This window comes from Nerophis lumbriciformis, linkage group LG01, assembly GCF_033978685.3.
Source record: "Nerophis lumbriciformis linkage group LG01, RoL_Nlum_v2.1, whole genome shotgun sequence".
In the NCBI taxonomy this organism is placed as follows: Eukaryota; Metazoa; Chordata; class Actinopteri; order Syngnathiformes; family Syngnathidae; genus Nerophis; species Nerophis lumbriciformis.
Window position 1 is genome coordinate 60003345 of NC_084548.2, and position 128782 is coordinate 60132126.

The window sequence follows — 128782 nt, forward strand, 5'->3', positions numbered from 1 at the left end:
TTTGGATTGGCAGACCGGGGTGGTGGTTCCTCTCTTTAAAAAGGGGAACCGGAGGGTGTGTTCTAACTATCGTGGGATCACACTCCTCAGCCTTCCCGGTAAGGTCTATTCAGGTGTACTGGAGAGGAGGCTACGCCGGATAGTCGAACCTCGGATTCAGGAGGAACAGTGTGGTTTTCGTCCTGGTCGTGGAACTGTGGACCAGCTCTATACTCTCGGCAGGGTCCTTGAGGGTGCATGGGAGTTTGCCCAACCAGTCTACATGTGCTTTGTGGACTTGGAGAAGGCATTCGACCGTGTCCCTCGGGAAGTCCTGTGGGGAGTGCTCAGAGAATATGGGGTTTCGGACTGTCTGATTGTGGCGGTCCGCTCCCTGTATGATCAGTGTCAGAGCTTGGTTCGCATTGCCGGCAGTAAGTCGGACACGTTTCCGGTGAGGGTTGGACTCCGCCAAGGCTGCCCTTTGTCACCGATTCTGTTCATAACTTTTATGGACAGAATTTCTAGGCGCAGTCAAGGCGTTGAGGGGATTCGGTTTGGTGGCTGCAGGATTAGGTCTCTGCTTTTTGCAGATGATGTGGTCCTGATGGCTTCATCTAGCCAGGATCTTCAGCTCTCACTGGATCGGTTCGCAGCTGAGTGTGAAGCGACTGGGATGAGAATCAGCACCTCCAAGTCCGAGTCCATGGTTCTCGCCCGGAAAAGGGTGGAGTGCCATCTCCGGGTTGGGGAGGAGATCTTGCCCCAAGTGGAGGAGTTCAAGTACCTCAGAGTCTTGTTCACGAGTGAGGGAAGAGTGGATCGTGAGATCGACAGGCGGATCGGTGCGGCGTCTTCAGTAATGCGGACGCTGTATCGATCCGTTGTGGTGAAGAAGGAGCTGAGCCGGAAGGCAAAGCTCTCAATTTACCGGTCGATCTACGTTCCCATCCTCACCTATGGTCATGAGCTTTGGTTTATGACCGAAAGGACAAGATCACGGGTACAAGCGGCCGAAATGAGTTTCCTCCGCCGGGTGGCGGGGCTCTCCCTTAGAGATAGGGTGAGAAGCTCTGTCATCCGGGGAGAGCTCAAAGTAAAGCCGCTGCTCCTCCACATCGAGAGGAGCCAGATGAGGTGGTTCGGGCATCTAGTCAGGATGCCACCCGAGCGCCTCCCTAGGGAGTTGTTTAGGGCACGTCCGACCGGTAGGAGGCCACGAGGAAGACCCAGGACACGTTGGGAAGACTATGTCTCCCGGCTGGCCTGGGAACGCCTCGGGATCCCCCGGGAGGAGCTGGACGAAGTGGCTGGGGAGAGGGAAGTCTGGGCTTCCCTGCTTAGGCTGCTGCCCCCGCGACCCGACCTCGGATAAGCGGAAGAAGATGGATGGATGGATGGATATATATATTTATATAGATATATAATATAAGGCCTCAAATTTTAAATTTTTAAGGTCAAGGCCAGTGTTGCCTTAAAGGAGGGCTCATATTTTAGGGCACCAAGGCAAGTTGTAAGGGCACCAAGGCAAACGTTCATGTTGCTGTGTTTTTATCAATTTATTCTACCAAACAATTACGTTACAATTGTTCATTATAGGAATGTCATGTCATAAACATTTCTTATCACAGTTATTGTGACCAAAACTATCACGGTTATTATTACAGCGGTAATTTTAAATGTGCTCAAAATTTCAAAAACTATAATGAAATCCTTTCACCAAGTTTTATTTTTTTTTGAACACAAACATTAAAAATGTATGTATTTACCTTCAAGTAGAAAGTTGAATGAGCATATGAAAGCAACACAAGCATTATAAACAAATGACAGAAACAAAAAAAAATACTATAAATAAATAAAAATACATGTGAAAAATTTGCAAGATGAACTGCACTTTTTGTCCATATAGATACAAATTGTGTTAATATATGAGGTCAAGTCTTATACTTAGGACTGCACGGTTATGGGCAAATTTAATAAACAAGATTATTGTTATCAATATTGAAATCACGATTATTAATCATGGTTATTCACTATGTTTGGTAAAACAGTGTTGGGGTGTGAACACAACGCCATCAAGTAATTTCTAATATCTAATAAAAATGCTCTACATTCTGGTTCTATATATATAAAGACAAGGTATGTCCGATAATGGCTTTTTGCCAATATCTGATATTCCGATATTGTCCAACTCTTTAATTACGGATACTGATATCAACCGATACATGCAGTCGTGGAATTAACACATTATTATGCCTAATTTGGACAACCAGGTATGGTGAAGATAAGGTACTTTAAAAATAAATTAATAAAATAAGATAAATAAATTAAAAACATTTTCTTGAATAAAAAAAGAAAGTAAAACAATATAAAAACAGTTACATAGAAACTAGTAATTAATGAAAATGAGTAAAATTAACTGTTAAAGGTTAGTATTATTAGTGGACCAGCAGCACGCACAATCATGTGTGCTTACGGACTGTATCCCTTGCAGACTGTATTGATATATATTGATATATAATGTAGGAACCAGAATATTAATAACAGAAAGAAACAACCCTTTTGTGTGAATGAGTGTAAATGGGGGAGGGAGGTTTTTTGGGTTGGTGCACTAATTGTAAGTGTATCTTGTGTTTTTATGCTGATTTAATAAAAAAAAAAAAGATACAGACAATAAAAAAAACGATACCAATAATTTCCGATATTACATTTTAACGCATTTATCTCTAATAAAGACAACTATTTGTGTTTTTGTTCATCACAGTGTTGGCGCTAGGAATTTTTAAAAATGGGGTTTCACAGTCAGAAAGACCACACCCACACAGGAAGTGATGTCAGAAATAACACGCCGCAGCCAGCTGCCTAATAGTTAAAGTTAAAGTTAGTTAAAGTACCAATGATTGTCACACACACACTAGGTGTGGTGAAATTTGTCCTCTGCATTTGACCCATCACCCTTGATCACCCCCTGGGAGGTGAGGGGAGCAGTGGGCAGCAGCGGGCAGCAGCGGTGCCGCGCCCGGAAAATCATTTTTGGTGATTTAACCCCCAATTCCAACCCTTGATGCTGAGTGCCAAGCAGGGAGGTAATGGGTCCCATTTTTTAATAGTCTTTGGTATGACTCGGCCGGGGTTTGAACTCACAACCTACCGATCTCAGGGCGGACACTCTAACCACTAGGCCACCGAGTAGTAATATTAGTAAACTAATAAAGCAGTTTCATAACAACAGAGCTAACCACTGGATATATGAAAGCGAGTCATCCAGACATGCTCGTGTTTCTCCTTCTTCTACATGTACAGACGCTTGTGGAAATCACACATAAATACCTTAAAAAAAACTTTCGGATACAACACTCCTCAGACGGCAAGAGAACTTTGGAATGTCCTGGTCAGCTGTGATGCTACTTACCGAAAAACTTTGTCCATTTGTCGAAGGAGAGTCAACGAGAATGCGAGCTCCTGTGGATGTGATTTTAAAAAAAAGGTAGCGTGTGCTTTGTATTACCTGGCCGTCGAGGGAAGACTAACTACGGAAAACATTGAATGCTTTTGGACTGGCAAAGCAGACTATCATTTATTGTCCGCCATCTATAATAATAATAATAATAATGGATTAGATTTTATATTGCGCTTTTCTATTGTTAGATACTCAAAGCGCTCACAGAGGAGTGGAAACCCATCATTCATTCACACCTGGTGGTGGTAAGCTACATTTGTAGCCACAGCTGCCCTGGGGTAGACTGACGGAAGTCAGGCTGCCAGTTTGCGCCTACGGCCCCTCCGACCACCATTCATTCATCATTCATTCACCAGTAGGGATGATACTCGAAACCGGTTTTCCCGGTTGTTCGATAAGAAAAGAACCGAGTCCTCGGACTCGAATCTTTTTTTGAGAACCGGTACCCGTTATCGAGACTACTATAGTAAAGAAAAAGAGTTAGTTCTTTATTCGAATCCCTCGGAACGAATCCCGCCCTGACCAGAAATGCCCCGTGAGAGATCACAAGAAATTACGTCACGTAGCTCAGTCATTAGGCGCAGATAGCAAAAGCAGGAAAAACAATGGACCCCCGCATGTCCCTTACGGGGTCGCTGGGGGTGCTGGAGCCTATCTCAGCTGCATTCGATATTTATAATTAATAATATCAAGTACAGAAGATGTAGAAAATGAGTCCACGCCATCCGATAGAAGCCTACGCAAGCTGCGGTGCAGTGTGCATTATTTTACAGTAAACATGTGAGAGTAAGAAGGAAACAAACCTGCTTTGTGTAACACAAGTCGAGGCCGCTTGAAGACAGCGTCCAGTAGTCGACGTTGTCGCTGGTTCTCTTCCTCGTAGTCCGCTATCGTTCTTTCGAACACCACAAATATTTCTTCAACCGCCGCATTTAGTCGCTGATTCACCAACGCTCTCAGCATTTGGACTGTACGCATTTTGGCACAATCACGACAATTAGACGGGTGTCCGCTGAGCGACGTGTGGCCTACTTCCGCGTCTCGTTGTTAGCGGCTAGCAAGCTAAGCTAAGTCAAACGCATCTAACCATAGACACCTTATAAGTAGACGCAGCACTGGCTGTTGTGAGGCGAGAAATTCGGCCGCCATCTTGAAGTGGTGATGAGGAGCCGGCGAGCAGCCTAAAGCATACTTGCCAACCCTCCCGATTTTTCCGAGAGACTCCCGAAATTCAGCGCCTCTCCCGAAAACCTCCCGGGACAAATATTCTCCCGAAAATCTCCCGATTTTCAGCGGAGCTGGAAGCCACGCCCCCTCCAGCTCCATGCGGACCTGAGTGAGGACAGCCTTTTTTCATGACGGGAGGACAACAGGGTGACAAGAACTAAATCATCCAGACTAGAGATAAATTGTATTATTATGTTTATCTTACCTAAAAATAAATATATTTATTAATTTAAAAAAAAACTAAATACATTTTTACTATATTTTGCTAAAAAGATCAAAATTAATTGTATTTTTATTTGTATTTTTTCGTGACTCCTTATTACATCCAGCCATAGAATTATACATTAAAATAAACATATTTGAAATAATTGATTTTAAATTATCATAATAATTCATTTAAAATGACCATATTTAATTATTAAAATAATTGCTTGTTTATCAACAACTTTAGCATTTTATTCATTACATTTTGAAACTCTCAGAAGCCAAGTTATGTTATATTCCTTAATATTTATTTATGCAAGTTTGAAGTATCAATTATCTAAATACAGTTTGTTTGCATATTTTCAGGATGTGTATATATATATATATATACACACAATATATATGAAATACTTGACTTGGTGAATTCTAGCTGTCAATATACTCCTCCCCTCTTAACCACGCCCACAACCACGCCCCAGCCCACCCCCGACCACGCCCCCACCCTCCACCTTCCGAAATCGGAGGTCTCAAGGTTGGCAAGTATGGCCTAAACTGACAGTTGACATGTAGAAAACAAATATGGTGTTCAGAGTTTTCCTGCTCAAATGAGCGGACTGTTGAAAATAGGAATCGGGGGATTACTTTTCCCAAGTAATATTTAACATTAACGTTCTATTGGTTGTATTTTGTGAAAAGAATACTACCACGGAGTTGAGAAGGAGCAAAGATCTTCAATAGTACTGAAATTGTAGCCGCTAGCAAACAAGAGTATGACCCAGTGACGTGCGGTGAGGTTCATGGCTGGTGAGGCACTGACTTCATCACAGTCAGATTTACAAACATATGAACCCTAAAGAGTATCTTATTCACCATTTGATTGGCAGCAGTTAATGGGTTATGTTTAAAAGCTCATACCAGCATTCTTCCCTGCTTGGCACTCAGCATCAAGGGTTGGAATTGGGGGTTAAATCACCAAAAATTATTCCAGGGCGTGGTGCCGCTGCTGCCCACTGCTCCCCTCACCTCCCAGGGGGTGATCAAGGGATGGGTCAAATGCAGAGGACAAATTTCATTACACCTAGTGTGTGTGTGACAATCATTGGTACTTTAACTTAACTTTAACTTTACACATACAAACTGTAGCACACAAAAAAGCACATTTAATAAAAAAAAATTTATTATGGTCTTACCTTTACTTATAAATGAAGTCCATTCGCCGCTGTTGTGCTGGATTAATGCACCCCTGACGGGAGTGTTATATCAACTAAAGCCCTCACTTCAACTTTCCACGTGCAAGATTGAATCTATTTAAAAAAGTGTAACCGAGGGTTTATAAATGTCGCCTATACTGTATGAAACTACAAAATAACAAACACGGAGGCTCCAGTTTACACGAGGACCACTTTATTTACCTTCTTTCAAAAACTTCCACTCCACTCCAACGTGTCATCACTTCCGCTCTTAGCGCCTTCAAAATAAGAGCTCAAGGCATATACTGTATAACAGCGCATAACAGGAACTTAACATCACAAAGAGGAAAGCCCATAAAAATAGGCTACAAAAGTTATTTAATAAGAAGCCAAAAAGTGCAAAAACAATATTGTTCGTGTTGGAGGAGTTGTGAATTAGGTACACCTGCAGTCTGCAGGTGTACCTAATGTTGTGGCCCTGCAGTCATTCACAACTCCAACACGAACATTATTGTTTTTACACTTTTTGGCTTCTTATGAAATAACTTTTTTAAATAGATTCAATCTTGCACGTGGAACGTTTAAGTGTGGGCTTTAGTTGATATAACACTCCCGTCAGGGGTTGCAATCTACGGCGGGGGTGCAGGAGGCGGGATTACTGGAGCCTCAGCCAGTGCGTCTTTTGCAGCCGTTTTATGATCGCTCAGCACAAGATATACGTTACACACATACAGTTGTTGACAAAATACACTGTACATTATATACCTCAGCTAACTAAACTATGGAAATGTATAATATAATTCATATAGCAACACGGTCTCACTGCACAGCAGGCCAGCAGTTAGCCGAGTCCGCAATCCATGTTGAGGCACAACTGAGTGAGCTGATCACCGCACCGTCTCTTCTCAGTATTTGAACGGCAAATGTGAAAATTCAGCGATTTTGAATAAAAATAATCTAAAACTGGTGAAGTTAAATGGAAAATAACTTTATAGTATAATCACTGGATACATATAACAATTTAATAAAAATATTTTCTTTTTACATTGTTTTTCTTTCCATGATGGCAGGTGAGGCCCCGCCTCACCTGCCTCTAGTGACTGCACGTCACTGGTATGACCATAATAGAATCGCTTGTCAATTAAATTAATTACATTTAAAAATGTCATACTTGAACATAAAGTTGAAATAAATGAAGATAAAGACTGTAAAAGCCAACAGGGGTAAAAGTTAGGACCACAGTCCAGATTGTGTAGGGGATGGGGGGTAATATATGTTAGCTAACTAGAAAATCAGATGGACAGTGGCTATACAGTAGAAGTATAAATTTAGTCTAGCTTTTATATGTTTATGTTTAAGTATTTGGCAGACGCTTTTATCCATAGCGACATACATAAAAAATACATATAAACAATCACTGTAAACATTATCAGAATCAGAATCAGAATCAGAATCAGAATCAGCTTTATTGTCATTACGCAAGGTAACGAGATTGAGGCCATTCCATACAGTGCGATGTGTGCATGCTAGAAAAACAATGTGCAAATATATAAAAATATAAAAAATGTAGAAGTGCAATGAATATGGTGTGAAATGAATATATACATGAAAAAAACAAAAACAAAAACAGGGTGGTTGGTGGAATGGGTTATTGCACCGAAGAGAAGGCAGTTATGAGGGACAATGGGGCAGTCCGTTCAGGATGGTTATGGCCCTGGGGAAGAAGCTGTTCTTTAGCCTGTTTGTTTTGGTTTTAATGCACCTGTAGCGCTTCCCAGAGGGCAGCAGGTGGAACAGGTCAGAGCCAGGGTGGGTGCTGTCCTTGATGATGGCACTGGCTCTGTTGAGGCAGCGGGAGGTGTAGATGTCCGTCAGAGGGGGAAGAGGGCGGCCGATGATCTTCTGAGCCGTCTTGACCACTCTTTGCAGCCTCTCCCTGTCTGCTGCAGTGCAGCTGCCGTACCATACCGTAATACAGTAGGTCAGCAGGCTCTCGATGGACGAGCGGTAGAAGGTCAGCAGCAGGTCAGGCTTCAGGTTGTACTTCCCGAGGACTCTAAGGAAGTGTAGCCGCTGCTGAGCCTTCTTGATGATTGATGTGGTGTTGACTGTCCAGGAGAAGTCATTAGAGATGTGGACTCCAAGGTACCTGAAGGTGTGGACCCTCTCTACACGCTCGCCGTTGATGTAGAGGGGGGCAGGGTCGGTGCTGCTCCTCCTGAAGTCGACGATGATCTCTCTGGTCTTGCTGGTGTTGAGAGCGAGGTTGTTCTCCGAAGACCAGGCCGTCAGCTTCAGGACCTCCTCTCTGTAGGCAGCCTCGTCACCCCTGGAGATGAGCCCGACCACTGTGGTATCGTCGGCGAACTTGACGGTAAGGTTGTCACTGTGGGCCGGACTGCAGTCATGGGTGTAAAGGCAGTAGAGGAGGGGGCTCAGCACACAGCCCTGTGGGGAGCCGATGCTCAGCGTGCGGGAGGATGAGAGGTGCGGGCCAAGTCTCACATTCTGGGGTCGGTCCGTTAGGAAGTCCCTTATCCAGGCGTTTGTGAGAGGGGGGAGGCCAAGAGTGTCCAGTTTATTGCAGAGTCTGTCCGGGATTATTGTATTGAAGGCAGAGCTATAGTCCACAGAGAGCATCCGGACGTAGCTCTGCTGCTGCTCCAGGTGGTTCAGAGCAGAGTGGAGAGCAACAGCGATGGCGTCCTCTGTGGACCTGTTCGCCCGGTATGCGAACTGGTGGGGGTCGAAGTCTGGAGGGATATGGTCCTTGATGTGCTAGAGAACAAGTCGCTCGAAGCACTTCATGATTACCGAAGTGAGGGCCACTGGTCGGTAATCATTCAGGCTGGTGATGGGAGACTTCTTCGGCACCGGGATTATTGTAGATGACTTCAGGCAGGATGGGATGACTGCCTGAGCCAGGGAGAGGTTGAAGATCCTGGTGAGGGGGGGAGCGAGCTGGTGGGCGCACGTCCTGAGCACCTTTCCAGGTACTCCGTCTGGTCCGGTAGCCTTCCTGGGGTTCACAGCCAGGAGCACTCGTCTGACACTGTGCTCCTGTACAGTGAGTGGAGTGGCGCCGGAGCCCGGTGGGGGCGGGGCAGGGCTGGAGCAGATGAGTGTCGCTGGGGGGTTTCGAAACGGGCAAAGAAACAGTTAAGCTCCTCTGCCAGTGTCGCACTCTGATCCGCAGTTGTCATATTGCAGCCTCTGAAGTTCGTGATGTCATGAATGCCCCGCCACACCTCCCGTGAGTTTTTGCTGGACAGATGGGACTCTATGCACCTCCTGTGGTCCGCCTTTGCTTTTTTAATCCCTCTCTTCAGGTCGGCTCTAGCAACACTGTACAGTGGCCTGTCCCCTGACCCGAAGGCTGCGTCACGGGCCCTGAGGAGTGTGCGGACCTGGCTGGTCATCCAGGGTTTCTTGTTGGGGTAAACCCGGATGGTTTTTTCCACAGTCACGTTCCCGATGCAGAACTTTATGTAGTCCAGCACCGTTCCTGTGGCTGTCTCCAGCTCCTGTTGTTGGAAGAGGTCCCAGTCTGTGTGTTGGAAGCAGTCCTGAAGTTTGGGGAGTGCATCGTCAGGCCAGGTCATAACAGTCTTTGTGATAGGCCTGGCCTGGCGTCTGATGGGGGTGTAGGTAGGAGAGAGCAGGAGGGAAAGATGGTCTGACTGTCCAAGCTGGGGGAGGGGTGTAGCTCTGTACGCGTGCTTTATGTTGGTATACACGTGGTCCAGGGTGTTCTTGCCCCTTGTAGAACACTTCACGTGCTGGTAGAACTTAGGGAGTACAGTCTTCAGATTGGCCTTATTAAAATCCCCTGCTATGATATGAACACCGTCGGGGTGGGCCCGCTGCTGTTCGTTGACGGTGTTCAGCAGAAGAGAGAGCGCTGTGTTTACTTTGGCGTCCGGTGGAATATACACAGCCGTGATGATAACAACAGACAGCTCTCTCGGGAGAAAAAAAGGCCGACATCTAACAGACATGTACTCCACGTCCGGGCAACAGTGCTGTTTAGTGATTGTCCCGTTGTTGCACCAGTTCTCATGCACGTAGATACAGAGCCCCCCTCCTCTGCTCTTACCGGAGTCCTTAGTTCTGTCCCGGCGGAGCAGAGTGCGTCCGGCTAGCTGCATGCTAGCATCGGGTATTGCCGGGTGAAGCCAGGTTTCGGTGATAATCATAGCACAACAGTCCCGAACATAGCGGTTTCCAGCAAGTTGTAACTCCAGGTCGTCCATCTTCTGTACAAGGGATCTGGCATTAGAGAGGAACAGGCTCGGTAGAGGTGGCTTGTGGGGTTGTTTCCTAAGCCTGAGCAAGACGCCGGACCTGCGGCCACGCTTCTGCTTCCTCTCCCTCCTCCGTCTGCGCCGTCTCCCAGACCCGACAACAAACCACGGAGAGCCCTGTGCTCTCGCTATGTCATCTGGGATGTTGTGCTCGTGGTGAAAGTCGCTCGAAACAGATATCTGGTGCGAGTTACCAATGTAGTGAGAGCAGCCGTCCAAAAATAAGGGAAGATAATTATGCTTGTTCGCACTTTATTATAATCCAAATTACAGCCACAACAGGAGAAGTGAGTCAATGTCTTGGCTCCGCCCACTTCCACGGCATCCTCCTGCACACAGAATTAAAACGGAGGCAGGCCACGGGGATAAAATCTTCTAAAACCAAGGAGACGCTATCCGGGCTGACGTCACACATACACGCAAGGCAGGGTTTCCCCTGCCTCTGCTGTAGTTCCGGGTCGAAGTATTGGGTACGCCCACTCTCCTCACCAGTCTCTTGTGGGACCTACGTGGCCGTACTCGTCCCGTCTCTTGGTTGCTCCCGGGGGTCACCACGGGTCTCTAGGTCCCGATCGCCCCTGTCCACAGAACCACACATCCAGCGCACAACGCACGAGCCCGCAAGCCCACAGCCCAAGGCAGTTGGATGCCCCTACAGATCCAAAAAACACGACACTTACTTTGGAGGCAGAGTTTTCTCTGCCCCTGCGTGTTGTGGGCTTCTTGGGGTTCGCTCCGGTAGCCTGCGGGGTCTGCTGTGTAGTCCAGGGGGTTCCTTCCCAGCCTGCGTGCGTCGACCCGGTCGCTCTTGGCAAAGCCTGTCGATCCTCTCCGGTCACTTCCCTCCTCCGGTCGCTTCCCTCGATCCTTGCCTGTTCTCTCCTTTTAAATGTGCAGTCCTAATGCTCCACAGGTGTGTCTAATTTCAGGTGCCGTTCAATTGTGCACCTTGGTTGCTAGGGGCAACAAGCTAAAAGGGGCAACGTCTTAAAATACCAGCAAAGTCCACAAGGAGTAAAAACATGCAATTAAAAAGACAATCAAATTCCAAAGTGTAAAAACCTGCAATTAAAAATACAATCAAATTCTAAAGTGTAAAAATATGCAATTAAAATCCACAGCAATAAAAACACTAAGACATGCATGGCAATGAAACATAAAAAATAAAATCCCCTACTTGTGTCCCATCACATATACTGTATATAACCTAATCATATTGTTTCTTGAATTTAAAAATAGCTGACCGTTTTTTTCCCTCTTCTCTGGGATTATATTCCCAGTTTTGATCTCGGATGTCTGGTCATTTATAGCATAGAAGAATATTCTATTACTGTTAAGCAAACTATGAATAATAAAGATGTCTATGCATCTAACCATAGACATCTTATAAGTAGACGGAGCATCGACCGCTACTCCCTACTTGCGCTGACGAGATGTGGGGCCGCCATTTTGGAGTGGTGATCCGCTCCACTCAGTGCAATTCATTTGGCAGAAGCAATGAACTGTCAGCGCATTTAATGAATCTTACCTCACTGAATACCACTGATTTTCACACGTTTTTTTGTCATACGTGTAGATATGATAAAGGACACATGTTTTGGCGTGTTTTATTATTCATAGTTTGCTTAACAGTAATAGAATATTTTTATATGCTATAAGTGACCAGACGTCCGAGATCAAAACTGGGAATATAATCCCAGGGAAGGGGAAAAAAACGGTCAGCTATTTTTAAATTGAAGAAACAATATTATTAGATTATATATACATGCCTATATCCTACACAAACAATGTATGAATACAATAGATATCTATATATCTTAGGGACCTATAGACTGTATCTCTGTTGCTGCAGCAGCAGATAATTTATTCTGCTTTGACACTTTGTATTGATATTTTGTATGACATTCTTCCCTTAAATGATAATGTTTACAGTGATTGTTTTATATGTATTTTTTATGTATGACGCTTTGGATAAAAGCGTCTGCCAAATACTTAAACATAAACATATATAAACACCTGAATGTCTTTATATCAGCTAAAACCACCAATCTGTTTCACGGGATTCAGAATAAAACCAAATTATGTCTTAATTCTGTGTTGGCTTTTACAATCTTTATCATTTATTTCAACTTCATGTTATTTAAGTATGACATTTTTGAGGAAACATGAAGAAAGGTAAGGTAATGTCAGCTCAGCCCTAGAAGGTCATTGACACATGACAGTGTGATACTCTGTAACCACAGTTAGTTAGTCTAATCTACACGTTCACAACCTTTCGTCAGTTGAGGTCAACTAAAGAGAGCAACAGCTCGATGAGGATGGGATTCGAACCCACGCGTGTAGAACACAATGGATTAGCAGTCCATCGCCTTAACCACTCGGCCACCTCATCTTCTGTTATCAAATGTCCAAACCTGCTGAGAGGCTCCAAATAAGACTTTTTTATAATCAAGGTCTACATCACAGCATGTAACCACATGGATATATAGAGGAATTAAGATATTGTTGTGTTATTGTCACAACATTAACAAAATATTAAACCCTCCTGGTTTTTGGAGTATAAATATTTGGGGTTTTGACACCAACTGTTGGACTTAATCTGACCTATCTACGTCTATAAGCACAAACTGATGAAGCCTACTTGGATGAGAGGCGAAACGTCAAAGTCAACCTTGACATGGATGACTGAACAGAGGAGGTGGTCTGTGAAACCACCTATTATCCACATACAACACTGTCCTTTCAACCATTCTTAAAGGACTCAGGAAATAACAGGAGTTAGAAACATTCTGGTCACAGATGCTCTTTTGTGTCTTTGTTACAACTAAAGGAAATGCTAACGTGGGTGATTCCGACTATTTTGGGCTGACAGTGATCGGTCCACAGTAGAGATGTTCGATAATGGCTTTTTTTTGCTGATATCCGATATTCCGATATTGTCCAACTCTTAATTACCGATACCGACATCAACTGATACCGATATATACAGTTGTGGAATTAACACATTATTATGCCTAATGTTGTTGTGCTGCCTCCCTGGATGCATTAAACAATGTAACAAGGTTTTCCAAATTAAGAGAACAACTTCAACTCAAGTTATGGAAAAAAGTGCCAACATGGCACTGCCATGCTCTCCCTGAAATAATCCTAATACCCACTACAACTATAGGAAACACTGTTAACTTTGACTTTCACAAAGTGCATTTTTTTTTTTTTAAACATGCCTCAAAACAACAGCTACAAAAACAATGAAGGCCCACAGCTTCAGTCCAGCGTATACTATAAATTGGGCTCAATCTTAACGTATTCGTATGAGTAACAAAAATGTGCAAACAAAAACAAGAAAGGCACAAAAATAAAAAAAACTCCTTCAGTCTAGACTAGTAGATAACACAGCCATCCTTTAAAGTGCATGAACATTAATACAACTGCTTCAGTCTAGACTAGTAGAAAACACAGCCATCCTTTAAAGTGCATGAACATTAATACAACTGCTTCAGTCTAGACTAGTAGAAAACACAGCCATCCTTTAAAGTGCATGGGGAAAAAAGGCACAAAGCATAAATGAAACAGTTTCACTCAGTCCAGACTATTAGTCTATTTGTGCAACAGATGAAGCTCAAAGAGTGGGCTAATTCTTTTTCACCTTGTCATCACGTGTGAGAGGTAAATTTTTCTGAATGAAAACAAGCATCTCAGCATTGTCACAATGTATGCGTTAGCTGTTCTTGTCGATGATATGGGCGGCAGCACTAAACAGACGTTCGCTGTCGACACGGATGCAGGGTGCGGTGAGGTACTGGGGTGGGCGGGGGGCGGGGGGTGTATAATGTAGCGTCCCGGAAGAGTTAGTCCTGCAAGGGGTTCTGGGTATTTGTTCTGTTGTGTTTATGTTGTGTTACGGTGCAGATGTTCTCCCAAAATGTGTTTGTCATTCTTGTTTGGTGTGGGTTCACAGTGTGGCGCATATTTGTAACAGTGTTAGGGTTGTTTATACGATCACCCTCAGTGTGACCTGTATGGCTATTGATCAAGAGTGCTTGGATTCACTTGTGTGTGTCAAAAGCCTTTTATATTATGTGACTGGGCCGGCACGCAAATGCAGTGCCTTTAAGGATTATTGGCGCTCTGTATTATACCCTTGTTGTGGCTTGTGCAGCCCTTTGAGACACTTGTGATTTAGGGCTATATAAAAAAACATTGATTGATTGAGGAGGTGGTCCACGAAACCACTTATTATCCACATACAACATTGTCCTTTCAACCATTCTTAAATGACTCTGCAATATAGCCTCCAGCAAATAACAGGAGTTGGAAACATTCTGGTCACAGATGCTCTTTTGTGTCTTTGTTACAACTAAAGGAAATGCTAATGTGGGTGATTCCGACTATTTTGGGCTGACAGTGATCAATCCACAGTGATCCTTCTGCCACACAATACCTCAATGCTAAATAAAGGAAGATACAATTCAACAATTGTTGTTGGTATTGACAGTAGGATTGCTTTTTGTTTTTTTACATCTCAACAGTTGTTTTCTTACTCCAATAGAGCAGCACCATCCTAGCCAAGGCAAACCCTCTTTGTGTTGGAGTATAAGAATTTGGGTGTTTGGCACCAGCCGCTAAAATAGATCTGACCATTATAAGTCTAAGACTAGATTTGACCAGTCTGAGTCTATGAGCATAAACTGATGAAACCTACTTGGATGAGAAGCGAAACATCTTCTAAGACAAACCAAACAGTCCAGTTGCGATCGATTGAATGCCCTGAGATTACAATGACCTGGATGAATGACAACATACATAGACATTGATGTATTGAAAAATTTAATTTCCACGTCTATGTATCAGACAGAGGGGGAATTAGCTCAAATGGGAGAGCACTCGCTTTGCATGTGAGAGGTAGCGGGATCTAAACCTGCATTCTACAAGTTTTTTTTTTTGTCAACAAAAGGTTTCCTTTAGGTAAATGAGCATACTTTTTTCTGTTAAAGCTGAGAAGTCATTTTGAGGAAACATGAAGAAATGTAAGGTAATGTCATCTCAGCTCTAGAAAGTCATTGACACATGACAGTGTGATACTCTGTAACCACAGTCAAGCATTGTTAGCCTGATCTTTGCGTTCACAACCTTACGCCAGTTGAGGCCACAACAACAGCTCGATGAGGATGGGATTCGAACCCACGCGTGTAGAACACAATGGATTAGCAGTCCATCGCCTTAACCACTCGGCCACCTCATCTTCTGTTCTCCATCTTGCTGAGAGGCTCCAAATAAGACTTTTTATAATCAAGGTCTACATCACAGCATGTAACCACATGGACATATAGAGGAATTACGATAATGTTATGTTGTTGCCACAACATTAACAAAATATTAGACCCTCCTGGTTTTTGGAGTATATATTTGGCACCAACCGTTGGACTTAATCTGACCAATCTAAGTCTATAAACACGAACTGATGAAGCCTACTTGGATGAGAGGCGAAACGTCAAGGTCAATCTTAACATGGATGACTGAACAGAGGAGGTGGTCTGCGAAACCACCTATTATCCACATACAACACTGTCCTTTCAACCATTCTTAAAGGACTCTGCAATTTAGCCTCCAGCAAATAACAGGGGTTAGAAACATTCTGGTCACAGATGCTGTTCTGTGCCTTTGTTACAACTGAAGGAAATGCCAACGTGGGTGATTCTGACTATTTTGGGCTGACAGTGATCAATCCACAGCGATCCTTCTGCCACACAATACCTCAATGCTAAATAAAGGAAGTTACAATTCAACAATTGCTGTTAGCATTGACAGTAGGATTTTTTTTTTACATCTCAACAGTTGTTTTCTTACTCCAATAGAGCAGCACCATCCTTGCCAAGGCAAACCTTCCTTGTGTTAAAGTATACGAATTTGGGTTTATGGCACCAGCCGTTAAAATATATCTGACCTTTCTAAGTCTATGACTAGATCTGACCAGTCTGAGTTTATGAGCATGAACTGAAGAAACTTACTTGGATGAGAAGCGAAACATCTTATAAGACAAACCAAACAGTCCAGGTGCGATCGATTGAATGCCCTGAGATTACAATGACCTGGATGAATTGAAAAAATGTATTTCCACGTCTAAGGCACAGACAGAGGAGGAATTAGCTCAAATGGGAGAGTGCTCGCTTTGCATGTGAGATGTAGCGGGATCGATACCTGCATTCTCCAATTATTTTATTGTCAACAAAAGGTTTCCTTTAGGTAAATGAGCATATTTTTTTCTGTTAAAGCTGAGAAGTCATTTTGAGGAAACATGAAGACAGGCAAGGTAATGGATTAGCAGTCCATCGCCTTAACCACTCGGCCACCTCATCTTCTGTTAACAACAACAAAACTTGGTGAGAGGCTCTAAATAAGACTTTTTACAATCAAGGTCTACATCACAGCGTGTAACCACATGGACATATAGAGGAATTAAGATATCGTTGTGTTATTGTTACAACATTAACAAAATATTAAACCCTCCATGTTTTTGGAGTATAAATATTTAGAGTTCTGGCACCAACCCTTGGACTTAATCTGACCAATCTAAGTCTATAAGCATGAACTGATGAAGCCTACTTGGATGAGATGCGAAATGTCAAGGTAAGTCTTGACAAGGATGACTGAACAGAGGAGGTGGTCTGTGAAACCACCAATTATCCACATACAACACTGTCCTTTCAACCATTCTTAAAGGACACAGGAATTAACAGGAGTTAGAAACATTCTGGCCACAGATGCTCTTTTGTGCCTTTGTTACAACTAAATGAAATGCTAACGTGGGCTGACAGTGATCGATCCACAGTAGAGATGTCCGATAATGGCTTTTTTGCTGATATCCGATATTCAGACATTGTCCAATTCTTAATTACCGATACCGACATCAACTGATACCGATATATAAAGGTTGTGGAATTAACACATTATTATGCCTAATTTTGTTGTGATGCCCCGCTGGATGCATTAAACAATGTAACAAGGTTTTCCAAAATAAGAGAACAACTTCAACTCAAGTTATGAAAAAAAGTGCCAACAAGGCACTGCCATATTTATTATTGAAGTTACAAAGTGCATTATTTTTTTTAACATGCCTCAAAACAGCACCTTGGAATGTGGGACATGCTCTCCCTGAAATACTCCTGATACCCACTACAACTATGGGAAACACTGTAGTTTGACTTTCACAAAGTGCATTTTTTTTTTTTAACATGCCTCAAAACAACAGCTACAAAAACAATGAAGGCCCACAGCTTCAGTCCAGAGTATACTATAAATTGGGCTCAATCTTAACGTATTCGTGTGAGTAACAAAAATGTGCAAATAAAAACAAGAAAGGCACAAAAATAAAAAAAAACTGCTTCAGTCTAGACTAGTAGATAACACAGCCATCCTTTAAAGTGCATGAACATTAATACAACTGCTTCAGTCTAGACTAGTAGAAAACACAGCCATCTTTTAAAGTGCATGAACATTAATACAACTGCTTCAGTCTAGACTAGTAGAAAACACAGCCATCCTTTAAAGTGCATGGGGAAAAAATGCACAAAGCATAAATAAAACAGTTTCACTCAGTCCACACTATTAGTCTATTTGTGCAACAGATGACGCTCAAAGAGTGGGCTAATTCTTTTTCTCCTTGTCATCACGTGTGAGAGGTAAATTTTTCTGAATGAAAACAAGCATTTTAGCAATGTCACAATGTATGCGATTTCTGTTCTTGTCGATGATATGGGCGGCAGCACTGAACAGACGTTCGCTGTCGACACGGATGCAGGGTGCAGTGAGGTACTGGGGTGGGGGGGCGGGGGGTGTATAATGTAGTGTCCCGGAAGAGTTAGTCCTGCAAGGGGTTCTGGGTATTTGTTCTGTTGTGTTTATGTTGTGTTACGGTGCAGATGTTCTCCCAAAATGTGTTTGACATTCTTGTTTGGTGTGGGTTCACAGTGTGGCGCATATTTGTAACAGTGTTAAAGTTGTTTATACGATCACCCTCAGTGCGACCTGTAAGGCTGTTGATCAAGAGTGCTTGTATTCACTTGTGTGTGTCAAAAGTCTCTTATAATATGTGACTGGGCCGGCAAGCAAATGCAGTGCCTTTAAGGATTACTGGCGCTCTGTCTGTCCGTGTACACGGCGGCATTTTTTAAAAGTCATAAATTTTACTCTTTGAAACCAATACCGATAATTTTGAAACCGATAACGGTAATTTCCGATATTAAATTTTAAAGCATTTATCGGATGATAATATCGGCAGGCCGATATTATCGGACATCCCTAATCCACAGTGATCCTTCTGCCACACAATACCTTAATGCTAAATAAAGGAAGTTACACTTCAACAATTGCTGTTGGCATTGACAGTAGGATTGCTTTTTTTTTTTACATCTCCACAGTTGTTTTCTTACTCCAATGGAGCAGCACCATCCTTGCCAAGGCCTCCTTGTGTTGGAGTATAAGAATTTGGGTGTTTGGCACCAGCCGCTAAAAAAGATCTGACCATTCTAAGTCTAAGACTAGATCTGACCAGTCTGAGTCTATGAGCATGAACTGGTGAGACCTACTTGGATGAGAAGCAAAACATCTTCTAAGACAAACCAAACAGTCCAGTTGCGATCGATTGAATGCCCTGAGATTACAATGACCTGGATGAATGACAACATACATAGACATTGATGTATTGAAAAATTTAATTTCCACGTCTATGTATCAGACAGAGGGGGAATTAGCTCAAATGGGAGAGCACTCGCTTTGCATGTGAGAGGTAGCGGGATCGATACCTGCATTCTCCAATTTTTTTTTGTCAACAAAAGGTTTCCTTTAGGTAAATGAGCATACTTTTTTCTGTTAAAGCTGAGAAGTCATTTTGAGGAAACATGAAGAAATGTAAGGTAATGTCAGCTCAGCTCTAGAAAGTCATTGACACATGACAGTGTGATACTCTGTAACCACAGTCAAGCATTGTTAGTCTGATGTTCGCGTTCAAAACCTTTCGTCAGTTGAAGCCAACTAAAGAGAACGACAGTTCGATGAGGATGGGATTCGAACCCACGCGTGTAGAACACAATGGATTAGCAGTCCATCGCCTTAACCACTCGGCCACCTCATCTTCTGTTCTCTATGTCCAAATTGCTGAGAGGCTCCAAATAAGACTTTTTGTAATCAAGGTCTACATCACAGCATGTAACCACATGGACATATAAAGGAATTAAGATAGTGTTGTGTTATTGTCACAACAATAACAAAATATTAAACCCTCCTGGTTTTTGGAGTATAAATATTTGGGGTTTTGGCACCAACTCTTGGACTTAATCTGACCAATCTAAATCTATAAGCACAAACTGATGAAGCCTATTTGGATGAGAGGCAAAACGTCAAGGTCAACCTTGACATGTATGACTGAACAGAGGAGGTAGTCTGCGAAACCACCTATTTACAACACTGTTCTTTCAACCATTCTTAAAGGACTCTGCAATTTAGCCTCCAGCAAATAACAGGGGTTAGAAACATTCTGGTCACAGATGCTCTTCTGTGCCTTTGATACAACTGAAGGAAATGCCAACGTGGGTGATTCTGACTATTTTGGGCTGACAGTGATCAATCCACAGTGATCCTTCTGCCACACAATACCTCAATGCTAAATAAAGGAAGTTACAATTCAACAATTGCTGTTAGCATTGACAGTAGGATTTTTTTTACATCTCAACAGTTGTTTTCTTACTCCTATAGAGCAGCACCATCCTTGCCACCCTCCTTGTGTTAGAGTATACAAATGTGGGTTTATGGCACCAGCCGTTAAAATATATCTGACCTTTCTAAGTCTATGACTAGTTTAGACAAGTTTGAGTTTATGAGCATGAACTGAAGAAACCTACTTGGATGAGAAGCGAGACATCTTATAAGACAAACCAAACAGTCCAGTTTCGATCGATTGAATGCCCTGAGATTACAATGACCTGGATGAATTGAAAACATTTATTTCCACGTCTAAGTCACAGACACAGGGGGAATTAGCTCAAATGGGAGAGTGCTCGCTTTGCATGTAAGATGTAGCGGGATCGATACCTACATTCTCCAATTTTTTTATTGTCAACAAAAGGTTTCCTTTAGGTTAATGACCATATTTTTTTCTGGTAAAGCTGAGAAGTCATTTTGAGGAAACATGAAGACAGGCAAGGTAATGGATTAGCTGTCCATCGCCTTAACCACTCGGCCACCTCATCTTCTGCTTTCAATGTTCAAACTTGCTGAGACGCTCCAAATAAGACTTTTTGCAATCAAGGTCGACATCACAGCATGTAATCACATGGACATATAAAGGAATTAAGATATTGTTGTGTTATTGTTACAACATTAACAAAATATTAAACCCTCCTGGTTTTTGGAGTATGAATATTTAAGGTTCTGGCACCAACCGTTGGACTTAATCTGAACAATCTAAGTCTATAAGCATGAAATGATGAAGCCTACTTGGATGAGATGCGAAACGTCAAGGTAAGTTTTGACATGGATGACTGAACAGAGGAGGTGGTCTGTGAAACCACCAATTATCCACATACAACACTGTCCTTTCAACCATTCTTAAAGGACTCAGGAAATAACAGGAGTTAGAAACATTCTGGTCACAGATGCTCTTTTGTGCCTTTGTTACAACTAAAGGAAATGCTAACGTGGGTGATTCCGACTATTTTGGGCTGACAGTGATCGATCCACAGTAGAGATGTCCGATAATGGCTTTTTTGCTGATATCCGATATTCCGATATTGTCCAACTCTTAATTACCGATACCGATATCAACTGATACCGATACATACAGTTGTGGAATTAACACATTACTATGCCTAATTTTGTTGTGATGCCTCGCTGGATGCATTAAACAATGTAACACGGTTTTCCAAAATAAGAGAACAACTTCAACTCAAGTTATGGAAAAAAGTGCCAACATGGCACTGCCATATTTATTATTGAAGTCACAAAGTGCATTATTTTTTTTAACATGCCTCAAAACAGCACCTTGGAATGTGGGACATGCTCTCCCTGAAATACTCCTGATACCCACTACAACTATGGGAAACACTGTACTTAGACTTTCACAAAGTGCTTTTTTTTTTTTTTAAAACATGCCTCAAAACAACAGCTACAAAAACAATGAAGGCCCACAGCTTCAGTCCAGAGTATACTATAAATTGGGCTCAATCTTAACGTATTCGTATGAGTAACAAAAATGTGCAGATAAAAACAAGAAAGGCACAAAAATAAAAAATAAACTCCTTCAGTCTAGACTAGTAGATAACACAGCCATCCTTTAAAGTGCATGAACATTAATACAACTGCTTCAGTCTAGACTAGTAGAAAACACAGCCATCCTTTAAAGTGCATGGGGAAAAAAGGCACAAAGCATAAATAAAACAGTTTCACTCAGTCCAGACTATAAGTCTATTTGTGCAACAGATGAAGCTCAAAGAGTGGGCGGATTCTTTTTCTCCTTGTCATCACGTGTGAGAGGTACATTTTTCTGAATGAAAACAAGCATCTCAGCATTGTCACAATGTATGCGATTGCTGTTCTTGTCGTTGATATGGGCGGCAGCACTAAACAGACGTTCGCTGTCGACACGGATGCAGGGTGCGGTGAGGTACTGGGGTGGGCGGGGAGCGGGGTGTGTATAATGTAGCGTCCCGGAAGAGTTAGTCCTGCAAGGGGTTCTGGGTATTTGTTCTGTTGTGTTTATGTTGTGTTACGGTGCAGATGTTCTCCCAAAATGTGTTTGTCATTCTTGTTTGGTGTGGGTTCACAGTGTGGCGCATATTTGTAACAGTGTTAAGGTTGTTTATACGATCACCCTCAGTGTGACCTGTATGGCTATAGATCAAGAGTGCTTGTATTCACTTGTGTGTGTCAAAAGCCTTTTATATTATGTGCCTGGGCCGGCACGCAAATGCAGTGCCTTTAAGGATTATTGGCGCTCTGTATTACACCCTTCGTCCGTTTACACGGCGGCGCTTTTTAAAAGTCATGAATTTTACTCTTTGAAACCGATACCGATAATTTTGAAACCGATAACGATAATTTCCGATATTACATTTTAAAGCATTTATCGGATGATAATATCGGCAGGCCGATATTATCGGACATCCCTAATCCACAGTGATCCTTCTGCCACACAATACCTTAATGCTAAATAAAGGAAGTTACACTTCAACAATTGCTGTTGGCATTGACAGCAGGATTGCTTTGTTTTTACATCTCAACAGTTTTTTTCTTACTCCAATGGAGCAGCACCATCCTTGCCAAGGCCTCCTTGTGTTGGAGTATAATAATTTGGGTGTTTGGCACCAGCCGCTAAAAAAGATCTGACCATTCTAAGTCTAAGACTAGATCTGACCAGTCTGAGTCTATGAGCATGAACTGGTGAAACCTACTTGGATGAGAAGCGAAACATCTTCTAAGACAAACCAAACAGTCCAGTTGCAATGGATTGAATGCCTTGAGATTACAATGACCTGGATGAATGAGAACATCCATAGACATTGATGTATTCAAAATTTGAATTTCCACTTAAAAGTCCCAGAAGAGGGGGAATTAGCTCAAATGGGAGAGCGCTCGCTTTGCATGTGAGAGGTAGCGGGATCGATACCTGCATTCTCCAATTTTTTTTATTGTCAACAAAATGTTTCCTTTAGGTAAATGAGCATACTTTTTTCTGTTAAAGCCGATAAGTCATTTTGAGGAAACATCAAGAAGGGTAAGGTAATGTCAGTATTGTGTTTCTTTTTTTATATATTGGTTTTATATGTATTTATTTTATGTTTTTATTCAGTCATTGGTGGAGCTAAGGATACTATTTGAAAATTGTTTTTAATAATGTTGTGCAGCACTTTGGAAACATTTTGTTGTTTAAATGTGCTATATAAGTAAAGTTGATTGGATTGGATACTCTGTAACCACAGTCAAACATTGTTCGTCTGATCTACACGTCACAACCTTTCGTCAGTTGTGGCCATTTAAAGAGAACAACAGCTCAATGAGGGTGGGATTCGAACCCACGCGTTTAGAACACAATGGATTAGCAGTCTATCGCCTTAACCGCTCGGCCACCTCATCTTCTGTTATCTATGTCAAAACTTGGTGAGAGGCTCCTAATAAGACTTTTTACAATCAAGGTCTACATCACAGCATGTAACCACATGGACATATAGAGGAATGAAGACATTGTTGTGTTATTGTCACATTATCAACAAAATATTAAACCCTCCTGGTTTTTGGAGTATGAATATTTGGGGTTGGGTACCAACCGTTGGACTTAATCTGACCAATCTAAGTCTACAAGCACGAACTGATGAAGCCTACTTGGATGAGAGGCGAAACGTCAAGGTCAACCTTGACATGGATAACTGAACCCCAGTGTTCTACACTTGGGTGAGTTTTCCTTGCCCTTATGTGGGCTCTGTACCGAGGATGTCGTTGTGGCTTGTGCAGCCCTTTGAGACACTTGTGATTTAGGGCTATACAAAAAAACATTGATTGATTGAGGAGGTGGTCCACGAAACCACCTATTATCCACATACAACACTGTCCTTTCAACCATTCTTAAATGACTCTGCAATATAGCCTCCAGCAAATAACAGGAGTTAGAAACATTCTGGTCACAGATGCTCTTTTGTGTCTTTGTTACAACTAAAGGAAATGCTAATGTGGGTGATTCCGACTATTTTGGGCTGACAGTGATCAATCCACAGTGATCCTTCTGCCACACAATACCTCAATGCTAAATAAAGGAAGATACAATTCAACAATTGTTGTTGGTATTGACAGTAGGATTGCTTTTTTTTTTTTTTTACATCTCAACAGTTGTTTTCTTACTCCAATAGAGCAGCACCATCCTTGCCAAGGCAAACCCTCTTTGTGTTGGAGTATAAGAATTTGGGTGTTTGGCACCAGCCGCTAAAATAGATCTGACCATTCTAAGTCTAAGACTAGATTTGACCAGTCTGAGTCTATGAGCATAAACTGGTGAAACCTACTTGGATGAGAAGCGAAACATCTTCTAAGACAAACCAAACAGTCCAGTTGCGATCGATTGAATGCCCTGAGATTACAATGACGTGGATGAATGACAACATACATAGACACTGATGTATTGAAAAATTTAATTTCCACGTCTATGTATCAGACAGAGGGGGAATTAGCTCAAATGGGAGAGCACTCGCTTTCCATGTGAGAGGTAGCGGGATCTAAACCTGCATTCTACAAGTTTTTTTTTTTGTCAACAAAAGGTTTCCTTTAGGTAAATGAGCATACTTTTTTCTGTTAAAGCTGAGAAGTCATTTTGAGGAAACATGAAGAAATGTAAGGTAATGTCATCTCAGCTCTAGAAAGTCATTGACACATGACAGTGTGATACTCTGTAACCACAGTCAAGCATTGTTAGTCTGATCTTTGCGTTCACAAACTTACGCCAGTTGAGGCCAACTAAAGAGAACGACAGCTCGATGAGGATGGGATTCGAACCCACGCGTGTAGAACACAATGGATTAGCAGTCCATCGCCTTAACCACTCGGCCACCTCATCTTCTGTTCTCATTGTCCATCTTGCTGAGAGGCTCCAAATAAGACTTTTTATAATCAAAGTCTACATCACAGCATGTAACCACATGGACATATAGAGGAATTACGATAATGTTATGTTGTTGTCACAACATTAACAAAATATTAAACCCTCCTGGTTTTTGGAGTATATACATTTGGGGTTTTGGCACCAACCGTTGAACTTAATCTGACCAATCTAAATCTATAAACACGAACTGATGAAGCCTACTTGGATGAGAGGCGAAACGTCAAGGTCAATCTTAACATGGATGACTGAACAGAGGAGGTGGTCTGCGAAACCACCTATTATCCACATACAACACTGTCCTTTCAACCATTCTTAAAGGACTCTGCAATTTAGCCTCCAGCAAATAACAGGGGTTAGAAACATTCTGGTCACAGATGCTGTTCTGTGCCTTTGTTACAACTGAAGGAAATGCCAACGTGGGTGATTCTGACTATTTTGGGCTGACAGTGATCAATCCACAGCGATCCTTCTGCCACACAATACCTCAATGCTAAATAAAGGAAGTTACAATTCAACAATTGCTGTTAGCATTGACAGTAGGATTTTTTTTTACATCTCAACAGTTGTTTTCTTACTCCAATAGAGCAGCACCATCCTTGCCAAGGCAAACCTTCCTTGTGTTAAAGTATACGAATTTGGGTTTATGGCACCAGCCGTTAAAATATATCTGACCTTTCTAAGTCTATGACTAGATCTGACCAGTCTGAGTTTATGAGCATGAACTGAAGAAACTTACTTGGATGAGAAGCGAAACATCTTATAAGACAAACCAAACAGTCCAGTTACGATCGATTGACTGCCCTGAGATTACAATGACCTGGATGAATTGAAAAAATGTATTTCCACGTCTAAGGCACAGACAGAGGAGGAATTAGCTCAAATGGGAGAGTGCTCGCTTTGCATGTGAGATGTAGTGGGATCGATACCTGCATTCTCCAATTATTTTATTGTCAACAAAAGGTTTCCTTTAGGTAAATGAGCATATTTTTTTCTGTTAAAGCTGAGAAGTCATTTTGAGGAAACATGAAGACAGGCAAGGTAATGGATTAGCAGTCCATCGCCTTAACCACTCGGCCACCTCATCTTCTGTTAACAACAACAAAACTTGGTGAGAGGCTCTAAATAAGACTTTTTACAATCAAGGTCTCCATCACAGCGTGTAACCACATGGACATATAGAGGAATTAAGATATCGTTGTGTTATTGTCACAACATTAACAAAATATTAAACCCTCCATGTTTTTGGAGTATGAATATTTAGGGTTCTGGCACCAACCGTTGGACTTAATCTGACCAATCTAAGTCTATAAGCATGAAATGATGAAGCCTACTTGGATGAGATGCGAAACGTCAAGGTAAGTCTTGACATGGATGAGTGAACAGAGGAGGTGGCAGTGTTGGGTTAGTTACTGAAAAACAGTAACTAGTTACAGTTACTAGTTACTTTATTTCGAAAGTAACTCAGTTACTAACTCAGTTACTTACACCAAAAAGTAATGCGTTACTTTGAAAAGTAACTATTTAGTTACTTCTTCTACTTTTTTTTTTTTAAAGCTCCCATTAATGCCCTTTTAGCCTTCATTTTAGTACTGTTATTGCACTGGAGAATAATACAATCTGTTGAACAACTTGACATACATTTGCATCACTGAACTCTGCTAAGCAATGTGGTCTACATACAACACACAAAGACAAAGATATGTTTCAAAGGGCCAATTTATTTCAGGCCAGAACAAATTGACAAAACTATTTTAAATAGCTGCAACATAACATACATAAGTAACAAACAGCATAATAACACTAACACTAACACTAACACTAACCACGTTAAACCCAGATTCCGAACGAATAAAGGTCTTAACTCATTCTCTTTCTATGCCACTTCAATATGGAATGCACTCCCAACAGGTGTAAAAGAAAGGGCATCTCTATCCTCCTTCAAAACCGCACTAAAAGAACATCTCCAGGCAACTACAACCCTAAACTAACACCCTCCCTTCCACATAATACCTCTTCGGATTGTAAATAATCAAATGTAGACATTTTTTCTTATACTTTCTGATCTCTCTCTCTGTGTCCACTACTTGCTGTACATATCCTACCAAGTCAGTCCTACACTGTTTCAATGTCCATTTCTCTGATGATGCAATTGTTGATGACTGAAGTGTTGATACCAACCAAACCTACCCCCCCCCCCTCCATATTCCATACCCCGGATTGTAAATAATGTAAATAATTCAATGTATATACCCTGATGATTATCTTGTGTGATGACTGTATTATGATGTTAGTATATATTTGATAGTATATATCTGTATCTGGACCCCGACTTAAACAAGTTAAAAAACTTATTTGGGTGTTACCATTTAGTGGTCAATTGTACGGAATATGTACTGTACTGTGCAATCTACTAATAAAAGTTTCAATCAATCAATCAATCAATCAACAACATAGCTGTAAAGCTGGCTTCACCTAAGGAAGGCACACGTGACATACACAGAGCCTAACCAGGCAGATTTGAATTGTTGTTTTGGGCAGTAGACGGGATCTTTGATCCAAGACACAACTTACATTTAACTAAAATGTTCTTTTCTTTGTGCTCGACAAAAGAAAAGAAGTGAGAATATCTCATACTTGCCAACCCTCCCGAATTTCACTGCCTCTCCCTGGGACAACCATTCTCCAAATTTCTGCCGATTTCCAGCCGGACTTAAGGCACGCCCCCTCCCGGTCTGTGCGGATCTGAGTGGGGACAGCCTGTCGTCACGTCCGCTTGGCCAACCAAAAAGTAACCACAGAACACTATACCGTATAGGCGTATAGTGTTCTGTGGTTACTTTTTTGTTGGCCAACGGTTGTATTGCGCACCCCCCCCCTCCCCTCCCCTCCCCTCCCCTTCCCACACTCAGACACACAGTCACACGCACACACAGAGAGCGCAGAGGAAGAATCAGAAGCACGTCTCTGCTTCGCTGGAATAAAACACACTCAGATCCTCAGTTTCTAGCCGATACTACATAAAAAGTAACGTAAAATAACGCAGTAACGCATCATGTAGTAACGGTAACTGAGTTATTGAATATAAAAAAATAACGCTTTAGATTACTAGTTACCGCTGAAACTAACGGCGTTACAGTAACGCGTTACTTTGTAACGCGTTAGTCCCAACACTGGGAGGTGGTCTGTGAAACCACCAATTATCCACATACAACACTGTCCTTTCAACCATTCTTAAAGGACACAGGAAATAACAGGAGTTAGAAACATTCTGGTCACAGATGCTCTTTTGTGCCTTTGTTACAACTAAATGAAATGCTAACGTGGGCTGACAGTGATCGATCCACAGTAGAGATGTCCGATAATGGCTTTTTTGCTGATATCCGATATTCCGACATTGTCCAATTCTTAATTACCGATACCGACATCAACTGATACCGATATATGCAGTTGTGGAATTAACACATTATTATGCCTAATTTTGTTGTGATGCCCCGCTGGATGCATTAAACAATGTAACAAGGTTTTCCAAAATAAGAGAACAACTTCAACTCAAGTTATGGAAAAAAGTGCCAACAAGGCACTGCCATATTTATTATTGAAGTTACAAAGTGCATTATTTTTTTTAACATGCCTCAAAACAGCACCTTGGAATGTGGGACATGCTCTCCCTGAAATACTCCTGATACCCACTACAACTATGGGAAACACTGTAGTTTGACTTTCACAAAGTGCATTTTTTTTTTTTTAACATGCCTCAAAACAACAGCTACAAAAACAATGAAGGCCCACAGCTTCAGTCCAGAGTATACTATAAATTGGGCTCAATCTTAACGTATTCGTATGAGTAACAAAAATGTGCAAATAAAAACAAGAAAGGCACAAAAATAAAAATAAACTGCTTCAGTCTAGACTAGTAGAAAACACAGCCATCCTTTAAAGTGCATGAACATTAATACAACTGCTTCAGTCTAGACTAGTAGAAAACACAGCCATCCTTTAAAGTGCATGGGGAAAAAAGGCACAAAGCATAAATAAAACAGTTTCACTCAGTCCACACTATTAGTCTATTTGTGCAACAGATGAAGCTTAAAGAGTGGGCTAATTCTTTTTCTCCTTGTCATCACGTGTGAGAGGTAAATTTTTCTGAATGAAAACACGCATTTTAGCAATGTCACAATGTATGCGATTTCTGTTCTTGTCGATGATATGGGCGGCAGCTCAAATGGGAGAGCATTCGCTTTGCATGTGAGAGGTAGCGGGATCGATACTTGCATTCGCCAAATTTTTTTTTGTCAACAAAAGGTTTCCTTTAGGTAAATGAGCATACATTTTTCTGTTAAAGCTGAGAAGTCATTTTGAGGAAACATGAAGAAATGTAAGGTAATGTCAGCTCAGCTCTAGAAAGTCATTGACACATGACAGTGTGATACTCTGTAACCACAGTCAAGCATTGTTAGTCTGATCTTCGCGTTCACAACCTTTCGTCAGTTGAAGCCAACTAAAGAGAACGACAGCTCGATGAGGATGGGATTCGAACCCACGTGTGTAGAACACAATGGATTAGCAGTCCATCGCCTTAACCACTCGGCCACCTCATCTTCTGTTCTCCATGTCCAAATTGCTGAGAGGCTCCAAATAAGACTTTTTGTAATCAAGGTCTACATCACAGCATGTAACCACATGGACATATAAAGGAATTAAGATAGTGTTGTGTTATTGTCACACAATAACAAAATATTAAACCCTCCTGGTTTTTGGAGTATAAATATTTGGGGTTTTGGCACCAACCCTTGGAATTAATCTGACCAATCTAAATCTATAGGCACAAACTGATGAAGCCTATTTGGATGAGAGGCAAAACGTCAAGGTCAACCTTGACATGGATGATAGAACAGAGGAGGTGGTCTGCGAAACCACCTATATACAACACTGTTCTTTAAACCATTCTTAAAGGACTCTGCAATTTAGCCTCCAGCAAATAACAGGTGTTAGAAACATTCTGGTCACAGATGCTCTTCTGTGCCTTTGATACAACTGAAGGAAATGCCAACGTGGGTGATTCTGACTATTTTGGGACGACAGTGATCAATCCACAGCGATCCTTCTGCCACACAATACCTCAATGCTAATTAAAGGTAAATTAAATTACCGACCGGTGTCCCACCTTCCCTTTATTTCGAAAATCCTCGAAAAAATTGTCGCACAGCAGCTAAATGAATACTTAGTGTCTAACAATCTCTGTGAACCTTTTCAATCCGGTTTCAGGGCAAATCACTCTACGGAGACAGCCCTCGCAAAAATGACTAATGATCTACTGCTAACGATGGATTCTGATGCGTCATCTATGTTGCTGCTTCTTGATCTTAGCGCTGCTTTCGATACCGTCGATCATAATATTTTATTAGAGCGTATCAAAACACGTATTGGTATGTCAGACTTAGCTTTGTCGTGGTTTAACTCTTATCTTACTGACAGGATGCAATGCGTCTCCCATAATAATGTGACCTCGGACTATGTTAAGGTAACGTGCGGAGTTCCTCAGGGTTCGGTTCTTGGCCCTGCACTCTTAAGTATTTACATGCTGCCGCTAGGCGACATCATACGCAAATACGGTGTTAGCTTTCATTGCTATGCTGATGACACCCAACTCTACATGCCCCTAAAGCTGACCAACACGCCGGATTGTAGTCAGCTGGAGGCGTGTCTTAATGAAATTAAACAATGGATGTCCGCTAACTTCTTGCAACTCAACGCCAAGAAAACGGAAATGCTGATTATCGGTCCTGCTAAACACCGACATTTATTTAATAATACCACCTTAACATTTGACAACCAAACAATTACACAAGGCGAATCAGTAAAGAATCTGGGTATTATCTTCGACCCAACTCTCTCGTTTGAATCACACATTAAGAGTGTTACTAAAACGGCCTTCTTTCATCTCCGTAATATCGCTAAAATTCGTTCTATTTTATCCACTAGCGACGCTGAGATCATTATTCATGCGTTCGTTACGTCTCGTCTCGACTACTGTAACGTATTATTTTCGGGTCTCCCTATGTCTAGCATTAAAAAATTACAGTTGGTACAAAATGCGGCTGCTAGACTTTTGACAAGAACAAGAAAGTTTGATCATATTACGCCTATACTGGCTCACCTGCACTGGCTTCCTGTGCACTTAAGAAGTGACTTTAAGGTTTTACTACTTACGTATAAAATACTACACGGTCTAGCTCCGTCCTATCTTGTCGATTGCATTGTACCATATGTCCCGGCAAGAAATCTGCGTTCAAAGAACTCCGGCTTATTAGTGATTCCCAGAGCCCAAAAAAAGTCTGCGGGCTATAGAGCGTTTTCTATTCGGGCTCCAGTACTATGGAATGCCCTCCCGGTAACAGTTAGAGATGCTACCTCAGTAGAAGCATTTAAGTCCCATCTTAAAACTCATTTGTATACTCTAGCCTTTAAATAGCCCCCCTGTTAGACCAGTTGATCTGCCGTTTCTTTTCTTTTCTCCTCTGCTCCCCTTTTCCTTGAGGGGGGGGGGGGGGGGGGGGGGGGCACAGGTCCGGTGGCCATGGATGAAGTGCTGGCTGTCCAGAGTCGGGACCCGGGGTGGACCGCTCGCCTGTGCATCGGCTGGGAACATCTCTGCGCTGCTGACCCGTCTCCGCTCGGGATGGTGTCCTGCTGGCCCCACTATGGACTGGACTCTTACTATTATGTTGGATCCACTATGGACTGGACTCTCACAATATTATGTCAGACCCACTCGACATCCATTGCTTTCGGTCTCCCCTAGAGGGGGGGGGGTTACCCACATATGCGGTCCTCTCCAAGGTTTCTCATAGTCATTCACATCGACGTCCCACTGGGGTGAGTTTTTCCTTGCCCGTATGTGGGCTTTGTACCGAGGATGTCGTTGTGGCTTGTGCAGCCCTTTGAGACACTTGTGATTTAGGGCTATATAAATAAAGATTGATTGAGATTGATTGATAAAGGAAGTTACAATTCAACAATTGCTGTTAGCATTGACAGTAGGATTTTTTTTACATCTCAACAGTTGTTTTCTTACTCCTATAGAGCAGCACCATCCTTGCCAAGGCAAACCCTCCTTGTGTTAGAGTATACAAATTTGGGTTTATGGCACCAGCCGTTAAAATATATCTGACCTTTCTAAGTCTATGACTAGTTTAGACAAGTTTGAGTTTATGAGCATGAACTGAAGAAACCTACTTGGATGAGAAGCGAAACATCTTATAAGACAAACCTAACAGTCCAGTTGCGATTGATTGAATGCCCTGAGATTACAATGACCTGGATGAATTGAAAAAATGTATTTCCACGTCTAAGTCACAGACACAGGGGGAATTAGCTCAAATGGGAGAGCGCTCGCTTTGCATGTGAGATATAGCGGGATCGATACCTGCATTCTCCAATTTTTTTATTGTCAACAAAAGGTTTCCTTTAGGTAAATGACCATATTTTTTTCTGGTAAAGCTGAGAAGTCATTTTGAGGAAACATGAAGACAGGCAAGGTAATGGATTAGCTTCAACTCAAGTTATGGAAAAAAGTGCCAACATGGCACTGCCATATTTATTATTGAAGTCACAAAGTGCATTCTTTTTTTTAACATGCCTCAAAACAGCACCTTGGAATGTGGGATATGCTCTCCCTGAAATACTCCTGATACCCAATACAACTATGGGAAACACTGTACTTAGACTTTCACAAAGTGCTTTTTTTAAAAAAAAACATGCCTCAAAACAACAGCTACAAAAACAATGAAGGCCCACAGCTTCATTCCAGAGTATACTATAAATTGGGCTCAATCTTAACGTATTCGTATGAGTAACAAAAATGTGCAGATAAAAACAAGAAAGGCACAAAAATAAAAAATAAACTCCTTCAGTCTAGACTAGTAGATAACACAGCCATCCTTTAAAGTGCATGAACATTAATACAACTGCTTCAGTCTAGACTAGTAGAAAACACAGCCATCCTTTAAAGTGCATGGGGAAAAAAGGCACAAAGCATAAATAAAACAGTTTCACTCAGTCCAGACTATAAGTCTATTTGTGCAACAGATGAAGCTCAAAGAGTGGGCGGATTCTTTTTCTCCTTGTCATCACGTGTGAGAGGTACATTTTTCTGAATGAAAACAAGCATCTCAGCATTGTCACAATGTACGCGATTGCTGCTCTTGTCGATGATATGGGCGGCAGCACTAAACAGACGTTCGCTGTCGACACGGATGCAGGGGCGGTGAGGTACTGGGGTGGGCGGGGAGCGGGGGGTGTATAATGTAGTGTCCCGGAAGAGTTAGTCCTGCAAGGAGTTCTGGGTATTTGTTCTGTTGTGTTTATGTTGTGTTACGGTGCAGATGTTCTCCCAAAATGTGTTTGTCATTCTTATTTGGTGTGGGTTCACAGTGTGGCGCATATTTGTAACAGTGTTTAAGTTGTTTATACGATCACCCTCAGTGTGACCTGTATCGCTGTTGATCAAGAATGCTTGTATTCACTTGTGTGTGTCAAAAGTCTTTTATAATATGTGACTGGGCCGGCACGGAAATGCATTGCCTTTAAGGATTATTGGCGCTCTGTATTACACCCTCCGTCCGTGTACACGGCGGCGTTTTTTAAAAGTCATAAATTTTACTCTTTGAAACCGATACCGATAATTTTGAAACCGATAACGATAATTTCCGATATTACATTTTAAAGCATTTATCGGATGATAATATCGGCAGGCCGATATTATCGGACATCCCTAATCCACAGTGATCCTTCTGCCACACAATACCTCAATGCTAAATAAAGGAAGTTACACTTCAACAATTGCTGTTGGCATTGACAGTAGGATTGCTTTGTTTTTACATCTCAACAGCCGTTTTCTTACTCCAATAGAGCAGCACCATCCTTGCCAAGGCAAACCCTCCTTGTGTTGGAGTATAAGAATTTGGGTGTTTGGCACCAGCCGCTAAAATAGATCTGACCATTCTAAGTCTAAGACGAGATCTGACCAATCTGAGTCTATGAGCATGAACTGGTGAAACCTACTTGGATGAGAAGCGAAACATCTTCTAAGACAAACCAAACAGTCCAGTTGCAATGGATTGAATGCCCTGAGATTACAATGACCTGGATGAATAAGAACATCCATAGACATTGATGTATTGAAAATTTGAATTTCAACGTCAATGTCCCATACAGAGGGGGAATTAGCTCAAATGGGAGAGCGCTCGCTTTGCATGTGAGAGGTAACGGGATCGATACCTGCATTCTCCAATTTGTTTTATTGTCAACAAAAGGTTTCCTTTAGGTAAATGAGCATACTTTTTTCTGTTAAAGCTGATGAGTCATTTTGAGGAAACATCAAGAAGGGTAAGGTAATGTCAGTATTGTGTTTCTTTTTTTATATATTGGTTTTATATGTATTTATTTTTTGTTTTTATTCAGTCACTGGTGGAGCTAAGGATAATATTTGAATATTGTTTTTAAAAATGTTGTGCAGCACTTTGGAAACATTTTGTTGTTTAAATGTGCTATATAAATAAAGTTGATTGGATTGGATACTCTGTAACCACAGTCAAACATTGTTAGTCTGATCTACGCGTTCACAACCTTTCGTCAGTTGAGGCCAACTAAAGAGAACAACAGATCGATGAGGATGGGATTCGAAACCACACGTGTAGAACACAACGGATTAGCAGTCCATCGCCTTAACCACTCGGCCACCTCATCTTCTGCTTTCAATGTCCGAACTTGCTGAGACGCTCCAAATAAGACTTTTTACAATCAAGGTCTACATCACAGCGTGTAACCACATGGACATATAGAGGAATTAAGATATTGTTGTGTTATTGTTACAACATTAACAATATATTAAACCTTCCTGGTTTTTGGAGTATGAATATTTGGGGTTTTGGCACCAAACTTTGGACTTAATATGACCAATCGAAGTCTATAAGCACGAACTGATGAAGCCTACTTGGATGAGAGGCGAAACGTCAAAGTCAACCTTGACATGGATGACTGAACAGAGCAGGTGGTCTGCGAAACCACCTATTATCCACATACAACACTGTCCTTTCAACCATTCTTAAAGGCCTACTGAAATGCGATTTTCTTATTTAAAGGCCTACTGAAACCCACTACTACCGACCACGCAGTCTGATAGTTTATATATCAATGATGAAATCTTAACATTGCAACACATGCCAATACGGCTGGGTTAACTTATAAAGTGCAATTTTAAATTCCCTGCGAAACTTCCGGTTGAAAACGTCTATGTATGATGACGTATGCGCGTGACGTCGATGGTTGAAACGGAAGTATTGGGACACCATTGTATCCAATACAAAAGGCTTAGTTTTCATCGCAAAATTCTACAGTATTCTGGACATCTGTATTGGTGAATCTTTTTCAATTTGTTTAATGAACAATGGAGACTGCAAAGAAGAAAGCTGTAGATGCGATCGGTGTATTAGCGTCAGGCTACAGCAACACAACCAGGAGGACTTTGACTTGGATAGCAGACGCGCTATCCGACGCTAGCCGCCGACCGCATCGATGATCGGGTGAAGTCCTTCGTCGCTCCGTCGATCGCTGGAACGCAGGTGAGCTTTGGTGTTGATGAGCAGATGAGGGTTGGCGTAGGTGGAGAGCTAATGTTTTTATCATAGCTCTGTCAAGGTCCGTAGCTAAGTTAGCTTCAATGGCGTCGTTAGCAACAGCATTGTTAAGCTTTGCCAGGCTGAAAAGCATTAACCGTGTAGTTACAGGTCCATGGTTTAATAGTATTGTTGATTTTCTGTCTATCCTTCCAGTCAGGGGTTTATTTCTTTTGTTTCTATCTGCAATTAAGCCCGATGCTATCACGTTAGCTCCGTAGCTCAAGTGCTTCACCGATGTATTGTCGGGGAGATAAAAGTCACTGTGAATGTCCATTTCGCGTTCTCGACTCTCATTTTCAAAAGGATATAGTATCCGAGGTGGTTTATTATACAAATCCGTCCCACTTCCGGTTTGGCGACAAGATGGAGTAGTCGCACTTTTCCACGCTCCCGCAAATTTCATTCCTACCATTCTGTACAGCTCGACTGAATGCAGTAACTGCTACTAACGTTTTAATAGTACTAATACTTTTTTCGCGCTGAATGAGAAAATGTCTAACAGATCCAAAAAGGAGGAGCAAAGGAAGGAGGACTTGGCGGCAAGTACCATCATGGCTACGCTAACTACAATGCTAGCGGACCACAAGACTTCTCTCTCGTCGGAGTTTAACTCCGCCTTTTCCAAACTCAACAACACGCTGGATTGTATACAGACCACACTTCTGGAAAACCAGAAGCGCCTCTCCTCACTAGAACTCTTTGCCGACACGACCAGCCGAGATATGCTGGCTATAAACACCAAGCTAACATTCGTAACCGAGGAGAACGCGAGGCTAAAAGCTAAGCTAATAGACTTGGAGAGCAGAAGTCGTCGAAACAACATACGAATTGTCGGCGTACCTGAAAACATTGAAGGTCCACATCCAACAACGTTCTTCTCTCAACTGCTGGTCGAGGTCCTGGGTGAACACACGCTGTCGTCGACCCCGGAGCTGGACCGTGCCCACCGCTCGCTAACAGCAAAGCCAGGCCCCGGTGAGAGGCCGCGGGCTATCGTGATATGCTTCCACCGATTCCAGACGAGGGAGCTGGTGGTGCGGGAGGCTCGGAAACGCAGAGGCAAACTAAGGTATAAGGACTCACCGATACACATCTTCGAAGACTACTGCCCCGAAATACTGGAACAGCGGGCCGTGTACCGTGACGTCATGAGGGATCTCTACAATCTGGGCCTCAAACCAGCACTCCACTATCCGGCTAAGCTAATGGTTTCAACCGAGGATGGAAAGAGACGGCGACTCACATCTCTCAAAGACGCCCAAGATTTTGTCAAGTCCCACAATCAACGCAGCCAAGAACATGCAAAAGAGTAATCTCAGTCGGTATGACTTTATTGAAACTTTGTCTGATACGGTGTGACTACCCCACAGTGCATGGCAGGGTGGCGCTAGCTTGGCTAACTGCAGCCATGTCTGGATGCCACACTGCCGACACCAACCTTAATAATCAACGCCTGCTTTATCACGATCAACCATGCTAACATAACTCTAACTCCAGGCCTGACCGTGAATATCACATCTGTGTGTACACTCATTGGATCCACTTTCAATATATATATTGTTCATTCTGTTTTATTTTGTTACATCGACACTCAAATTATTTTGTCTCCCCTTTACATTTAGTTATCATGTTCTAATAGATATATATTTTTACACGGTGGTTTACTTCTTTGTTATTTGACCTAACTGCTGATCTACTTATTTCTTGGTTGGTTACTGTTATTCCTTACCTATACATCCATGATGGTATACATGTTTATGCGCGTGTGTGTGTGTGTGTGTGTATATGCATATATATATAGGTGTATGTATGTGTGTATGTATATGTGTGACACCGCTTGCTTGTACTTTACATTTACTTTATTTTGCCACATGCTTTTTGAGTTGCTTATACTTTATAATCTATTTTTCTCGCTTTCTGAATTTATCTTAGTACTGGGTACTATGTTTCCTGAGGGAATATATTGCAGTTTTGATGCACTTTAATATGTTCTGACTCAGTTGGAGCCAATCTGTTGTTCTCGGGAGGTGGAAAAACCCGGAAGCCGATATGGATACGTCCATGCAGGCGCAAGGACAGCGCACTGCTGTGAAAAGGACACTTAAGGCTCAGTTTCGACAATGGGGTTCTCAGGTCCTGGGACTATGGCCCTGTAGGTGGTTGCCAGGTTTAATCCACCTGGCATTGTTGTATGTTGTTGTGTCTGTGAGTGTGTGTGTGAGTCTGTTGTGTTTTCTATATGTATGTGTGTTTATTGGTTTGTTTATCTCCTTATTCCTTCCTCTCACGCTTCTGTTTCATCCCCTCCTCTTACCAGTACTCTCTGCAGTCCCCAGTTATCGTGCATCAGCCTCCCTCCTGACCTGCTTGTATACATCAGCCCGTTCTGCTCTCCTAGTTGGACATGGTGAGACATGACAAGCACCAGTAATACACTTAGATTTGTTTCATGGAACGTGAGGGGAGTGGGGAGCGCCACTAAAATTGGGAGGGTCTTGACCCATTTGCAACACCTCAAAGGAGATATATTTTTCATTCAGGAGACCCACCTTCGCAACAGAGAGATTTCACGACTTAAAAGAGGCTGGATCAGCCATATTTTCCATTCAAAATTCAACGAAAGGGCCAGGGGCACAGCTATCCTTATTCGTAGAAATATTTCATTCGAACTCAATCAAACTGTAGCAGACCCGGCTGGTCGCTATATTATTGTGTCTGGAAAGCTGCAAGGCACCCCAGTCATACTCGCTAGCGTTTATGGACCCAACTGGGATGACAACTCTTATGTGACTAAATTGTTTACATCATTTCAGAACATTGGAAACCATTTCATCATTATGGGCGGGGACTTTAACCTGGTGCAGGATCCTGTACTGGATCGATCATCTAACAAACTGGCTCCCTTATCTAATTCAGCTAAAACACTGGATACTTTCGCTAAACAGTTGGGTCTTACAGACCCATGGAGACATGCCTCCCCTACAATTAAACAATTCTCCTACTTCTCCCATGTACATCACACTTACACTCGGATAGACTTCTTTCTTCTCGACAATAGATTGCTTTCCAAAACCAAAACATGTAATTACCATAGTATCGTAATCTCCGATCATGCCCCCACCTCAGTCGACATCAATATGGACAATCAACCTAGACCCCTTAAACAATGGCGATTCAACTCAGCCTTACTAGCAGAAGACCGTTATAGGAATTTTCTACACGATCAAATTAAGTGTTTTTTCGAACTGAACGACTCGCCAGAAATTGGAAGAGGTATACTATGGGAAGCATCTAAAGCCTATATTAGAGGACAACTTATATCTTTTGTTTCAAACCTAAATAAGACAGAGACCATTCAAATCACTGGGCTGCTCCGCAAGATTAAGGATCTCGACGATAAATACGCTTCAAACCCAGACCCGACACTATATAAAGAACGCCTTCGCCTACAAACTGACTTTGACCTTATGTCTGTTAATAGAGCGAAATTACAACTGCTCAAATCCAGACAACGATTTTTTGAATCTGGGGAGAAAGCTGGCAGGCTCTTATCCCACCGGGTCAGGGAGGAAGCATCTTCGAGGCTAATCACGTCTATTCGCTCTAACACAGGAGAACTACATACTGATCCAGCTAAGATTAATGAAACATTTGCTGCATTTTATACAACGTTATATACCTCAGACCGCCCCCCTTCCTCAGATGAGCTGTTTGGCGATAAAACATTCCCACAGATAGAATGTGGGGCTGCGAGGGGCCTGGGCCAGCCCATTAGTGTCATTGAGATCACAGAAGCCATCAAATCCTTACAGAGCAATAAGTCACCCGGCCCGGATGGCTTCAGTGCAGAATATTACAAGACTTTCTCCAGTGCTCTTGCTCCGGCTCTAAGAGACATGTATAATGAAGCTTTTCTGCAACATCGCCTCCCAGAAACCTTATCGAGGGCCACCATTTCTCTCATCCTAAAAAAAGAGAAAGACCCCCTGCTTTGCAGCAGCTATAGACCAATTTCGCTCTTAAATGTAGATCTAAAAATTATATCCAAGGTTCTCGCTCTCCGGCTCCAAGGGGTGATGCCTTCCATCATCTCGTTGGACCAAACAGGTTTTATGCTAGGCCGGCAATCCTCACACAACACTCGGCGCCTCCTAAACATTATCCATTCGCCAAACCCTTCGACCCCGGAGGTGGTAGTGTCCCTCGATGCGGAGAAAGTCTTTGACAGGGTTGAATGGGAATATCTATTTGAAGTGATGGGTCGGTTTGGTTTTAACGAAGATTTCATTCTCTGGGTTAAACGTTTGTACTTGTCCCCAGTAGCCTCGGTACGTACAAACAATACACTATCCGCCCCAATTTTTCTAAAAAGAGGCACTAGACCAGGTTGCCCGTTATCGCCACTACTGTTTGCTATTGCGATAGAACCCCTTGCTCTTTGGCTGCGCGCTGAGGCGGGCTTTAAAGGTATCACCCGGTCGGACACGTTGCACAAAGTCTCGCTTTACGCGGATGACCTGCTCCTGTACATCTCGGACCCTGCTAGCTCACTCCCGGTAATATTTGACATTTTGGAGCGGTTTGGCACACACTCTGGTTACAAACTTAACTACCAAAAAAGTGAGCTGTTTCCGATTAATTCCTTAGCTAAACAGTTACCACGATCTCTAGCGGCATTCAAATGGGCACATGACGGGATTCATTACTTGGGGATCCTTATTACTCCGGCTATGTCTGATATGCTCCGGGCAAATTTTTTACCTCTAATTGAAAAGATGGAGAAGAACTTTGCCCGCTGGTCTGTTTTACCATTATCTCTCGCTGGCCGGATCAATCTGATCAAGATGATCACTCTGCCTAAATTCCTTTACCTTTTTCAACATATCCCCATATTTATTACTAAATCATTTTTCGATAAATTAGACAAATCAATATCTACATTTTTATGGGGGGCCGGATCGGCTCGAATCCGCAAGTCTGCCCTACAGTCTCCCAAATCTGAAGGAGGGCTTGCTCTCCCCAATTTCAGACAATACTATTGGGCGGCTAATGTACAGAAACTCCTATACTGGATGGATGGAGGCTCTCAGACCCTTCCGGCCTGGGTATCCCTTGAAACGGCAATCCCACACTCCTCATTACATTCTTGCTTATGCTCATCACTCCCTTTCCCATTTAAACTTGAAGGCGCAAATACCATCGTATCAATCTCCATTAAAATATGGAACCAGCTACGAAAACACGTGGGTTCTCAGGGCCCATCTATATGGACCCCGCTACTTAAAAACCAATTATTTAAACCTTCCCGTACTGACCCCGCATTTATGACTTGGCACGATCATGGTATCACCACTGTGAAAGACCTCTATGCAGACGGAGTGTTCTCATCCTTCACTGAACTCTCTTCCAAATACGATCTGCCGAACTCCCACCTTTTTCGTTTCTTTCAGGCGCGGGACTTCGTAAAGAAGCAGTTCCCACACTTTCCAAATCGTCCTCCGGAAACTCTTATAGATACATTGTTATCTTTGAGCCCTAATCATAAAAAATGTATCTCCGTGTTATATACCTCCTTAAGCTCAGTTGCTCCAAACTCTATATCAGTGATAAGAGCCTCGTGGGAGAGCGATCTTAATACCAACATATCCGATCAACACTGGAACTCGGCCCTGAAACTGGTTCACTCCTCCTCAATATGTGCCCGTCATAGTCTCATCCAATGCAAAGTAATCCATAAAATTCACTACACTAATTCAAAACTATCCAAAATCTACCCCACTGTTAGCAATACCTGCAATAGATGCAAACAATCTCCGGCTGATCATGTCCATATGTTCTGGTCCTGCTCTAAACTATGTTCCTTTTGGGAGGACATTTTTGACACAATTGGAAAAGCATACGGTCAAAACTTTCCTCCCAACCCATTATCAGCCATTTTTGGCGTATGCCCCGATAACATGTGCCCGGTACCACTAAAACGCGCTGTTGCTTTTACGACCTTGCTGGCCAGGCGATTGATCTTGTTTAATTGGAAGCTGGCTCGCCCCCCATCACACGGCCGTTGGATTAGAGAGGTTCTCTACAATCTAAAACTGGAAAAACTTAGGTTTTCGCTAAAGGGCTCGGTTCAAGCATTTGAAAGCTCATGGAGCCCTTTTTTGCTGTATGTCAAATCTCTTGACCTATGCCCTGACGCAGATGAGGAATAATCTCCCTTTTATTTATTAAGTATTATTTTATTCTATTTTTTATTCTATTATATATTATTATTATTATTATTAATTTTTATTTTATTTTATTATTATATATATATATATTTTTTTTTTATATATATATATCTGTCTGTCTCTGGCCGCGTATGTGTGTGTGTGTGTGTGAGAGAATGTGTCTGTCTTTGTCGTCCTACTTGTTACACAATTGCGCCATTTGTCCCTCGTTAGTGGGACCTGAGTGGGGTGGGAGGGTGGGTGGGTGGTTTGGGTTTTAAGGGAAAGGGTGTGAATCATTTACTGCCTTTAAAATTGTATTGTTTTGACTTGAACTTTTTTCTGTCTGTTTGAAAATGCCAATAAAAAAAGTTGGAATATAATACAAATCCGTGATCCACAATAGAAAAAGGAGAGAGTGTGGAATTCAATGAGCCCTTGTACCTAAGTTACGGTCATTGCAAAAAAAGATACGTCCTGCACTGCACTCTAGTCCTTCACTCTCACTTTCCTCATCCACAAATCTTTCATCCTGGCTCAAATTAATGGGGTAATTGTCGCTTTCTCAGTCTGAATCGCTCTCGCTGCTGGTGTAAACAATGGGGAAATGTGAGGAGACTTTCAACTTGTGACGTCACGCTACTTCCGGTACAGGCAAGGCTTTTTTTTATCAGCGACCAAATGTTGCGAAATTTATTGTCGTTGTTCTATACTAAATCCTTTCAGCAAAAATATGGCAATCTCGCGAAATGATCAAGTATGACACATAGAATGGATCTGCTATCCCCGTTTAAATAAAAAAATATCATTTCAGTAGGCCTTTAAACGGGGATAGCAGGTCCATTCTATGTGTCATACTTGATCATTTCGCGATATTGCCATATTTTTGCTGAAAGGATTTAGTAGAGAACATCGACGATAAAGTTTGCAACTTTTGGTCGCTAATAAAAAAGCCTTGCTTCTACCGGAAGTAGCAGACGAGTAGCGTGACGTCACAGGTTGTGGAGCTCCTCACATCTGCACATTGTTTACAATCATGGCCACCAGCAGCGAGAGCGATTCGGACCGAGAAAGCAACGATTTCCCCATTAATTTGAGCGAGGATGAAAGATTTGTGGTTGAGGAAAGTGAGAGTGAAGGACTAGAGGGCAGTGGGAGCGATTCAGATAGGGAAGATGCTGTGAAAGGCAGGTGGGACCTGATATTCAGCTGGGAATGACTAAAACAGTAAATAAACACTAGACATATATCAGTGACGTGCAGTCACTAGAGGCAGGTGAGGCGGGCCTCACCTGCCATCATGGAAAGAAAAAAAATGTAAAAAGAAAAATATATATATTAAATTGTTAAATGTATCCAGTGATTATACTATAAAGTTATTTTCCATTTAACTTCACCAGTTTTAGATTATTTTTATTAAAAATCGCTGAATTTTCACATTTGCCGTTCAAATACTGAGAAGAGACGGTGCGGTGAACAGCAGCCAGTCGAGGCACGTCACTCAGTACCTCAACATGGACGGACTCGGCTAACTGCTGGTCTGCTGTGCAGTGAGACCGTATTGCTATATGAATTATATTATACATTTCCATAGTTTAGTTAGCTGAGGTTTATAATGTACAGTGTATTTTGTCAACAACTGTATGTGTGTAACGTATTTCTTGTGCTGAGCGATCATAAAACGGCTGCAAAAGACGCACTGGCTGAGGCTCGCCTCCTGCACCCCCGCCGTAGAATGCACGGCAACCCCTGACGGGAGTGTTATATCAACTAAAGCCCACACTTAAACTTTCCACGTGCAAGATTGAATCTATTTAAAAAAGTTATTTCATAAGAAGCCAAAAAGTGCAAAAACAATAATGTTCGTGTTGGAAGAGTTGTGAATGATTGCATGGCCACAACATTAGGTACATCTGCAGACTGCAGGTGTACCTAATTCACAACTCCTCCAACACGAACATTATTGTTTTTGCACTTTTTGGCTTCTTATTAAATAACTTTTGTAACCTATTTTTATGGGCTTTCCTCTTTGTGATGTTAAGTTCCTGTTATGCGCTGTTATACAGTATATGCCTTGAGCTCTTATTTTGAAGGCGCTAAGAGCGGAAGTGATGTCACGTTGCGGAGGTTTTTGAAAGAAGGTAAACAAAGTGGTCCTCGTGTAAACTGGAGCCTCCGTGTTTGTTATTTTGTAGTTTCATACAGTATAGGCGACATTTATAAACCCTCGGTTACACTTTTTTAAATAGATTCAATCTTGCACGTGGAAAGTTGAAGTGAGGGCTTTAGTTGATATAATATTCCCATCAGGGGGTTAATTAATCCAGCAAACAGCGGCGCATTTATAAGTAAAGGTAAGACCATAATAACGTTTTTTTAATTAAATGTGCTTTTTTGTGTGCTACAGTTTGTATGTGTAAAGTTAAAGTTAAGTTAAAGTACCAATGATTGTCACACACACACTAGGTGTAATGAAATTTGTCGTCTGCATTCGACCCATCCCCTTGTTCACCACCTGGGAGGTGAGGGGAGCAGTGGGCAGCAGCGGCGCCGCGCCCTGGAATCATTTTTGGTGATTTAACCCCCAATTACAACCCTTGATGCTGAGTGCCAAGCAGGGAAGAATGCTGGTATGAGCTTTTAAACATAACCCGTTAACTGCTGCCAATCAAATGGTGAATAAGATACTCTTTAGGGTTCATATGTTTGTAAATCTGACTGTGATGAAGTCAGTGCCTCACCAGCCATCAACCTCACCGCACGTCACTGACATATATATACTTTATTAGCCACAACACAACCAGGCTTATATTTAATATGCCACAAATTAATACCGCATAACAAACACCTCCCCCCTCCCGTCCATATAACCCGCCAATACAACTCAAACACCTGCACAACACACTCAATCCCACAGCCCAAAGTACCGTTCACCTCCCCAAAGTTCATACAGCACATATATTTCCCCAAAGTCCCCAAAGTTACATACGTGAGACTTTTTGAAACTTTTATTAGTAGGATGCACAGTGAAGTACATATTCTGTACAATTGACCACTGAATGGTAACACCTGAATAAGTTTTTCAACTTGTTTAAGTCGGGGTCCACTTAATAAATTGATTCATGATACAGATATATACTATCATATATACTATCATTGTAATACAGTCATCACACAAGATAATCATCAGGGTGTATACATTGAATTATTTACGTGACATGCACATAGCGGCACGCACGTACGGGCAAGCGATCAAATGTTTGGAAGCGTACTCACGGTACCGTGTCTGCGTATCCAACTCAAAGTCCTCCTGGTAAGAGTCTCTGTTGTCCCAGTTCTCCACAGGCCAATGGTAAAGCTTGACTGTCATCTTTCGGGAATGTAAACAATGAAACACCGGCCGTGTTTGTGTTGCTATAGTCGGCCGCAATACACAGCTTCCCTCCTACAGCTTTCGTCTTTGCTGTCTCCATTGTTCATTGAACAAATTGCAAAAGATTCACCAACACAGATGTCCAGAATACTGTGGAATTTTGCGATGAAAACAGACGACTTAATAGTTGTCTACCATGCTGTCCCAAAATGTCCTCCACAATCCGCGACGTCACGCGCTGATGTCATCATATCGAGACGTTTTCAGCAAGATATGTCGCGCGAAATTTAAAATTGCACTTTAATAAAATAACCCGGCCATATTGGCATGTGTTGCAATGTTAAGATTTCATCATTGATATATAAACTATCAGACTGCGTGGTCGGTAGTAGTGGGTTTCAGTAGGCCTTTAAAAGACTCTGCAATTTAGCCTCCAGCAAATAACAGGAGTTAGAAACATTCTGGTCACAGATGATCTTTTGTTCCTCTGTTACAACTGTAAGAAATGCTAACGTGGGTGATTCCGACTATTTTGGGCTGACAATGATCAATCCACAGTGATCCTTCTGCCACACAATACCTCAATGCTAAATAGGGGAAGTTACACTTCAACAATTGCTGTTGGTATTGACAGTAAGATTGCTTGGTTTTTACATCTCAGCAGTTGTTTTCTTACTCCAATAGAGTAGCACCATCCTTGCCAAGGCAAACCCTCCTTGTGTTGGAATATAAGAATTTGGGTGTTTGGCACCAGCCGCTAAAATATATATGACCATTCTAAGTCTAAGACTAGATCTGACCAGTCTGAGTCTATGAGCATGAACTGGTGAAACCTACTTGGATGAGAAGCGAAACATCTTCTAAGACAAACCAAACAGTCCAGTTGCGATCGATTGAATGCCCTGAGATTACAATGACCTGGATGAATGAGAACATCCATAGGCATTGATGTATTGAACATTTTTATTTCCATGTCTATGTCACTGACAGACGGGGAATTGGCTCAAATGGGAGAGCGCTCGCTTTGCATGTGAGAGGTAGCGGGATCGATACCTGCATTCTCCAATTTTTTTTTATTGTCAACAAAAGGTTTCCTTTAGGTAAATGAGCATAATTTTTTCTGTTAAAGCTGATAAGTCATTTTGAGGGAACATCAAGAAAGGTAAGGTAATGTCAGTATTGTGTTTCTTTTTTTTTTATATATTGGTTTTATATGTCTGTGATGAGGTGGCGACCTGTCCAGGGTGTACCCCGCCTTCCGCCCGATTGTAGCCGAGATAGGCTCCAGCGCCCCCCGCGACCCCAAAGGGAATAAGCGGTAGAAAATGGATGGATGGATGGGTTTTTTATGTATTTATTTTTTGTTTTTATACAGTCATTGGTGGAGCTAAGGATAATATTTGAATATTGTTTTTAATATTGTTGTGCAGCACTTTGGAAACATTTCGTTGTTTAAATGTGCTATATAAATAAAGTTGATTCGATTGGATACTCTGTAACCACAGTCAAACATTGTTAGTCTGATCTATGCGTCACAACCTTTCGTCAGTTGAGGCCAACTAAAGAGAACAACAGATCGATGAGGATGGGATTCAAACCCACGCGTGTAGAACACAATGGATTAGCAGTCCATCGCCTTAACCACTCGGCCACCTCATCTTCTGTTGTCAATGTCAAAACATGGTGAGAGGCTCCAAATAAGACTTTTTTACAATCAAGGTCTACATCACAGCATGTAACCACATGGACTTATAGAGGAATTAAGATATTGTTGTGTTATTGTCACAACATTAACAAAATAATAATATTAATATCTGACCAATCGAAGTCTATAAGCACAGAACTGATGAAACTTACTTGGATGAGAGGCGAAACATCAAAGTCAACCTTGACATGGATGACTGAACAGAGGAAATGGTATGCGAAACCACCTATTATCCACATACAACACTGTCCTTTCAACCATTGTTAAAGGACTCTGCAATTTAGCGTCCAGCAAATAACAGGAGTTAGAAACATTCTGGTCACAGATGCTCTTTTGTGCCTTTGTTACAACTGAAGGAAATGCTAACATGGGTGATTCCCACTATTTTGGGCTGACAGTGATCGATCCACAACGGTCCTTCTGCCACACAATACCTCACTGCTAAATAGGGGAAGTTTCACTTCAACAATTGCTGTTGGCATTGACAGTAGAATTGCTTTGTTTTTACATCTCAACAGTTGTTTTCTTACTCCAATAGAGCAGCACCATCCTTGCCAAAGCAAACCCTCCTTGTGTTGGAGTATAAGAATTTGGGTGTTTGGCACCAGCCGCTAAAAAGATCTGACCATTCTAAGTCTAAGACTAGATCTGACCAGTCTGAGTCTATAAGCATGAACTGGTGAAACCTACTTGGATGAGAAGCGAAACATATTCTAAGACAAACCAAACAGTCCAGTTGTAATGGATTGAATGCCTTGAGATTACAATGACCTGGATGAATGAGAACATCCATAGACATTGACGTATTGAAAATTTTAATTTCTACGTCAATGTCCCAGACAGAGGGGGAATTAGCTCAAATGGGAGAGCGCTCGCTTTGCATGTGAGAGGTAGCGGGGTTGATACCTGTATTCTCCAATTTTTTTTATTGTCAACAAAAGGTTTCCTTTAAGTAAATGAGCATACACTTTTTCTGTTAAAGCTGATAAGTCATTTTGAGGAAACATCAAGAAAGGTAAGATAATGTCAGTATTGTGTTTTTTTTAAATATATATATATATATTGGTTTTATATGTATTTATTTGTTGTTTTTCTTCAGTCATTGGTGGAGCTAAGGATAATATTTGAATATTGTTTTTAATATTGTTGTGCAGCACTTTGGAAACATTTTGTTGTTTAAATGTGCTCTATAAATAAAGTTGATTGGATTGGATACTCTGTAACCACAGTCAAACATTGTTAGTCTGATCTACGCGTCACAACCTTTCGTCAGGTGAGGCCAACTAAAAAGAACAACAGCTCGATGAGGATGCGATTCAAACCCACGCGTGCAGAACACAATGGATTAGCAGTCCATCGCCTTAACCACTCGGCCACCTCATCTTCTTTTTTGTATGTCCCTACTTGTTGAGACGTTCCAAATAAAACGTTTTACAATCAAGGTCTACATAACAGCATGTAACCACATGGACATAGAGAGGAATTAAGATATTGTTGTGTTATTGTTACAACATTAACAATATATTAAACCCTCCTGGTTTTTGGAGTGTGAATATTTGGAGTTTTGGTACCAACCGTTGGACTTAATCTGACCAATCGAAGTCTATAAGCACGAACTGATGAAGCCTACTTGGATGAGAGGCGCAACGTCAAAGTCAACCTTGACATGGATGACTGAACAGAGGAGGTGGTCTGCGAAACCACCTATTATCCACATACAACACTGTCCTTTAAACCATTCTTAAAGGACTCTGCAATTTAGCCTCCAGCAAATAACAGGAGTTAGAAACATTCTGGTCAAAGATGATCTTTTGTGCCTTTGTTACAACTGAAGGAAATGCTAACATGGGTGATTCCGACTATTTTGGGCTGACAGTGATCGATCCACAGCGATCCTTCTGCCACACAATACCTCAATGCTAAATAAAGGAAGTTACAATTCAACAATTGCTGTTGGCATTGGCAGTAGGATTGCTTTTTTATTTTACATCTCAACAGTTGTTTTTTTACTCCAATAGAGTTGCACCATCCTTGCCAAGGCAAACCCTCCTTAAGTTGGAGTTTAAGAATGTGGGTGTTTTGGCACCAGCCGCTGAAATAGATCTGATCATTCTACGTCTAAGACTAGATCTGACCAGTCTGAGTCTATGAGCATGAACTGGTGAAACCTACTTGGATGAGAAGCGAAACATCTTCTAAGACAAACCAAACAGTCCAGTTGTAATGGATTGAAGGCCATGAGATTACAATGACCTGGATGAATGAGAACATCCATAGACATAGTTGTATAGAAAACAATAATTTCCACGTCTACGTTATAGACAGAGGGGGAATTAGCTCAAATGGGAGAGCGCTCGCTTTGCATGTGAGAGGTAGCGGGATCGATACCTGCATTCTCCAATTTTTTTTATTGTCAAAAAAAGGTTTCCTTTAGGTAAATGAGCATACTTTTTTCTCTTAAAGCTGATAAGTCATTTTGAGGAAACATCAAGAAAGGTAAGGTAATGTCAGTATTGTGTTTTTTTTAATATATATATATTGGTTTTATATGTATTTATTTTTTGTTTTTATTCAGTCATTGGTGGAGCTAAGGATAATATTTGAATATTGTTTTTAATATTGTTGTGCAGCACTTTGGAAACATTTTGTTGTTTAAATGTGCTATATAAATAAAGTTGATTGGATTGGATACTCTGTAACCACAGTCAAACATTGTTAGTCTGATCTACGCGTCACAACATTTCGTCAGGTGAGGCCAACTAAAGAGAACAACAGCTCAATGAGGATGGGATTCGAACCCACGCGTGTAGAACACAATGGATTAGCAGTCCATCGCCTTAAACACTCGGCCACCTCATCTTCTGTTATCAATTTTCAAACTTGCTGACAGGCTCCAAATAAGACTTTTTACAATCAAGGTCTACATCACAGCATGTAACCACGTGGACATGTAGAGGAATGAAGATATGGTTGTGTTGTTGTCACAGCAATAACAAAATATTAAACCCTCCTGGTTTTTGGAGTATAAATATTTGGGGTTTTGGGACCAACCGTTGGACTTAATCTGACCAATCTAAGTTTATAAGCACGAACTGATGAAGCCTACTTGGATGAGAGGCGAAACATCAAGGTCAACCTTGACATGGATAACTGAACCCCAGTGTTCTACACTTGAGTGAGTTTTCCTTGCCCTTCTGTGGGCTCTGTACCGAGGATGTCGTTGTGGCTTGTGCAGCCCTTTGAGACACTTGGGATTTAGGGCTATATAAAAAAAACATTGATTGATTGAGGAGGTGGTCTGCGAAACCACCTATTATCCACATACAACACTGTCCTTTCAACCATTCTTAAATGACTCTGCAATTTAGCCTCCAGCAAATAACAGGAATTAGAAACATTCTGGTCACAGATTCTCTTTTGCGTCTTTGTTACAACTAAAGGAAATGCTAATGTGGGTGATTCTGACTATTTTGGGCTGACAGTGATCAATCCACAGTGTTCCTTCTGCCACACAATACCTCAATGCTAAATAAAGGAAGTTACAATTCAACAAATGTTGTTGGTATTGACAGTAGGATTGCTTTTTTTTTACTCCAATAGAGCAGCACCATCCTTGCCAAGGCCTCCTTGTGTTGGAGTATAAGAATTTGGGTGTTTGGCACCAGCCGCTAAAAAAGATCTGACCATTCTAAGTCTAAGACTAGATCTGACCAATCTGAGTCTATGAGCATGAACTGGTGAAACCTACTTGGATGAGAAGCCAAACATCTTCTAAGACAAACCAAACAGTCCAGCTGCAATGGATTGAATGCCTTGAGATTACAATCACCTGGATGAATAAGAACATCCATAGGCATTGATGTATTGAAAATTTGAATTTCCACGTCAATGCTAATGTGGGTGATTCCCACTATTTTGGGCTGACAGTGATCAATCCACAGTGATCCTTCTGCCACACAATACCTCAATGCTAAATAAAGGAAGTTACAATTCAACAATTGCTGTTAGCATTGACAGTAGGATTTTTTTTACATCTCAACAGTTGTTTTCTTACTCCAATAGAGCAGCACCATCCTTGCCAAGGCAAACCCTCCTTGTGTTGGAGTATAAGAATTTGGGTGTTTGGCAAGACTAGATCTGACCAGTCTGAGTCTATGCATGAACTGGTGAAATCTACTTGGATGAGAAGCGAAACATCTTCTAAGACAAACCAAACAGTCCAGTTGTAATGGATTGAATGCCCTGAGATTACAATGACCTGGATGAATGAGAACATCCATAGACATTGTTGTATAGAAAAAATTAATTTCCACGTCTACGTTACAGACAGAGGGGGAATTAGCTCAAATGGGAGAGCGCTCGCTTTGCATGTGAGAGGTAGCGGGATCGATACCTGCATTCTCCAATTTTTTTTTTTTATTGTCAACAAAAAGTTTTCTTTGGGTAAATGAGCATACTTTTTTCTGTTAAAGCTGAGAAGTCATTTTGAGGAAACATGAAGAAAGGTCAGGTAATGTAAATTCAGCTCTCGAACGTCATTGACAAATGACAGTGTGATACTCTGTAACCACAGTCAAACATTGTTAGTCTGATCTACACGTTCACAACCTTTCGTCAGTTAAGCCCAACTAAAGAGAACAACAGCTCGATGAGGATGGGATTCATACCCACGCGTGTAAAAAACAATGGATTAGCAGTCCATCGCCTTAACCACTCAGCCACCTCATGTTCTGTTATCAATGTCCAAACTTGCTGAGAGGCTCCAAATAAGACTGTTTATAATCAAGGTCTACATCACAGCATGTAACCACATGGACATACCTGTATAGAGGAATGAAGATATTGTTGTGTTATTGTCACAACATTAACAAAATATTAAACCCTCCTGGTTTTTGGAGTACAAATATTTGGGCTTTTGGCACCAACCGTTGGACTTAATCTGACCAATCTAAGTCTATAAGCACGAACTGATGAAGCCTACTTGGATGAGAGGCGGAATGTCAAGGTCAACCTTGATATCGATGACTAAACATAGGAGGTGGTCTGCGAAAACACCTATTTTCCACAAACAACACTGTCCTTTCAACCATTCTTAAAGGATTCTGCAATTTAGCCTCCAGCAAAAAACATGAGTTAGAAACATTCTGGTCACAGATGTTCTTTTGTGCCTTTGCTACAACTGAAGGAAATGCTAACGTGGGTGACTCCAACTATTTTGGGCTGACAGTGATCGATCCACAGCGATCCTTCTGCCACACAATACCTCAATGCTAAAGAAAGAAAGTTACAATCCAACAATTGCTGTTGGCATTGACAGTAGGATTGGTTTTTTTTTTTACATCTTAACATTTTTTTTCTTACTCCAATACAGTAGCACCATCCTTGCGAAGGCAAACCCTCCTTGTGTTGGAGTATAAGAATTTGGGTGTTTGGCACCAGCCGCTAAAATAGATCTGACCATTCTAAGTCTAAGACTAGATCTGACCAGTCTGAGTCTATGAGCATAAACTGGTGAAACCTACTTGGATGAGAAGCGAAACATCTTATCAGACAAACCAAACAGTCCAGTTGCGATCGATTGAATGCCCTGAGATTACAATGACCTGAATGAATGACAACATCCATAGACATTGATGTTTTGAAATATTTAATTTCCACGTCTATGTATCTGACAGAGGGGGAATTAGCTCAAATGGTAGAGCGCTCGCTTTGCATGTGAGAGGTAGCGGTATCGATAGCTGCATTCTCCAATTTTTTTTAATGTCAACAAAAGGTTTCCTTTAGGTAAATGAGCATACTTTTTTCTGTTAAAGTTGAGAAGTCATTTTGAGGAAACATAAAGACAGGCAAGGTAATATCAGATCAACTCGATAACGTCATTGACACATGACAGTGTGATACTCTGTAACCACAGTCAAACATTGTTAGTCTGATCTACGCGTTCACAACTTTTCGTCAGTTGAGGCCAACTAAAGAGAACAACAGCTCGATGAGGATGGGATTCGAACCCACGCGTGTAGAACACAATGGATTAGCAGTCCATCGCCTTAACCACTCGGCCACCACATCTTCTGTTATCAATGTCCAAACTTGCTGAGAGGCTCCAAATAAGACTGTTTATAATCAAGGTCTACATCACAGCATGTAACCACATGGACATACAGAGGAATGAAGATATTGTTGTGTTATTGTCACAACAATAACAAAATATTAAACCCTCCTGGTTTTTGGAGTACAAATATTTGGGCTTCTGGCACCAACCGTTGGACTTAATCTGACCAATCTATGTCTATAAGCACGAACTGATGAAGCCTACTTGGATGAGAGGCGGAATGTCAAGGTCAGCCTTGATATTGATGACTGAACAGAGGAGGTGGTCTGCGAAACCACCTATTTTTCACATACAACACTGTCCTTTCAACCATTCTTAAAGGATTCTGCAACTTAGCCTCCAGCAAAAAACATGAGTTAGAAACATTCTGGTCACAGATGTTCTTTTGTGCCTTTGTTACAACTGAAGGAAATATTAACGTGGGTGATTCTGACTGTTTTGGGCTGACAGTGATCGATCCACAGTGATCCTTCTGCCACACAATACCTCAATGCTAAATAGGGTAAGTTACACCTCAACAATTGCTGTTGGCATTGACAGTAGGATTGCTTTTTTTTTTTTTTTTTTACATCTCAACAGTTTTTTTCTTACACTGGGTTGAGTTTTCCTTGCCCTTATGTGGGCTCTGTACCGAGGATGTCATTGTGGCTTGTTCAGCCCTTTGAGACACTTGTGATTTAGGGCTATATAAATAAACATTGATGAATTGAGGAGGTGGTCTGCGAAACCACCTATTCTCCACATACAACATTGTCCTTTCAACCATTCTTAAATGACTCTGCAATTTAGCCTCCAGCAAATAACAGGAGTTAGAAACATTCTGGTCACAGATGCTCTTTTGTGCCTTTGTTAAAACTGGCGCACAAAGCCACTGCAGCCAACTTCCACTGGGAATACCTAGGCTTTTTATCCATTCTGCTCAGCATCAGCTGCCAGCTCGGTGTACTTTTTTTTGCGTACAAATGCCTCCTCCACAGCAGCTTCCCAGGGAACCCAGGGGCGGTATAGCTCAGTTGGTAGAGTGGCCGTGCCAGCAACTTGAGGGTTGCAGGTTCGATCCCCGCTTTCGCCATCCTAGTCACTGCTGTTGTGTCCTTGGGCAAGACACTTTACCCACCTGCTCCCAGGGCCACCCACACTGGTTTAAATGTAACTTACTTAGATATTGGGTTTCACTACGTAAAGCGCTTTGAGACACTAGAGAAAAGCGCTATATAAATATAATTCACAACCGTGAGCTCGATTATGTACACAATGTGCAGAGAGGAGGACCAGAGCACAAGGTCTGGTCTGAGGTTTGATCTGAAAAGGAAAGCAGGGCTTTTGATTGAGATCCACCACCATTTTCCATTCACAACCCCTTCCGAGCTGGCCTATACCGGGTATATGGCCTTTGGTTGACTCAGCACCTTCTCGGATGAACTCTCTTGTGGATGTATGGTGTATTGTTGGCAGGGGCAGGGCATTGATCTCCACCCATCTGACCTCTAACATGGCTGCTAGGCACTTCAAGATCTGGTGTTTCCGCCAGGTGTAGCGCCCTTGGGACAGACTTGTCTTTCAGCCAGGGAGAATGTGTTTGAAATTAGCTGGAGATGGACAGAGGGGGCATGTGGGGTCCTCTCCATACCACTGATTAAGTTTGGAGGGGGAGGGAAGGACATCATAAGTGGAGCGTAAGATGAAGCTGATGTGAACTGCCTCCATGCCCAAGAGCTCCCTCCATGAGACCTTTCTCCTCTCAACTCCTTCCCAGCTTATCCACTGTTCTTGCTTGACTTGTGAGACAGCCTTTGCACATCTTGCCGCCTGCTCGTACCGACATACCTCCTCCACAACCAGCCGGCATCGCTGAGCTGGAACAGCCGTATGCCACAACGGTCTGCTTTCACCAAGGCCAAGGCCATGCTTTCAGAGTAGCTGTCGCTGCGGTCCATTTCCTTCCGATCACTAAGGTAGGAGCTGTTTGGGCAACGCATGGGTCACGAGACTTTTCCAGCCTTACCTTTGCACACTGAAACTCCTCTACTAGGCTGGAAACAGGAAGCTTAAGAACACCTCTTTCATACAGTCCGATGTTACTGAAGCATTTGGGAAGACCCAGCCACTTCCTAGCAAATGACCTAACCACCCTCTTCAACTTTTCTACCTTTGAGGTTGGTACGTTGTAGATGGTAAGAGGCCACATTAGCCCAGGTAGCAACCCAAATTGGAGGAACCACAGCTTCAACCGGCCAGGGAGCATGGTCTTATCGATGTTTTCAAGGCCAGTTATAGTATCCTGCTTGAGCTGGTCCACCTACTGTGTGTCTTTGAGGGTGGCATGATAACAACATCAAAGACTCTTGACAGGCTTCTCAGACACTGTTGCTATAGCCTCCTCACCCACACAGAATCGATGTTCCATCAGCATCCCCCTCACAACTGAGAGACTTCTGGACTTGATTGGCTTTATTTCCATCCAGGCCCACTGGATTTTTTTCTTGCAGCTTGTTCAGCAGCCTCCTAGCACACGCCTTGGCTGTGCTGAGGATGGTCATATCATCCATATAGGCTCTGGTGGGAGGGAGACGAAGACCTGATTTAATCTTCTGACCTCCTACCACCCACCTAAAGGCTTGGATTATGACCTCCATAGCCATTGTGAAAGCAAGAGATGAGATGGTACACCCTGCCATTATTCCTATTTCATGTCACTGCCATACTGGGGTACACTCACCAGTTGTCAGGCATAGCTGTAGGTCCTGGAAATAGGCGTTGACGATATGTCAGTTATGGAATCCGGGACACTGAAATAGTGGAACGCTGCCCAGAGGAGATCATGAGGTACTGACCCAAAGGCATTTGCGAGGTCCAGGAACACAACATGGAGATCTCTTCCATCCTATTGGGCACCTTGAATTTGACTCCATATGCTCCAGGCAGCCAAAGAAACGCCTGGAACCCATGTTTTTTGCACCTTTTTGGTTCTTGGTATGGAATTTCATTGGGCCCAGTAGAGGATGCAACTCTGGCTTGTCGCACAATTCTCTCCACCTCACTCCACTTGGGAGGGTTAGTGTCCAGGTGGTGTTCTGGGGACTATCTTGGTGGCATATCAAGTGGGAGAGTTTCCAGTTTGCTCCGCTTGCTGTCAGTGTGGTTCTGTTTGAGGTAAGCTTCAATATGTTTCTTTGATGTTTTGAGTTTACCACTTTTGTCCTTTGTAAAAAGGCTTTTTGCAAACTTGAAGTGGATTTTGAAGAAATTTGATCTCTCCTTCATTTTACGCATCTTTCTCAGATTATTAGCTCTCCTCAAGGTTGACAGTCGGTTCTTAACTTCTGCCTGTAGAAGGTTAATTCCTTCCTTTTCCTCTTCTGGAGCTCTTTTCCATTGTTTTTTTTCAGCTGCCTTCTTTCCCTAACTAACCGTTCAATCTCCTGCTGTCTCCTGGACTTTGTCGGTGTAACTGTCCTTTTCCTTCTCTCTGCTGTTCCATATCGCTTCGCACCATAGTTGTAAATGAGTCCTGGTAAGAGTCTCTGTTGTCCCAGTTCTCCACAGGCCAATGGTAAAACTTGACTGTCATCTTTCGGGAATGTAAACAATGAAACACCGGCTGCGTTTGTGTTGTTGCAGCAGTCGGCCGCAATACACCGCTTCCCACCTACAGCTTTCTTCTTTGCTGTCTCCATTGTTCATTGAACTTGCAAAAGATTCACCAACACAGATGTCCAGAATACTGTGGAATTTTGCCATGAAAACAGACGACTTAATAGCTGGCCACCATGCTGTCCTAAAATGTCCGCCACAATCCATGACGTCACACGCTGACGTCATCATACCGAGACGTTTTCAGCAGGATATTCCGTGCGGAATTTAAAATTGCACTTTAGTAAGCTAACCCACATTGACATGTGTTGCAATGTTAAGATTTCATCATTGATGTATAAACTATCAGACTGCGTGGTCGGTAGCAGTGGGTTTCAGTAGGCCTTTAACTTTTTCCACATTTGTCTGAATCACAACCAATAAGCAAATCTCTATCCGTCAAAACTTTCACAAATGTAACCTCCCCAATTGTATCCCTTAAAATCCTAGTGAGTCTCAGGGGATCTACCTTTTTCACTCCTAATTCTCCCTGAAAAGGAACAATGATCATTAACTTTTCTCCATCATCCTCACTGTCAGTTGTATCATTGCAAGTGCTACCACCACTATTTTACTTCTTGCGCTTACTCGTTCTCTTCCCCCTCCCCTCCCGCATATACCCACCCTTCCTCCTTACCTCACATTTCCTCCACCCTCAAAGTCAGTCTCACCACTAGCCATAGTCCGAGATTGCGAGGAATTAAGTAAGAATACTTGTTCCGGACCTATACAGGCCGTGGATGAGTATCCTTACCAAGTATTCCCCACAATCTATCTAACTAAATCCAAATCAAAAGTCAAGGGAGTAAGCTTCAGCACTTCAATTCCAAGCGCAGCTGCTCTGTCCAAATTTGAATTTCGCACGGCCAAAAAATGACCGACACTCCACAGATGGGCGATGATAAATTGCGAAGGAACTTTGCCCACGCCATAAGATGTGGGCGTGGCCTGGCACCAAACTTTGATCTGACGGTTCGCCACAAAACTTTCAACATTTTGCAACTCTGTTTCACAAACTCAGATTTTGATCAGAATTGGTCGAAATGAGGATGATGATGCCCTGAAGTGCTGGATTGGTCAGTACCTATTTGTACCCATGCGTAGTGGGCGGAGCTCAGCAGCAAGAACTGTTTAATCAACCATCAAGCTGTCATTACTACACTTAAGATGATCAGATCTCCTGATATGAGGCTTTGAGGTCGGGGTCTGCTCATGCCTACATGTCAATATTGACACGAATAGGGCATCTTTATGCAATCTCCACCCCACAAAAAAATGTTTAAAGTGTAATATTTGATGTGAAGTAATCGGAGCTTTAAATAGGTCAATAATTTATAACAACATTGATTCAATATTATTTTTTGAGCAATGACAGTTTAAAGGGGAACATTATCACCAGACCTATGTAAGCGTCAATATATACCTTGATGTTGCAGAAAAAAGACCATATATTTTTTTAACCGATTTCCGACCTCTAAATGGGTAAATTTTGGCGAATGAAACGCCTTTTTATTATTTGCTCTCGGAGCGATGACGTCACAACGTGACGTCACATCGGGAAGCAATCCGCCATTTTCTCAAACACATTACAAACACCGAGTCAAATCAGCTCTGTTATTTTCCGTTTTTTCGACTGTTTTCCGTACCTTGGAGACATCATGCCTCGTCGGTGTGTTGTCGGAGGGTGTAACAACACGAACAGGGACGGATTCAAGTTGCACCAGTGGCCCAAAGATGCAAAAGTGGCAAGAAATTGGACGTTTGTTCCGCACACTTTACCGACGAAAGCTATGCTACGACAGAGATGGCAAGAATGTGTGGATATCCTGCGACACTCAAAGCAGATGCATTTCCAACGATAAAGTCAAAGAAATCTGCCGCCAGACCCCCAGGAAAAGAGAGCGGATGAGGGTATGTCTACAGAATATATTGATTGATGAAAGCTGGGCTGTCTGCACTCTCAAAGTGCACGTTGTTGCCAAATGTATTTCATATGCTGTAAACCTAGTTCATAGTTGTTAGTTTCCTTTAATGCCAAACAAACACATACCAATCATTGGTTAGAAGGCGATCGCCGAATTCATCCTCGCTTTCTCCCGTGTTGCTGGCTGTCGTGTCGTTTTCGTCAGTTTCGCTTGCATACGGTTCAAACCGATATGGCTCAATAGCTTCAGTTTCTTCTTCAATTTCGTTTTCGCTACCTGGCTCCACACTACAACCATCCGTTTCAATACATGCGTAATCTGTTGAATCGCTGAAGCCGCTGAAATCCGAGTCTGAATCCGAGCTAATGTCGCTATAAACTTGCTGTTCTATCCGCCATATTTGTTTGTATCGGCATCACTATGTGACGTCACAGGAAAATGGACGGGTGTATATAACGATGGTTAAAATCAGGCACTTTGAAGCTTTTTTTAGGGATATTGCGTGATGGGTAAAATTTTGAAAAAAACTTCGAAAAATAAAATAAGCCACTGGGAACTGATTTTTAATGGTTTTAACCATTCTGAAATTGTGATAATGTTCCCCTTTAAAAATAAAAAAAACGGCTTGCATGACAGCTTTGTGTTGTTACAGTCAACATTTTAGGGCTGTCAAATGATTATTATTTTTGTTTAAAACAGATTAATCACATTTTGAAATTTGGATTAATCATGATTGATGACTTGCGTGGTTAAATGATTTGTAGACAAATGTAATTTTATTGTCGAAATGACATCCAGGAATGTTTTTAAACATTTTACTTGAATGTGTGTCATTTATTAGCACAGAACTTGGTAAGAAATGTATCTAAAGTTATTTCAGGATGTATTATGGAGTGCGTAAGGTAAAAGAGTTTGTACGCTCAAAATAAATTGCATGGTTAAAGTGTCTTCATGCTTAATGCAATATTTTTTTGGGATTAATCACACGAGTTAACTCATTATTTTTGACAAACCTTTAGTAATATTATTTTTAAATGTGCCGTGGGTAGTAAAAATGTATTTACATTGTTCATCATTAGGGAGATGGTTTGTCATTCTGAGAGCCCTGCTGGCACCAGCAACAAACTACATGTTCGAATCCCGCTTCCGTCTCAGGTCAATGAGTTCATCATTCAGTCTTTCAGGGATTTCGCAATGTCTCGATTTCGTCAATTCACGGAAATTCAAACAATCCCCGCAAATTGTGCGTGGCCTTGCTACTTCTCCCACACTTTGGCCAATCAAATTTGTTGCAGAGCGACGCTCAAGCAGCTGTCCTATCCAAATGTGTTTCTTGTGTAGACAAAGCAGGAACAACAACATGTAAGAATATATCAACTCTTTATTGATCAAACGGCACAAATGTTGTCCTCCAACATAACTTAAACCTACTTCCTGTACCTGTCTAGAGCACTAACCATTCTGGGTAATGTAGTATATAAACATTTACTTCCGAGTTTACATGTATTTATTTAACATCTATTCATCCGGGGTAAAACATTTAAGAACATTTTTACATTTACATTTTACATTTACATGTTAGAGATGTTGAAGTGTGATGATAATCTCTCATGGTCTGTCAGTTACCAAACAAAAATGAACACTATAGACCGCAAACAGTTCAAAAATGCTCTTAGCATGCAAAGGTGAACGTGTTGGAACATAAAAGTTAGAAGCAATTTGTCAAGCTTGTAACACACAGAACAATGACAAAACATCCTGCGTCTTCATTTGCTGCTGCTGTTCTCATCCGCACGCTTGTGTGTCTTACACACTTAGGGAATCTTTCATCACACACACACTGCAACTAAATAGTTTCTCTTGAGTGTGTGTCTTTTCAAGAGTCTTTTCAAAGTTAGACTTTCTATGAAACCTTTAAAGCCGACTGAGCTGATAAAAGGATTTTCACCAGTGTGCTTTCTGCTCTGCATTATCAATAATGCCTCCTTGGTGAATGGTTTGTCTCCAGTGCACTTTAAAGAGTCTTACTTTGTATAAAACTAGAGATGTCCGATAATATCGGCCTGCCGATATTATCGGCCGATAAATGCTTTAAAATGTAATATCGGAAATTGTCGGTATCGTTTTTTTTATTATCGGTATTTTTTTTTGTATTATATCAACATAAAAAACACAAGATACACTTACAATTAATACACCAACCCAAAAAACCTACCTCCCCCATTTACACTCATTCACACAAAAGAATTGTTTCTGTTATTAATATTCTGGTTCCTACATTATATATCAATATATATCAATACAGTCTGCAAGGGATACAGTCCGTAAGCACACATGATTGTGCGTGCTGCTGGTCCACTAATAGTACTAACCTTTAACAGTTAATTTTACTCATTTTCATTAATTACTAGTTTCTATGTAACTGTTTTTATATTGTTTTACTTTCTTTTTTATTCAATAATTTTTTTTAAATGTATTTATCTTATTTTTTTTATTTTTAAAAAGGACCTTATCTTCACCATACCTGGTTGTCCAAATTAGGCATAATAATGTGTTAATTCCACGACTGTATATATCGGTTGATATCGGTATCGGTTGATATCGGTATCGGTAATTAAGGGTTTGGTCAATATCGGAATATCGGATATCGGCAAAAAGCCATTATCGGACATCCCTATATAAAACCTTTACTACAGACTGGACATGAAAATGTTTTTTTCTCCAGTGTGCATTCTTGTGTGTCTTTTCAGATTACTGTGTTGTGCAAAACCTTTACCGCAGACTGAACAGATAAATGATTTTTCTCCAGTATGCAATCTTACGTGTATTTTCAGATGACTATTTCGTGCAAAATCTTTACCGCAGACTGAACAGGAAAAGGGTTTTTCTCCTGTGTGCAATCCCATGTGCATTTTCAGATAATCATTTCGTGCAAAACCTTTACCACAGACTGAACAGGAATACGGTTTTTCTCCAGTGTGCATTCTTGTATGTATTTTCAGAATACTATTTTGTGCAAATCTTTTACCACATTCTGTGCAGGAAAAGGGTTTTTCTCCAGTGTGTATTCGCATGTGTACTTTCAGATTACTACGCCATTTAAAAGTTTTGTCACAGTGAGAACATGTAAAGTGTGTGTTGTCAGTGTGACATGTCTTATCATCTTCAGAGTCTTCATCATCAATGTCAGGAGAGTGAGACGTTGTGTCATCACTATCTGATAGTGGAGCTAAGATCTTGTCTGCTTGTGATCCTCCACAGTGGTCTCCATCAGCTTCTGTTGTCATGTGTTGAGTTGAGCTGCTGCTTCGAGGCTCCGCCTCTCTCTTCTCCTCACTTTCACCTTTGACATCATCATCTTCACTCTTCACAATCACACCAGTCAATGGCATCTTGGTGACATCAACCTCCTCCAGTCCTTCAAGATCCTCTCTCTCCTGACTGATGCTGTGTTCCTCCTCTTCCTCCTTAATGTGAGGGGTCAGTGGGTCCTCCTCTTCTTCCTTAATGTGAGGGGTCAGTGGGTACTCCTCTTCTTCCTTAATGTGAGGAGTCAGTGGGTACTCCTCTTCTTCCTTAATGTGAGGGGTCAGTGGGTCCTCCTCTTCCTCCTTAATGTGAGAGGTCAGTGGTTTCTCCTCTTCCTCTTTAATGTGAGGGGTCAGTGGGTCCTCCTCTTTCTCCTTAATGTGAGGGGTCAGTGGGTCCTCTTCCTTCTTGGTGCGAGGAGTCAGTGGGTCCTCCTCTTCCTTTGTAAAATGTGGCATCAGTGGGTATTCCTCTTCCTTCTTAATGTGGGAGGGCTGTGGCTCCTCCGTTACCATCCTGAAGCTCCTCTTATGTTGCTCAGGGTGAAGATGTTCTTCACAGACGTCTGCAGGACACAACAAGACAAACACATGTTATAGAACCATCCAGCTCTGCTCAGTCACGTTTACATGCATTTAGGAAAAAAAAAGTTATTGTATGAACTATCTTGGAATCTAAGTGACGCACAAACACGCTGCTCTTTACAACAATATTCACAGGAAAAGAAAAACAAGCCAGGATGACAGGACGTTTTACTAGGGATGAACAATATGGTTTAAAATCAATTTTGCAATATATTATTTCATTTAAATTTACTAACCATTTTAAAACAGGCTACACAGGCTCCTAATTTAGTTGCTGAAATATGCAGTAAAATAGTACATCATTTGCAGTATTATTTTCTCCAAACTATTATTAATCTACTAGCTAATTTACTGTTAGTGGTAACTTTGACTTGATTTGACTCAACACGGTAAAACCTCAACCTGGCCGCACACGGAAAGGATTGACAGTTCTTTCTCAATAAAACTTCCTGTTGTAACATGGTTCTATCTATATTTTGTTGACATGTACTAAACATGTATTCTTCTGTTTGATACTTTGCATTATTTGTGGGTGACTCAAAGGAGAGAGTTGGGTCGAAGATAATACCCAGATTCTTTACTGATTCGCCTTGTGTAATTGTTTGGTTGTCAAATGTTAAGGTGGTATTATTAAATAAATGTCGGTGTTTAGCAGGACCGATAATCAGCATTTCCGTTTTCTTGGCGTTGAGTTGCAAGAAGTTAGCGGACATCCATTGTTTAATTTCATTAAGACACGCCTCCAGCTGACTACAATCCGGCGTGTTGGTCAGCTTTAGGGGCATGTAGAGTTGGGTGTCATCAGCATAGCAATGAAAGCTAACACCGTATTTGCGTATGATGTCGCCTAGCGGCAGCATGTAAATACTGAACAGTGCAGGGCCAAGAACCGAACCCTGAGGAACTCCGCAAGTTACCTTAACATAGTCCGAGGTCACATTATTATGGGAGACGCATTGCATCCTGTCAGTAAGATAAGAGTTAAACCACGACAAAGCTAAGTCTGACGTACCAATACGTGTTTTGATACGCTCTAATAAAATATTATGATCGACAGTATCGAAAGCAGCGCTAAGATCAAGAAGCAGCAACATAGATGACGCATCAGAATCCATCGTTAGCAGTAGATCATTAGTCATTTTTGCGAGGGCTGTCTCCGTAGAGTGATTTGCCCTGAAACCGGATTGAAAAGGTTCACAGAGATTGTTAGACACTAAGTGTTCATTTAGCTGCTGTGCGACAATTTTTTCGAGGATTTTCGAAATAAAGGGAAGGTGGGACACCGGTCGGTAGTTTACCATGAGGTCAGGATCAAGGTTAGGTCTTTTGAGCAGAGGATGAATAACCGCTTTCTTGAATGCTAGGGGAACAGTGCCAGAGGAAAGTGATAAGTTTATAATATTTAGCACTGATGGACCTAATAATACAAAAAGCTCCTTGATAAGTTTCCCAGGAAGTGGGTCAAGTAAACATGTTGTTTGTTTTATCCCACTTACACGCCGTAATAGTTCCTCTAATGTTATTTCATCAAAAAGAGAGAGACTATTTTGTATTGCAGTATCCGTCGTAGATACAGTTGTATCTGTGTTAATAGAACCCAGTTATAGCTGGGATGCGTTGTCTTTAATCTCCTTTCTAATGAGTTCAATTGTCTTATTAAAGAAATTCATAAAGTCATCTGCCGAGTGGGTGGAGCTATTGGGAGGAGTCCCTTGTTGGGTTAGCGATGCTACTGTACCAAACAAAAATTTAGGGTCGTTTTTGTTGAGGTGGATGAGATTTGAGTAATATTTAGCTTTAGCTAAGGTAAGCATGCGTTTATACGATATTAAACTATCACTCCATTCTTGATTGAAAACCTCAAGCTTGGTCGCGCGCCATTTGCGTTCCAACTTTCTACATGATAATTTATGAGCTCTGGTTTCTTCTGTAAACCATGGGGTGCGCCTTTTAGGGGCCTTTTTTTTGTTTTAGCGGTGCTATACTATCAATGGTTTTGCGCAGGGCATTGTCAAAGTTGTTAGTTAGGTTATCAATAGAGCCGACATAATTTGGGAATGGTGCCATTACCAAAGGCAGTAGGTCAGCAAGAGTCATCGTTGTGGCAGCATTAATGTTGCGGCTGCTATAGCAGTTATTATTATTATTAGTTTGTTGACAATGAATCAGAACTTCGAATTTTATAAGGTAATGATCGGACATTACTTTAGTATACGGGAGTACCATAACTTTGGAGGTGGTGACACCCCTGACCAGCACTAGATCTATCGTATTACCGTTGCGATGCGTAGGTTCATTTATTATTTGTGTAAGACCACAGCTATCAATTATAGTCTGGAGCGCCACGCACTGAGGGTCTGATGGGGTATTCATATGGATATTAAAGTCCCCCATTATGATTATATTGTCTGCGTGCGTCACTAGATCAGCAACGAACTCTGAGAATTCATTGATAAAGTCCGAGTAGGGCCCTGGGGGGCGGTAGATAACAGCCATATCGAGAGGCAGCGGTGCGACAGACCTCATAGTAAGCACCTCAAACGATTTGTATTTATTATTTAGGTTAGGGGTAAGGTTAAAGTTTTCATTGTATAATATTGCGACACCTCCACCCCTTTTAAGGGGACGGGCAATATGCGCATTCGTATAGTTAGAAGGAGATGCCTCATTTAGCGCAAAAAAAAATCGTCTGGTTTGAGCCAGGTTTCGCTAAGACCACTGACGTTAAGATTGTTGTCTCTAATGACCTCATTAACTAATAACGTTTTGGGAGACAATGATCTTATGTTTAAAAAGCCCATAACTACTGGGACTTATTGTGCAACTTATTGTCTTGTAATTAATGTACATCAGAGCTATTGAAATGTTTGTATTTTTTTGTATTTAGTGTATTAGATTCAGCAACTAGTGTTTGGATCCCACTGTACGCAATATCTGAAGAGCATGGAATAAATCATTTCACTGTGGTGTACTCTGCATGTGCCGAATAAAACCTTGAACCTTGAAGTGTCGGATGCAGTGGTGTAAAGCACGTCACAACTTGACTCTAAAGCAGTGGAGACGCGTTCTCTGGAGTGAGGAATCACACTTTTCCATCTGGCAATCTGATGGACGAGTCTAGATTTGGTGGTTTCCAGGAGAACGCTACATTTCGGACTGCATTGTGCCGAGTTTGAAATTTGGTGGAGGAGGAATTATGGTGTAGGGTTGTTTTTCAGGAGTTGGGCTTGGCCCCTTAGTTCCAGTGAAAGGAACTTTGAATGCTCCAGGATACCAAAACATGATGGACAATTTCATGCTCCCACAATTGTGGGAACAGTTTGGAACGGGCCCCTTCCTCTTCCAACATGACTGTGCACCAGTGCACAAAGCAAGGTCCATAAAGACATGCATGACAGAATCTGGTGTGGATGAACTTGACTGGACTGCACAGAGTCCTGACCTGAACATGGTAGAACACGATGAATTAGAACGGAGACAGAGCCAGGCTTTCTCGACCAACATCAGTGTGTGACCTCACCAATGCGCTTTGGGAAGAATGGTCGACAATACCTATAAACACACCCTGCAACTTTGTGGACAGCCTTCCCAGAAGAGTTGAAGCTGTAATAGCTGCAAAAGGTGGACCAACATCATATTCAACCCTATGTTTACCTCAAAAAAATATTTGTTGTTTATATGAGCACTTTTCCTGTCATTGCTATTAATTGGACAATAATTTAACATAGTTATTATTTTTAAACAGCCTAGAGAGCAACAGAGTAACAGTATACGTAAATATTAATGAATTTATTTCAAATCCAATGGCTAAATAAGAGTCGTTCCGATTAGTAATCTTTAAGATTGTCGATGACAATTTCCCAGTCAAAAGGGGTTTAACGATTAATCAATGTATTGATTTATATTCCTTAGATTCAACTACTTCGATCTGTTCTCTGCAAGTTTGCCTTCCGGCAACATCGATTTGAAAGGGTATTGATCGCTTTTATCGACAATAGAAAAAGGAAAACATTGGATTTAGGAACAACAGACTTCATGTGAAGTTTAAAGGGGAACATTATCACCAGACCTATGTAAGCGTCAATATATACCTTGATGTTGCAGAAAAAAGACCATATATTTTTTTAACCGATTTCCGAACTCTAAATGGGTGAATTTTGGCGAATTAAACGCCTTTCTATTATTCGCTCTCCGAGCGATGACGTCACGTTGTGACGTCACATCGGGAAGCAATCCGCCATTTTCTCAAACACATTACAAACACAGAGTCAAATCAGCTCTGTTATTTTCCGTTTTTTCGACTGTTTTCCGTACCTTGGAGACATCATGCCTCGTCGGTGTGTTGTCGGAGGGTGTAACAACACGAACGGGGACGGATTCAAGTTGCACCAGTGGCCCAAAGATGCGAAAGTGGCAAGAAATTGGACGTTTGTTCCGCACACTTTACCGACGAAAGCTATGCTACGACAGAGATGGCAAGAATGTGTGGATATCCTGTGACACTCAAAGCAGATGCATTTTCAACTGGACTGGACAGATCAGCTTTCAGGAAAAAAGAGCGGATGAGGGTATGTCTACAGAATATATTAATTGAAGAAAACTGGGCTGTCTGCACTCTCAAAGTGCACGTTGTTGCCAAATGTATTTCATATGCTGTAAACCTAGTTCATAGTTGTTAGTTTCCTTTAATGCCAAACAAACACATACCAATCATTGGTTAGAAGGCGATCGCCGAATTCATCCTCGCTTTCTCCCGTGTTGCTGGCTGTCGTGTCGTTTTCGTCAGTTTCGCTTGCATACGGTTCAAACCGATATGGCTCAATAGCTTCAGTTTCTTCTTCAATTTCGTTTTCGCTACCTGCCTCCACACTACAACCATCCGTTTCAATACATGCGTAATCTGTTGAATCGCTTAAGCCGCTAAAATCCGAGTCTGAATCCGAGCTAATGTCGCTATACCTTGCGGTTCTATGCGCCATGTTTGTTTGTATTGGCATCACTGTGTGACGTCCAGTGTTGGGTTAGTTACTGCAGAGCAGTAACTAGTTACAGTTACTAGTTACTTCATTTCAAAAGTAACTCAGTTACTAACTCAGTTACTTACACCAAAAGTAATGCGTTACTGTGAAAAGTAACTATTTAGTTACTTATTTTTTTCTTCTTTTTTTTTTTTTAAAGCTCCCATTAATGCCCTTTTAGCCTTCATTTCAGTACTGTTATTGCACTGGAGAATAATACAATCTGTTGATCAACTTGACATGCATTTGCATCACTGAACTCTGCTAAGCAATGTGCTCTACATACAACACACAAAGACAAAGATATGTTACAAAGGCCAATTTGTTTCTGGCCAGAACAAATTGACAAAACTATTTTAAATAGCTGCAACATAACGTACATAAGTAACAAACAGCATAATAACAGCATAGATGTAAACCAAGAAAGGCACACACTACATACACAAAGCCTAACCAGGCATTTTCTTTACTGAGCAAAACTCTTTATTGTCGGCCATGAACACATCACCAAAACATTAGTAAAAAAAATGATATCTAGCAAAAGTGGTCATTTTCTGCAGTACAAACCAGACCAAAAGCTACTTTGTTATATCAACAGCAGCCACTCGCTCTTTCTCACATGTGCCAACACTTGCACATATGGCACTTAGCCAGTGATGAGTTTACAGCCACACAAAAACTCAGACAACTCCAACACCACACATAAAGTGTAATTCCAGGTCGTTACACTATGATTTACCAATCAAATGTGTGCTTATTCTAGTGTCATTTATTAGGAATCTTAATTTATAAATATTAATTATTAAATGCTGTTAGTATATTAAATAAATACTAATAAAAATATATTTTTCACAAACAGGAAGTTGCATGAATGTACACATGATCCCCTGCTTACATCTCATTGTGCAACATGTGAATGTTTTAATGGGAACTAAATGAAAGGGGTACAAACTATTTCCAAAGCAGGACCTCCACCCAGACAAACAATACAAGTACACAGTTCATGAAAAACAATATTTGTTGTTATTGTCATTGTAAGTGGGCCTAAACACTTATATTAGAAATGGAAATGACTGCTGTCATTTGATTATAATAATAAGAGAATGTTGTCTGTGTATCTGTGTTGGCCCTGTGATGAGGGGGGGACTTGTCCAGGGTGTACCCTGCCTTCCGCCCGAATGCAGCTGAGATAGGCTCCTGCGACCCCGAAAGAGACAAGCGGTAGTAAAAATGGATGGATGGATGGAGATTGAACTTGTTATTTAGTGAGGTTTGGGACAGGTGTGCTGCTGGTGTAGCCACAGTGTGCACGTGTGATGTTGCTCACATGGGCTCCACTCATGCTCAGGAAGTTTTTGCGTTTGCTCGCACACATGAACAATTAGAGTGACAGAGTGTGTACCTTCAGCGGTGAATGATGAGAAGAGGCAAAGTTAATCCTTAAATGGTGGAGGTGAAGTGGCATCAGAGTCTCTGTCTCTCTTTACTAGCTTCGTCGAAGCATGTTGCTATGTAGCTTGTTTCAGCAGATTTGAATTGCTGTTTTGGGCAGTAGATGGGATCTTTGATCCAAAGCACAATTTACATTTAACTAAAATTTTCTTTTCTTTGTGCTCGACAAAAGAAAAGTAGTGAAAATATCTCCATGTTAGCAAACTCGACTTCTGGCTCCGCCATGATCAGACACGCCCCCCTCCCCTCCCTCCCTCTCTCTCCTCCCTTCACACTCACACACACAGAGCGCACGTCTCTCTTCTCCGGCTTGTGACACAAGAAGAATCAGAACGATAACAGAGCAGCGCTCCGATAAAACACACTTTATACTACATAAAAAGTAACGTAAAATAACGCAGTAACGCATCATGTAGTAACGGTAACTGAGTTACTGAATATAAAAAATAACGCGTTAGATTACTAGTTACCGCCAAAACTAACGGCGTTACAGTAACGCGTTACTTTGTAACGCGTTAGTCCCAACACTGGTGACGTCACAGGAAAATGGACGGGTGTATATAACAATGGTTAAAGTCAGGCACTTTGAAACTTTTTTTTAGGGATATTGCGTGATGGGTAAAATTTTGAAAAAAACTTCGAAAAATAAAATAAGCCACTGGGAACTGATTTTGAATGGTTTTAACCCTTCTGAAATTGTGATAATGTTCCCCTTTAACGCTTAATGACAAGGACGTTAAACATTATTCAAGTCTGTCTGCCCATCTGTGATGTCATCGCCATCAGACAGCAAAACAAAAAATGGCTGATACTTACGGTGGTTGTGAAAGGTTACAACAAATGCAGACACGGCAAGACAATATCATAAATTACAACACAACAACTTTCATGCTACAGCACGATCGCTAAATCCACAACACATACAAACGTCACAACACAATAATATAAAGCCACAACACAACTTTAAGCCACAAAGGACACGACGGACAAAACAGAACTAACAGCGGAGCAAGTTATGGCGACGGAGCAGATTCCTGAAGATAGTATATTAGTATTATTGAAAAAGTAAGACAAATTATTTATGACTAAGAAACTGGTCACACTTCACTTACTTTTCCAAATTTGTTCTTTACCTTTTTCAACTTTCTGTCTCAGAAAGTCGGTAAGTCGCTGAAACTTGCCTGCTGTCACTTACGTTCTGTCTTTTATTGTCCTCTTCTGGCTTATAGTTGTTGTATTATGGCGGAGGAAACAGCCAGACGTTCCAAAGCCGCAACACAAGCCAAACAGGGCCGCTGGACAATGTGGGAGGGTGTTGAAAAGAAAAAACTCACGTGGAGCGAACTTTGGGGCATGGAATCCAACAGGCTGAGTTTCATCGTTCGAACAACATATGATACGCTACCATCTCCCATAAACCTACAACAATGGTTTGGAAAGGACCCATCCTGTCCCCTGTGCACAACCCCAGCAACACTCAAGCACATAATGCTTGGCTGTAGAACCAGCCTCACTCAAGGCAGATATACGTGGATACATAACCAGGTCCTCAGATGTCTAGCTGACAAACTTGAGTGCAGGAGGATATCCATCAACGCCCAACCCATCAACAACCAGAATGTGTGTCGACACCTACCAGCGTTTGTTCGGGAGGGGGAAAAGCTGAAGACGAGACCTTCCTGATCTAAGCCCATTGAATGCAGCCAGGGACTGGCAGATGCGAGTCGACTTAGATCAGAGGCTCATTTTCCCCCCGGCGATCGCAACGACCACCCTGCGTCCAGACCTCGTCCTATGGTCTAAACCCTGCCATATTGTCTATATCATTGAACTGACAGTTCCGTGGAAGGATGCCATCGAAGAAGCGTATGAACGCAAGAAGCTGCGGTACTCCAACCTTGCAGCTGAGGCAGAGGACAGAGGCTGGAGGGTAAGGGTGCGCCCAGTGGAGGTGGGCTGTAGGAGCTTTGTAGCAAGCACAACAGCAAAGCTCCTTAGGGAGGTTGGAGTCAGGGGGGCAGGCTCACAGACAGGCCATTAAAGAGCTGGCCAACACAGCAGAGAGGACGAGCCATTGGTTGTGGTTGAGGAGGAGTGACACCAGCTGGGCTGCTAAGGCTAACACCCAGGAATTTGATCACCCTGGGGTGGGCCCTTCCTCGGCAGAGGGTGTCTTGTGGTAAGCCGGGTCGAAACACCCCGTGACGCTGGGGCACACAACTGAAGATGTGTCCCAATGGTGGAAAAGCTTCCCGGCAGTGTCACCTAGCCTCATTTAGGTATGCGGTCAGGTGCAAGCCTGGCTCAGGGAGGAGGACGCCCCTGCCATGCAGAGTCCCCAGGGATTGTACCAACTAGTCCTTTCAACAAATTCTTATTGAAAAAGTAAGACAAATTATTTATGACTAAGAAAGTGGTCACACTTCACTTACTTTTCCAACATGGTTCTTTACCTTTTTCAACTTTCTGTCTCAGAAAGTCGGTAAGTCGCTGAAACTTGCCCGCTGTCACTTCCGTTCTGTCTGTTATTGTCCTCTTCTGGCTTATAGTTGTTGTGTTATGGCTTTATGTTATTGTGTTGTGGTGTTTGCATTTGTTTAAACTTTTCTCTGCTACTGTGTCTGTTTATTAAAATGAGAGCAGTAGCAGGTCAAACCACTGCTCATTTAACTTGAAGAGATTTGGTTGCTTTTAATTTTTCATATTAATTTGTGTTTGCATTAATACTAATTCTAAAAACAACAGCAAAACTAGCAAAACATATACTGATAACATATTGGTTACTTTTATTGAAAGTTTCTTGAATGTTTAAAATGTGGGAAAATATTTCCTCTTGTTAATTCAAACTCAAGTGTTGGCTGCACTTTAATCAAATAAGATTTGACTGCATTGGCCATTAATTGTTGTTTACTTGCTTGTTTGCATCCATTGTTCATGTATACATCATTCCCTGACAAGAAATAACAGCAGTATAGGAAACTCAGTGTCCACAATTGATTTCACAATTTATTTGTTTTGATAAAAAGTTACTGAATCGATTTCAACTCACTGAATCGTATTCTTCTAAAAAAAAAAAAGAAAAAATCTAACAATAATAATCGTATCGGCAACAACAAACTACACATCAAATCAAATTGTTAAAACGAATCGTTACTTCCAAATGACAACATGTAATATTTACTGTATTTTGGTCATTTCAAGCATTACCAGAACTTCTTTTCGATGTGCATTGATTTTTACTGAGCGCATAACCACATTCACTTTTCCCTTCAACAATAACAACAATCATGACAGACTTCATGAGAGACAACAAAGACTACTTTGAGACAAATTATGATCCAGAAACTTATATTTTTGATCTTGCATCTAAAGAGGATGAGCTACAAGTTTTAGAAGCTGAGTGCTAAACAGATGCAGCTTTAGTGAAACACTAAGCATCATGTACCAGTATTGCTAAGTGCTAAACAAGATAATACAAACTATCAACATGAAAAAATAATTACTTACTGTACAATGTCTGCTCTCACTGGGATGCCGACTGATGGGATGTTTATATCTTTCAGCACATGACATGTTCGCTCCGTTTAGCTGATATTTTGGGCATAATCCTCACTCCTTGGGTCACAAGAATGCTGGGAAGAAATTAGCATATTGCCGTGTCTTCCTAGTGATGTCTTTGGGTATAAAATTTATTTGACCGACTTCTCTGTCTATGGCCACGACGTTCGCCGATACAAGCGTGAGTCATGATATATAATCTAAAAAAGTCTTTCACCAACTCAGAAGTGATGCAGCAACAGCAGCTCAGTAGCTAGTTAACCTCTCGACGAGCAAGGAGCCGTTTGACTAAAAGTAGTTCCTCGATGTTAGCTCTTACAATTACAAACCCCGTTTCCATATGAGTTGGGAAATTGTGTTAAATGTAAATATAAACGGAATACAATGATTTGCAAATCCTTTTCAACCCATATTCAGTTGAATGCACTACAAAGACAACATATTTGATGTTCAAACTCATAAACTTTTTTTTTTGCAAATAATACTTAACTTTGAATTTCATGGCTGCAACACGTGCCAAAGTAGTTGGGAAAGGGCATGTTCACCACTATGTTACATGGCCTTTCCTTTTAACAACACTCAGTAAACGTTTGGGAACTGAGGAGACACATTTTTTAAGCTTCTCAGGTGGAATTCTTTCCCATTCTTGCTTGATGTACAGCTTAAGTTGTTCAACAGTCCGGGGGTCTCCGTTGTGGTATTTTAGGCTTCATAATACGCCACACATTTTCAATGGGAGACAGGTCTGGACTACAGGCAGGCCAGTCTAGTACCCGCACTCTTTTACTATGAAGCCACATTAATGTAACACGTGACTTGGCATTGGCTTGCTGAAATAAGCAGGGGCGTCCATGGTAACGTTGCTTGGATGGCAACATATGTTGCTCCAAAACCTGTATGTACCTTTCAGCATTAATGGCGCCTTCACAGATGTGTAAGTTACCCATGTCTTGGACACTAATACACCCCCATATCATCACAGATGCTGGCTTTTCAACTTTGCGCCTACAACAATCCGGGTAGTTCTTTTTCTCTTTGATCCGGAGGACACAACGTCTACAGTTTCCAAAAACAATTTGAAATGTGGACTCGTCAGACCACAGAACACTTTTCCACTTTGTATCAGTCCATCTTAGATGAGCTCAGGCCCAGCGAAGCCGACGGCGTTTCTGGGTGTTGTTGATAAACGGTTTTCGCCTTGCATAGGAAAGTTTTAACTTGCACTTACAGATGTAGCGACCAACTGTAGTTACTGACAGTGGGTTTCTGAAGTGTTCCTTAGCCCATGTGGTGATATCCTTTACACACACTGATGTCGCTTGTTGATGCAGTACAGCCTGAGGGATCGAAGGTCACGGGCTTAGCTGCTTACGTGCAGTGATTTTTTCAGATTCTCTGAACCCTTTGATGATATTACGGACCGTAGATGGTGAAATCCCTAAATTCCTTGATATAGCTGGTTGAGAAAGCTTTTTCTTAAACTGTTCAACAATTTGCTCACGCATTTGTTGACAAAGTGGTGACCCTTGCCCCATCTTTGTTTGTGAATGACTGAGCATTTCATGGAATCTACTTTTATACCCAATCATGGCACCCACCTGTTCCGAATTTGCCTGTTCGCCTGTGGGATGTTCCAAATATGTGTTTGATGAGCATTCCTCAACTTTATCAGTATTTATTGCCACCTTTCCCAACTTCTTTGTCACTTGTTGCTGGCATCAAATTCTAAAGTTGATTATTATTTGCAAAAAAAAATAAGTTTATCAGTTTGAACATCAAATATGTTGTCTTTGTAGCATATTCAATTGAATATGGGTTGAAAATGATTTGCAAATCATTGTATTCCGTTTATATTTACATCTAACACAATTTCCCAACTCATATGGAAACGGGGTTTGTACAATGCTGCTAGTACTTGGTTAATATTCAGGTCACTACAAGTAAATGGAGTATTGTTGGTGATTTTGAGATGTTTTGTTAAGAGAGCTTTAAAGGCACAATAGAGGACTCAAATTACCTGTAATGTTCGCCGCCTTGTACTAGCAGTTTTTTACTTTTTAGCATGCACAGAAAAGAGAATGGTCGTGTTAAAAAGCAACCTACCAGCGAACCTTGATGTGCACCTCCAAAATAGTCTGACCTCACGTCAATGGTGACAAGGACTGCAGAGCTGTGATTGGTTGGATTTACTTTTACACACAATATCCTTTCCTGTTTCTTCCTTCTGAGAAAGCAACATTTTTAAAGGCCTACTGAAATGCGATTTTCTTATTTAAACAGGGATAGCAGGTCCATTCTATGTGTCATACTTGATCATTTCGCGATATTGCCATATTTTTGCTGAAAGGATTTAGTAGAGAACATCGACGATAAAGTTGGCAACTTTTGGTCGCTGATAAAAAAGCCTTGCCTCTACCGGAAGTAGCAGACGAGTAGCGTGACGTCACAGGTTGTGGAGCTCCTCACATCTGCACATTGTTTACAATCATGGCCACCAGCAGCGAGAGCGATTCGGACCGAGAAAGCGACGATTTCCCCATTAATTTGAGCGAGGATGAAAGATTCGTGGATGAGGAAAGTGAGAGTGAAGGACTAGAGGGCAGTGGGAGCGATTCAGATAGGGAAGATGCTGTGAGAGGCGGGTGGGACCTGATATTCAGCTGGGAATGACTAAAACAGTAAATAAACACAAGACATATATATACTCTATTAGCCACAACACAACCAGGCTTATATTTAATATGCCACAAATTAATCCCGCATAACAAACACCTCCCCCCTCCCGTCCATATAACCCGCCAATACAACTCAAACACCTGCACAACACACTCAATCCCACAGCCCAAAGTACCGTTCACCTCCCCAAAGTTCATACAGCACATATATTTCCCCAAAGTCCCCAAAGTTACGTATGTGACATGCACATAGCGGCACGCACGTACGGGCAAGCGATCAAATGTTTGGAAGCCGCAGCTGCATGCGTACTCACGGTACCGCGTCTGCGCATCCAACTCAAAGTCCTCCTGGTAAGAGTCTCTATTGTCCCAGTTCTCCACAGGCCAATGGTTAAGCTTGACTGTCATCTTCCGGGAATGTAAACAATGAAACACCGGCTGTGTTTGTCTTGCTGCAGTCGACCGCAATACACCGCTTACCACCTACAGCTTTCTTCTTTGCTGTCTCCATTGTTCATTGAACAAATTGCAAAAGATTCACCAACACAGATGTCCAGAATACTGTGGAATTTTGCGATGAAAACAGACGACTTAATAGCTGGCCACCACGCTGTCCCAAAATGTCCTCTACAATCCGTGACGTCACGCGCAGGCGTCATCATACCGACACGTTTACAGCAGGATATGTCGCGCGGAATTTAAAAATGCACTTTAGTAAGCTAACCCAGCCGTATTGGCATGTGTTGCAATGTTAAGATTTCATCATTGATATATAAACTATCAGACTGCGTGGTCGGTAGTAGTGGGTTTCAGTAGGCCTTTAACATGTATTGAATTAAATATTTATTTTTGTCTGACTGAATAAGCATGAATCACTGACAATTGTGCAAATAGTGTATTCGTAATAACAAACATCGGTTGACTTAATTTCCATGGTATGTTATCAAGGTCATAGAAGTGTGTGCAAACAACATATCGTTTGTATTTAGCAGCAACACAAAGTAGACTACTGCAATGTAAGTGTAATACAATGTGGCTTATTCCAGACTTCAATTACGAGACGTTAGTTCCTTTCTAGTAACTAATATTTAATGATGTTAAGCGTGACTGTACTGTACAGTAAAAAACAGTTAAAGTATTAAGTAAGTCAATATAATTCTCACAGAGAACATATAAAATACACTCCTCAAAAAACGCTTGCATTTGCTACATAGGCCTGTTAGCTTAGAACAACATATCAGGTAAATAACAGAAATAATATAAAAATATATATAATTTATATTACCTCATTAGCCGCATGTAGAAGAGAGAAGTGAAATATGTTCTTCCAATTGTTACACCAGCAACTCTTAAATGTGACTTTTTGTTCTGTGGCTTGGCGAAGGAAGTGTGCACCATTCACTATTGTCCCAGTGAAACACGCGTTTGGCCAACATTTGTTCCACGGTTGAGAACACCTCCAAGACGCCACAGGAGGAAGAACAACAAGATGGCGTTTGACGGAGAAGACGTATTTATAGTTTATTGAGCTTAATTACAACGTACATGTACACATGTAGGACGTTTAATAGAGTAAACATCATTAATAATTGTTTGTATCCGGATACATTAGTCTGAGTGCACTTTGACGTGCTAGCCTAGCCTGCTGGTTAGCTTAGCTTGTTAGCTGCTAACAAAGAGACGCGGAAGTTATCGACACAGCAAAGCAGAGATCCAATGTAAGTGTAAAGTGTTATTATTGAGTGAAAATGTCTAAATTGCAAATGCTGTGAGTGTTGGTGAATCAGCGACTAACTGCTGCCGTTGAATTAATATTTGTGATGTTAAAAAAAGAAAACTATAGCAGAGTACGAGGAGGAACTTTGTCCAACAAAAGAGGAGAAGGAGCGACAACATCAACTACTTGACGCTGTTTTCAAGAAACATCAAGTTGTGTTACACAGAACAGGTTTGTTTACTTCTTACTCTCATGTGTTTACTAACATTATATTTATTTATTGCCACCATTCTTAAATATGTTGTATGCAAGAATGTGGGTGTTCTTGTGAAGATGATGCACGTATGTCTCGTACTTGCAACCACGTGGTTGACGGCATTCTATCGAATTTAGCTACCCGTAAACATGAGTTACTTATCCTAGTCCAGGGGTCGGCAACCCAAAATGTTGAAAGAGCCATATTGGACCAAAAATACAAAAACAAATCTGTCTGGAGGCGCAAAAAATTAAAAGCCATATTACATACAGATAGTGTGTCATGAGATATAAATTGAATTAAGAAGACTTAAAGGAAACTAAATGACCTCAAATATAGCTACAAATGAGGCATAATGATGCAATATGTACATATAGCTAGCCTAAATAGCATGTTAGCATCGATTAGCTTGCAGTCATGCAGTGACCAAATATGTCTGATTAGCACTCCACACAAGTCAATAACATCAACAAAACTCACCTTTCATGCACAACGTTAAAAGTTTGGTGGACAAAATGAGACAGAAAAAGAAGTGGCATAAAACACGTCCTAGAAAGTCGGAGAAAGTTATACATGTAAACAAACTACTGTGAGTTCAAGGACCGCCAAAATGAGTAGGGCAAAACGGCGCTCGCCAAATACTCGAATCAGTGAAGCATGTTTAATACAAACAGTGTGCTTTGTAACAATTAGGGATGTGTGTGTCATGTTTGTCCTCCTACAGAAACCATATTAAAACAAAAAATAGATTTTTTTCCCCTCATCTTTTTCCATTTTTCATACATTTTTTAAAAAGCTCCAGAGAGCCACTAGGACGGCGCTAAAGAGCCGCATGCGGCTCTAGAGCCGCGGGTTGCCGACCCCTGTCCTAGTCCATTTGTAAAATAAATGGTTTTACTTATATTATAGTCTTCTCACTTTATCCAGACAGTCATTAGGACAAAAGACCCTGGGAGGACTTTGCCCTTTAAAAGTGAAAGCTTGGACATATTCACTGAGGCAGGACAGCATCAAGATGAATTCATCTCTAAATTTATTATCAATATATCCTGTTCTTGTTACATTATATCTTTTTGTTCTATTTTATCATTTAAAGAGGAACTGCACTTTTTTAATCATTCACAGCCCTTGTGTAAAACAAGAACATATATGTTTTTCTTTATTTTATGCATTCTAAATCATAAAGAAGCACTAGCAAAAGTCAGGATATTCATATCCAATAGCCAATATCGTGTATCTTTTGGTGAGCTGACCGTATCGTCACACCCCTAGTTACAAGCACACCAACCTCATGACATGACACTTCCACGTGATGCAGAACAGTAGTACAGCATTTTCAACATACACACACATCTCAAAAGAAGAATATAAAAAATAAATATTTGGTGGGCCAAACGAAACGACTCGGCGAACCAATTTTTGGGATGGGCGATATTACCTAAAATCTATATCCTAACATAACAATATACATCACGATATATCGTTTGGTATATGAATGATAATAGAAAATATTCAGAACGAGTTAAAAGGCTCCTAATTTGGCTGCTGACATATGCAGTAACAAATTGTCATTTCTAATTGTATTATTTTGTCAAAACAATTATTAATGTACTTGATCATTTACTGTTAATATCTGGTTACTTTCTGTTGTAACATGTTTCTATCTACACTTCTGTTAAAATGTAATAATCACTTATTCTTCTGTTGTTTGATACTTTACATTAATTTTAGTGATACTACACATTCTGGTATGGATCCAATACCAAGTGGTTACAGGGGCAGTATTCATTTAGTTTTTAATTTGCAAGATCATTTTGATCACAGTTATAATCAGACAAAGGACGGAAGTATAACAAAATCAATTAAATATTTTCAATTATTATCTCTGATTTAAATTATTTGCTGTTTGCCCTTAAAGTCTGTCTGTGTCCTGGGACTTGTTTGCTGTGTTTGTAGACACTAACAAATATTACAAAATATTTTGTGCTTATAACAAATATCAACCTATTTACTTTAGTATCGACCATATTTGAGTTGTATACTTGGTATCGTTGCTATCAATATTTGTATTGATCCGCCAACATTTGTTTACAAATATTAGTACTGGTATACGGCTCGCGTTTGTTAATGTGCCATTTTTACGGCATTGTAAATTGGCGCTGCTTTAAAACCTATTTAAATTGATGTAGACAAAGTTTAGCTTACCGACTTTGACTAAAATGATAGCTAAATCTATTTTTCACACAACTTTATCTCACTGTTATTAGCTGGCTAGCAAGGTACAAGGTAACACTCTTAAGCCTGGTGTATGTATACTCTCGCGTTGCGTAGCTTGCGTAGGCAATATGCTAACCGGAAGCTAGAGCTCTTAAATGTACCGGTAAACGAAGGTGGGCGGATTAATATAAATATGGAAAATAACGATAAGTATGGTATCACTATATGGACAATACTACAGTGGTTATATCGATATATTAACAGTATCAACAGTAAATTATCAAGTATATTGATAATAGTTTTAAGAAAATGATGGCATGGAAACTGGAACTGATGTAATATGTTACTGCATATGTCAGCAACTAAATTGTTTGTAACCAGTTTTTAAATGGTTCTATTAGTAAATTTACATTAAATAATATATCTCAAAATACAGTTTAGGCCTTATCGCCCATCCCTAATAAAAAAAAATCCCCCAATCGGAATTATTTTTCTTCTCTTGTGAATAATGTTGTAAATAGTGTTGTGTTTGTCCGCCACTGAGATTTCAAGACAGTTCCTACAATAACTTGTTTTTTCTAAAGTACATGTAAACAAACTGAATGCATTGTGTGACTGAGCAGAGCTGGATGTTTCTAAAACATGTTTGTCTTCTTGTGTCCTGCAGACGTCAGTGAAGTAGATCTTCTCCCTGAGCAACAGGAGTGGAGTTCCAGGATGGAGAAGGAGGAGCCGCAGCCCTTCCACATTGAGGAAAACGAGGCGCCACAGACACAGCATATTAAAAAGGAAGAGGAGGACCCACTGAACTTGTATTTTAAAGAGGAAATGGCAGCACAGGAGTCCCCGCACAATAAAAAGAAAAACAACCCACTGACCTCCCACTTTAAAGAGGACGAGGAGGAGCCACAGTCCCCCCACATTAAGGAGGAAGAGGAAGAACACAGCATCAGTCAAGAGGGAGAGCATCTTGAATGTTTGGAGGGGTTCCCAGTGATTGTGAAGAGTGAAGATGATGAGGTTGAAGGTGAAAGTGGGAAGAAGAGAGAGGCGGAGCCTCCAAGCAGCAGCTCAACTCAACAGAAGCTGATGGAGACCACTGTGGAGGATCACAAGCAGACAAGATCTTAGCTCCACTATCAGATAGTGACGACACAACGTCTCACTCTCCTGACACTGATGATGAAGACTCTGAAGATGATAAGACATGTCACACTGACAACACACGCTTGACATGTTCTCACTGTGACAAAACCTTTAAATACTGTGGTAATCTGAAAGTACACCTGAGAATACACACTGGAGAAAAACCTTTTTCCTGCTCAGAATGTGGTAAAAGATTTGGACGAAAAAATGTGTTGAATTTACACATGAAAACACACACTGGAGAAAAGCCCTTTTCATGTTCAGTTTGTGGTAAAGGTTTTATACAAAAAGATGATCTTAAAGTACACATGAGAATACACACTGGAGAAAAACCTTTTTCCTGTTCAGTCTGCAGTAAAAGATTTGGACGAAAAAATGTGTTGAATTTACACATGAAAATACACACTGGAGAAAAGCCTTTTTTATGTTCAGTATGTGGTAAAGGTTTTATACAAAGAAGTGATCTGACAGTACACATGAGAATACACACTGGAGAAAAACCTTTTTCCTGCTCAGAATGTAATACATGTTTTAAACGAAGTGATAATTTGATAGTACACATGAGAAAACACACGGGAGAAAAACCTTTTTCATGTTCAGAATGTGGTAAGGGTTTTATAGAAAGTGGTACGTTGAAAACACACATGATAATACACACAGGAGAAAAAACATTTTCATGTTCAGAGTGTGGTAAAGGTTTTACAAAAAGTCGTGAGTTGAATGTACACATGAGAATACACACCGGAGACAAACCATTCGTGTGCTCAATTTGTAGTCAAAGATTCACCCAGAAGACAAATTTGATAAGACACACAAGAATACACACTGGAGAAAAACCTTTTATCTGCTCAGTATGTGGTAGAGGTTTTACACAAAGGGACTCTTTGAAAGCACACACAATAAAACACACTGGAGAAAAAGTCTTGAGTTGCAGTGTTTGTGGTGAAAGATTCTCGTCTAAGTACCAGTGTAAGAAACACAAGTGTGCTGGTGAGAACAGCAGCAGCAAATGAAGATGCAGGACTTGAAATAAACTCAATTGTCCTTTTATATCTAAACAATTTGTTGTGCATTGTTAAATGTTGGAGGGTTGTGACTGACGATTGAACAGAATTGATTGAATGGCTCATTAACATGAACCATATTCAACTTATGAGACTCTCCTCTCTGCTTTGACTGCAGCTGGGACTGCTGCGCGAGGCTACTGTCAACCTGACCGCCTGTGAAGAGGGGCTCATGGCAGCACCCGCTGCTTGTTGACGACATAAACTGCAGCCTGATGCCTTTTTTCATGTCTCCAAAACATCCCCTAAAAGTGGTTATGTTTGTCGCTAGTCACTTTTGGATAAAAAGGGAGTTTAAAAAGTTGCCAGATTTATCAAGAAAGTCAGTAGAGAGAAAGCGGTTGTGGGATATATTCCCTCACTTTGTAATTCATACATCACATTCACAGCTCATCAGCCATTGTTTTATCAAACACATAGAATAATTTAGTAAACATAATTTTTCAATTCAATTCCTTTATTGTCATTGTCATAACACTTAAGTCATACATGTCAACGAGATTTTGTTTGAGCTTTGTCCAGCGGCATAGAAACTGCATTGAAGTGCAGATTGACCATAATTTACAGTTTAGCATTGTCAGGAAGATGGCGAATAGAGGGACGTGGGGGTGGGAACAGTCAGATGTCTGATGGGTGTTACGTGGATGTTGCAGCAATGCAATGACCAGAGCACAATTATTCAGGTGGTGAAGAGTGAGGTAATAAGATGGTCCGGGGCAGGCTGTTCATTTAGCAGTCTCACAACCTGGGGACACAGACTGTGAGACATTCTGGTGATCCTGGCGCAAATCGATCTATACCTCCTTCCAGAGGGTAGCAGGTTGAAGAGGCCATGTGCTGGGTGGTATCTGTCCTTCAGGATGTTGTGTACTCGCTTTAGGCCGCGAGTTGTGTACATGGCACTCATCTCTGGGAGTATCGTCCTTGTAATTTTCCCCGCCGCTTTAACCACTCGCTGGAGGGCCTGTTGGTTTGCTTTAGTGCAGCTAGCAAACCACACTAAAAATCCGTAAGTGAGGACACTGCTGATGGCACAGTTGTAAAAGTTTACCATTGATTTCTGTGGAATGTTTGCACATTTTAGTTTCCTCAAAAAAAAAAAGACGTTGTTGGGCCTTTCCGACTGTAGAAGCAGTGTTAATGTCCCAGCATAGATCTTCTGTTATGTGCACCCTTAAGAATTTGAAATGCTTGACCCTTTCTACTATATTGTTATTAATTAAAAGTGGAGATTTTTTGTACTCTTCTATTAGTCTGAAGTCTTTTATTTTCACACTTTACTCTTTTTTCACTTCATTGACATTCCTCGAAGTACATTTGAAATATTTCCTCCTAATGCTGCTGCTGCTCCTGGTACACATGCTTTCATCGTTCCTCCATCAAGATAGCTCAGCTTCACAATGTTTGAATATTGACTGCTATCGCTTGGCTCTCTTTTCATTGGCTGTGGCATGGATTTTCAGCTGTTTGACCGGCACAAATGGCACAGCTTTCAGTGTTTATGTCCAGGACTTTCATGTCATGTTTGGGCCGGCCAACAGATCTCTTGCCAGAGGCAAGTATGCCATACAGGATGTCCTTTGGGATACATCCATCCTCCATAAGGCGCACGTGGCCGAGCCAACGCAGCTTGTGTTCTGTGAGCAGCGTGAACATGGTAGGAAGACCAGCGCCTTCGAGGACCTGGACATTCGTCACATTGTCACACCAATGGATGCAGAGGATGCGACGAAAGCAGCGCATGTGGAAGTTGTTCAGTTTTGCTCCTGTTTGGAGTATGTTCTCCATGTTTCGCTGCCGTAGAGAAGAGTGCTGATAATGCAGGCGTTGTACACTGCCATCTTGGTTGGAGTTGTCAGCTTTCGGTTCTCCCAGACGCAGGTCGTGAGGCGCCCTAGGGTTGTGGCAGCTTTGCCGATATGTTTGTTGATCTCAGCATCGAGGGACAGATTGTCACTAATAGTGGATCCCATGTATGGGAATTGGTGTACGACTTCGAGTTGGTACTCATCGATTGTGATGGCTGATGGAGTGTCTACTTAGCACGTTGGTGTTTTTTGGGCTGAGGGTAAGCCCGGAGTCTTTGCAGGCCGGGGAGAATCTGTCCATAAGGCACTGGAGTTCTTGTTCAGTGTGCGAAATGACAGCGGCATCATCAGCAAAAAGCATGTCCCAAATGATTGTCTCACGCACTTTGGTCCTTGCTTTAAGACGGGCTAGGTTGAAAAGTCGGCCGTCAGATTTGGTATGCAGATACAGGGCAAAGAAGATGCCAAAAAGGGTAAGAGCAAGGACGCAACCTTGTTTGACACCGCTCTGAATGTCAAATGGGTTGGACATGCTACCCTCATACTGGATGGTTGCCTTTATGTCGTCATGAAAAGATCTAATGAGACTATGGAGCTTTGGAGGGCATCTAATCTTGGGTCGGATGCTGAAGAGCCCTTCTCTGCTAACCAGGTCGAAAGCCTTGGTCAGGTCTATGAAGGATGTGTACAGGGGCATATGTTGTTCCCTGCATTTCTCCTGAAGTTGGCGTCGGGAGAATATCATGTCCATTGTAGAGAGCTTGGCGCGAAAGCCGCATTGAGATTCCGGGTAAACGCGTTCAGCAAGTTTCTGAAGGAGCACAAGCAAAACACAGGTACAGAGTTTCCCAACGATGCTCAGGAGGGAGATGTCTCTGTAATTATTACAGTTGCTCCTGTCGCCCTTATTCTTGTAAAGGATGACAATCTTGGCATCTCTCATGTCTTGCGGCACAGCTCCCTCTTTCGTCATGCAAAGGCTGAAGGAGGGTGTCCACTCTGGACTGACCTTGGAGCACCGTGTTCACCGCCCGAGCCCCACTTCCTTCGGTTGAGTTTATTGAGGTTTTCTTCTCCATTTCCTGGAGCTCGAGAGTGAGGGTGCCCATTGCTGAGTGCACCTTGCCTGATTTTATTTAATTTTTTCAGCTTTTGGTTCTTTTGTCAGTTTTTTCGCGTAAGCCAATTGCCAATTAAGTAGTTGTTTCCTTGCAGCTCTCACCTGCCTTGTCAACCTCGTCCTGCTCTGTCCAATCCTGCATATGATGTTTAAAATCACAGCAATAATTGTCCTAGTAAACGTTAAATCAATATTCCTAATTCAAAGGTTATACGTACTACTAAATGTAATTTAAGTACAATTTTAAACCAACTGAAAACTGTCTGTATATTTGCAATTATTATTGAAAAATATTCAAAGCAAACAGTTGTTACTGTTATAGTCACACACGTGTCCATGCACCAACTGAGAAATAGTACTGTTTACCCAGCACATAATTCAAATGTCATTATTTTACTGATTCTTGCGTTTTGGACTTTTAAACTATTGTCTGTGTCTGACATTTACATCCAAGCATGCTGTCAAGGTGCATGGTTGATGGCTGGTGAGGCACTGACTTCATCACAGTCAGATTTACAAACATATGAACCCTAAAGAGTATCTTATTCACCATTTGATTGGCAGCAGTTAACGGGTTATGTTTAAAAGCTCATACCAGCATTCTTCCCTGCTTGGCACTCAGCATCAAGGGTTGGAATTGGGGGTTAAATCACCAAAAATGATTCCCGGGCGCGGCGCCGCTGCTGCCCACTGCTCCCCTCACCTCCCAGGGGGTGAACAAGGGGATGGGTCAAATGCAGAGGACAAATTTCACCACACCTAGTGTGTGTGTGACAATCATTGGTACTTTAACTTAACTTTAACTTTACACATACAAACTGTAGCACACAAAAAAGCACATTTAATAAAAAAACGTTATTATGGTCTTACCTTTACTTATAAATGCGCCGCTGTTGTGCTGATTAATGAACCCCCTGATGGGAGTGTTATATCAACTAAAGCCCTCACTTCAACTTTCCACGTGCAAGATTGAATCTATTTAAAAAAGTGTAACCGAGGGTTTATAAATGTCGCCTATACTGTATGAAACTACAAAATAACAAACACGGAGGCTCCAGTTTACACGAGGACCACTTTATTTACCTTCTTTCAAAAACTTCCGCTCCACTCCAACGTGTCAAAATTCCGCTCTTGGCGCCTTCAAAATAAGAGCTCAAGGCATATACTGTATAACAGCGCATAACAGGAACTTAACATCACAAAGAGGAAAGCCCATAAAAATAGGTTACAAAAGTTATTTAATAAGAAGCCAAAAAGTGCAAAAACAATAATGTTCGTGTTGGAGGAGTTGTGAATTAGATACACCTGCAGTCTGCAGGCGTACCTAATGTTGTGGCCCAGCAGTCATTCGCAACTCCTCCAACACGAACATTATTGTTTTTGCACTTTTTGGCTTCTTATGAAATAACTTTTTTAAATAGATTCAATCTTGCACGTGGAAAGTTTAAGTGTGGGCTTTAGTTGATATAACACTCCCATCAGGGGTTGCCGTGCATTCTATGGCGGGGGTGCAGGAGGCGTGGCTACTGGAGCCTCAGCCAGTGCGTCTTTTGCAGCCGTTTTATGATCGCTCAGCACAAGAAATACTTTACACACATACAGTTGTTGACAAAATACACTGTACATTATATACCTCAGCTAACTAAACTATGGAAATGTATAATATAATTCATATAGCAATACGGTCTCACTGCACAGCAGACCAGCAGTTAGCCGAGTCCGTCCATGTTGAGGCACTGAGTGACGTGCCTCGACTGGCTGCTGTTCACCGCACCGTCTCTTCTCAGTATTTGAATGGCAAATGTGAAAATTCAGCGATTTTGAATAAAAATAATCTAAAACTGGTGAAGTTAAATGGAAAATAACTTTATAGTATAATCACTGGATACATTTAACAATTTGATATATATTTTTTTCTTTTTAAATTTTTTTTCTTTCCATGATGGCAGGTGAGGCCCCGCCTCACCTGCCTCTAGTGACTGCACGTCACTGTCAAGGTGTCATGCTTATCACTTGTGCACTCTGACTTCCTGCCGTGTGTGATAATCGACAAAATAAAAGCATGCATTTATTATCGTTCGTTTATTACCATGCCGCAAAAGCCAGATCTCCTCCAGAGGCCCCTAAATATGTTAAGTTCACATGTGTTTACGTCAATAAAACATTTCATCCCCGCAAAAACACACACAAACACACTTTATCTCGCTATCTTTCCAGCTCCTCGTGCACCACACACACGCACGCGTATGCACGCACGCACACACAAGCGCACACATCCCAGGAGAAAAAGCTGCACCAAAGTTCTTTCTCTGAATTCCACTTCTCCATATAACTTCCACTTACTTTTCTCATTCATCAAACGTTTGAGTTCACGTGTTGTAAACTCCCTTTTAACCCTTCCGACTCGGACTCAAAGTTATTTCTCAAGAAACTTTATCTTTTCCTTTTTAACTTTACCTGCTAATTCCATTGTCGCCAACAACACATTTAATTGATCATTAAATGGTAACCAGTCATCACAGTTTCCCCACCCGCCATCACATTTTGCTTGTCAAACTCTCTGTCCATTGTGTCTTTTTTGTCTTAATTTTAGTGCACACGTTAATGCCACAGGGATCTCGCATCCAGGGAATCTTTATTATATTTTCACAAACGGCTTGCAACCGCAGAATTTATCGTACCATACGAAGGGACTCCAACCCGTTCTTAATTTTAGTGCACACGTTAATGCCAAAAGGATCTCGCAACCCGGGAATCTTTATTATACTTTTACAAACTGCCTCATCCGCAAAAATGCCTCATCTGCGGGAATCATTATCGTACCATACGAAGAGCGGCTTCCAACCCGTTACTCTTTTAGGCGAAGACCAACGACCTAGCGTGAGTCACACCCAACAATTTGCTCATTCGTCAGTAAAGCAGCCCGTCACAGTAGTCTAGAGACAATGACGTGAGTTGACCACTATTTCTCATCCGCAGGAATGCCTCATCTATGGAAATCTTTATTATGTAGAGGCGGGTAAGGTCAAAAATACACTCAACACTACAATATTACAACTCTGTCTATGTGGTCCAAAACAGTGTTTGACTTACAGACTTCAGGACAGACTCCTAATGCAGATTTTACAAAAAGGCTCTGCTTTCCTTGATTTATGTTTTGGCCAAGCGAGTCTGTCCAGAAGAGTGCAAGAGACGTTTAATCCTCAGCGTGTCATCTTGGACGAAACCCCCAAATTGTTGCGTCTGACCAGTCTTCCTCTCAGGGAATAAAAGTCACTGGTCAATCCCAAGTTCTTTCAGATGACATATATGTTGAGTAAGAAGGATCATCAAGACAGAATAGGAATATTATCAAGTTTTACTAAAGCTTTAGGAGACCAATCCTACAGTGTGCTAATACCAGCATCTATAAGCGGTCTGAAAATCAAACGAAAAGAGACAACTTATTGAATACGAAAACAGCCCCCACTCTGTCCAGAAAGGAATCCAGCCTCTTTGTTGTAATACTGATAAGGTAAAAAGGGAGTATGACATACTCCGACATTCCAACGCCTTCAAGGTAAGGCACATAGTTTACTTGCGGACATAAGATACAAACATAAAAAGCACACATGGGAAAATATTAACTGCTTTAAATATGACTATAGTCATACATACATTATAAATATGACTATAGTCATACATACATTATATGTATGTATGTATATATATATATATATATATATATATATGTATATATAAATGTATGTATGTATATGTATGTATGTGTATATATATATATATATATATATATATATATGTATGAATATATGTATGTATATATGTATAAATAAATATATATATATATATATATATATATATATATATATATATATATATATATATATATATATATATATAACATCCTGGGACAACTTCATGATGGAATGCGAGCCTGTGTCCGTATTGGAGGCCAGCAATCCCCCTCTTTTAATGTGAAAGTCGGGGTCAGGCATGGAGGTGTCTTAGCCCCTGTCCTATTCAACCTCTTTCCCTCAGCAGTCACTCTCCTCTCACACAAAGCTCTGGGAACCACAGATGGCATCGTCATACAGTTCCGGCTGGACGGCAGTCTCTTCAACATCCGGCGCCTCCAGGCCTTCACTAAAATTACAAAACAACAGATCCTAGAACTTCAGTATGCTGACGATTGTGCTCTCCTTGCCCACACGCCAGACTCTCTACAACGTGCACTTAACATGGTCTCATCCACGTACAGTGCCCTAGGACTCAAGGTCAACATTTCAAAAACACATATCATTGCGCAACACTACCCACCAGTCAGAAGTGCCTGTATTCATCATTGATGGCCAGCAGCTCACCATCGTTCCACATTTCACCTACCTCGGAAGCGTCCTGTCCACCCACCTGTAACATCGATAATGACATCCAGGTCTGTGTTGGGTTAGCGTCTGCTGCCTTCGGTAGGCTCAAAACCAGGGTCTTCCTGAACAGAAACCTGACAGTTTCCACCAAAGCAGCTGTTTACAAAGCAGTTTGTCTGTCCACACTGCTATACGGCTCGGAAGCCTGGACCCCTTACCAAAGGCACGTCGGAATCCTGGAGAGATACAACATCCGCTGCCTGCAATGGATTCTGGGTCTGACCTGGGAGGCCCGAGTCCAATATGTGGATATTCATGACCGGACCCAAACACCCAGCATCCAAGTGTTCCTTGGGCAAAGACATCTGCGCTGGGTGGGGCATGTAATCCGCATGCCCGCCCAGAGGCTCCCCCGACAGATCCTCTACGGCCAACTCCAGGAAGGCTGTAGATCTCCTGGGGGTCAGCGGAAACGCTACAAGGACCACATAAAAACCCTCCTGAAACGCTGTACCATCCAGCCTTCCGCACTGGAAGTCTTGGCTGCTTATCGCCACACCTGGCGCAACTGCAGTCACGCCGGCATTGCTCATCTCCAGGAGCAGACCACTGAAAGGAGAAAACAACAACGTATACAGCGACATCAGCGTGCTGCAGGGGCCCCCCTCTCAAGCGTGGACTACATCTGCCCCACATGTGGCATACCATGCGGGTCGCACATTGGCCTGCACAGCCACATGCAATGGCATATACGAAACCCCCCTCAATAACCCATTACTGGAGCAACGTCATCATCGTAACCATAAGCAAGTAAGTACAATGTGAGGGAATATATCCCACAACCACTACGCTGCTTTCTCTCTACTGACTTTCTTGATAAATCTGCCAACTTTTAAAAATCAACTTTTAAAAACTAAGAATCAAGAGAAGGCATTTATAAAATCACTTTTTTATCTCTCCCGTGACATTATAACCATAGGGCAATATTTTGTGTTTGTGCATTACTGTCAGTCCAACACAAGCAGATTTTAGCGGAATTGAACGGATTTGTTGCGGCATCTGGGAAATAATAGAAGCTCTGCATATACTGTATATTAGAGTTGTGGAATGCGGAATGGCAATGGCACGTCGGTGACGTTCCGCGGGGGGTGAAAATTGACACATAAGACTTCAAAAAACGTTGCGGCGTGTGACGGTCCGCGACCGTTCCGCATTCAGTGGAAATCCTGGGTTAACTGAAACACCAAATAACAAATAAATGCCCAAAGAAGGGGTGGAAATCTACAAACGACACGTTGATTGACTCTTTCTGTCTTGCCTCTGGTGAGGGCGGTCACATTTTTCCCAGCTTGCTCTCTTCGTTTTGTCTGTCTGAACTTTTTTGTAGCCTCTTTCTTTGCGCTGTCCTCAAATCTAAACATCAAACCTGGATATGATCACCTGGACTCTCGACGCAATTGACAAAATCTTTTCGACAAGGAAAAGAGGTTCGGGGGAGCCTGGCTGCCCTGATGGAACCATTGCTGCGGGGTACGTGAGAGACTCCTGGGATAAATGGGAGAATTATGTGCCTCTCAGTTCTTTCCATCGAGGACGTGGAAGACATCTACCTATTTGGAACCATGATCGCGGGGCACCTGCTGATTGGGCTGGGCATTGCTCTGGTGTATCGTCAAATTCGGAAGACGATGGCAGCCACTCAAGGGGCCCAAAGGCTTTTCGTCGCAATGGAAGGATTGGGTCGGGCTGTGGGAACACAGACTGCGGCGATTTCTGATCTGAATCGCGAGATGGATCACATCTTGGAGAAGTTTGCTGAGAAAGAGAATTGAATTGAATTTGAGAGAAAACCAGCATGGACAATAGGGCAGGCAAGTCATTGTTTTCTGTCTGCTCGAAGAAAAACAACATCCTAATCTACGATTTGACTCCCTCGAATGGCCTTGACGCTGTGTTATCAGGAACAGGCTGCTCTGAAAAACTCCCTCAAGGACTCAACGATGGACGCTTTTGACCTCCCTTTTTCTCAACAAGCACCTGGTGTCGAACTTTGAGATCGGCCCCAGTCCACAAAAACACTTCAACATCACACCCAAGTTGATTGGGTATACACGCACGCACCCGCCCCTTCCCCAAACACCGCCTTCACCACCGCTTGTTTGCTCCAACTCCCCCTTCCTGTTGTGAGTTTGTTGTGACTAAATATTATGTGTTTATGTTTACATTGCAAATTAGTTTTTTTCCCTTGGACTCAGTCTGGACCCCCTCTTGCGGATCCAGCCTTAGACTGATATTTTTTTACTCTCCCCCCCTTTCCCAATATCACCTTTTTTTAAGGAGCGCCGTAAAAATGGCTGCGTCGGCGGCGGTCTTGTCTTGTCTCCCTGTAACGTATGTCTGCTCTTAGTGGGACTGTGCCGAAAATATACTTTTCAGTTCTTATGTGTCTTGTGCATGTTAAGAATTGACAATAAATCATCTTGAATCTTGATAAAACACACAAGCCCACCTTGCAGCTTTACTGGAGATTGCTGCTGCACGGCTTTGTAGATGAGGCCCTCGTCCTATTGCTTTAGACGGGGAAGATACAAGCGTGATAGCGGGAAAACCCCTACTCATATGTATTTTTTATTTGTTTTAATCTTTTGTTTTCTATCTTGTATTATGTGTATATTTTTCTCATGTTATTACTGTGTAACATGCCTGTTACCATGTATGTTTTATTTGTTGTAAATGTTCTACGTTGATAAATAAATGTTTTTAAAAATTCTTACTCCCTTATAAGGTCAAACACGGAAGGACCCAAAAACTAATCAAGTATAGTGACATAATTTTGCCACAAGATGTCAGTAAAAGTCTACATTAAATAGGCAGAACGCCTATTTAAACATAGATTGAACGTCCCAGCTCTCAATAAAGTAGTGGATACACAAAAGACACAACACAAACATCATAATAAACAATGCGAGTTACAAAAGCAGACAGACAGACATGTTCAGAATCAAAATGCAGTGCTAGCAATTAGATTGTCAATGGAATGTTAAACCATACTTGCCAACCTTGAGACCTCCGATTTCGGGAGGTGGGGGGAGGGGGGAGGTGTGGGCGGGGGTGGGGCGGGGGCGTGGTTAAGAGGGGAGGAGTATATTTACAGCTAGCATTCACCAAGTCAAGTATTTCATATATAGATATATATATATACTGTATATATATATCTAAGAAATACTTGACTTTCAGTGAATTCTAGCTATATATATATATATATATATATATATATATATATATATATATATATATATATATATTTATTTTATTATATATATATATGTATATATAAATAAAAGAAATACTTGAACTTCAGTGTTCATTTATTTACACACATACACACACATAACACTCATCTACTCATTGTTGAGTTAAGGGTTGAATTGTCCATACTTGTTCTATTTTCTGTCACTATTTTTCTAACCATGCTGAACACCCTCTCTGATGATGCATTGATGTGTGGCACGCACAAAAGTGCTTTCATCAAATGCATTAGAGTCTGGAATTTTCCATCTCTCCCTAGCATGGCCCAAAACCGGTCAATCTTTGCTTCCTGAGGAAGATCTTCAGTGCCAAGCACTTGGTAGTCCACTACTTCTTCCCAGGGGCTATCCAGGTCCAATCGCAGCTGCGGCTTGGAACTTACACGCTGTTATGAGAGTAGCGTATGTGTGTGTGTGGCCCTTTAATATGTGAGCATGTGAGGTGAGTGAGTCAGTGAGTGTGTGGGCGAGAGAAGAGAGGGAGCGGTAGCGTTAGTGGGGCGGGGACTAGTTTGTTTTGTGTTGGATTGGCTGTGTGCAAGCAATCAATAAAGCAAGATTTTCAACTAATCGCCGGACTCAGGCAGGAAAGGTGCAACAAAGCGTATTTCTTCATCTTACTCGTCGTCGGCGTCGCCATGGCTGTATCTTCCTCGTTCTTCTGCTTCGTCTCCTTGTTGTGTGCGCAGTTGTGCACTGCACTCTCTAAAAGCCGTATATGTTATTGATGTTATAGATGGCAGTATTGTCCTGTTTAAGAGTGTCACAACATTGCTGTTTACGGCAGACAAACTGCTTAACAGTAGACAAAAAACGTGACTGCTGTTGTGTGTTGTTACCGCGCTGGGAGGACGTTAATAAAACTGCCTAACAATAAACCCACATAAGAAACCAAGAACTCGCCCTCGATCATTCTACAGCGTGATTGGGCAGGGACACTGTTTATATCGTGGGAAAGCGGACTCAGGTCCGCATGGAGCTGGAGGGGGCGTGGCCTCCAGCTTCCCCTGAATTTCGGGAGATTTTCGGGAGAAAATTTGTCCCGGGAGGTTTTCGGGAGAGGCGCTGAATTTCGGGAGTCTCCCGGGAAATCCGGGAGGGTTGGCAAGTATGTGTTAAACAGATCATTAATCCAGCACAAATAAGACAGAAACACGGTGATTATACAACTTTAAACCTTAAACAGAAGACAATAAAGTACCTACAAGTCTGTGTTTGACCACAACAACTAGTAAGATCAGTGTTGCCAACTCCTCAGTAAGGAAAGCAGCTATTGGCTGTCCTGAAAGTCGCCAGAAGACGTCATCGCCTTATTTACATAATCCACTGCAATGGACTCTGAATGAAAGAGTAATGTCGTCACGGGAGAGATTAAAAAAAATTAAAAAAAGACATTATAAAATGCTAAATATGATTAGAACTGCAAATAAACTATCTTCTGTTGATTCTTAGTTTTTCTTAAAATTTAAATTGTTGTGCATTGTTAAATGCTACAATACCACATTTGCGCAAAAGACTGGAGGGTTGTGACATTGACGAGCGAACATAATCTATTGACTGGCTCATTAACATGAACCATGTTCAACTAATGAGGCTCTCTTCTCTGCTCTGACTGCAGCAAAAATTTGATTTAATATTTTTAAATACATTTCTTATTGCATAAAGGAGTGGGACATATATATAAAACAATCATAAAGGAGTGGGGCATACATATAAAACAATCACAAAACAATATTCATATTACAAAAGAGAGTAATAAAGATAATTAATAGAATGGATTATAGAGACCCAACAAATGATTCATGAAGTCAAACCTTTTACAAACCCCAAAAACAGTGAAGTTGGCACGTTGTGTAAATCGTAAATAAATAAAAAATACAATGATTTGCAAATCCTTTTCAACCTATATTCAATTGAATGAAGTGCAAAGACAAGATACTTAACGTTCGAAGTGGAAAACTTTTTTTTTTGCAAATATTAGCTCATTTGGAATTTGATGCCTGCAACATGTTTTAAAAAAAAGCTGGCACAAGTGGCAAAAAAGACTGAGAAAGTTTAGGAACGCTCAACAAACACTTATTTGAAAAATCCCACAGGTGAAGAGGCTAATTGTCAACAGGTGGGTGCCATTATTGGGTATGAAAACAGCTTCCATAAAATGCTCAGTCATTTACAAACAAGGATGGGGAAAGTGTCACCACTTTGTGAACAAAGTGCTGACACAAATTGCCTAACAATTTGAGAACAACATTTCTCAACGAGCTATTCCAAAGAATTTAGGAATTTCCCCATCTAGGGTCCGTAATATCACCAAAAGGTTCAGAGAATCTGGAGAAATCACTGCACGTAAGCAGCTAAGCCCGTGACCTTCGAACCCTCAGGCTGTACTGCATCAACAAGCGACATCAGTGTGTAAAGGATATCAACACATGGGCTCAGGAACACTTCAGAAAACCACTGTCAGTAACTACAGTTTGTCGCTCCACCTGTAAGTGCAAGTTAAAACTCTACTATACAAAGCGAAAGCCATTTATCAATAACACCCAGAAATGCCGCCGGCTTCGCTGAGCCCGAGCTCATCTAAGATGGACTGATGCAAAGTGGAAAAGTGTTCTGTGGTCTGATGAGTCCACATTTCAAATTGTTTTTGGAAACTGTGGACGTTGGTCCTCCGGACCAAAGAGGAAAAGAACCATCTGGATTGTTGTAGGTGCAAAGTTCAAAAGCCAGCATCTGTGATGGTATGGGGGTGAATTATTACCCAAAGCATGGAGAACTTACACATATGTGAAGGCACTATTAATGGTGAAAGGTACATAAAGGTTTTGGAGCAACATATGTTGCCATCCAAGCAACGTTATCATGGACGCCCCTGCTTATTTCAGCAAAACAATGCCAGGCCACATATTACAACAGCATGGCTTCATAGTAAAAGAGTGCGGGTACTAGACTGGCCTGCCTTTAGTCCAGACCTGTCCCCCATTGAAAATGTGTGGTGCATTATAATGCCTAAAATACCACAACGGAGAACCCGGACTGTTGAACAATTAAAGCTGTACATCAAGCAAGAATGGGAAAGAATTCCACCTGAAAAGCTTCAAAATTGGTCTCCTCAGTTCCCAAACGTCTACTGAGGGTTGTTAAAAGGCCAGGTAACACAGTGGTAAAAATGCCCCTGTGCCTACTTTTTTGCAATGTGTTGCTGCCATTAAATTCTAAGTTAATGATTATTTGCAAAATAAATTAAGTTTTTCAGTTCAAACATTAAATATTTTGTCTTTGCAGTCTATTAAATTCAAAATAAGTTGAAAAGGATTTGCAAATCATTGAATTATGTTTTTATTTACGAATTACACAACGTGCCTGCTTCACTGGTTTTGGGTTTTGTAATCTATAAAAGTATAATAATATTGTGTTACACACACAACAATGATGTCACACATGTTATATGTGCTGCTGATGTTAGAATGTCACAGAAATAGTATTGAACAAAATGCATTCGCTGTTGAGCAAATTGAACATCAGGTCCTCCTCATGGATTGGAGCTTTTTGTTTCATCGGCAACTGAGAGCATTAGGGACCCAGTGGTTGCGTACAAAGTTGGGGTACTGGGAACAAGCACACTACAGCCGTGACTCGGATGATGGACGCTTGTTACAAACCAGCAACCCTGGGTTGGCTGGCACGGCCACACTACCATCTGAGCCCCGTTGCACCCCCAACTGCTGCTGTTCTCACCAGCACACTTGTGTTTCTTACACTGGTACTTAGAAGATAATCTTTCACCACACACACTGCAACTAAACACTTTTTCTTCAGTGTGTGTTCTCATGTGTACTTTCCAATCATGTCTTTGTCTATAACCTTTATGACAGACTGAACAGATAAAAGGTTTTTCTCCAGTGTGTATCAATGTGTGTTTGTCCAAAGTGTACTTTGTAGAGAATCTTCCATTACAAACTGAGCACAAGAATGGTTTTTCTCCAGTGTGTTTTCGCACGTGTGTTATTAGAGTACAACGGAATCTAAAAGTTTTGTGACAGTGAGAACATTTAAAGCGTGTGTTATCAGTGTGACATGTCTTATCATCAATGTCAGGAGAGTGAGACGTTGTGTCGTCACTATCTGATAGTGGAGCTAAGAGCTTGTCTGCTTGTGATCCTCCACAGTGGTCTCCATCAGCTTCTGTTGTCATGTGTTGAGTTGAGCTGCTGCTTGGAGGCTCCACCTCTCTCTTCTCCTCGCTTTCACCTTTGACCTCATCATCTTCACTCTTCACAATCACAGCAATTACTGGGGACTCCTGACTGATGCTGTGTTCCTCCTCTTCTTTAAAGTGGGGGATCAGTGGGTTCTCTTCTTCCTCTTTAATGTGCAAGGACTGTGGCGCATCATCTTCCTCTTTATTGCGGGAGGGCTGTGGCTCCCCCTGTTCCATCCTGAAGCTCCATTCTTGCTGCTCAGGGAGAAGGTGTTTTTCAAAGACGTCTGCAGGACACGGGAAGACAAACACATGCTTTACAATCATCCAGTTTTCTCAGTCACATGAGGCATTCAGTATGTTTACATGTACTAAAGTAAACCAAAGTCCTGTGTGAACTGGCATGAAATCTTCATTGGGGACAAACACACTGCTCTTTACAACATTATTGACAGAAAAGAAGACCAAGCCAGAGCGGAAGGACTTTTTACATGCGACATGGTCTAAAATCTAGATTGCATTATTTGATTTAGAATTGATAATGAATCTAGGGATGTCCGATAATGGCTTTTTGCTGATATCCGATATTCCGATATTGTCCAACTCTTTAATTACCGATACCGATATCAACCGATATATACAGTCCTGGAATTAACACATTATTATGCCTAATTTGGACAACCAGGTATGGTGAAGATAAGGTACTTTTTTTAGAATTTATAAAATAAGATAAATAAATTAAAAACCTTTTCTTGAATAAAAAAAAGAAAGTAAAACAATATAAAAACAGTTACATAGAAACTAGTAATTAATGAAAATTAGTCAAATTAACAGTTAAAGGTTCGTACTATTAGTGGACCAGCAGCACGCACAATCATGTGTGCTTACGGACTGTATCCCTTGCAGACTGTATTGATATATATTGATATATAATGTAGGAACCAGAATATTAATAACAGAAAGAAACAACCCTTTTGTGTGAATGAGTGGGGGAGGGAGGTGTTTTGGGTTGGTGCACTAATTGTAAGTGTATCTTGTGTTTTTTATGTTGATTTAATAAAAAAAACTAAAAACTAAAAAAAAAAAAAAAAAAACTATACCGATAATAAAAAAACGATACCGATAATTTCCGATATCCCTAAATGAATCCATTACAAAACGTGTTAAAAAGGCTTGTAAATGAATTGCTGAAATAAGCAGTTACATATTACATCACATCCACTTTCATTATTTTGTCAGAACTATTTTTAATCTACTTGTTAATTTACAGTTAATGTCTGGTTACTTTTTGTTGTAACTTGTTTTTATTTACACTTCTGTTAAAATGTAATAAGCCCTTCTTCTTCAGGTGTTTGATACTTTACATTAGTTTTAGTGATACTACACATTTGGGTATTGATCCAATAACAAGTAATTATAGGGGCAATATGGGTTATACCAATGCTGATACTTATAATTCAAATTTTCAACGTCATTGGATGGTCACATTTTTAATCACGATTATTATCAATCAGACAAAAACACAGGATGGTGGTGGAACAATATCAATTAAATATTTCAACTATCTTCTTCTTTTGGGTCTGTTTTGAATTATTTGGTTGTTGCTCTTTTTTTGTCCTTTTCAGCAATTTAGGCAAATCATATTGTAGCTGTAGATGTCCGTATCTGCTGTACAGATTTAGTTTACGAAAGAGAAGTGTGGGATACTTCTCTTGTTGCCTTATTTGTATTTGATTTTATTAAATGGATTTATTTCATGTTTGGCACAGCCGGACCGGAGCAGGGGAGGACAGAAAGAAGAAAAATAGAAAGACATAGCTGAAAACAACAAACAACAACAACAGAACAACATAAGAAAATACGATATGTAGAGATCCATCCATCCGTTTTTTCTACCGCTTGTCCCTTTCGAGGTCGCGGGGGGTGTTGGAGCCTATCCCAGTGGCTTTCAGGCAGACAAGACAACATGTACAGATATGATATGAAAAATGATAGCAAATTGGGCCCTGGAATGACACCACTTCGGCCCCGAGTTCAGTTCAAAACTTAGGGGACTGTCATGTCTGTGTGATCATGTTTTGTTTTAGTCACGTTCGGTTTTGTTTTTGAACTTTTTGTGCACTTTTGTTTTGTTTTGTCACCATAGCAACCATTAGTTTTCACCTGTCACGTCACGCACCTGTTTCACGTTTTGAGTCACGCACCTGCTTTCACTAATCATGTCTATAGTATTTAAGTTCATTGTTTTCAGTTTGTCGTTCTGGCGACATCCCACATTTATGCTCTGCACATTCCTGACACTTTTTTCATGTCCATCGTTCATGCTGCTCCTTTTGTCCATGCCAAGTAAGTTTTGTTTATTAATGCCACAGTTTGTGTTTTTTGTTGTTCATAGTTTCTGCCTTTGTGCAAGTATTTGTTTTCATAGCCAAGTTGTTTCTCCGCCACTGTGCGCGCTTTTCGTTTAAAATTAAATAAATCATGTACTTACATTCCCATCTCGCCCGAGCCAACTTTCCGTTGCCTTCTAGAAAAACTAAACCCCAGGACCAAGTCCTGACAGGGACAGACATTTTTGCAGCAACTTCCTAAAAACACTAGAGTGCTCCTGTTGTACAGAGGAACTTGGACCATGTAAACACATTAGCAGATCTTTGTGTTGACATTTTAACGTTCACTATAGAGGACACTTGTATTTTGCATAACAGGACTATTTTCTTCAGAAATGTGTAACTGACAAAATAAATAGAACAAAACCAAATGTCCACTGCAGAGGATGCTGGTTCTCAAAAAAAGAATAATAGTGAAGGGAGAATGTGAGAAAATGTGGCCCCCAGTACAGTTTAGTTGAAGAGCCCTGGTTTACACCAACAAGCATTCAAATAATGCTATGGAAGCTGAAATAAGTCAATATTTTTAAAGTATGTGATCAAATAAAAACCTACCCATCTAATAAGTGACAGAATGTTCTCAATGAAGACACTTTAAATACGTGACACAACACATGGAAAAGGTTTTATGTTTTTTTTAATATTATTTTTAGGCAACATGGGACCAGTAGTGACATGATGTTTAATGTTGTGGTTAATTTAGCAGCAAACAGGGGATTTAAAAAAAACACCTTTACTAGTGAGTCTGAGCAGAGCATGGATATTTGCTTTCAAAATATGGCAACTCTCCTGGGAAAATTGGTAAATATATGGCATTTCTCTACATCACAACAACTCACCATACTCAATGTTGTAGCAGTTTATGAATTGAATACATTTTAAGGTTTCCCATAACACTGCACAAGGAAGAGAAAGGGAGTAGGGGGTGTGGCAGCTGAGCGTTGCAGTGAAAAAAAGGCAACTTTTCTCAACGGGCATGGGCTTGAGTAGTGGTTATTAGTTATCCATTTTACTAATTGTTTTTAAGACTAAATATTGGTATCATACGTGTATCTATTGTATCTGCTAATGCAGTTATGTTGTACATATAAAGAGGCCGATACTGATATTTGTCACTATTTAACACGTCAAAGACTCGGATAAATTGCTCAATTTGCAAAGCGGACCTTGCTTTTGGAGCGGAGGCATGTTGGACAGCTGGAGGATCCAATTCCCGACTATCCTTGTTAGCGTGTTAGCTAACAAGAGAGAGACAATGTTGAGTGAAAAACAGATTTATTTATCATGTTATCCAAAGTTTGACAGCTTTGTCCAAATCAGTGGTTCTTAACCTGGGTTCGATCGAACCCTAGGAGTTCGGTGAGTCGGGCTCAGGGGTTTGGCGGAGGCCAAGACACACCCGACTCATCGTGTAAATAAAAACTTCTCCCTATCGGCGTATTAAAGGATACTGCAATAGCAGAAGTCACACTGATTTGCAGGTGTGTAATTTGTTGTGAATTTATGCACTGTGTTGGTTTTGTTGTTTGAACAAGGTGATGTTCATGCACTGTTCATTTTGTGCACCAGTAATAAAACATGGTAACACTTTAGTATGGGGAACATCCATCCATCCATCCATTTTCTACCGCTTATTCCCTTCGGGGTCGCGGGGGGCGCTGGAGCCTATCTCAGCTACAATTGGGCGGAAGGCGGGGTACACCCTGGACAAGTCGCCACCTCATCGCAGGGCCAACACAGATAGACAGACAACATTCACACTCACATTCACACAATAGGGCCAATTTAGTGTTGCCAATCAACCTATCCCCAGGTGCATGTTTTTGGAGGTGGGAGGAAGCCGGAGGGAACCCACGCAGTCACGGGGAGAACATGCAAACTCCACACAGAAAGATCCCGAGGCCGGGATTGAACCCAGGACTGCTCAGGACCTTCGTATTGTGAGGCAGACGCACTAACCCCTCTATCACCGTGCTGCCCATTATGGTGAATATGTTCCCTGTGGGGAACATATTCACCATTAATTAGTTGCTTATTAACATGCAAATTAGTAACATATTGGCTCTTAACTAGTCATTATTAAGTACTTGTTAATGCCTTATTCGGCATGGCGTCATTATAACCCTAACCCTCTAACCCTGGCCCTAACCCTAACCCTAACCCTAACCCTAACCAAATAACTCTAAATTAAGTCTTTGTTACTTAGAATATGTTCCCCATACTAAAGTGTTACCAAAAACATATAACTTTGTCTTGAATTTGAAAAAAAACATGTTATTTTTCACTAAAGAAGGGTTGGGTGAATGCGCATATGAAACTGGTGGGGTTCGGTACCTCCAACAAGGTTAAGAACCCATCCATCCATCCATCCATTTTCTACCGCTTATTCCCTTTGGGGTCGCGGGGGGCGCTGGAGCCTATCTCAGCTACAATCGGGCGGAAGGCGGGGTACACCCTGGACAAGTCGCCACCTCATCGCAGTTAAGTTCCACTGGTCTAAATACATCATTATCATCACAATATATATTTTCTTTCTGTGAAAGCTACCTGGTTTTGGTCTCGTTTTATTGTTATTGACACTATTTTGACTGTCTTTTGTTGACCTCAAAAGAATGTATTGTTTGTTTTTATCAGCACTTTCCCTGTCCTTGCTTTTAAGTGGACAAACATTTAATATCGTTATTATTTTGTAACAGTCTAATGAGCAACACAGTAACAGTATGAATAAATATGTGTGCATAAATGTAAAATCCAATGGCTAAATTTGAGCCAGTCTGAATAGTAACCTTTAAAGGCCTACTGAAATGCGATTTTCTTATTTAAACGGGGATAGCAGGTCCATTCTATGTGTCATACTTGATCATTTCGCAATATTGCCATATTTTTGCTGAAAGGATTTAGTAGAGAACATCGACGATAAAGTTCGCAACTTTTGGTCGCTGATAAAAAAGCCTTGCCTCTACCGGAAGTAGCAGACGAGTAGCGTGACGTCACAGGTTGTGGAGCTCCTCACATCTGCACATTGTTTGCAATCATGGCCACCAGCAGCGAGAGCGATTCGGACCGAGAAAGCGACGATTTCCCCATTAATTTGAGCGAGGATGAAAGATTTGTGGATGAGGAAAGTGAGAGTGAAGGACTAGAGGGCAGTGGGAGCGATTCAGATAGGGAAGATGCTGTGAGGCGGGTGGGACCTGATATTCAGCTGGGAATGACTAAAACAGTAAATAAACACAAGACATATATATACTCTATTAGCCACAACACAACCAGGCTTATATTTAATATGCCACAAATTAATCCTGCATAACAAACACCTCCCCCCTCCCGTCCATATAACCCGCCAATACAACTCAAACACCTGCACAACACACTCAATCCCACAGCCCAAAGTACCGTTCACCTCCCCAAAGTTCATACAGCACATATATTTCCCCAAAGTCCCCAAAGTTACGTACGTGACATGCACATAGCGGCACGCACGTACGGGCAAGCGATCAAAAGTTTGGAAGCCGCAGCTGCATGCGTACTCATGGTACCGCGTCTGCATATCCAACTCAAAGTCCTCCTGGTAAGAGTCTCTGTTGTCCCAGTTCTCCACAGGCCAATGGTAAAGCTTGACTGTCTACTTTCGGGAATGTAAACAATGAAACACCGGCTGTGTTTGTGTTGCTGCAGCCGCCCGCAATACACAGCTTCCCACCTACAGCTTTCTTCTTTGCTGTCTCCATTGTTCATTGAATAAATTGCAAAAGATTCACCAACACAGATGTCCAGAATACTGTGGAATTTTGCGATGAAAACAGACGACTTAATAGCTGGCCACCACGCTGTCCTAAAATGTCCTCTACAATCCGTGACGTCACGTGCCGGCGTCATCTTACCGAGACGTTTTCAGCAGGATATTTCGCGCAAAATTTAAAATCGCACTTTAGTAAGCTAACCCGGCCGTATTGGCATGTGTTGCAATGTTAAGATTTCATCATTGATATATAAACTATCAGACTGGGTGGTTGGTAGTAGTGGGTTTCAGTAGGCCTTTAAGATAGTAGATGACTAGTCTGCGTGGGTTCCCTCTGGGTACTCCGGCTTCCTCCCACCGCCAAAGACATGCACCTGGGGATAGGTTGATTGGCAACACTAAATTGGCCCTAGTGTGTGAATGTGAGTGTGAATGTTGTCTGTCTATCTGTGTTGGCCCTGTGATGAGGAGGCGACTTGTCCAGGGTGTACACTGCCTTCCGCCCGAATGCAGCTGAGATACCATACCATACCATACCAACTTTATTTATAAAGCCCATTAAAAACAACCACAGTTGAAGAACAAAGGGCTGTACACCACAAAGAAATAGAGGCAAAGGACAGACTAAAAATAACATTTAAAACAGAATTAAAATACACATTGAAAAAGCAAATACAAATTACCCTAAGAACAATTTGTTAGATACAAAGCAGTTACAAAGTTAAAAACAGTTAAAAAAAGTTAAAAGTTAAAAACAGTTTAAAGTCTCATGCTGGATTAAAAGCCAATGAATAAAAATGGGTTTTAGGAAGGGTCTTAAAAAATAGCCAAAGAAGGGGCCTGTCTCACATGGAGAGGGAGATCGTTCCAGAGTTTGGGACCCGCAACAGAGATAGGCTGCAGCACCCCCCGCGACTCCAAAAAAGGGACAAGCGGTAGAAAATGGATGGATGGATAGTCCACTATCAAAGTAGTGGTTAGTTGCAGTCCTAATAACTAGCAAAATAAACCTAGTTGTCAGCAGACAAGACAATTGTTGTTCCAACCCTCTGCGCATCTGCTCATCACAGACAGGATCACCTGTACACAATATCACTACATTCTAGTTTAGCCTCTACCAAAACAACTAGCCCAGGGTCTGGTTGCGCAATATAGACGGTATGCAATACAAATTATATGAATTTAGTATAAGACGGAGCTTTTGTTATTACTGTGATATCGTGGTAATGCATGTTGATGACACATTCCAGCTGTGTCCCACACATTTGACAACAACAAGCACATTGTAGCATTCTTGCTAGCGGCTAACATCCCTCCACAATACAAAGCCACATCTAAGTCAGCAATCCTCGTCTTCATAGCGTCAAACTATGTTTCTTACAAGTAACATTATCACTGGAGGACAAGGAATAGATAAACATGCTACACTACACACTGTTGGGGGGAAAGCTAACCGCAAACTAGTGCTCTTGAATGCATACAAAAGTGGGCAGATCAATACAAAACCCGTTTACGCTCAACACTACAGTGATTCGATTGATATTTGTTATTACCACAGAATATATTGCCATACTTGTTATTGTTTACAAACTCAGCAAATAAGTCCCCAGGACACAAGAAGACTTTAAGGGCAAAAACCAAAAAGTTTAAATCAGAGCCAATAATTGGAAACAAAACATTTAATTGATATTGTTCAACTTCCATTCTGTGTTTTTGTCTGATTATAATTGTGATCAAAAGGATTTAGAAAATCAAAAAGAAAATTAATAGTGCCTCTGTAAGTACTTGGTATTGGATCCATACCCAAATGTGTAATATCACTAAAACTAATGTAAAGTATCAAACAACAGAAGACTAAGTGATTATTACATTTGAACAGAAGTGTAGATAGACACATGTTACAACAGAAAGTAACCAGATATTAACTGTACATTAACAAGTATATTTATGATTATTGTTTTGACAAAATAATACAAGTAGAAATGACACAATATGTTAGGAGCAAATTAGGAGCCTTTGTAACCTGTTTTGAAATTATTCTATTATCATTCGTATACCAAATTAGGGCTGCACAACTAAAACAATTTTAATCACCATCACAATTTTGGCTGCCATGATTAAATGAGAGTGATTGTCGGTGATATTAACATTAAAAAGCGGGCTTTGTTTCATATCAAATCAAGCACTTTCACAACTGCAGCGGCATAGCCCAGTGAAGTCCCATCGTGTGCACGCGACGCCTGAGACCATTGTGTGCGAGCACAACACACTATATCACCATGCGGAACTGAAATATTAACATTATGACTACCGGTACTATTAATATTAACATTAACTAACTTTTCCCGATGTTACTGTAGCCGCCGGGACCAAATGGAGGCTCAAGGTTATAAACTAAGCCACGGGCTACATATCAAACGTATTAACGGATTATATAACTTACTCATCCATTGCCAAACACGGTAGGGACGGATCCAATTAGAAATAATTTTTAGGAAAATCATTCTTTAATTTGCCAGAGGACTGTGGCGCTATTTTCTTACAGTAAAAAGCTAAGCTAACTACACAACAAATTGAGCTAACATAGCTAGTGTACCATTCACACCTTTCTAACCTACTGTTATTACTTACCGTTTCAATGTTTACTCCATTGCCATAAATAGTCGTCACAGAGTCCACCATTAAAAGACGTTGAATAGAAAATCCAACCTTATACTGCCACAGGTGTCTGAAGCACAAACTTGCCAACCCTCCCGGATTTTCCGGGAGACACCCGAAATTCAGCACCTCTCCCGAAAACCTCCCGGGACAAATTTTCTCCCGGAAATCTCCCGAAATTCAGGCAGAGCTGGAGCCTCCAGCTCCATGCGACCTGAGTGACGTGTCGACAGCCTGTTTTCACGTCCGCTTTCCCACAATATAAACAGCGTGCCTGCCCAATCACGTTATAACTGTAGAATGATCGAGGGCGAGTTGTTGGTTTCTTATGTGGGTTTATTGTTAGGCAGTTTCATTAACGTCCTCCCAGCGCAGTAACAACACACAACAACAGCAGTCACGTTTTCGTCTACCATAAAGCAGTTTGTCTGCCGTAAACAGCAATGTTGTGACACTCTTAAACAGGACAATACTGCCATCTACTGTACATGCATATGTGACAATAACATCTACGGCTTTTAGAGAGTGCAGTGCACAACTGTGCACACAACAAGGAGACGAAGCAGAATGCATCATCAGAGAGGGTGTTCAGCATGGTTAGAAAAATAGTGACAAAGAATAGAACAAGGATGGCCAATTCAACCCTTAACTCAACAATGAGTAGATGAGTGTTATGTGTGTGTGTATGTGTAAATAAATGAACACTGAAATTTCTTATTTATATATATATATATATATATATATATATATATATGTATATATATATAGCTAGAATTCACTGAAAGTCAAGTATTTCTTATATATATATATATATATATATATATGAAATACTTGACTTGGTGAATTCTGGCTGTAAATATACTCCTTCCCTCTTAACCACGCCCCCTCCACCTCCTCCACCCCCGACCACGCCCTCCGAAATCGGAGGTCTCAAGGTTGGCAAGTATGCTGAAGCAAGACTTTTCAAAGTGGTTTGCACACACAAAGAGAGACTTCTTCCGAGTTGAAGGTGCATTGCCACGAATCAAAACATTTACAAGACACTTTTTACAAACAACAGAGCATTTTCCTTCACCGTTGGGTAAAAGTCTACCATATATGGATAATCCATTGATGTGACATTTAAGCAAAATTTCAAACAGACTGTTTGGAGGAAGTAAGAAGGAAGGCACATTTTTTTTATACAAACCCCGTTTCCATATGAGTTGGGAAATTGTGTTAGATGTAAATACAAACGGAATACAATGATTTGCAAATCATTTTCAACCTATACTCAGTTGAAAATGCTACATATTTGATATTCAAACTGATAAAACATTTATTTTTGCAAATAATCATTAACTTTAGAATTTGATGCCAGCAACACGTGACAAAGAAGTTGGAAAAGGTGGCAATAAATACTGATAAAGTTGAGGAATGCTCATCAAACACTTATTTGGAACATCCCACAAGTGAACAGGCAAATTGGTGGGTGCCATGATTGGGTATAAAAGTAGATTCCATGAAATGCTCAGTCATTCACAAACAAGGATGGGGCGAGGGTCACTACTTTGTCAACAAATGCGTGAGCAAATTGTTGAACAGTTTAAGAAAGACCTTTCTCAACCAGCTATTGCAAGGAATTTAGGGATTTCACCATCTACGGTTCGTAATATCATCAAAGGGTTCAGAGAATCTGGAGAAATCACTGCAAGTAAGCAGCTAAGCCCGTGATCTTTGATCCCTCAGGCTGTACTGCATCAACAAGCGACATCAGTGTGTAAAGGATATCACCACATGGGCTCCGGAACACTTCAGAAGCTCACTGTCAGTAACTACAGTTGGTCGCTACATCTGTAAGTGTAAGTTAAAACTCTCTTATGCAAGGCGAAAACCGTTTATCAACAACACCCAGAAACGCAGTTGGCTTCGCTGGGACTGATACAAAGTGGAAAAGTGTTCTTTGGTCTGATGAGTCCACATTTCAAATTGTTTTTTGTAAACTGTGGACGTTGTGTCCTCCGGACCAAAGAGGAAAAGAACCATCCGGATTGTTGATTGCGCAAAGTTGACAAGCCAGCATCTGTGATGGTATGGGGGTGTATTAGTGCCCAAGACATGGGTAACTTACACATCTGTGAAGGTGCCATTAATGCTGAAAGGTACATACAGGTTTTGGAGCAACATATGTTGCCATCCAAGTAACGTTACCATGGACGCCCCTGCTTATTTCAGCAAGACAATGCCAAGCCACGAGTTACATCAACGTGGCTTCATAGTAAAAGAATGCGGGTACTAGACTGGCCTGCCTGTAGTCCAGACCGGTCTCCCATTGAAAATGTGTGGCGCATTATGAAGCCTAAAATACCACAACGGAGACCCCCGGACTGTTGAACAACTTAAGCTGTACATCAAGCAAGAATGGGAAATAATTCCACCTGAGAAGCTTAAAAAATGGGTCTCTCAGTTCCCAAAGGTTTACTGAGTGTTGTTAAAAGGAAAGGCCATGTAACACAGTGGTGAACATGCCCTTTCCCAACTACTTTGGCACGTGTTGCAGCCATGAAATTCTAAGTTAATTATTATTTGCAAAAAAAAAATACGTTTATGAGTTTGAACATCAAATATCTTGTCTTTGTAGTGCATTCAATTGAATATGGGTTGAAAATGATTTGCAAATCATTGTATTCCGTTTATATTTACATCTAACACAATTTTCCAACTCATATGGAAACGGGGTTTGTAAATATCTCTGCAATGCATGTACGGTTTGATTTCAAATGTCCTACCTATTGGTACTTGCTTCGCAAGACACGTTTGTTTTGCATGACGGGGCCTCTTTAACAACAAATTAGCAAGGAGATTAATAGTTTTGATAAAATCATACAACTGAATTTGCAACCAGTTTCAAAATATTTCTACTATCACTCACTTACCATATAATTGTGACATATAACGTTATTGCAAGAGGGTGCAATAAATATCGCAATACATATTTTATGCCATATCGCCCATCCCTACATCTCATATGGATCTTCTTCTGCCATTGGTGGCACTTTACCCATATAACACCCCTTTGGTAGGTGAAGTAGAACCATGTACAGTGGTGCAGATGTTTTAGCATCATTTGACAGACTTGTGCGGGATTTTCCACTTTTTCATCATCTTTCCATTCTCTTTCACCACAATGTTTACAATTGCTGTCCTCCACGATGGCTTGAGTTGTGACGTTGGTGAAAAAATGTTTTGCATTTCTGTTCACTGGCTTCAATCACACATGAAATGATTTGTTCTATAGCAACAAATGGTTGAACTTGCACTTACCATCTTACACAAATAACTTTGCTTTGCTGTGGGCTTTCGTAATATTTGCTGCTAGCTAAACTGTGCTGTAACATACAGAGCGCCGCACATGCTCCAGAAATCCTAACAGATAATTAGCTTTTGCCTTTATTTTAAATAAAATATTGTTAATAGAATTTTTGACACTTTTCAAATGCGAATTTAAGACCTTTTTTTTCCAGATTTTGTAAGAATTTTCTAAGACCTTAAAATTGATAATTCGATTTTAAGACTTCAAGTCTATGAACATGAACTGATGAAGCCTACTCAGATGAGAAGCCAAACGTCTTCTAAGACAAACTGAACAGTCCAGTTGTGATGGATTGAATGCCCTGAGAATAAAATGATATCTGGATGTTGTGCTTAACGTAATTCCTTGAATTAGCGCCCAGGCGGTAATTAATTTAAAACCTCTTCTCACTCCGGCGCTTACCAAAGGCATGCGGTAAATTTAGGCATGCGGTAATTAATTTAAAACCTCTTCTCACTCCGGCGCTTACCAAAGGCATGCGGTAAGTTTAGGCATGCGCTTATAAATTTGAGTGTGATGTAAGGATACCATCATGACATCGCTTAATGCCGCAATAAAATTTAAAGCACAATGAATCATCCCGGGAGTTCTTTTTGTTTGGGTCTGAAAAGGCAATTAAAATAACATTATTACCGCCTGTTAGCAGATTTTCTTAGCTCATGATTTGTTTCTGAAATGTTACTCGTACAACTGCATCAAAATGACTCATATTTGACACACGCAGCTATATTAATAAAACATTTTTTCAAAATAAAGCGCTTTGAAAGACGCAACTCCAACAACAAAAAGTCAGCTCTCCACCACTACAAACTAACACAATATTAATAAGAATTGCAATTATATAATAACACAATATTGATATTGTTTATTTAAAGTGTATTTTACAATTTTTGTTCCCATAAATTAAGCATTTCAAGCATGTAAATAACAATACTACAGTAGTATTGGCCACGAGATGAGACTGACAAATGTGTTTAGAAGGTAATAAACTGTTTTTTTTATCCTCTAGACATGAAAATATTCGATTTTTGATGAATGATTCAGGCGTTTATCACTGTCTGAATGAAGTTAACAGGGATTACTGTCATAGTGAGCGTGTGGCACTTTACAAGGGGTCATTCAACAATTACGTACGCATTTTTCTGTATGTAAAAACGCATGAAAAACAAATTGAAAATAAAAAATGCTACTTTAATTCTTAACTACGATTGTAACAACAATGCAAACAACATCCGTGAGGCCAGAGAGAAAATATAATTTGAACTTGAACAAACTGAAAATATTCCTGTCGGCATTACTAAAAGATGCTTCCCCACCGTACCTTGATGGACATCTACTACGGTACTTGTACTACATCCTGTGGAGATCCATCAGTTGTTAAGACCTCTTCATCTTCAGCGTCGTCCATTTCTCCGTCACCTCGTCCACCGTTGTTTGAAATAATTTCGTCTGTGTCCGCTTCCTCATCACTCTCATCACTTTTTACGGCTATGTCTTGGTCGTCATCTGTGTCATCTTGTCTCAGGGGCTGATTGAGGAGGCCGTGTATATCACCCTGATTCTCTACCAGTGCCTTGCTCTTCTCTGACAACTCTTTGCGAGCGTCATGTGCAATGCCCCCTGCTTTCAGCACTCCTATTTCACCATCCTGTGATCCATCTGGGCTTGTTATCCCGCAAACCCGGAAAGATTTCTGGATCATTTCTTCACCAAGCCCTTGCCAAGCAGCTTTCACCCACTTAACCATCAGGACTTTTGTTGGCGGTTTCATGTTACCCCCCTTAGTGTATTCTTTTGGTCCATCACTCATCCATTCCTCATACATAGCTCTGTACGCTGTCCTGAAAGGCTTGTTCCACGAAACATCGGGTGCCTGGATGAGTCCTGCAGATGAAAACATGAATCTAATGAGAATTTGTCACCATGGTATCAAACAACAAATCAATTATATTTAGATATTTTGGTTCATTAAATTGTACCAGTATATATCATACAGTGAAATGTGAGTGTTTGAATTAAATCATATTACCTGTGCAACCACCAGGAATGACAGCCATTTCTGTGCTCATGGTCCTGAGCACAGCCTTTGTGGAGTCCTGGATGTGGCATCTGAACGTATCCCACACCAATAGACGTGGGCGCAACGCAATCCGTCCCCATACATCACGAAGCCATTGGTGCGTCAGGTCTTCATTCATCCACCCATTTTTAGACATCGCCACTACAACACCGCTTATTTTGTCCACTTCTCTATCCCTTCGCACTCCTTTGAAGACAATGAACGGCTTCAGCTTTTGTCCATTGGCCTTTGCCGATAAACACACGGTCACGTGTGACTTCTCACGGCCTGTGGATTTGATTGGGATGCTTTTGGTACCAGTTAGATCCACCGTCGTATCTCCCGGGAGATCCAACCAAATTGGCGTCTCGTCCATTGCGCCAATCATGTCGAGTGTGAAGCGGTTCTTGATAAGCAGGGATCGGACATACAGAATAAAGTCAATCAATTTTGGAATGACTTTTTCCGGAATAGCTTGACTAACAGTCGTTCTCTTTCTCAGAGTAACGCCGTGTCTGACATAGAAGCCTTGGAGCCATCCCCGACTCCCAACAAAAGTATCTGTTGCCGCATTGTCACGGATACTGGCGTCATTTCTCCATAAATCCATTGCTTTCACTTGAACCATTTTCCTTGTTACTCTTAGTCTCTCACGGCGCAGCTTCACAATCCATTCTAGCAGAATATGCTCCATTGTCTCGCTTACCACTTGTCGGCCTGCGCCTTTCAACCTTTTCCTCTCACTTCCTGCACTTCCCGATTCGTATTCCGCCATAAGCTTCCCTTCCATACTACACCAATCTCTTATTCTGCGAGCATCTACTCCAAACTTTCGAGCAGTTCCCTCCTTAGTGTTCTTTTTAGCATATTCGATAGCTTCGACCTTAAATCCTACTGAATAGCTCTTTATCTTCTTCCCTTTATGCGATTTTAAATTATTGAAATTAGCCTCCTCCATTTTGAAAATGATGCCTTGAAAGGTGAAGTGTCACTTGTGACGTGGTATTCGTTTTGTACTGTATACCAGTGCAAAAAATACGCTGAACGAACATTTGCAATACCGCGAACTGCCGGGTAACGCTAAAAACATAGTAGGTACGTGACTTAACTGGTGGTAATTCTAGTCATACGCTTATTATTTTGCGAAACGAGTTTGAACCGGCGTTAATTCTAGGCATGCGCTAATTATTTTGCGAAACAAGTTTGACCCGGCGGTAATTCTGACCCGGCGGTAGTTCTAGGCATGCGCTAATTATTTTGCGAAACGAGTTTGACCCGGCAGTAAATCGAGGCATGCGCATACTATATACCCGGCGGCAATTCAAGGAAATACGGTACTTGGACTGTGATGAAGGTGTGATGACTCAGGTGGTTTGTCTTCATGGTCTTCAGTCTTCACAAAGACAACAGTCAGTGGAAACTTGGTGAGATCAGCCTCTCCCTCCTGAGTGATCCACACTTCTTCCTCTTCCTCTTTAATGTGGGGGGGCTCTGGCTCCTCCTCTTCCTCTTCAATGTGGGAGCGCTGCTGGACGTCTGTTGGGTGAATAAATACAAACCCCGTTTCCATATGAGTTGGGAAATTGTGTTAGATGTAAATATAAATGGAATACAATGATTTGCAAATCATTTTCAACCCATATTCAATTGAATGCACTGCAAAGACAAGATATTTGATGTTCAAACTCATAAACTTTATTTATTTTTTTTGCAAATAATAATTAACTTAGAATGTCATGGCTGCAACACGTGCCAAAGTAGTTGGGAAAGGGCATGTTCACCACTGTGTTACCGTATTTTCCGCACCATAAGGCGCCCTGGGTTATAAGCCGCGCCTTCAATGAACGGCATATTTCAAAACTTTGTCCACCTATAAGACGCCCCGTGTTATAAGCCGCATCTAACTGCGCTAAAGGAATGTCAAAAAAACAGTCAGATAGGTCAGTCAAACTTTAATAATATATTAAGAACCAGCGTGATGTGGGCGCGCACGGAGTATATCAACATGGACGGAGCTACGTGAAAAAAGCCACCCGGCCTCTTCGCGTAAACTTAAACTTACCTTAACCACTCGCTCATCTTTTCTTCATCCATCCCTTCGAGTTAGCTTTTATGATGACGCCGGCTGGAAAGGTCTCTTTTGGCAAGGTCTTCCTTTTGAATATCACCATGGGTGGAAGTTTCTGGCCATTAGCATGGCAAGCTAGAACCACAGTGAAGGATGACTTCTCATTCCCTGTGGTGCGAATATTCACCGTACGTGCTCCCGTTGTATCCACAGTGCGGTTCACAGGAATATCAAAAGTCAGTGGAACCTCGTCCGTCCATGTTGATAATGTTCTCTGGCCGGATCTTTTTTTTCAGCTATCTTGTTTTTACAATATGCACGGAAAGTAGCCAGCTTTTCTTGAAAGTCTTTAAGCAGTTGCTGTGAAATAGTAATCCGTGTGCGGATGGAGAGATTGCGTCTTTTCATGAACCGGATCCCTGTCGCTTAGTAGGAGCCATTTTGTGGTCTTTACAGATGTAAACACACAAAGGAAATGAAACGTACGGTAATATCCGCGCGCTTTTTCTTCTTCTACGCGGGCGGGTGGTTTGCTTACAGTAGAAGAAGAAGCGCTTCCTGTTCTATGGGGGCGGGTGCTTACCTTGGCGGTTGCTTGCGTAGAAGAAGAAGCACTTCCTCTTCTACGGGGAAAAAAGATGGCGGCTGTTTACCGTAGTTGCGAGACCGAAACTTTATGAAAATGAATCTTAATATTTATCCATATATAAAGCGCACCGGGTTATAAGGCGCACTGTCAGCTTTTGAGAAAATGTGTGGTTTTTAGGTGCGCCTTATAGTGCGGAAAATACGGTACATGGCCTTTCCTTTTAACAACACTCAGTAAAGTTTGGGAACTGAGGAGACACATTTTTTAAGCTTCTCAGGTGGAATTTTTTCCCATTCTTGCTTGACATACAGCTTAAGTTGTTCAACACTCCGGAGCTCTCTGTTATGGTATTTTAGGCTTCATAATGCGCCACACATTTTCAATGGGAGACAGGTCTGGACTACAGGCAGGCCAGTTTAGTAGCCGCATTATTTTACTATGAAACCATGTTAATGTAACACGTGGCTTGGCATTGTCTTGCTGAAATAAGCAGGGGCGTCCATGGTAACGTTGCTAGGATGGCAACATATGTTGCTCCAAAACCTGTATGTACCTTTCAGCATTAATGGCACCTTCACAGATGTGTAAGTTACCCATGTCTTGGGCACTAATACACCCCCATACCATCAGAGATACTGGCTTGTCAACTTTGCGCCTATAACAATCCGGGTGGTTCTTTTCCTCTTTGGTCCGGAGGATACAACGTCCACAGTTTCCAAAAACAATTTGAAATGTGGACTCGTCAGACCACAGAACACTTTTCCACTTTGTATCAGTCCATCTTAGATGAGCTCAGGCCCAGCGAAGCCGACGGCGTTTCTGGGTGTTGTTCATAAACGGTTTTCGCCTTACATAAGAGAGTTTTAACTTGCACTTACAGATGTAGCGACCAACTGTAGTTCCTGACAGTGGGTTTCTGAAGTGTTCCTGAGCCCATGTGGTGATGTCCTTTACACACTGATGTCGCTTGTTGATGCAGTACAGCCTGAGGGATCGAAGGTCACGGGCTTAGCTGCTTACGTGCAATGATTTCTCCAGATTCTCTGAACCCTTTGATGATATTACGGACCGTAGATGGTGAAATCCCTAAATTCCTTGCAATAGCTGGTTGAGAAAGGTTTTTCTTAAACTGTTCAACAATTTGCTCACACATTTGTTGACTAAGTGGTGACCCTCGCCCCATCCTTATTTGTGAATGACTTAGCATTTCATGGAATCTACTTTTATACTCAATCATGGCACCCACCTGTTCCCAATTTGCCTGTTCACCTGTGGGATGTTCCAAATAAGTGTTTGATGAGCATTCCTCAACTTTATCAGTATTTATTGCCATCTTTCCCAACTTCTTTGTCACATGTTGCTGGCATCAAATTCTAAAGTTAATGATTATTTGCAAAACAAAAAAGTTTATCAGTTTGAACATCAAATATGTTGTTTTTGTAGCATATTCAACTGAATATGGGTTGAAAATGATTTGCAAATCATTGTATTCCGTTTATATTTACATCTAACACAATTTCCCAACTCATATGGAAACGGGGTTTGTAAATACAAATAATAAAGAGACAGTTTTCGACTGACACTGTTAACACAATGAAATTGTTTATGTTCTTTTGTGTGTTGTGTTGTGCTAAACGTGTGTAGCAAACAACCAATTAAAACACGGGAAATACTGATTTTTTTCTCAGCCACTAAAATTACCTTAATAGTGGTACAGTGAGTAAAAACAGGCTTGGACGTATCGGAGGGCTTATAACAGCTTTTAAAAGCCTTTATAAGTACATAAGTAGGCATTTGTAACGTTATAGTCGCTGGCGTGAAGTGCATACCCATTTTTTATGTACACTCGTTGACCTATTACACCTAAACCTTATCTCTAACCTACATCTGTAAGTGCAAGTTAAAACTCTACCATGCAAAGCGAAAGCCATTTATCAACAACACCTAGAAACGCTGGGCCTGAGCTCATCTAAGATCGACTGATGCAAAGTCGAAAATTGTTCTGTGGTCTGATGAGTCTACGTTTCAAATTGTTTTTGGAAACTGTGGACGTCGTGTCCTCCGGACCAAAGAGGAAAAGAACCATCCGGACTGTTATAGGCGCACAGTTGAAAAGCCAGCATCTCTGATGGTATGGGGGTGTATTAGTGCCCAAGGCATGCGTAACTTACACATCTGTGAAGGCACGATTAATGCTGAAAGGTACATAAAGGGTTTTGAAGCAACATACACTATATTTCCAAAAGTATTTGGCAACCCATCCAAATAATCAGAATCAGGTGTTCTAATCACTTAGCCCTGCCACAGGTGTATAAAATCAAGCACTTAGGCATGGAGACTGTTTCTACAAACATTTGTGAAAGAATGGGCTGCGCTCAGGAGCTCAGTGATTTCCAGCGTGGAACTGTCATAGGATGCCACCTGTGCAACAAATCCAGTCCTCGCTCCTAAACATTCCAAAGTCAACTGTCGGCTTTATTATAAGAAAATGGAAGAGTTTGGGATCAATAGCAACTCAGCCACCAAGTGGCAGGCCACATAAGAGGTGTCAGCGGATGCTTGAAGCGCATTGTGCAAAGATGTCGCCAGTCAGTTGCTACAGAGCTCCAAACTGACCTTCCAATTAGCCCACGTACAGTACGCAGAGAGCTTCATGGAATGGGTTTCAATGGCCGAGCAGCTGCATCTACTTTACTTATTGAAAGATGATTGACAGTACATTTTAACTTTCACTTTTTGATGCATGTAGGTCAGAATTAGGAAGTTAGCCATTTAACGTTTAATTATATTGAATGTAGTAAAGTATATTTGACGACTGTGTAAGTTTTGTGTAAACATGTTGATACACATTTTTACAAACTGAGATGAACATCAACCTTTCATAAATATTGTCTGTCTGAAACTGTCTTGTTTTTATGACCAATATAAAAACAAAGCTGTGCATCATCCTCACATGACAATCCACCTTCCTAGAGACTATGTATTTAAGAATACTGCTAATAATTAACGATAACGTTAGTAAACATGTGAGAGTGAGAAGTAAACAAACCTGTTCTGTGTAACACAACTTGATATTTCTTGAAAACAGCGTCCAGTAGTTGATGTGGTCGCTCGGTCTCTTTTGTTGGAGAAAGGTCCTCCTCGTACTCTGCTATCGATCTTTCGCACATTTTCACACAATCACAACACTTTACACTCACACTTGATCTCTGCTTAGCGATGTGTTGATAAAACCGCGTCTCTTTGTTAGCAGCTAACTAGCTAAGCTAACTAGCTAAGCTAACTAGCAAGCCAAGTTAGCAAGCTAAGCTAGTATGGGAAGCAACAAAGTGCGCTTAAACTAATGTATCCAAACCCAAACAATTATTAACGATGTTTACTCCATTAAAAGCACATGTGTCTACATGTACGTGCTGATTATGAAAAAAAAAACCCACTATGACCACCATAAGAACATCTTTTCCATCAAACGCCATTTTGTTTTTCTTCGTCCTGCTTAGTTCACGCTCAGTGTTGTCAGATCTCGCGAGAACCTGTGGAAGGCGGCAACAGGGGTCGGTAACCCAAAATGTTAAAAGATATATTGGAACAAAAAAAATTAAAAATATGTCAAGCGCTGCAAAAAAATAAAAGCCTTATATAAGCCTTATAATGAACATAACACCTGCTGTAAGTGTCTATATTAGCTATATTAGCATACTATCAAAATGAATAAGTTAGCAAAATACATAATGAGCATTCATGATTAAATGTTTATTTTCCCTGCAGCGCATCCTGGAGAGAATGACGCACCACGTGACTGCTCTGCTGCACGGTGGTGCTTTAACACTTCCTTTACAATATTAATCTACTATGTTTCGTTGCATTGATGAAATTGCAGAAATTCAAAAATGAAATCCGATTTTTGATGCCATTTTTAGTTTGAGTATTCGAAAAAACAACAAAATGGAACGTGCATTATAGACCTCCTGTCATTTCAGACCTCCCAATGGAAATAAAATGCAGCCCTCTTCAATGCTCAATAATTCAATACATTCCTCTTCTTTTTGCTCCCTTATGTGGGCAAAAGACAGAGTGCAATAAAACGCAGCCTGCAATATTTTTCTTCTTCGTTTGGACAAAGATGTTGATTAGAGGCGTAACCATACTTGCCAACCTTGAGACCTCCGATTTCGGGAGGTGGGGGGAGGGGCGTGATTGGGGGCGTGGCTAAGAGGGGAGGGGTATATTTACAGCTAGAATTCACCAAGTCAAGTATTTCATATATATATATATATATATATATATATATATATATATATATATATATATATATATATATATATATATATACATACATACAGTCAAGAAAATAAGTATTTGAACACCCTGCTATTTTGCAAGTTCTCCCACTTAGAAATCATGGAGGGGTCTGAAATTTTCATGGTAGGTGCATGTCCACTGTATGAGAGATAACCTAAAAAGAAAAATCCGAAAATCACAATCTATGATTTTTTAACAATTTATTTGTGTGATACAGCTGAAAATAAGTATTTGAACACCAACATTAATATTTGGTAGAGTAGCCTTTGTCTGCAATTACAGAGGTCAAACGTTTCCTGTAGTTCTTCACCAGGTTTGCACAGACTGCAGGAGGGATTTTGGCCCACTCCTCCACACAGATCTTCTCAAGATCAGTCAGGTTTCTGGGCTGTCGCTGAGTAACACAGACTTTCAGCTCCCTCCAAAGATTTTCAATTGGATTTAGGTCTGGAGACTGGCTAGGCCACTCCAGAACCTTGATATGGTTCTTACGAAGCCACTTCTTGGTTTTCCTGGCTGTGTGCTTTGGGTCATTGTCATGTTGGAAGATCCAGCCACGACTCATCTTCAATGATCTGACAGAGAAGGAGGTTTTTGGCCAAAATCTCACAATACATGGCTGCAGTCATCCTCTCCTTAATACAGTACAGTCGTCCTGTCCCATGAGCAGAAAAACAGCCCCAAAGCATGATGCTACCACCTCCATGCTTCACAGTAGGGATGGTGTTCTTGGGATGCTACGCATCATTCTTCTTCCTCCAAACACGCATAGTGGAATTATGACCAAAAAGGTCAGTTTTGGTCTCATCTGTCCACGAAACTTTCTCCCATGACTCCTCTGGATCATCCAAATGGTCATTGGCAAACTTAAGACGGGCCTTAACATGTGCTGGTTTAAGCAGGGGAACCTTCCGTGCCATGCATGATTTCAAAGCATGACGTCTTAGTGTATTACCAACAGTGACCATGGAAACAGTGGTCCCAGCTCTTTTCAGGTCATTGACCAAGTCCTGCAGTGTAGTCCTGGGCTGATTCCTCACCTTTCTTAGCATCATTGAGACCCCACGAGGTGATATCTTGCATGGGGCTCCACTCCGATTGAGATTGACCGTCATGTTTAGCTTCTTCCATTTTCTAATGATTGCTCCAACAGTGGACCTTTTTTCACCAAGCTGCTTGGCAATTTCTCCGTAGCCCTTTCCATCCTTGTGGAGTTGTACAATTTTGTCTCTGGTGTCTTTGGACAGCTCTTTGCTCTTAGCCATGCTGAATGTTTGGGTCTTACTGATTGTATGGGGTGGACAGGTGTCTTTATGCAGCTAACGACCTCACACAGGTGCATCTGATTCAGGATTATACAGTGGAGTGGAGGAGGACTTTTAAAGGCGGACTAACAGGTCTTTGAGGGTCAGAATTCTAGCTGATAGACAGGTGTTCAAATACTTATTTTCAGCTGTATCACACGAATAAATTGTTAAAAAATCATAGATTGTGATTTCTGAATTTTTCTTTTTAGGTTATCTCTCATACAGTGGACATGCACCTACCGTGGAAATTTCAGACCCCTCCATGATTTCGAAGTGGGAGAACTTGCAAAATAGCAGGGTGTTCAAATACTTATTTTCTTGACTGTATATATATATATATATATATATATATATATATATATATATATATATATATATCAAACTATCTATCTATCAAGAGGGACAGAGACAGCGCACAGTGCATGTGGATCACATGTTACCATGGCAAGAAAACATGGAGAGACTGCCAGTTATCTAGTCTCCACCAGTTGCAGAAATTGTGCCATCAGTACAACTGGACAGTGCTGTTTCAGTTCCATCATGAGGACCATCAGGGAGTCAGACACAAACTTGTCTCATTATTGAACCAGATTCAAGGGCTGCTGAGTTGCCATCATCAGAACCCAGATCACCCACAACAAAAACCCCACCGGTGATCCGCAGGTACCCAGAAAGGTTTCGAGTACCACCAAAAAAACTGAATCTCTGAAGACAGTATAAAAATCTGTGTTAAAGATGTACAAATACTGTTTGTATAATAAGCATGTTATTGTTTACAAATGAGGGTTAAGAGTTCAGTACTAAAAAAAAAAAAAAAGAATGTGCCTTAAGTACAGTTTTTTAATTGAGCTGCTGCATTTTTTGGTTGGGTTGTTTATTTCTTTTGAGTAACTTCTACATTTATAAAAGGGGAGGAATGTAATAGAATGATCTATGTTTGTCTGTTGCCACCTCCTGGTGAATGTTGGCTATAGCGTACTGGGGTTACTTTTTGATTGGCCAACGATTTACGTGGTGTTGCGCACCTGACGTCAAGTGTGTGAGTCTGTTCTGAAGTCTACAGTAAAGAGACATACAGTACTTCATCCCCTCGCCTGTTTATTGCCACCAACTCAATATATTACAACAACATTGCTCCATGCAGACCCTCCAGGTCCGCATTGAGCTGGAGGGTCCGCCTAAATTTCGGGAGATTTTCGGGAGAAAATTTGTCCCGGGAGGTTTTTGGGAGAGGCGCTGAATTTCGGGGGTCTCCCGGAAAATCCGGCAGGGTTGGCAAGTATGGGTGTAACCACTATACAGCTGGGCTTATACACCAGGGGTCGGGAACCTTTTTGGCTGAAAGAGCCATGAAAGCCAAATATCAGTGAGAGCCATATAATATTTTTTAACACTGAATACAACTAAATGCATGCATTTTTAAGTAATACCAACATTTTTAGAGTACAATAAGTCTCTTATTCTTTTTAATAACATTGTTATTCTGAAGCTAACCAATAATAAATAAAATACTTCTTACCAATAATGCGACTTCTTGAACAGGTGTGGGAGAAAATGGATGAATGGATTAAAATCCATGAGAATGTTTTATATTTTTAACATTATTTTTAAAAGGGAACATTATCACAATTTCAGAAGGGTTAAAACCATTAAAAATAGTTCCCAGTGGCTTATTTTATTTTTCAAATTTTTTTCCAAAATTTTACCCATCATGCAATATCCCTAAAAAAAGCTTCAAAGTGCCTGATTTTAACCATCGTTATATACACCCGTCCATTTTCCTGTGACGTCACATATTGATGCCAACACAAACAAAAATGGCGCATAGAACAGCAAGCTATAGCGACATTAGCTCGGATTCAGACTCGGATTTCAGCGGCTTAAGCGATTCAACAGATTACGCATGTATTGAAACGGATGGTTGTAGTGTGGAGGCAGGTAGCGAAAACGAAATTGAAGAAGAAACTGAATCTATTGAGCCATATCGGTTTGAACCGTATGCAAGCAAAACCGACGAAAACGACACGACAGCCAGCGACACGGGAGAAAGCGAGGACAAATTCGGCGATTGCCTTCTAACCAACGATTGGTATGTGTTTGTTTGGCATTAAAGGAAACTAACAACTATGAACTAGGTTTACAGCATATGAAATACATTTGGCAACAACATGCACTTTGAGAGTGCAGACAGCCCAATTTTCATCAATTAATATATTCTGTAGACATACCCTCATCCGCTCTCTTTTCCTGAAAGCTGATCTGTCCAGTTTTGGAGTTGATGTCAGCAGGCCAGGGAAGCTAGGGTCGATATTCTTCTCTTGATCATCTTCGGTGGCATAAGGGACGGTGTGAGCCAAGACATCCAGGGGGTTTAGCTCGCTCCTCTGCGGGAACAAACTGCCGCCATTGCTTGCCGTGCTACCGAGGCCCTTTGTCCCTGAATTGCTCACACACTCCGGCAGATTCAATGGGGGTCTGGCGGCATTTTTCTTTGACTTTATCGTTGGAAATGCATCTGCTTTGAGTGTCGCAATACATCCACACATTCTTGTCATCTCTGTCGTAGCATAGCTTTCGTCGGTAAAGTGTGCGGAACAAACGTCCAATTTCTTGCCACTTTCGCATCTTTGGGCCACTGGTGCAAGTTGAATCCGTCCCTGTTCGTGTTGTTACACCCTCCGACAACACACCGACGAGGCATGATGTCTCCAAGGTACGGAAAACAGTCGAAAAAACGGATAATAACAGAGCTGATTTGACTCGGTGTTTGTAATATGTTTGAGAAAATGGCGGATTGCTTCCCGATGTGACGTCACGTTGTGACGTCATCGCTCCGAGAGCGAATAATAGAAAGGCGTTTAATTCGCCAAAATTCACCCATTTAGAGTTCGGAAATCGGTTAAAAAAATATATGGTCTTTTTTCTGCAACATCAAGGTATATATTGACGCTTACATAGGTCTGGTGATAATGTTCCCCTTTAACACTGTGATTACCAGCGGAATGATTCATTACTTATCATGTTAAGCAATGTCAGCTAAGATTTATCTGAGAGCCACATCTGGCTCTTGAGCTATAGGTTCCCTACCCCTGGTATACACACACACCATAATAATAACCGTATGTTGAAGCACAGCTGAATATCAGGTCCCACCCGCCTCTCACAGCATCTTCCCTATCTGAATCGCTCCCACTGCCCTCTAGTCCTTCACTATCACTTTCCTCATCCACAAATCTTTCATCCTCGCTCAAATTAATGGGGAAATCGTGGCTTTCTCGGTCCGAATCGCTCTCGCTGCTGGTGGCCATGATTGTAAACAATGTGCGGATGTGAGGAGCTCCACAACCTGTGACGTCACGCTACTCGTCTGCTACTTCCGGTACAGGCAAGGCTTTTTTATCAGCGACCAAAAGTTGCGAACTTTATCGTCGATGTTCTCTACTAAATCCTTTCAGCAAAAATATGGCAATATCGCAAAATGATCAAGTATGACACATAGATCGGACCTGCTATCCCCGTTTAAATAAGAAAATCGCATTTCAGTAGGCCTTTAAAGCAGTTCTTTTCCAGACACTTACACACAAACATCTCCTGTTATGGTCAGGACGTGCTGTCCTGACTCACACACACACAGAGACACGAAGGAGGAATATAAAACTGATGGTTTGGCTTCTCCAAGGCAGGAGTCCTCCATTTTTTTTGACTTAGATTCCTCCGGATACTGCAGACCTGTTTAAATGACGCTCGCTTGTAATAAACAACTTTTGGTTCAGCTAAGCGTCTCCGACGTCTCTTTTGATCCAGCTACGCAGCCGCGTTGTCCCTCGGCCCGGGAGGGGGCGACAAGACCAGAATTACACTTCAGTTGTGTAGCAGGAGATCGTAATATTCGCTGTCAACTTCATCTAGCAATGTACGGAACTGATGGTGGTTTAATGCTTTTGCAATGATCTTGTTCACCATCTGGATGACAGCAGATGTCTGTAGCAAAGTCACAAAGCCCTTTTGTGATCCTCTCATACTGGGTGCCCCATCTGGAGCCACTGAAATCAGGCGGTTGGTGTTTATGCTGTTGTACCGAAATTTGTTACGCATCGGAATTTGTAACTCCAGGGGGCGATGTTCCCATGGCGTTTGTTTGATGGTTAAACGGCAAGCCCAAAGAGGAGGAGAAGAAGAACGCTTGCGTAAATGGCGTAAACTATCCTTAATGCTGAAACGTCAGTTGTCAGAATTTCAGCATTAATAAATTACACATATTGCTTTCATTATAGTATGAGTCCATTGTATCAGCTGTTGATTCTCTCTCACACACATACATTTTCCAATATAGATAAGACTATACATGCACATGCGGTTGTTCTGTTTGTTATGGCTGTATGTTCCCTATTCTTAAGCCAGGCACCTAAATTACCATTTCTTGCCCTTTTTACACACCCCCTCCCTTCATCTCCATACACTTTTTCTCATTTGGACCCCCAGAATCAGGACGTACTAGGGTTATGTGTCCCTCAATGTTACAAATGGAAGAATCTGCGTGCTGTGTTTTCACACCCTTTCGTACGTCTTTGTGAAAATCTCTTGCAGATGATCTCAGTGAGCTCTGCCACTGCTGCGGAGAGGAGGAGATTGGTGGGAGCCCCAAAAGTGATACCACTGACTGGGTAAGATATCTTGATAAGAAAGCAAACAATATTTTCCCTTGCCACATTTGTTTAACATCAGCCACTGAAAGAAGCCAATTGATATTGATATACTGATATTGATTTATATCAATAAATATAATTTATTTAATCAATTTACATATTGATTTACATTGAACTGATACACTTGACCAAATGCATTCATTTCAGATCCATGATACCACAGCTTGTGTGTGGGAAACCCCAAGGAGGAGGGATATAGTTGTGATGCATTCCAGGAACATACCATGTTAATTTCTGTATTAGAAAATAAGTTATGATTGTATGTTGCATTTGAATTCCAAAATGTATTGTAAAAAAAAAAAGGTTTCTGTTTAGCTCTGTTTCTGCTTAGTTTAGCTTGATGGTTAGGGTATATGTATTTTAATAAAAATCTGTATTAAAAATGCTGAAAGATGCAATGAAGTCTCGAAATCTGACGGCCAAGTCACTGCTTATTGGAAAATGTAACCCTCGTGCGTCCTGATTCTGGGGGTCCAAATGAGAAAAAGTGAATGGAGATGAAGGGAGGGGGTGTGTAAAAAGGGCAGGAAATGGTAATTTAGGTGCCTGGCTTAAGAATAGGGAACATACAGCCATAACAAACAGAACAACCGCATGTGCATGTATAGTCTTATCTATATTGGAAAATGTATGTGTGTGAGAGAGAATCAACAGCTGATACAATGGACTCATGCTATAATGAAAGTAAGTCATTGATTTCCAGAATATGTGTAATTTATTAATGCTGAAATTCTGACAACTGACGTTTCATTCCATGATAGCTTTTAATCCAGAAAATGTATGTGTGTGAAAGAGAATCAACAGCTGATACAATGGACTCATACTATAATGAAAGCAAGTCATTGATTTCCAGAATATGTGTAATTTATTAATGCTGAAATTCTGACAACTGACGTTTCAGCATTAAGGATAGTTTACGCCATTTACGCAAGCGTTCTTCTTCTCCTCCTCTTTGGGCTTGCCGTTTAACCATCAAACAAACGCCATGGGAACATCGCCCCCTGGAGTTACAAATTCCGATGGGTAACAGTTTTCGGTACAACAATGCCATTGTCATTTAAACATTTCAGCACAGCCTCACATACTATATGTCCTTCCCCCGTGTTTGGCCTTTCAGTGGTATTCATTTGATGATTTCTTCTTGCGGCCCATCAGCGTTCACATACCCGCATAACTGCGCTGTCTGTTCAATATGGATCACATCACACGACTCATCACAGGCAATTGAGAATGCTGGAGCTGCGTTAATGTCTTCGATTTGCTGATTGATTGTCTTGTCTTGGTTTTTTCTGTCTTGTGATTTGCATGTTTTAGTTTGAAAAGTAACTCTCCTCTCGTTTCAGGTCACTTGCCCTTCCTTTTGTGTCATCAGTCTGACGCCATCCCTGTTCCCTGATTGTTTCCACCTGTTCCCTATTACCCTCATGTGTCTTATAAGCCCACTCTTCCCTTTGTTCTGTGCCAGGTTGTCTCGAGTATTCGTGCCTCTCTAGCATCTATGTCCATGCCTGTCCATGCCTTGCTTCGTCTCACGCTTGTATACCTTGATCCTGAATCCCTTCATTGCTATTTTGAGTTTTCTTTTTCTCCTCCTCAGCAGAGTGATTTTGTGTTATTTAGTTTTACAGCCGAAGTGGTTAGATTTCAGTTTTTCTTATAGTTTTTTCTTTCCTCAGATTTTTGAGTGACATTTTTTGTTAACAATTATTAGATTAGAGAAAGTGTAGAATTTTCATAGCCATTGTTTCTTCCTCCTATTGGAACGTTTTGTGTTTATATAAGTTTAATGGAATATACGTCGCCAATTATAGTTTGTCATTGTTTTTGTGTTTTCCTCCTGTCGGAGTGATTTTCGGTTGTTCCTTTTTTTTTTGGAACCTTTTCGCCAACTAGTTAAGTTATTGTAGATTTTTAATTACCCTGATTCTGGAGGTGAAAATGAAGCTTTCAAAATAAAAGCCTGCTGATATATTCCCTACTCTGCATCTGAGTCCTATCTTTCTGACCAAGCCTGACAGATTGGTGATGGTGCCTGCCATTTTAATGGCCCTTTTCTTTCACTGTCTTTGAGGAGAGAGGCATTTCTTTAATTTTCTGTGTTAACCTCGGTTTTGTTTTTGAAGTCTGAAAATAGGTGCGCTGATGCTTTAATGAATGACTCCTTCATGTAGTCACCATCTGCTTCATTATCTCCCGGGTTGCAACAAAACTAGCAGCAGTCGTGGAGTTTGGAGATGAAATCCACTTCTTAAAGGGGAACATTATCACCAGACCTATGTAAGCGTCAATATATACCTTGATGTTGCAGAAAAAAGACCATATATTTTTTTAACCGATTTCCGAACTCTAAATGGGTGAATTTTGGCAAGTTAAGCGCCTTTCTATTATTCGCTCTCGGAGCGATGACGTCACAACGTGACGTCACATCGGGAAGCAATCCCCCATTTTCTCAAACACATTACAAACACCGAGTCAAATCAGCTCTGTTATTTTTCATTTTTTCGACTGTTTTCCGTACCTTGGAGACATCATGCCTCGTCGGTGTGTTGTCGGAGGGTGTAACAACACGAACAGGGACGGATTCAAGTTGCACCAGTGGCCCAAAGATGCAAAAGTGGCAAGAAATTGGACGTTTGTTCCGCACACTTTACCGACGAAAGCTATGCTACGACAGAGATGGCAAGAATGTGTGGATATCCTGCGACACTCAAAGCAGATGCATTTCCAACAATAAAGTCAAAGAAATCTGCCGCCAGACCCCCAGGAAAAGAGAGCGGATGAGGGTATGTCTACAGAATATATTAATTGATGAAAACTGGGCTGTCTGCACTCTCAAAGTGCATGTTGTTGCCAAATGTATTTCATATTCTGTAAACCTAGTTCATAGTTGTTAGTTTCCTTTAATGCCAAACAAACACATACCAATCGTTGGTTAGAAGGCGATCGCCGAATTCGTCCTCGCTTTCTCCCGTGTCGCTGGCTGTCGTGTCGTTTTCGTCGGTTTCGCTTGCATACGGTTCAAACCGATATGGCTCAATAGCTTCAGTTTCTTCTTCAATTTCGTTTTCGCTACCTGCCTCCACACTACAACCATCCGTTTCAATACATGCGTAATCTGTTGAATCGCTTAAGCCGCTGAAATCCGAGTCTGAACCCGAGCTAATGTCACTATAAACTTGCTGTTCTATCCGCCATGTTTGTTTGTATCGGCATCACTATGTGACGTCACAGGAAAATGGACGGGTGTATATAACGATGGTTAAAATCAGGCACTTTGAAGCTTTTTTTAGGGATATTGCGTGATGGGTAAAATTTTGAAAAAAACTTCGAAAAATAAAATAAGCCACTGGGAACTGATTTTTAATGGTTTTAACCCTTCTGAAATTGTGATAATGTTCCCCTTTAAATGTATCTTTGCGCTCCTCTACTTTCGCCAGAAGTAAGGCAATCACACTTTTTCTCTCACTCCCAAAGGGGTACTCGGCTGCAAATGTAGCATGCCTTACCTGGACATGTCTTTCCACATCACTACATGTTCACCTCTCGGGATTCCTGTCACGACTCCTCTGGCCCCCTTTTGTTCTCCCACTTCGATTTTTTCCTTTATCATCTTATTGCATTGCTTTGTTCTTTTGCTCTCCATTTTTACATTTAATCAAAAGGCTTCCGTCCCTTAGCACTTTGGCCATCTCCACCTCTCCAATGTCCTTCTTTAACCCCTTAACTAATGTCATCAAACTAATATAATTAATGTCTTTATCTGACTTAAATTTATATGTAATCTTGCAATTGTCTACCATAATCTTGTTCCTCCTTTCTACTCCATCATCTTTGTGCACTTTTTAAGCAGTCGACTTTCCTTCATGACCTCCTCTGCCCTTCTTTCCTCTCTCCCCTCTAGTCCTATCCATGTCCATACCTTTGTCATACACCCCCTCACTATCCCCTTCCATCAGATGATGCGCAACTGCCAAAAAGTAAAAGATAAATAATTAAATAACAAAAAAACAATAACAAAACAACAAAATTACAAACCCCGTTTCCATGAGTTGGGAAATTGTGTTAGATGTAAATATAAATGGAATACAATGATTTGCAAATCATTTTCAACCCATATTCAGTCGAATATGCTACAAAGACAACATATTTGATGCTCAAACTGATAAACATTTTTTTTTGCAAATAATCATTAACTTTAGAATTTGATGCCAGCAACACGTGACAAAGAAGTTGGGAAAGGTGGCAATAAATACTGATAAAGTTGAGGAATGCTCATCAAACACTTATTTGGAACATCCCACAGGTGTAGAGGCAAATTGGGAGCAGGTGGGTGCCATCATTGGGTATAAAAGTAGATTTCATGAAATGCTCAGTCATTCACAAACAAGGATGGGGCAAACAAATGCGTGAGCAAATTGTTGAACAGTTTAAGAAAAACCTTTCTCAACCAGCTATTGCAAGGAATTTAGGGATTTCATCATCTACGGTCCGCAATATCATCAAAGGGTTCAGAGAATCTGGAGAAATCACTGCACGTAAGCAGCTAAGCCCGTGACCTTCAATCCCTCAGGCTGTACTGCATCAACTAGCGACATCAGTGTGTAAAGGATATCACCACATGGGCTCAAGAACACTTTAGAAACCCACGGTCAGTAACTACAGTTGGTCGCTACATCTGTAAGTGCAAGTTAAAACTCTCCTATGCAAGGCAAAAACCGTTTATCAACAACACCCAGAAACGCCGTTGGCTTCGCTGGGCCTGAGCTCATCTAAGATGGACTGATACAAAGTAGAAAAGTGTTCTGTGGTCTGACGAGTCCACATTTCAAATTGTTTTTGGAAACTGTGGACGTCGTGTCCTCCCGACCAAAGAGGAAAAGAACCATCCAGATTGTTATAGGCGCAAAGTTGAAAAGCCAGCATGTGTGATGGTATGGGGGTGTATTAGTGCCCAAGACATGGGTAACTTACACATCTGTGAGGGCGCCATTAATGCTGAAAGGTACATACAGGTTTTGGAGCAACATATGTTGCCATCCAAGCAACGCTACCATGGACGCCCCTGCTTATTTCAGCAAGACAATGCCAAGCCACGAGTTACATCAACGTGGCTTCATAGTAAAAGAGTGCGGGTACTAGACTGGCCTGCCTGTAGTCCAGACCTGTCTCCCATTGAA

The 128782-nt window shown here is 41.3% G+C and overlaps 3 protein-coding genes and 11 non-coding genes across 14 annotated transcripts in view; 1 reads left to right on the forward strand and 13 right to left on the reverse strand.

The window, feature by feature from the left end:
- The window catches only part of LOC133570268 (uncharacterized), a 25454-nt gene extending 20909 nt beyond the window's left edge, over positions 1-4545 (reverse strand). Inside the window, exon 1 of the mRNA XM_061923103.2 lies at positions 4243-4545. Coding sequence (XP_061779087.2) covers positions 4243-4417 — 175 coding nt within the window. The 5' untranslated portion in view covers positions 4418-4545. The remainder of the gene's footprint in view (positions 1-4242) is intronic.
- An 8129-nt stretch (positions 4546-12674) lies between these two features.
- On the reverse strand, positions 12675-12756 carry trnas-gcu (transfer RNA serine (anticodon GCU)). Its single transcript has one exon. It is a non-coding gene; the product is annotated as a tRNA-Ser (tRNA).
- Positions 12757-15524: 2768 nt separating this feature from the next.
- trnas-gcu (transfer RNA serine (anticodon GCU)) lies at positions 15525-15606 on the reverse strand. Its single transcript has one exon. It is a non-coding gene; the product is annotated as a tRNA-Ser (tRNA).
- Positions 15607-19412: 3806 nt separating this feature from the next.
- Positions 19413-19494, reverse strand: trnas-gcu (transfer RNA serine (anticodon GCU)). The gene has a single exon. It is a non-coding gene; the product is annotated as a tRNA-Ser (tRNA).
- Positions 19495-23407: 3913 nt separating this feature from the next.
- Positions 23408-23489, reverse strand: trnas-gcu (transfer RNA serine (anticodon GCU)). Its single transcript has one exon. It is a non-coding gene; the product is annotated as a tRNA-Ser (tRNA).
- A 1386-nt stretch (positions 23490-24875) lies between these two features.
- On the reverse strand, positions 24876-24957 carry trnas-gcu (transfer RNA serine (anticodon GCU)). Its single transcript has one exon. It is a non-coding gene; the product is annotated as a tRNA-Ser (tRNA).
- Positions 24958-29518: 4561 nt separating this feature from the next.
- On the reverse strand, positions 29519-29600 carry trnas-gcu (transfer RNA serine (anticodon GCU)). Its single transcript has one exon. It is a non-coding gene; the product is annotated as a tRNA-Ser (tRNA).
- Positions 29601-34667: 5067 nt separating this feature from the next.
- trnas-gcu (transfer RNA serine (anticodon GCU)) lies at positions 34668-34749 on the reverse strand. The gene has a single exon. It is a non-coding gene; the product is annotated as a tRNA-Ser (tRNA).
- A 12088-nt stretch (positions 34750-46837) lies between these two features.
- trnas-gcu (transfer RNA serine (anticodon GCU)) lies at positions 46838-46919 on the reverse strand. The gene has a single exon. It is a non-coding gene; the product is annotated as a tRNA-Ser (tRNA).
- Positions 46920-48266: 1347 nt separating this feature from the next.
- trnas-gcu (transfer RNA serine (anticodon GCU)) lies at positions 48267-48348 on the reverse strand. Its single transcript has one exon. It is a non-coding gene; the product is annotated as a tRNA-Ser (tRNA).
- Positions 48349-49742: 1394 nt separating this feature from the next.
- trnas-gcu (transfer RNA serine (anticodon GCU)) lies at positions 49743-49824 on the reverse strand. Its single transcript has one exon. It is a non-coding gene; the product is annotated as a tRNA-Ser (tRNA).
- A 3128-nt stretch (positions 49825-52952) lies between these two features.
- On the reverse strand, positions 52953-53034 carry trnas-gcu (transfer RNA serine (anticodon GCU)). The gene has a single exon. It is a non-coding gene; the product is annotated as a tRNA-Ser (tRNA).
- Positions 53035-59951: 6917 nt separating this feature from the next.
- Positions 59952-77720, reverse strand: LOC133570417 (uncharacterized). Its single transcript, XM_061923156.2, has 2 exons — positions 77685-77720; positions 59952-62509 (listed from the first exon to the last, which is right to left on the reverse strand). The coding sequence occupies exons 1-2, from the start codon at positions 77689-77691 to the stop codon at positions 61326-61328; spliced, it is 1191 nt and encodes a 396-aa protein (XP_061779140.2). The 5' UTR covers positions 77692-77720; the 3' UTR covers positions 59952-61325.
- Positions 77721-80063: 2343 nt separating this feature from the next.
- LOC133570259 (uncharacterized) lies at positions 80064-81718 on the forward strand. Its single transcript, XM_072915017.1, has 2 exons — positions 80064-80252; positions 80456-81718. The coding sequence occupies exons 1-2, from the start codon at positions 80064-80066 to the stop codon at positions 81578-81580; spliced, it is 1314 nt and encodes a 437-aa protein (XP_072771118.1). The 3' UTR covers positions 81581-81718.
- Positions 81719-128782: the final 47064 nt, after the last annotated feature.

Bases quoted from the DNA above. Each gene is read 5' to 3' on its own strand.
- LOC133570259 (XM_072915017.1), top strand. From the start codon at position 80,064: ATGTTTGTCTTCTTGTGTCCTGCAGACGTCAGTGAAGTAGATCTTCTC. The intron at 80,253-80,455 runs GCAGCACAGGAG...TGAAGGTGAAAG, and splicing joins TGTATTTTAAAGAGGAAATG to TGGGAAGAAGAGAGAGGCGG.